The sequence below is a fragment of the Lemur catta genome, chromosome 3, assembly GCF_020740605.2.
Source record: "Lemur catta isolate mLemCat1 chromosome 3, mLemCat1.pri, whole genome shotgun sequence".
Classification (NCBI taxonomy): domain Eukaryota; kingdom Metazoa; phylum Chordata; class Mammalia; order Primates; family Lemuridae; genus Lemur; species Lemur catta.
The window spans coordinates 15667239-15811417 of NC_059130.1; the positions used below are offsets into that span (position 1 = coordinate 15667239).

The 144179-nt window shown below is 41.2% G+C and overlaps 4 protein-coding genes and 1 long non-coding RNA gene across 8 annotated transcripts; 3 read left to right on the plus strand and 2 right to left on the minus strand.

Moving 5' to 3' along the window:
- Positions 1-15917: 15917 nt before the first annotated feature.
- On the minus strand, positions 15918-24120 carry WDR77 (WD repeat domain 77). The gene is made up of 10 exons (XM_045546789.1): positions 23816-24120; positions 23388-23573; positions 22188-22329; positions 21848-21897; positions 19651-19721; positions 19462-19516; positions 18929-19000; positions 18293-18401; positions 17674-17742; positions 15918-17048 (listed from the first exon to the last, which is right to left on the minus strand). The coding sequence occupies exons 1-10, from the start codon at positions 23928-23930 to the stop codon at positions 16889-16891; spliced, it is 1029 nt and encodes a 342-aa protein (XP_045402745.1). The 5' UTR covers positions 23931-24120; the 3' UTR covers positions 15918-16888.
- Positions 24121-24144: 24 nt separating this feature from the next.
- ATP5PB (ATP synthase peripheral stalk-membrane subunit b) lies at positions 24145-35295 on the plus strand. Of its 2 annotated transcripts, none has more exons than XM_045546791.1 (7): positions 24145-24328; positions 24597-24633; positions 28505-28650; positions 30349-30512; positions 30904-31029; positions 33778-33957; positions 34894-35295. In XM_045546791.1, the coding sequence occupies exons 1-7, from the start codon at positions 24289-24291 to the stop codon at positions 34969-34971; spliced, it is 771 nt and encodes a 256-aa protein (XP_045402747.1). In that variant the 5' UTR covers positions 24145-24288; the 3' UTR covers positions 34972-35295. The 2 variants fall into 2 exon arrangements, with proteins under 2 accessions (XP_045402747.1, XP_045402746.1); XM_045546790.1 differs by having other exon boundaries at positions 24191-24328; positions 28475-28650.
- A 10823-nt stretch (positions 35296-46118) lies between these two features.
- C3H1orf162 (chromosome 3 C1orf162 homolog) lies at positions 46119-50964 on the plus strand. 2 transcript variants are annotated; one of them, XM_045546792.1, is made up of 7 exons: positions 46120-46341; positions 47770-47904; positions 48404-48451; positions 49219-49288; positions 49769-49863; positions 50153-50202; positions 50424-50964. In XM_045546792.1, the coding sequence occupies exons 3-7, from the start codon at positions 48415-48417 to the stop codon at positions 50568-50570; spliced, it is 399 nt and encodes a 132-aa protein (XP_045402748.1). In that variant the 5' UTR covers positions 46120-46341; positions 47770-47904; positions 48404-48414; the 3' UTR covers positions 50571-50964. The 2 variants fall into 2 exon arrangements, with proteins under 2 accessions (XP_045402749.1, XP_045402748.1); XM_045546793.1 differs by lacking the exon at positions 47770-47904 and having other exon boundaries at positions 46119-46341.
- Positions 50965-53856: 2892 nt separating this feature from the next.
- On the plus strand, positions 53857-67468 carry LOC123635036. The gene is made up of 3 exons (XR_006734033.1): positions 53857-53947; positions 65242-65357; positions 67378-67468. It is a non-coding gene; the product is annotated as an uncharacterized LOC123635036 (long non-coding RNA).
- On the minus strand, positions 56619-77639 carry ADORA3 (adenosine A3 receptor). 2 transcript variants are annotated; one of them, XM_045546795.1, is made up of 7 exons: positions 76953-77639; positions 69705-69796; positions 67788-68135; positions 59077-59143; positions 58196-58296; positions 57560-57621; positions 56619-57055 (listed from the first exon to the last, which is right to left on the minus strand). In XM_045546795.1, exons 1-7 carry the CDS (start codon positions 77300-77302, stop codon positions 56930-56932), a joined length of 1146 nt encoding a protein of 381 aa, XP_045402751.1. In that variant the 5' UTR covers positions 77303-77639; the 3' UTR covers positions 56619-56929. The 2 variants fall into 2 exon arrangements, with proteins under 2 accessions (XP_045402751.1, XP_045402750.1); XM_045546794.1 differs by lacking the exons at positions 56619-57055; positions 57560-57621; positions 58196-58296; ... (1 more) ...; positions 67788-68135; positions 69705-69796 and adding an exon at positions 74007-75142.
- Positions 77640-144179: the final 66540 nt, after the last annotated feature.

Consider the following 144179-nt stretch of genomic DNA (forward strand, 5'->3'; position numbering starts at 1 on the left):
TAGTTGGGGGACATTCCAGTGATCTGGGAGTACAGCAAAGCAGACTCCCACCTTAAAGCCTGAGGGGCCTCATGCCTAAAAAGCCATGGAGCAGCTTGACATGAAAGCCACCCATGGCTGTAGAGGAAGATTGCAAAATGTCAGCCCGGGAGAAGGGACGTCAGGCTCCAATTCTTAAAAAACATCAGGCTGAGTTCCTCCCCTCCCCTTTTTCAGTAGAACGCCTCAGTTAATGGGGAGCTAACCTCCCAGTAAGAAGTACTAATCTCTTTGTACCTCAATCGAATGAGCCACAGCTGCTGAGTTCAGAGATACTATATATACATACCTTAAGGCGTAGTTGTGCTTAGTAATGAGAGGGAGCTATGTGTTCCTGCTTCTATAGATAAAAGAGTAATTAGCTAAGGCATCTTGTGACAGTTAGGGGAGCCTTGAAACTTCTACACATTGTAACCCATGATCTTTTCACATGAAATCATTGTGATCTATAGCATGAAAAAGAGAATAAAAACGGGTGCTAGACTTTGGTCAGTACCACCTGGCTCACAGGAATGCTGGTGGTCCCCTGACTTCCCCACACCCTTTCACCTTACTTTTTGTATCCGTGTCTTTGTCTCTTCTATCTCTTGCAGCTTACACTGACCCAGTTATATCAGTGGTGTCGTGAACCCCCATTAACTCTCTACTTCTCCTTCTCCTCTCTCTTCCTTTTATCAGTCTCATCTATAGCCTTGCATATATGATTCTCATAGCCCACAACACTTTTTGCTCTTTCATTTTTTTTTAGTGCACAAATTAGTCAACTTTTATTGAATGTCTACTCTATGTCCACTTCTTACTAAGCTCTGGGAGTGCAAAGATAACTAAAATTTGCACCCTTGTGATGCAAATGTCTGCATTCCTGCTAGAATGACAGACACATAATCCAACTATGAGGCAATGTGATCACTCTAGGCATTCAAATATTTGTTGAATGAATGAGATGGATAATAATAGTATTCATAAAGCAAAAAGAGAGAGGGGATGATAGCCCCTGGTGAGATTCAAAAGGCTTCATGGAGGACGTAACATTTAAGTGAGGATCTTGCAGGAGGAGGCTAGATGAGGAATTACGGAAGGTTAAAAAAAAAAAAGCTATTGGAAGCAGAAGAAAAGCTTGAGCAGTAGCATGAAGGAATACAGTTGTGTGATGAGTTCAGAGAACACTGAGGCCAACATAGCCAGAAGAGCAATTCTCAGCATGACTCTTCCCCAGCCCAAGGTGCATCACAGGACCTGCCTGGGTGTGCTCAATTCCCATCATGCTAATTTTCACTCTGGAAATTATTTTCACTCAAGAAGCCATTTGAAATGAAAAAGACTATAATGCTATAATAGGAATACCCTCGAGTCTACAATACTATATTGAAGCAGTACGTATTTAGTTTCTTCAGAATTTTAATTATTATTCTATCAAATTATTTATGACATGCCTGATGACTGACTACAACACACCAGAGCATCATGGATAGAACTACTGGACTACTATACTAGTAGTACTATAACTACCAACCAGACTACTATACTAGTGGTACTATAACTACTGAACTACTATACTAGTAGCACTACAACTACCAGACTACTATACTAGTAGTACTATAACTATCGGACTACTATACTAATAGTACATGGCTAGTACTATAGATAGTACTAGCTGTCTGCATGGGCATGGCTTACATTATTAGAACCTAGTAAGGTGAACCCTGTATGTCATGCTAAGCAACATTGACTCAATTCTGTAAGCAGTAAGAAGCCATTAATGTTTTTTTCAATCTAGAAAATGACACACTTAATGACTTTCTATATACCATTTATACATAGTTTTTTATATCGTAGCATTTTAGAAGTATTGAGTGAAAGAGGCCACGTATCAAAATGATTCTCTAAGTAAAGTAGCTGGCATGGAACCTTGTCATGACTCTACCCTAAAGCTATGCACAAACCCAAAGAAGGTTCAACTTCATGTGTATGATTTAATTTTTCCTTATAGAAATAAGCTTTTAAAGGAAATTTAAGAGCTTCCAAGGAAATGCTTATAATGACCATAACTCCCACATATGGAACACCAACTTTGTATCAGGCACGTATTTCATTTAATCACTGCAACATCCTGCTGAGGCTAATTCAACTTCCCCAACATCACAAGTTAATAAAAGGTGGAACTGGGGGTCTCAGATCTGGTCTGTCTGAACTCAGAACCTCTATCTCACCACAGCATCCTCCTCTAGTCCTGGTGTGCTCAAGCTCTCTTTGCTTCAATATGCATGAAGCTTTTAGTTTTAATGATAATGGGAAAATATGGATATTTGATTTTTTATAGAAAGCTATTCTGTTTTCTCATATACTTTTTCCTTCCCGCCTACACATAAAAATGTAACCTTGTGTGCTGCTGCCACCTGGGGGCAATATTACTACTAACCTACAAAAATTGGTTTTTGAAAGGTCAAAGTAACCTTTCATGTGACTTTTCAAAATCCAGGTCAGAAAGTGACAACACTTGATCAGATCCCATTTATTTATTTTTCTTGCTGCTGTGATTGCTTTGGGGGTCTTCTTCATAAATTCTTTGCCTTTGTCGATATCTATAAGAGTTTTCCCAATATTTTCTTCTAGAATTCTTAAGGTTTCATACCTTAGGTTTAAGTCTGTTATCCATTGTGAGTTGATTTTTGTGAAAGGTGAGAGGTGAGGATCCAGTTTCAATCTTCTGCATGTGGATATCCAGTTTTCCCAGTACCATTTATTGAATAGAGATTCTTTTCCCCAGTGCATATTTTTGTCTGCTTTGTCAAAGAATAGATGATGTATATGAGGATGGTTTTATATCTGGGTTCTCAGTCCAAACCTCTGCACAGCCAAGGAAGCTATCATTAGAGTAAACAGAAAGCCTACAGAATAGGAGAAAATATTTGCATGCTACACATCTGACAAAGGGCTGATAACTAGAATCTATATAGAACTTAAGAAAGTTAACAAGAAAAAATCAAAACAGCCCCATTAAAAAGTGAGCAAAAGACATGAACCAAAACTTTGCAAAAGAAGACAAACTGATGGCCAGCAAACATATAAAAAAAAGTGCTCAACATCTCTAATCATCAGGGAAATGCAAATCAAAACCACAATGAGATATCACCTAAGTCCACTGAGAATGGCTTTTATGAAAAAGTCCCAAAACAATAAATTTTGGCATGGCTGTGGAGAGATAGGAACATTCCTACACTGCTGGTGGGACTGCAAACTAGTACAACCTCTGTGGAGAGTAATATGGAGATACCTCAAAGAGCTAAAAGTAGAACTACCATTTGATGCAACAATTCCATTACTGGGCATCTACCCAAAGGGAAAAAAAGACATTCTATAAAAAGGACATCTGCACTAGAATGTTTATAGCCGCACAATTCACAATTGCAAAAACATGGAAACAACCCAAGTGCCCATCAATACGTGAGTGGATTAATGAAATGTGGTATATGTATACCATGGAGCTCTACTCAGCCACAAAAAACAATGGTGATCTAGCACCTCTTGTATTATCTTGGATAGAGCTGGAGCTGATTCTACTAAGTAAAGTATCACAAGAATGGAAAAACAAGGACCACACATACTCACCATCAAATTGGTACCAACTGATCAACACTTATGTGCACATATAGTAGTAACAGTCACTGGGTGTCGGGTAGATGGGAAGGGCAGGGGGGATGGGTATATTCACAGCTAATGGGTGCGGTGAGCACCGTCTGGGGGATGGACACACTTGAAGCTCTGATTCAGGTGGGGCAAAGGCAATATGTGTAACCTAAACATTTGTATGCCCATAATATACTGAAATAAAAAAAAACTTTAATAATAGCTTCTACTTCATTTCCAACCTAACAGACCCTTCAGCACTTCTCCTATGACCAAGACAATAACTGTTAGGGTACTCAGGTTATAAACAATAGAAACCAACTCTAGCTAACTTAATCAACACAAAAATTCAATGGAAAAACTGTAAGACAACTCAGAATCAATAGAAACGCTATAAAATCAGTCTTAAAACACAGACAGGATCCAAGAAAGACTAGTTGTAAAAGACACTGCCAACATCCTGCCATGGGAAGTCTAGTTTGGAAATTCCACTACTGCCAGTGGTGCTGCTGCCACTGGGCTCCTATCACCCATTACCAGCTACCCACTCTTTGAATCTTTGCAGCATTTCCTCTAGATTTAAGTCCCAGATGAATATGACTAAATGGCCAAGCCTAGTTCAAGCCTAGGGGCCTAGGGATGAAGAAAGAAAACTAGGCCCCTTTAAGCTTCCATGGCCTCCTCTCCAAACCACAGCTACATAATCTATTTTAAAAACACATACAACATTTTACTTCCCCATCTGAGATCCTTACCAGAGATCACAGCATCCATGATCCAGCTATTGCGAGCCTCATCTCGTTTTACTCTGCCCCTCCCTCATCTAACACTAGATGCAGTGATCTCCTTTTTTAGAATGCTGTAAGCTCATTCTACAGCAGGACTTCCATACTATTGCTTCTTTCTGAAATTATTCCCTAGCCCCAACTATCAGCTAGCCCATATTCAACCTTTAGGACTCAATCTAAATGTCATTTGTCAGCAAGATGGCAGAATATGAGGTCCTCTGCTTATATTTCCCCACAGCAACAATAATGTGGGAGCCTAAGACCTAGAAGAGCTGTTTTGAGAGGGTAGACACATGCCCAGGTAGCTGAATCATCAACCACAGTCCCAGCATCAAATCTGAAAATGGCCCCATCTTCCTGTGGACTCAGCAAAAGACCTGTTTGGCCTGGGTCCTGCTAACAAAACCAGCCACCAAGGGGCCTGGGAGGAGTCACACACACTAATGCCTTAGGTGACAGGCCCCTTGACCTCAGTCCCAGCTGTGGACCCTGAAATGCCCTGGAACTCAGCTGTAGTCCCTCTAAGCTGTGGTCGGAGATCAATCTTGCCTGCCTACAGACCCAGAGGGAGACATACCCGTTGATGGCCCCTCAGGTAAGCCAGCCAACCTTGGTCCCAGAGAAGATCCTAAAACAGCACTGTAACTTGGCTCTAGCCCCTCTCAGCTCTGATCTGACATCAGTCCTGTCTGTCCAGGGACCCAGAGGGAGATATACCCTTCCATGCCACTTAGGCAGGCCAACCAACCTTGGCCCCACAGCAGATCCTAAAAGAGCCTGATACCTTGGCTCCATCTCTTCTCAGCCACAGTTTGAGCACAATCCTGCCCGCACTGGGACCCAGAGGGAGACACACCCATTAGTGCACCTACAGATAGGCCCACTAACCTTGTTCCCACTATGGATTTTGAAATGGCCCTGTAAATTCAGTCTAGCCCCTCTCAGCTGCAGTCTGAAGGCAGTCCTGCCTTCCCCCCCAGAAGACACACCTGTCCTTGACCCCAGAGGCAGACCTGCAGCCCTCAGTCTCACCTGTAGACCCTGAAGCAGCCCTGTGACTCAGTTACAGCCCCTCTCAGCCATAGTCCAGGACCAGTACTATTTGTCCAGGTCCTCACAAAGTGACCCAGTGAGAGCCCTTCCAGGAACCTGGAGGAAACCACACTCATCTACACACCTGATAACATGCCCTTCATCTGTGGACACTAAAGCAGACCCTCATCCCAGCACCAGCCCTACTGACCAAGGTCCTGAAGACAGTCCAATCTATCCAGAGACCAGACAGGATCTACACCTGCCAGAGACCCTATTAACAGGCTCCAAAACTGTGGACCCTACTGTGGATTCAGCAGCAGCTGTGTGACCTAGCTCCAACCCTACTCAACTGTGATCCCAGTGGAAATTCTCTAAGGTCAGGGAACCAACAACAAAAGGACTTTACCTGCCAAAACCGGTCTTTAAAGACTGGAAGAAGTGTTTGCTCCTCTAAATGCACAAACACCAACATAAGGCTACACAGATAATGAAGAATCAAGCAAACATGGCACCATCAAAGAAAACTAATAAAGCTCTAGTAACTGACTCAAAAGAAATGGAGATGAACAAATTGTCTGAATAATAATTCAAAATAATCTTTAAGAAGCTCAGTGAGATGTAATAAAACACAGACAATAAATACAATTAGAAAAAGAATGCAGAAATGAGAGGTTTAATAAAGCACTAGATATTTTTTATTTCATTTTTTTAAAGCACTTCTGTAGCTGATGAATACAATGACAGAACTAAAAATTCAACAGAGAGCCTTAACAGCAGATTCAATCATGTAGAATAAAGAATTAGTGAACTCAAGGACAGGTCATTTGAAATGAACCAATTAGATGAAGAAAAAGAAAAAAGAGTGAAAAAAGAGTGAAGAAAGCTTAAGGGACCTATGGGATACCATCAAGTATATGATTATACAAATTATGTGAGTTCTAGGAAAAAAAGAGAGAGAAAGAAGCAGAAAGCTTATTTAAAGAAACACTGGCTGAAAACTTCCCAGATCTTGGGAGGGATATGACAATCCAAATACATGAAGTTTAAAGAACCTCAAGAAAGATCAACCCAAAGAATACTCCAAGACATACTATAACCAAATTTGTCAAAAGTCAGAGAGAAACTTTAAAGCAGCAAGTGAAAAGAGACTCATCACATAAAAAGGAACCCCCATAAGACTATCAGTGGACTTCCAAACAGAAACCTTGCAAGACAGGAAGAAGACGCAGGATGATATATTCAAAGTGCCAAAAAACAAAACAAAACAAAACAAAAGTGCTGCCAACCAAGAATACTATATCTGGCATAGCTGTCCTCCAGAAATGAAGGAAAGACAAAGACACTCCCAGACAAACAAAAGCTGAAGGAGTTCATCACCATGAGACTTGCTTTTCAAGAAATGTCAAAGGAAGTTACTCAAGTAGAAATTAAAGAACACTAAGCAACCAAATAAAAAGACATGAAAGTATAAAACTCACTGGTAAAGGTAAATGTACAAATTCAGAAACCTCTAATACTGTAATGGTGGTATAAAAATCGCTTTTAACTCTAGTATAAAAGTTAAAAGTAAAACTATTAAAAGTAACTATAGGTACAATAAATTGTTAATGAGCATGTAATATGAAAAGATGTAAAGTGTTACATTAATAACATAAAATGTAGGAGGGGAGTAAAAGTACAGAGTTTTATATGCAATTGAAGTTAAGTTGTTATAAGCTTAAATTAAAATGCTATTACTATCAGATGTTTTATATAAGCCCTGTAGTAACCACAACAAATCTCTAGTAGATATATGTTTTAAAAGGGAGAAAGGAATCATAGCATACTACTACAAAAATTTAACATATCACAAAAGAAGATAGCAATATTGAAAGAAAGGAACAAAGGAACTACAAAACAGTCAGTAAACAAATAACAAAATGGCAATGGTAAGTTTTTATCTCTCAATAATTACTTTAAACAAAAATGGATTAAATTCTCCAACCAAAAGACATAGAGTGGCTCTGAATAGGTGAAAAAAAGAAAAAAAAACAACAACAATATGATGCCTATCCAGAGACTCACGTGAACTTTAAGGACACACACAGACTGAAAGTGAAGGGATAGAAAAAGATATTCCATACAAATAGTAACCAAAAGAGAGCAGGGGTGGCTATATTTATATCACACAAAATAGCCCCTCAGTCAAAATCTGTCACAACAGAGAAAGAAGGTCACTATATGATGAATCAATTCATCAAGAGGATTTAACAATTGTAAATATATGTACCCAACATTGGAGTACCTAAATATATAAAGCAAATATTAATAGAACTGAAGGGAAAAATATACATCAATACAATAATTTTAGGGGACTTCAATACCCCACTTTCAACAATGGACAGATCATCCAGACAGAAAATCAATAAGGAAACAATGGACTTGAATAACAGTATAGACCAAATGGACCTAACAGATATACAGAATATTTCATCCAACAGCAGCAAACACTCTTCTCAAGAGCACATGGAACATTCTCCAAGATAGATCACATACTAGGGCACAAAGCAAGTCTTAGCAAATTTAAGAAGACTGAAATCATATCAAGTATATTTTCCAAGCACAATAATATAAAACCAGAAATTAATACCAGAAGAAATTTTAGAAAATTGACAAATATATGGAAATTAAACAATACACTCCTGAACGACCAATAGGTCAAACAAGAAATCAAAAGGGAAATCATCAATTATCTTGAGACAAACAAAAATGAAAATACAATAAATTAAAACTTATGGGATACAATAAAATCAGTGCTAAGAGGAAAGTTTGTAGCAATAAACACCTGCATTAAGCAAAAAGAAAGAGCCGGATAATCCCAGAAACTTTGGAGGCTGAGACAGGAGGATTGCTTGAGGTCAGGAGTTTGAGACCAGGCTGGGAAACACAGCAAGACCCAGTCTCTAAAAAAATGAAAACAGTTAATTAGTTCACATTCTCACAAGGGAGATTTGCCACTCTCTGAGGATGGCTAGCTGGGCACGGAAGATCCCGTGAGCCCAGGAGTTGGAGGCTACAGTGAGCTATGATTGCGCCACTGCATTCCACCCTGGGAAACAGAGCAAGACCCCATCTCTAAACAACATAACTTCACACCGTAAGGAACTAGAAAAACAAGAACAAACTAAGGCCAAAGTCAACAGAGGGAAGGAAATAATAAAGATTAGAGCAGAAATAAATGAAATAGACACTAGAAAGACAATAGAAAAGATCAACAAAAAGCTACAATTTGGTTTTTGGATAAGATAAATAAAATTGACAAACCTTTAGCTAGACTGACCAAGAAAAAAAGAGAGAAGACTCAAATAAAATTATAAATAAAGGAAGCATTACAACTGATACCAAAGAAATACAAAGGATTATAAAAGACGACTATGAATAAATTATACACCAAGAAATTGTATAACTTAGAAGAAATGGATAAACTCCTGGAAACATACAACCTACCAAGATTAGATCCTAAAGAAATAGAAAATATGAATGAACCAATAATTAGTAAGGAGATTGAATCACTAATCAAAAACCTCCCAACAAAGAAAAACCCAGGACCAGATGGCTTCACAGAATTATACCAAACATTTAAAGGAGGAAATTAATGTTAATTATTCTCAATCTCTTTCAAAAAAAAATTGAAGAGGAGGGAGCACTTTCAAACTCATTTTAGGAAGCCAGCACTGCCCTCATACCAAAACCAAATAAAGACACTACAAAAAAATAAAATTGCAGGCCAATATCCCTGATGAAGATGCAAAAATCCTCAACAAAATACCAGCAAACTGAATTTAACAGCTCATTAACAGTCATATACCATAATCAAGTGGAAGTTATCCCTGGGATGCAAGGATGGTTCAATTTATGCAAATCAATAAATGTGATATTCCACATAAATAGAATGAAAATGATGCAATAGATGCAGAAAAAGCACTTGACAAAATTCAACATCCTTTCATGATAAATTCTCTCAACAAATTAGCTATAGAAAGAATGTACCTCAACATAATAAAGACTATATATGACAAGCCCACAGCTAGCATCACACTCAGTGGTGAGAAGCTGAAAGTTTTTCCTCTGCAATCAGGAATAAGACAAGGGTTTCCACTTCTATTCAACATCATACTGGAAGTCCTAGCCAGAGGAATTAGGGAAGAAAAATAAATAAATAAAAGGCATCCAAATCGGAAATGAAGAATTTAATTGTCTCTACAGATGACATAATCTTAAATATAGAAAGCTCTAAAGACTCCATCAAAAAACTGTTACAACTAATAAACAAATTCAGTAAAACTGCAGGATACAAAATCAACATACAAAAATCAGTTGTGTTTCTATACAATAACAATTAACTGTCCAAAAAAAAAAGATGTTAAGAAGATGAACCCATTAACAATAGCATCAGAAAAATAAAATACTTAGAAATACATTTAACCAATGAGGTAAAAGATCTGTACACTGAAAACTATAAGACATCATAAAAAAATTAAAGACAACACAAATAAATGGAAATATATCCCATGTCCATGAATTGGGAGAATTAATATTGTTAAAATATCCATACTGCCCAAAGTGACCCACAGATTCAACTCAATCCCTATAAAAACTCCAATGGCATTTTTCACAGAAATAGAAAAAAAAATCCTAAAATTCAGATGAAACCACAAAAGACCCTGAATAGCCAAAGTAATCTTGAGAAAGAACAAAGCTGGAGGCATCACACTCCCTGATTTCAAACTATATTGCAATGCTATAGTATTAATAATTAAAACAGTGCGGTACTAGTATGAAAATAGACACATAGACCAATGAAACTGAATAGAGAACACAGAAATAAACCTACACATATATGGTCAACTAATCTTTGATAAGGGCACCAAGAACACAATGAGAAAAGGAAAGTCTCTTCAATAAATGGTGCTAGGAAAACTGGATATCCACCACACAAAAGAATGAAATTGGACCCTTATCTTACACTGTATACAAAAATTAACTCAAAATGGATTAAACTCTTATGTAAGATCTGAACCCATAAAATTCCTAGAAGACACAAGGGGGAAAGTTCCTTGACACTGGTCTTGGCAAAGATTTTTTGGATATGACACCAAAAGCACAGGCAACAAAAGCAAAAATAAACAAATGGAGCTACATCGAACTAAAAAGCTTCTGCATCGTAAAGAAAAAAATCAACAAAATGAAAAAGCAATCTATGGAATAGGAAAAAATATTTGCAAATCATATATATGATAAGGGATTAATATCCAAACTATATAAGGAACTCACACAACTCAATAGCAAAAACATATACACGCACACAAAATAATTTTTTTAATGGGCAAAGAAACTGAACAAGAATTTTTCCAAAGAAGACATAAATCACCAACAGATACATGAAAGGTGCCCAACATCACTAATCACCAGAGAAATACAAATTAAAAACACAATGATATATCATCTCCCACTAGTTAGGATGGCATTACAAAAAGACAAGAGATAACAAATGTTGCTTAGGACAGAGAAAAGGGAACCGTTGTATACTGTTAATGGGAATGTAAATTGGTACTACCATTATGGAAAACAGCATGGAGATTCCTCAAAAAATTAAAAATAGAACTACCATATGATCCAGCAATTCCACTTCTGGGTATATATCAAAAGGAAAAGAAATCAGTATGTTAAAGAGAGATCTACACCCTCATGTTCACTACAGCTTTATTCACAACAGATAAAGAAAATGTGATACACACACAAACACACACACACACACACACACACACACATGAGATTATTCAATAAAAAAGAAGGAAATCCTGCCATTTGAAATAACACAGATGAACCTGGAGGACAGACATCATGCTAAGTGAAATGAGCCAGAAACAGAAAGACAAATATTGTATGACAAACACAGTATCTCATTTATATGTGGAATCTAGAAAAGCTAAACTCAGAAACAGAGTAGAATGGTTGTTGCCAGGGGCTGGGAGATGGGGGAAATATGACAATATTAATCAGAGGGTACAAACTTTCGATTATAAGATGAACAAATTCTGGGAGTCTAATGTACAGCATGGGTGGTAATGGATGTGTTAATTTTATTGTGATAATCATTACATATGTGTATCAAATCATGTTATACAATTTGAATACATACAATATTTGTGAACTAAATATTTCTAAGGTAAAAATAAACTAAAAAAATGTAAATGTCATTTCACCAGGGAAAATTTATCACTCCTTCATGCCTTGGACATGACCATTTTCTAGGAATCTTTACCTATTTTGGCTAGCACTTAAACACTAATTCTGTCCTGTCTCTCTCTCCCTAGACTAAGCTGCTGCAGGCAGGATAAGCATGTCTATCTTGCTCACTGCCAAAACTCACAATGTCTAACAGTTTGTGATACATCATAGCTGCTCACCATGGAATGACTGAGGATTTCTCTACCTCAATTCTGAGCCATCTGGAGTCCTCAATAGGTAATCTACATCAGTGCTTCTCAAAGTTTTTTTGTTTGTTTGTTTTCGTTTTTTTTTTTTTTTTTGAGACAGAGTCTCACTTTGTTGCCTGGGCTAGAGTGCCGTGGCATCAGCCTATCTCACAGCAACCTCAAACTCCTGGGCTTAAGTGATCCTACTGCCTCAGCCTCCAGAGTAGCTCAGACTACAGGCGTGTGCCACCATGCCCAGCTAATTTATATATATATATATATATATATATATATATTTTAGTTGGCCAGATAATTTCTTTCTATTTTTAGTAGAGATGGGGTCTCGCTCTTGCTCAAGCTGGTCTCGAACTCCTGACCTCAAGCGATCCACCCACCTTGGCCTCCCAGAGTGCTAGGATTACAGGCGTGAGCCACCGCACCCGGCCTTCTCAAAGTTTTAACATGCATGATTCACCTGGGAAGTTTCTGAAAATGTAAATTCTGATTTAGTAGGTCTGGACATTGTGTATTTTCAAGTTCCAGATTATGCCAATGCTGCTGACCTATGGACCCGACTTTTGAGGAACAAGTCAACACCTTATAAAATCCAGTAAGCCAGACACAAAAGACCAAATATTGTATGATCCCACTTACATGAGGAACTTAGAATAGTCAAATTCATAGAAACAGAAAGTAGATGGTGATTGCCAGGGCCTGGGTGAAGAGGGGTTATTGTTTAATGAGTTTCAGTTTGGGATGATGAAAAAGTTTTGGAAACAGATGGTGAGAGTTGAACAATATAAATGGACTTAATACCACATTGTACACTTAAAAATGGTTAAAATACTACATTTTACATTATGTATATTTTGCTATAATTTTTTTAAAAACCAACTAAAAAATGTCAAATGAGGCCCAAGTTGGTCCTGTGACAAGGACTCCACCACCACAGGTCCAGAGATGGTGGTGGACACACAGTTCTCTCCTGTCTCTGGGTGCCTAGATTAAAGGTAGCATTAATGTTCACTCTGCCAAGCAAACTGTAGTTGGATAATGGTTTTAAAGAGTCCCATACATCAGCCAGATTCTAATTCTACTCAGTTTCTGTGAGACAAGTTGCAGAGATTGTAGAACCTGATTTAATTTATACATATGAAGTGCATTTCCTGATGCAAACAATTTACTTAGCTGAGACCCCAGATAAGAGTTACTACCACAGTGGAAATTTTCAGTTTGGAACCAAAATCCCTAATGCTTATAACATGGTGCCTGCCAAAGTGAAATGTTTAACTAGAATCTGGCACCCCTCCACCACAGGGACAGGTGAAATGCATGCATCTATATTCACTGAAGGAACTTTCAACCAATTACACTGGCCCGACTTCCACCACACCACCACCTTAACATTAATGTTGTTCAGGGATTAAACAATTTGTTTAGTAATCTTTTGAATTTTGATGATCCATTCATTATGTAGTGAAGCTGCAGAACATCATTTGTGAGACAAGGTTTCCACCGTAAGTGGCGTATTACATTAAATGCTATGCCAGATGATAAAAGATTGCAGGATCACTGATTGTGTCTACAACTTGAAACAAGAGTTAACCTTTCCTCTCCCTCTAGATTGTACTAGTCCCTCTGGATTGTGCTAGTCCCGTGATCATGTAATGAAGACAAAAACTCCATAATTGCCCATTTTTGATGGAGAATTTAACAAGAAAATGTGTTTGGGGTCCAAGAGTGGTCTGCTTACCTTGTATACTTTTCGAAAACTGTATTATGTAGCCTGTTGGTGAAGTTCTTGAGAGAAATTTTAATTCAAAATTGAGACTACAGCTTGCTGACACTCTTTCCAAACATCATCAATTTCCTGCACAAGTGATTTTAATGTGTTCAGTGTGATCTAGATTGCCAATAAGCAGCTTGCTACAGTGACTGGATACGAATTATCTCAGCTTCTTTTGCATATGTTAATTTTCCTTAGATGCCCTAAAAGCTTCCCAGAATGCAAAAAAACAGTGTATGTCCTACTGAAATGCTTATGTAACTATATCTTGGAACACACCTTTTTTCTATTCTCATTTAGTTTGTAGACATAAAATCAAACAACTACTGAAATACAAAGATACACTATTCATGCTCTCAAAATGCAAGAATAAAAATCAGAGCCCTTTACTTTCAGGTCTAGAAGTGGCAAGAAAGTTTTAGAGCCCTCTGAAGTTGGATCTAATTTTAAACATAAAATATAGGGAACCTCCTATCTCTTGCCCTTTCTAACATGTTGTCCAGAAGGAACAAGGCTGGAGGCCCAGAGCAGTTAGAGCTTGTTTTTGCTGCTGTCATGTGATTGTGAACCAGTAGGTAATACCTGTATAACTATTAAAGAATCAGAGTCCAACTGTCCTGTGGGGCAGGAGAGATACCTTGAGAATCAGCCCAATGTCTGATGCCTTCAATGTTCCTTGTGGTTCCAAGCACTACTCAAGGGATGAGCCTCCTAGACTCTAGTGGACCAGAGATCAGCAGAGGAACACAGTGGGTTGGATTAACTGACTTCAGAGTAAGAACAATGACACGGAAATGGATTTACTCCAGTGTTTAGAACCAGTGAAATTAAATGCAAAATATCTGTATGTTTTTAAACAAACAAAATAAGTTGACCCCATTTCCACCTATCATCAGAAAGTCCATGCTCACTCTACTGGAACTATGCTCAAGGACCTAGTGAATCACTCTCTGATATGTGATGTTACATTTCTAATTATTTTGAGGTCACCTTCTATTTTGAACTATCTTCTTTGCTCACTGTAACATACACATTCATCCAAAATTGTGCTCATTCCTACTGCGACTTTGACTAGTTTTACAAATATATTGGTGGCAATCATTAATAGATGTGAATTATTCTCATCAGCACAGATCTATCTGAATTCAAACTTTTTATAATAAGATAATGTGGTTCTTCAAAAACTATGCTTTCTTTGATGTCATTTTAACCACCTTGACACACACATATATATATATTTCCTTGGAATCTTACCTCTTTCACTAAGTCTTCTCTCCACCATTCTTAAGTCGATGAGGAAAAGGGCTATGTAAATGTAATTCCTACTCTGTTCATACCCCTCATCCCCTTTCTCTAAGTGACCACAAAATTTAAATTTTATCTCTGTAAAGTGAACTTAAGTGATTCTACATACCCTTCCTATTCCCTCCCCAAGTTATAAGACCAATAGAAGACTTTATTCCCACCCCACCCCAACCCCATGAGATCATATAACTACAAATTCCCATGTTTTACTCAAGGGTAATCATGGCAAGGATGAAGCACATAAGTTCTCCTTAGAAATATTTTGCCCATATTCCTTCAAATTGCCCCAGTTTCATAAATTAAACTTGCAAAGCTCAGAAGTACATAATTGTTTATATTTTCTTTCTTTCTTTTTTTTTTAAGAGACGGGTCTCATTCTTGTACAGGCTGGAGTGCAATGGCATGATCATAGCTCCCTGTGACCTCAACTCCTGGGCTCAAGCAATCCACCTGCCTCAGCCTCCTGAGTAGCTGGGACTACAAGTATGCACCACCACACTGGTTAATTTCCTTCTTTCTTTTTTTTTTTTGTAGAGATGGTCTCACTATGTTGCCCAGGCTGGTCTTGAACTCCTGGCCTCAAGAGATCTTCCCACCTTGTCCTCCCAAAGTACTAGGATTACAGGTGAGAACCACCGTGCCTGGCCCCAGTTATATTTAGTTTCAATACAATCTGTAATCGATCTATGACTTCTAACTGACAATAGCCACTCCAGCAACCCAAAGAGTAAATAAATGTTTACACCCTAAGTTCCAACAAGCTCTTTTGGGAAGCTGGAGATGCACAGAAAAAATAATGGGCTATTGACACCGTGATGAGTCACATAAGAGAAATACGTCTAACTGCACATAGCACACATACTTCAAAAAAGACAGGCCAACGATGCCTAAACTCTTTATTTTACCAACCGGTATTTCTGATTCTCTTCCTGATGCTGGGTTTAAAAACCTTAGGAGTCTACAAATACAGCACTCAGACTTTCTATATCCAGGGAACAGGGCCCAGAGGCAGAAGAGGTCAAGCCCCAGGCCATTTTCAGATAGGAAAAGTAGTGAAGATTTCTCTGTAACAGTTAATGCCAGATTTTTAACTTAACTGAGATGCCCTATTTAAGCTCTCCATCATCCCCAAACTTTTCCCTATGGCATCTATCACAGAAAAACACTCCTCTCTCATATACACAATGCCACTGAGGAGCAGAGGGAAGGGAGTGGGCATTACACAGCTACCAGCCGAACTTCATATTCAGCCAGAAAATGGGTTTCTGATTCAGTTTAGTGGCAAAGAGCTATATAAATCTGTGGCATGCCCTGCCTTTCTCAAAGTGAGGTGGGCTGATTTTTTGTGATTGGAAGCATTTCCCATGGTAATGGTGACTTAACTGCTATAAAAAAAATAAAATCGATCCCTATGCGTAGTATAAGAGCTGGTTCCAAGAATCCAGGGACACCCACATCCCACACCCTACCCAGACATGGCCAGTTCCTCATAAACAGTTACATGGGAAGGAAAAAAACACTTTTATCAATTTTTTTTGGCGAGAGGGCGGGGCAGTGCTCAGGGAGTATGTGGGGTGGATATTTTTATTTCCCTCCCACCAATAACCACAGATCTATACACACACTCAGACACATATACATATCCATTTTCAAGAAAGTTTTTCCTCCCTGTGACTACAGGATCCCAGAATCCAGCCTTTCTCGGGCTGGGAGACAATGCTCATGGCAACTGCACAGATCTAGCGTACCAACATACTATAGAAGGCTCCTGTGTTGTCTCATAAGCTGAGGAGGCAGGGGCAAAGAAGTGGATACTCATGGGGGGACTTGCTTTTTGTCTTAAATCCAATCTACTCAGCAACACTCTCAGGTCCAGGGGCTGGGAGAGGTTCTGTGGGCATAATATGGTGGATGACCTGATGGTCCCAGCCCACTGTGGTAAGAAGAGAGTGATTGAGCGGCGACCAAGTAGCATCTCTCACAAAGTCTCTGTGGGCTCGGCTTCTAAACCTAGAAAAAAGAAAAAAAAAAGTCAAGGCATAGTAAAGATAAGAAGAAAAAGCAGACCTGGAAAAGAAAGAGAACCCAGCACATCCAGGGCACATATTTTGTGTGTGTCACACACATTTCACCATCTGTGTAGCAATGTAGCTGTCCACAGGGGATGGCAGCAATTATCTGATCTGGTCTTCTATTTTCACGGAGGAAGAAATGGCGGACGGAGCGAGGTAGTGATACGGGCCAGCATCAGGCAGCAATCCATGGCAAGGGGGGAGTACAATTCAGGTTCTTCCTTCTGGTGCCTGTTACCCCATAGCAGGTTGCATTTCACATACACGGCTATTTATGTGGAAAGGGGAGACTGTCCCCTTGTGGGAGAGGGCTGGAATGCTAGACTTAGAAATTCCACCCATATTCCTCCTCTACCAGGGACACAGCTGGTTGTGAATCAGCCCCAGGAACAGAGTGCTGGTCTCAGTCAACTATCTGCCTGCTTCCATCACCCAGGCCCTTCAGATACAGATGGAGAATTCTCTCCAAAGAGACAACACATTTTTCTGAAAAGAAAAAAGATTTGCGTACCTGCTGCTCCCCCTACCTGATTCCCAGTCACAGGATTTTACTTCATACTTACACCTCGGAAAAGTTTGAATCCAACACAGCAAGTGAGCAGTCTTCACTGAGAGAGGCCAGGAAGGGAATACTAGGAGAAGGAGACAGCACTGTGAAAGGTAAAGCCCATGGATCCCAAGACATCATCGTGACTGGCCCAGCCCCACCCCCGCTGTACACTGACCCAGAGAAGGCGGCCTGACCCCCACTTTTGGCTAAGCCTGGCTACCACTCAAGTCTACGTTACAAGTTCCAAGGTAAGACGAAGGAAATGAAGCAAAGCCAGGCGGACGATCATCCTGGCAATGAACTATTCCCTCTGGTCCCTCTACAGCTTCAGTAGTAAGCCAGAAACACAGGCTCTTCCAACCTCAGAGTCCTAGAAGCCCACAATATTACTCATTTTGGGTATTGAGCAGGAATGGGAACAGATTTCAGCCATTTTCAGAGACTGTACAACCTGAAAAAGGATTAGGGTCTTAAGAGGTCTTTGACATTCTGAAACCTCAGCTAGAGCACCATCTGCTTTAAGAAAATACCTAATCAGCTTTACTTTATTTTACTTTACTTTACCAACATGCACATTCCCCCTTGCTGTTGCCATTCATATCCACCAGGCCCCTGATGACAAAAAGTAGTACCTGTGTGGGGAGAACACCAGCCCAGTAACACACTGGGAGTGCACAGCTGAGCTGAGGGCACAGCTTACAGTCTTGGCGTCCACAAGGGAGATAGTTCCATTCTCATCACCTACAGAAAAAAGAAGGAGCATGTCACAGTGGTAAAAAGCATGGGCTCTGGTACTAGCTCGACCTGGATTTGAATCCTGCTTCCTCAAGAGTGGACAAATTAACCACTCTGAGCATCAGTTTCCTCTTCTGCAAAGTAAGCACAGTAAGTCACTGGATGGTTATATAAATCAAATTAATGGATGAAGTAGTTATTATTTTAACCAAAAACTATGTCACCACATGCATGGCCTCATCACCATGGTAGCTCCACACCTACCCACAGTAGAACAGAATTCCCTATACAGCAATCCACTTGCTTTGTGGCTCAGTGACTTCTAGCCACACCCAGAATACAGGAGCTATAATAATGAAACAGGAATCAAATCCACCGGGGAAAAAACATCATGTTCTTTAATGCTAAATTAAAACTACTTTGGGATCATCCCACCTCTCCAGCCCTCCATTAACATAATTCATGAAGGTAGCTCTTTCTGTCTTATCATCCCCCTTCCTGGAGTCAATATGAAGTCTGACACGCTGTCTTACCAAAGACAAAGATTTCACTTTGCTGAGGATGCCAAGCCAGTGAAGTAGGAAGGTAGCCAGAGTCACTGCGGCCTGCAAAGGGAAAAGAGAGGTCCGGAACAAAACTCAGAGCCCAGAAGCAGCACCTTCTCAAACAAGGTCACTCTAAATCCCAGAAGCACCTTTACTTGGTTTCCAAAACCCTGCTAAGGCAGTAATGTCCTCATCCTTGAGCCTCATAGCCTACATTTATGCACTGGCCTCCTGCCCTTTCGGGACATGAGTCAGAAGCAAATCTCAAGAACAAAGCATGAAGGTAACAATTCTGGCCCCTTTGTCCACCCATCTAACAAAGTGAATCTCCCACCTGGGAACTGGCCCTTTTATTGCACAGAATGGAGTTAGCAGAGCTTCAGTGGGAAAGAAGGAGATTATGTCACTTATGTCACAGTGACTAGACTGGGCATCTGGCAACTTTGATTTGACTCTGGCCAAAGAAAGCCTCTTCCAGGTGGGTTCCTAGTACCACTCTCACTACTGGCTTTCATACTCACCCAACTGTGATGCTGGCTTAGGACAGCGGGTATCCCAGAGTAAAATTCTATTGTCCTAGAAGGAAGAAGAACACAAAACGGCTTCACAATCCAAAGATGCAACTAATAGCCAGGAGATCTCTACACTGGAAACCTTGGCTTACAGAGCGTTGCAGTGTGGTTAGGGAAGGAGAAGAGGTTGTATCTCACCTCACTGCATGAAAGAAACACAGAGTCCTTGTGAGGAGAGGCAGCAACACAGGTGACCTGGCCAGCATGAGCTGTAAAGGAGAGAGGAGATATATGACAGAGAAAAAGCTGAGGCATTATAAGAAGGCAAGCCCAGGTACAATCAAGGGGCAGGGGTGTGTGAGAAACACGCCTGGTCTCACGATACAATTTAACAAATTTTGTTAGAGATTATGGATTAGACAAAACCTAAGAGGAATAGTTTAAAATCTAAAAAGGCTTGTGAGAAAATGAACTAGTAAAGACAATGAAGGAGCAATACTGGAGGAATTTACAGTTAAAACATCCTGGATGTAGGGGCTAAATATTAATAATTCTAGAATAGCAGTTTTCATACTGGAATACACATGCCTCCAAGCAATATACATAAACTTTTGAGGGAGTTCTGGGCACTGACAGTTTTAAAGGAATCAATTTTTCCAATGTTTTCTTTCCAAAAATTGAATTGACTCTACTTTCACAATCACTGTGTCCCACTTTATAGAAGGAACACGTACCTCGTACCCATCCCAAATCTTTCCATGGTACAATGCTCAGAGGTATAAAAATACATGTAAGGGTTCCAAACTAAGGGACAAAAGCGGCTTTTCCCTAAGAGCCAAAGAGCAAAAGAAAGACATCCCCTTCAGTCACACCATAAACACAAGTGTGGTTCTGTGACTTACCTTTGTTTCTGTCTAATAAGAACTAAAAAATATGACAGACAGTTGTCATAAGTATATATCTAACAAGTTATCTGAATTTAAAAATGAAGTCAGACTTTTTCTGACAGAAAGTTTAGTATAACTTGGTCAACTGGCTTAACAAAGCAGATAGGTTTTTGCCAGTTAGGCTATTTGGTAGACATTTTGCATAAATTAAATAGGCTTAATCTACAAATTCAAAATTTTGACAAACATATGCTTGAAGTAAGTTAAGTGTATAATAAATGACATGCCAGAAATAATCTTCTTTGTAACTACTTAAATTTTGAAAATCACTGCTGTGTATGAATTAGAGGCTCTGGAAACTACCTTCTCTAAAGTCATTTAACCAGACTTTCCAAGGTAGTCTGAATATGGGCCTACCCTGAGGCGGAAGGATAGGATTAAACCACCTTCCCTAGTTCTTTCTTAGCCCTAGAATCCAAAGACAGCCAACAGAATAACAAGTCAGAAGAGGAATTAATTACTCACTTGAAAAAAGCAAATCTCGGGGACAAGCACCATGTTGGTATACAAAAGATGAAGAACACATGGTTCCTCTACCCTCAAAGGATTTGGAATTCAGTAAAGGGAGTCAAACACAAACACAAAGAACTAATGGGAAAGGCTGAATGGGGGAAGTGCTGAAAAAGAGTAGCATTAACCAGGAAAGCACATCATATGTCTAAGAAATAAAAGGCAAGAGAAGTATAATATAGCTAAATCTCATAGCCACACGCACATTAAGGCTCTAGAGGTTATCTTCACAAAGAATGGCTCCCAAATTAAAGTCAGCTGCTAGTGCTGTTAGTGAAAGTAAGCACAAAGAGGAACATTAAAGAGATGGTTCTTGCCAGAAAAATAGATATTTTATGGAGGTAAATATTCAAAAGTTCAAGATTTGCAAGTCTCATAGTTTATCCCTTGAGAATGTGAAGGATCCACTGTGTCTAGGTTAAGTTAGTGTGATATGCTTGAAAAGGGAATAACATTAACAGGGCTTAAATGCTGTGACAAGAAAATGGGATTTTAATGCACAGGCCACAAGAAACCAATGAAAGATCAAAAGAGCCAAAGATTATAGGTGGAGAGATGAGTGCCACTGTGTGCGTGAGGTAAAGCCTTAAAGTGAATGAGCGGCAAGAAATGGACAGGAAGGTGATTTACCAAGTAAGTGGAAAAAGACTCAAAAGAACTTGGTGAACAATTGCCAGCGGGGAAATAGGAGGAATGAAAAAAAGGACTGAGAGTTTGAGCCCTTTGTAACTAAAAAGGTGGTGAGACCATCAACAGAAATAGGGAAACTGAGAAAAGGATAAGGGATAGATATTGGAGCCTGCCTATAGTTTTAGAAGAAAACTATCAGGAGAACATGGAACTGCTGTTCCTAAGGTCCAAACAAAGTCCGAAGAGCCCAAAGGGGAAAATAAAAATAAAACAACTAAGGCCAGGATTGAAAAGAAAGGAATACTCACCTCGGTATGAATTTAGTACCATCTGCTGAACAAGGTCCCAAACCTTGATGCTAAGAAGCAAAAGGAAAAAGACACTTAATCTTGACCTACGCTATCAATATAAACACGTGTTCAAACAAGAACTTTCTTTAACCAACATGTCCCATGTCTTTGCCTCCTGGACTCCTACTATGGTCTATTTACAACGGATTGCAAAATCTCTAAGGAAACCTTATAGACATGCTGTAAGTAGTCACTGGCTTCTTCTAAGAAGTTCTAAACATTACTTAATGAGGTTAACGGGATAGTAAGAACACCTAAAGGAGGCCCAGAGATGGAAGCAATGAGAACAGGGACCCACCAAAAGTCTTTGCTACCGCTGACAGCTTGTGTGCCAGAGCTCAGGACACTGACTGTAGACACAATGTCATCATGCTCATACTTGCAGAACTTGCTGACAATAAGTGTTTCATTTTCATCCAGCTCCCACAATTCAACAGCACCTGTTGGGGGTGGAATAGGGTAGGAAGGTGAGAGAAACATAAACTTGGATTATACCAAGACAGTAATTCACTTCTAGGATTCAAGTAGTCACTGTCACTAAACTAAAAAATTAAGTTATTCCTATAAAAGCAAAGTCCCCATCATTACAGGTTTTAGCTAACTTCCAAGCCTTTTGGCCTTATGTTGTATTACTGTTTTCCTAATGACAGCACAGACAACTAGGTGGGGAAAGCTTCTAGAAAAAGACAGGCAAAGATGGAACACTCTGTAAAAGCCATTATTCTGCTTCTAATGAGAGAACACTGGAAAATCAGTTCCCAGGAAATAAGAATGGAGTCTCCACAATTGTCTAAGCAGCACACAGTACAGTGATGTTAACCCTGCCCAATTCTTTGGACGCTAATAAATATTTCCTGAACTACTTGAATAAATGCCTTGCAAAATCCTTAAAAAAAAAATGTTGAGTAATTGACTGTCTTGCACAGTGACTAGATAAGTATAGAAAACCCCCCAAAAGTTATCTTGAATATGTAGTATTCAAGCTCAACTGGCAGAGAAGCTCAATCTTTTAAAAAAGTGGGACTTTTAAACTTCCATGCAATGCCTGCCAACTTCTAATTTCTGATTTTTTTTTTTAATGCTAAAGCCTTCATTGCTGAGCCTGACATTCACAACAAAGAAAGCAGAATGAAGACAATTACGAAGAATATGGGAAGAAATGGGAAGAGACAGGTAGGACAGATTGGCTTCAGCATCATCTTTAAAACCAAGTTTACCTTTGGTCTGGGCTGCAGGGTTGGAAGTAGGTTATACAGAAGAAAAATGGTTCCAATCCATTTCTTAATTGTGTTATAGATTTTTCTAGGAAATCCCACCAGCCAATTTATAATTTTGGAAAAGATATTTCCCATCTACACAAGAATTTGCATTTGAGGCCAACACTCTCAGTTTCCTCCAAGCACTGAGTATGGGACTTTAAAGATTGAGCCCAGCCCCATCCGTCTGTACCCCAAGGCTCCATTCATTCCACCAGGGCGATGAGGGGAAAGTGACTCACCTGAATCGGAAGCCACTAGGATACCTCTGTCCCCTACCCAAGTGAGGTCTGCCACTCCGGCCTCCGTTTGGACTCCAGCAGAGCAGAAGCCTTCGTTGGGGGCGGCACAAGGGTCCTTAAAAAGCCAGAGGGAGCCGGCCCAGCAGCGGCCACTGAGGCTGGAGGCCCCAAGCAGAAGCGCCCCATCTACGAGGATGCAAGCTGTCAGCGCGTGAGGGAGTGGAAGGACTCGTCTCCATGGTGACCGCACAGAACACCACGCGGGCAGGGTCTGGACATAAGCTCAGGAAAGCGGCGGGCAGAATCGGGGACGGCTCAGCGACGCGAGCCAGGGGTCAGGGTGGCATGCAGGGCGAGGGCAGGCTAGCAGGGTCAGTCCCGAGGAGGGGCGACTCGGGCCAGGGGGAGGGCCCGGGATCTCAGCTCACCGGACCGGTACCGCGAAGCTTCCAACTGCCGTTCCATGCAGGCGGGAGCATTAGGCGGGAGGTTCCACTCGCGGACTGTCCGGGGTACTAGGGGGTGCGGGGTTTCCTTCCGCATCTCCACGGTTCCAACTTTCACCTAGATCCCAACTGGACGCCGGCCGGAGATTCAGCTCCGACTATCCCCACGTGGTGTACCTCTAGACCGCCGCCCCTTTCTGGAGGCCACGGCAACTATACATCTCGCGAGAATCGCTTCTACGATTCCATACCGCTTTCCCGCGGCCGCCCTCCAGCAACAGGCTCTGTGCCTGTTCTCGCGAGAAAAAAAACCTCCCGACGAAAGTTAAAGGAAAAAGGGGTACGAAGTTCTCTTCTCGCGAGACTTGCGAGCGGCCATCTTGCTCCTGTCCCTGACAGCTTCTCCGGTCGGGGTCACCGGGACGCTAAGACCGCTGCCTGGACGTTCGCTGACCATGCTGTCCCGAGTGGTGCTTTCTGCTGCCGCCACAGCGGGTGAGGCGTGTAGAGCCTGGTCTGGCTGTCAGAGTGATTGGAAAGAAGCGAGTCTAGAGGGTCGTGGAGAGGGGGCATAGCGGAGAAGAAAGGCGCAGGGACACTTGGGCCTGAGTGGGGAGTGATCAGCGCCTTCGAAAGGAAGCGCGGGCTCTTGGGGGACGGGAAAGAGGGGTACATAGCCTAGAGATCGGGCCCCGTGGGGACAAGGAAGGGGCAAAACTAGATTTACCTTGACTTTGCTGACCTGCGCCTTGTGTGTCTGCAGCCCCCTGCCTGAAGAACCCAGCCGTCCTAGGTCCAGGGTAAGTGTGAGGAGTGTAATGCTCCCCTTCGTCCTTGTTTTTATCATCTCATTTCGTTTCTCGGTTTCCTCCTCTTAGCTTTAGGCCAGAAATTTACTTTCTTCAGTAATTTTGGGACGCTTAAAGCCTCATTCAAACACTTTTTCCTGTAACTACCAGGAATGTCGTCGTATCACCCAATGGCAAAGACATTAAAAGGATAAGTAATGTGTTCTACATAAACCAGAAACTGGTTTTGCTGTCTTCTAAGGCTGCCCTTCGACTAGAAGTAGTAGCCACATCCTGAATCAGAGTTAGTAGATTACATAACCAAGAACAAATTTTGTTAAATAAAACAGTGAGGCATGTTGTTTTTAGTCTGTCTCCCAGATTCCTACTTTTTACTGCCGGATCATAAGAGTTAGAAAAATCATTCATTGATTCAGCAAATATTTATCTTGCCACCCACATAACCAAGGGTTAAAAAAAAAAAAGTAAGGCTAAGTACCTGCAGTCGTGGAGCTCACAATCTGGGAGGGGAGGCAGCTGTAAAGTACAGCTGGCTCTTCCACTTACTAGTTGTATGATGTCAATTTCCTCTTCCACAAAATGGAGAAAATAGTACATTGTGGGTTTTGAGAAATAAGAGATTTAATTCCCATGAAACTCTAAAAACAGTGCTGGGTACATAGTGGGCTTAGTAAATGTTAGCAGCTGTTACTGTTAAAATTATGTCATAAGACATGTCAGTTTTCTTTGAGATTTCTCTTTTCGGTTCCAAGCTTAGTCCTAAAGCTTGCAAAATTTGATAACTGTCTTATGGATTGAAAAGTGGTTTTAATTTATCTGTAATTAAGTCTTGTGTGTGCAATAAAGTTAGTCTATAATTGACTGCTTCCAACTTATCAGAGAAAAAGGACTCCACACAAACATGTAAACAAATTGTAATACAGGTAGTAAGTTAAATAACTATATATACAAGATACAAGGAACATCCTTGATTTTTCTTTCACACTCCTTATCCAGTACTTCAGCAAGGCTCTTTCTCTAGATTATATGTAGACACTGACTACTTCTTCCACTACCACTCCTACTGAAGTACAAACCACCACCAACTTTCACCTAGGCTATTTCAGTAGTCCCTTAATTAGTCTTGCATCTCTATTCTTGTCTCATTACTGCCCATTCTTGCTATTGTGAGAATGGGCAGTCCTTCACCTAAAGCCTTCCAGAGCTCCCCATTCCACTTGAAATAAAATCCAAATTTAGCATAAATCAAAAGGTCCGACATGAATTAATCCCATCTTACCTCTTAATTCCATCTCCTATTCTCTTTTTAGTTCCTTCTCCAACTATACTGGCCTTGCTGTTCCTTTGAAACTGCCAAGTTCATTCTTGCCTCAGGATCTTTCTACTTGTCTTTTCTCTTTTCCCCAGGTTGTTGGCTAAAATATCATCTGACCTTCTTAAAAACTCCTTCCCCATTCTGTGCCTTAACTTGCTCCATTTTTCTTCATAGCACTTATTGCTGCCTAAAATTATGTATGGACATACACACTTTCCATACCCCCACTAGAATGTTGAAGGCCGGGGCTTTGTTCACTGCTATGTTCCCAGTTCCAGACAGAAGTCAAAAGTCAGTAAATGTTTGGTTGATTAAATGAATGAATGAATGTTAGCCCAAGATTGGGGAGGCCTTTATAAAGGATATGATTGAGATGTTTTTAAGGCTGGTTGGGTTTGGCAGTCATTGGTGTGAAGTCATGGTATGAAGGGCATGCCATACAAAAGGGACAGCATAAGGCAAATTTTTGTTTGTTTTTGAAGCTGTTAAGTGTTAATAGTTCCATGTGGCTGGAGGATAGGAAAATGAGGTTAAAAAATTTGATAGGTACTGGATCATGTATATTATATTAAGTATAATAGTTTGTTTTCTGTAGGGTGGAGAGAGCCTGTTGAAGTTTTCAAGTCAAATTTGCACTTTAGAAACATTGGCAGTAATGGGGGGGGCAGTTTAAGGGGTACTTGACAAGAAGCAGAAAGACCAGGTTTTAGATTGTTAAACTACTTTAAGCAAGAGGTGATGAGGGCTTGAACTAGGCTAGTTGCAGAGAGGATTTGTGTCAGACTAAAGCTCTGCTGTGACTTTAAATCAGTGGCTCCCACCTGGGGCATTTTCACCCTCCAAGGGGTATTTACCACTGTCTGGAGACATTTTTGATTGTCACCACTGTGGGGGCTGTGCTACTAGTTTCTAGTGTATAAAGCCACAAGGACACTGGTAAACACAGAACAGCCTTACACAACATCCAGTCCAAAATGTCATTAGTACTGAGGTTCAGAAACTTTGATTTAAATGGAGGAATCTCAAGCATGATTCTCAGATTTCAGAGCTTGGTGGGGTAGCTAATATATTTGGAGGCACAAATAATATCCAAAATGGCCCCCGCACGGTGGCTCACACCTGTAATCCTAGCACTCTGGGAGGCTGAGGCGGGAAGATCGCTTGAGCTCAGGAGTTTGGGATCAGCCTAAGCAAGAGTGAGACCCCATCTCTACTAAAAATAGAAAAATTAGCCGCGCATTGTGCTGTGCGCCTTTAGTTCCAGCTACTTGGGAGACTGAAGCAGGAGGATCGCTTGAGCCCAGGAGTTTGAGGTTGCTGTGAGCTAGGCTGACGCCACAGCACTCTAGCCTGGGCAACAGAGCGAGACTGTCAAAAGATAAGTAGTGAACCAAAATCAATGAAATAATATAAACTCTTACATTGCAAGGGGATAGAGGTGGAGAGAGTGGGGAGGTGTAGGGTAGGAAGTGGGACAAAAACAGACTAAGAACTTGAGGAAGACTAAGCTTAACAGCAGATTTAGATTTATTTCATCAGAAGCTTGATGAGACATCAATATGCTCATTGCATGCTAAAATGCAATCTTAGGCTGCTTTAACATAAGAATAGTTTACAAATGCATTGTTGAAAATAGCACAATGGTTCAAACCCAGTACTGGCAATAGCAGGTTCTCAATAAATATTTGTAGAATGAATAAATTGATCAGACTATATTTATAGTATTATGTTCAGTTCTGTATACCTCATTTTTTAAAAAATAAAACCAGAGAGTTCCTTGTGGTGGACAGTCAGGATGGTAAGGGGAATGAGATGTTTAACCCAGATACGTGAGTGTTATCACACATAGGAAAGCAAAATTAGAACCAAGGATGTATGTAGCAGCTCAATTCAAAGATGAACGTAATTAGAGCTACCCAATACTGAAAAGGCCTGTTACACATAGTGATTAGCACCCCATCAAAGGAAGTATTCATAAAGGTCAAAGTCTTGGCTTCAAGGAGTTTACAACACAGCAGGCATGCAATAGCTACCCACTTACATAGAGCTTTACCAGGCATCATGCTAAGCACTTTACATATATATTAACTTAATCCTCACAACAGCCCAGAAGGTATTATCTTATATTCCCATTTTGCTGAGAGAAATCTGAGTTAACAAAAACTTAAGTTCCTTACTCAAAGTCAAGTAGCAAGTCTAGGATTTGAACCCAAGGAGTCCAGCTGCCGAATCCTTGTTCTTACATACTTCAGTGCTAATAATAGATATGCAGGGTGCTAGACAGATGATCTATGAGACTTATAGAAAAGATTCCAGTATTAGGTAGAAGGTTACATATGACTTTAAGTGTCTGTGATGAAGTCATTGTCCTTGTCGCCGCTAATTATTGGACCCTAACCTTCCTATTCCAAGTCCAGTTTCTTTCCATTATGTCAGTTAATAGGAAGCTGCCTCAATCCTCAACCCCATCCATTGTTTTTGCTAATTGTTTACACATTTGTTCTCTTTAAAGAATAGGTTTTACATTTCTGCAATTGCTACCCATAGGGTATTGCAGGCAACGAGGATCTTTCACACAGGACAGCCAAGTCTTGCCCCTCTACCACCTCTTCCTGAATATGGAGGAAAAGTTCGTTTTGGGCTGATCCCTGAGGAATTCTTCCAGTTCCTTTATCCTAAAACCGGTGTAACAGGTGAGCCTAGTCTTTGATAGTGTGTTTGGATGGTACACTAAAATCAAGTCACCTATTTTTAAAAAGAAATTGTTGAGGTGATTCCATATAACAATTGATTTAGTTGCTCCAACCTGTCTTTGGTATAAATTTATTTGGGATTTTAACTTAATCTTGCAGCATTGTCTCTGTTTGTTTGTACACTAGAGTTTTAACTATAGTGTACAACTATGCCAGGCATAGTTCTAGGCATACAGTGTTGAACTATGTTAAGTACTTACCGTCATGGTTCTGTTGTAGGATAGACAATAAAGAAATGAGTAATTGTATAGTATACTGTCAGATAATGAAAAGACCTATGGATGAAAATAAAGCCAGGTAAAGCAATAGAGACTATTAAATTGAGTATATATGGACATGAACACAAATTGGACCATTTTTATCAGTTTTTCTCCTTTTAAAACAGCATAAACTTTCAAAACCATGCTTTTTTATAATTCAATATGATTTTACTTACATTATTTAATCTTTACAACAGTCCTATGAAGATATTTTTATTACCCAAAAGAACTAGAAAACAAATAATTTGCTGAGATTATATTAGTGACTGAGCTAAACTAGAACCTAGATCCCCTGATTAAGTTTAGAATTCTTTCTGCTACATATACTGCCTTTCTTGCTGTACCCAAGTATACCGCTATAACTTGGAAACATTGGAAACCAAAGATTTTTTTTTTTAACCCTGGAGTAGCATTTTCCTAACTGAAATTGCAAGAAACATTAGTGTCCTCAGGTTTCCATAAGTGATAAAAATATTACATGTGGTATGCCTTTCTTGCAAATTCACATTTAAAATTTATATGTTAAAGGCAATTTAAAAAGAAAACTGCTGAACCTTTGTACGGGAAACTCTAGGTAAATATATTTGAGACTGAAACCCTGTTATTTTCATAATACATCCTACCATCTTTTGATACTAGTGATTTTCAAAAACACTGTAAAATGTTGCCCTAAAGGCCTACTTAACCCCTAACGTCTTGTGAGGCACAGAGGAAAATCCTAAGGAAATGTAAAAATCATGGTTTTTGTCCTTTCAGAACTCATGGCCTAGTTAAAGAAAAAAAGATAAATTTGAAGTGTTATAATTCGGTGCTACAGGAGCTGAGATTCCTATTATTAAATTCTTCCTTTTACATGTACATATATACATATATAGTTGGTTTTTGCTTGTTTCTTGTGTCAGGTTGCTAATCAATAAAAATAAGCAAGAGTGGATAAATTTTACACTGTTTAGTGTTCCCATTCAATAAATAGTATATTTTGCCAAATTGCTTCAGAAAGTAACCTGACCCATCTTTGTAGAATAGTTCCCATTTGTTGAGTTATTGTGCTAGGTATTTTACATATATTATTTCTCAATTTTATCAGACTAAAGAAGGTACTATTCCCATTTTACAGATGAGGAAACTAAGTTCAGAGATTATTTAGATTGCTCAGTTTCTTATAAGTTGTAGAGTCAGGATACAGGTTTCCTTGAGTTCAGATCTTTGTTCTTTTAGCTTTGCCATACTGCTTCCCGATCCAGTAGCTTGTCTTTGAATCTGATTATTGAAAATGATTACATAACTTGCTTTCAGCTAATCAAATGCAGAAGTATCTTTCTATCTTTCCCCTTTTAGGCATAGGATAACATAAAATAACTCTCTCTTCTTCTTTTAGGACCCTATGTGCTTGGAACTGGGCTTATCTTATATTGTCTATCCAAAGAAATATATGTGATTTCCCCAGAGACCTTCACTGCCATATCGACAATTGGGTTACTTGTCTATGGAATTAAAAAATATGGTGCCTCTGTTGGAGAATTTGCTGATAAACTCAATGAGGTAAGAACCATAAATCCTATTTCCCCATTTTAGACTAGCAGAAACATCAAGGCCATCTAGTGATAATTTCTATATGAGTGTTAGAGGAAGAACATAGAAGTGAATCTAATTATAATGAGTACACTCATAAGTGTCAATATTAGTTACTAATTTTAGATAAATTTTTTTAAATCTACCAAACCTTTCAGCTTTTCTATAGTTTTATTCATTCAACAAGATATTGCATAGCTATTAGGGGTGATTCTTTTCAAGGATTTGTACATTTTTCCTTATATATGTTTCATAGTGTTTTCACAAATAGGAAATACAACTTTGAGGAAGTATAAAATGAATATGTTTTTATTACCCTTGGTGTTTTCACTGATCTTTCTTGTTGAAATCATAATTGCAGCAAAAAATTGCCCAACTGGAAGAGGTGAAGCAAGCTTCCATCAAACAAATCCAGGATGCGATTGATATGGAGAAGTCACAGCAGGCACTGGTTCAGAAGCGCCATTACCTTTTTGATGTCCAGAGGGTAGGTTTCTAAGGAGAATGAAGTTACTCATTTGTGTGCATTTAAAAAAAAAGAAATTTAGAATCTCTTATGAGGAATGGTTAAATAGATTGAACATATTTTACTTAGAAAAGAGAAGATTTGGGCAATTACAGCTAGACATTTAAGAACTGCCAAGTGAAAAAATAATTGGAATTATTCTAAAATTAGGAAGAGTAAAAGTTGTAAAAAAATACACATTTTGGATCCACACAAAAGGAAAATAGTCATTAAGTTATAGCTGATTTAAAAAATGGCATGTACTAAGAAAGGCCATAGGTAAAATATGTACTGTGTATTTCATACACACTTGCTATAAGAAAATCTTACACTGTACATTCCAAATTGACAAAGCAAATTCAGATAGCAGTAGAGCTTATTACTATGGTCAGAGCATAATTAGAGTCTAAAATATTTAGTTTCCAAAACAATCTTTAGGAACATGTTCAAGTATTTTGTTATTGTATTTACTTTGAGTGTAGTGCTTTATGACTAATATTTTAAAGCGAGATGCTCTTACATTGAAATTTTATATTAAAACACCAGTGAAATGAAAAATCAGATGCTAAGATAGAGTAAATAGCTGAAATATTAAGGATCTGTGCCAGTATTTCTCAGTGTGGTCTCAGTACCACATGCATCATAACTATCTTTGGTGTAGCTTTTTGTTCCCTTTCCAAAACCTGTGGAATCAGAACCTCTATTGGGGTTGTCCAAGAGTCTATATTCTTTTAAACAGGATCGCTAAAGACTCTTTTTTTTTTTTTTTTTTTTTTGAGACAGAGTCTCACTCTTGCCCAGGGTAGAGTGCCGTGGCATCAGCTCATAGTAACCTCCAACTCCTGGGCTGAAGGAATCCTGCCTGAGCCACCCGAGTAGCTGGAACTGCAGGCATATGCCACCATGCCCGACTAATTTTTTCTATATATTTTTAGTTGTCCAGCTAATTTCTTTCTATTTTTTTTTTTTTTAGTAGAGACGGGGTCTCACTCTTGCTCAGGCTGGTCTCTAACTCCTGAGCTCAAACAATCCTCCTACCTCTGCCTCCCATAGTGCTCGGATTACAGGCGTGAGCCACCGTGCCCAGCCTAAGACTCCTAAACACATGGATGTTTGAAAGTCTCAGAAAATGTTAAATCCTCTTTCCTTGCATATTGACATTACAGCTGGAAAGGAGAACACGTCCTGCTTTGTGCATACTGTATATATACACACATGTGAGCGCACACACATAAATTTTGTCTTTTTTTTTTTTTAAACCAAATTGGAGATGTTGCTTTTTCATAAGAGTCAATTGATTGTCATTTGGGTTTTTATTTGTACAATATTTACTTAATAGATACTTATTGAGTCCTTCCTGTATGAATACTCTAGCCAAGGCAGCGTACTGAAAATATGACAGAGCAAAAGAAAGCTGCTTCTTTTATGGAGTCTATTTTCTAGCCACGTGTTGGGAGGACAGAAAATAAATAATTGAACAGAAGTGAATGACAACAGGTAATAAATGCTAAGTAGAACAATAAACTAGTATTAAAGAAAAAGATCGCAGGAGGAGAGATTTATTATTTTTATAGGGCAGTCAGGAAATACTTCTGTGATATTTGAGCAAACACCTAGAAGAACTGATGGTGCAAGATATGTGGGTTTCTGGGGAAATAAGTTCCAGGCAGAGGGAGGAACGATTGCAAGTGCCCTAAACCTGGAGGTTTGTTTGGTATGGTCAAGGAAAACTAAGAAGGCCAACATGGCTGAAGTACAATGGATGAGGGGTGAATAGAAAGACAGGAGGTGGAGGTGGCCAGGGGCTAGAATATGTAAAGTTTGTAGGTTTCTGTAAGGATTTTGACTTGTACTCTGAGAGAGAGAGAAAGCCCTTGTAAGCTTTTAAGCAGAGGGGTAATAATCTCACTTACGTTTTGAAGAATATCATTGACTGCCTTGTTGCAAATCCCTTCAGTTTTGTATGAATTAGCTTGAGATGCCTGTGGGTAGCCAAGTAGAAATATTTGAGAGCATGGACTTTGTAGCCTTATTGCCTATATGTAGATCTTGGCTTCACAATTTATCAGCTCTGTAACCTTGGGCAAGTTTCTTAACTTCTGCCTCAGTTTCCTCACTGCTAAATGGATATAATAATACTAATAACTATTCCATAGTGTGGTTATAAGATTTAACTGAATCTAAACACAAGAGTGTTTTGAATATAGTAGGTACTCAACAGTGTTAGCTATTATTTGATCCACCAAGTATTCACCCATAAGTGCAAAGACAAACATACAATGTATGCAGCATTATTGGTAGTAGGAAAAATTGGAAGCAACCTAGTCTATTAATAGAGCTTGATTAATGAATTATGAAAGATCGATATAGTGGAATCCAATGTAACTTTTAAAATTGAGGTGGGTTTGCATGTCATAATTAAAAGTTATGTGTGTGTGTGCATATACCTATATTTATTAAATATTTCTGGGAGGGAATACAATAAATATAGGAAGATGGTGGGGGTGGACACAGGCTGAGCAAGACTTATTTTTAAATATATTTTTACTATTAATATATGCTGTTATAATTTTTTACTATGTGTACATTACCTATTTATGTTAAATAAAAGAATTTCACATAAAATACAAGAGAGTGGTGGGGCATTCTAACTCTAAGTGGGGCACTCAGAGCAAGAAGTATTCCTTCAAGTATGCAAACAATATCCACCATTTCTTAATTTTGCTCCAGAATAACATTGCTATGGCCTTGGAGGTTACTTACCGGGAACGGCTATATAGAGTATATAAGGAGGTAAAGAATCGCCTGGACTATCATATCTCTGTGCAAAATATGATGCATCGAAAGGAACAAGAGCACATGATAAACTGGGTGGAGAAGCATGTGGTGCAGAGCATCTCTGCACAGCAGGTACACAATGTTTTATAGCTTCTGAAGTTGTACTGGTATCTCTGACAAGCATCTGCTGATGTTTTGTTAAGGTAGGAATAATTGGCAAGGAATCTTTATCCTACAAACAGCAGTGTGACCCTGGTTTGTTTTTCTGGATGATGATAATCTAGAAGATGTTACACAATTGCCATGACAGCTTTCCTCAAAGTTTAGTTACCAAAGGGGCTTTCACCCCATAAAGTCAAAAACACTTGTGTTCAAGTTCCATCATTTGGGTAATGTTAACCAACATTTAACTTTTCTATAGAATAGAGATTGGACGAGACTATTTCTAAACCCCTTCCATTTCCTAATTCCATGATTTCCATTCCATATCTTCTTCTTGAGACATTATTTTTTCTTTCCCAGATATATAGTAGATTTAGGCATTTCTGGTCATTTTCTGGCTAACCTATATAGGATTAGAAAAATGAGATCTATCAAAATTTGGTGGATTGTTCTTGTTTTTTTTAATTGTCTTCTACATTAAAGTAATATACACGCTTATTTAAGAAACTCAGAAAACAGAAAATATAGAAAAGAAATTAAAAATTACTTTAATTCTTTCTTAACATTTCTATATTACTAATATTTGTCGGGTTGGTCTTTTTCAAATAGCTGTTAGCTGTACAAGCCAACATCAGTGGCAGATATTATAGGAGTATCTGTTCACAAATTCTGTACAGGTTTCATTTATAAAAGCTGTGTGCCAGGCTTGGATTTGCTTAAAATAAATTGTATCTGTTCTGCGTTAAATAATAATTTTACTGCTAAACATTTCTAGTAGTCTTATAATATTAAGCCAATAATCACCTTGAGGTTCTGGTCTGGTAGGATGTGTTCTTTAGAATTATGGTGTTTATACCCTTCCATTTTTTCAGAAGATCTAACCAGATTTCTCTTTCCTTATCACAGGAAAAGGAGACAATTGCCAAGTGCATCGCAGATCTAAAGCTGCTTGCAAAGAAGGCTAAAGCACAGCCAGTTCTGTAAATGTATCTTTCCCAATTGAGACAGTGAGAAACAGTTGACTAAATGGAGAGTAGTCTGTGTGACAAAATCTTTCCATATTGCTGTCTACTGAAGTTAAAGTTACCTTTCCTAAAAATGAAAAGTTTGAGTTTCATATAGTGAAAGAACTAAATCTGTTGGCCAGTCAGATGTTTCTCATCCTTATTCTGCATTTGGGGTTGTTACATGATCACTTTTGAATAAGAGGTTTGCTTTTGTTAAAATTTGCTGCCTGACTAAAGATCATCAAGTTATAGTTTAAATCTGTAAATAATTCTACCATCTTGCAATAAAGTGACAGTTGAAACAAGGTTTTTTGAGTTGCATAATTTTCTGAAATATTTCAGCATTTTTCATATGGGTATAAATTAAAGATGTCATTTAACTAATGTCATGTTTATGAGACCATTCAGTGGGAAGCTATTTCTAGCTAACTGATATGATAGGTTATGGGAAATTTAAGCTTTTTAATACTCTTAAAATAACTAAAGGAAATATTGTATATCAAATCATGTCATTGACTTTATTATTTTAGCTGTATGCCTGTAGAAAATATGGACTCAATATGTCATAAAATCACTCTTAAGAATCTAACAGACAACTCTCAAAAACACAGAAAATAACCAGTATTAGCAAGCATGTAGAGAAGTTGAACTCTTGTGCACTGTTGGTAAAAATAAGAAATGGTACAGCTACCATAGAAAACAGTGTGGCAGTTCCTCAAAGAATTTAAAATAGAAATACCAGGATCCAGCAATTCCACTTCTGGCTATATACTCAAAAGAATTGAAAGCAGGTCTTGAGTTATTTGTATACCATGTTCATAGCAACAGTATTCATGATAGCTAAAATATGGAAGGAGCCCAAGTATCCATCAGTGGATGAATGGATGAGTAAAATGTGGTATATCCATACAATGCAATATTATTGCACCTTTAAAAGGAAGGAGATTTTGACACTTGCTACAATATAGATGAACCTTGAGGACATTATGCCAAATGAAATAAGCCAGTCACAAAAAAGAAATATTATGTGATTCTCCTTGAGTGAGGTACTTATAGTCAAAATCATAGAGAAACTAGAATGGCAGTTGCCAGGGGAGAGGGAAATGGGAACTATTGTTTAATGGGAGTAGTTTTAGTTTTACAAAATAAATTATGGAGGTGGATAGTGGTGATGGTTGCACATTTTGAAGGTATTTAATACCACTGAAATGTACACTTAAAAATAGTTAAAATGATAAATTTTGTTATGTGTATTTTACCACAATAAATTGAAGAAAAATAATCCAGCAGATAAATCAGAAAATTCATCATAGGTTTGTATTTAATTCTATATTTGTACAAGGATTTACTTGTATTCAAATGGACAGCTTACATAATAGGAAATATTTGAAAGTATGTATCATATGGGTAATCGCTATTTTCATTGAATTCCTAAGATACATAATCATTTGATTCAATATTTACTGATAGCTAACGTACTAATCTAAAATAGAAATCAGATTAACATCTTTGTTGTTACTTCAAGAGACTCTGATTGGGTCAGCAGAGGCAATTCGAATTATTCATTTAACGAAGAATTACAGAACACTGTGTACTAGGCAACATACCGCACTGGTCACAGATAAAAGTCCCTACCTCAAAAAGTTATCTACTAGGAAGATAATATGTTATATGATACAGACTTTAGCACAGGGTGCTTTGACAGTATGGCAAGCACCATTTTATGTAGTCCCACCAGCTTCATCATTTCCCTATATACCGGTCAGATCAGGGTTCAATCAGAAACAGAACTGCTAGAATATGTTTATGTATAAGGAATTGGACTTTACTGTGGGAGCTAATTAGGCACTCTGTAAGACTTATCTTTCTTTGATGCTGGAACTTGAAGTCCACAGGGTAGGTATTTAAGAAAAGAAGATGGATGTAAAGGGGAAAACAGTAGGAACAATTGGAAATCACAAGCACAGAGTGAAAGCCATGGTGGTTTTTATTATATGTGACCTTTACAGTGTGGTTGTCCTGTGTACCCCATGTCCTTCATCACAAACACCTGATCCAAAGGTTAGAGAAACAGAATGACCAGGGAAAGGAGGGGAAGTTGCCCAGCTACAACTGTGAGTCAACACAACAGCACATATGAGCTACAAAACAGCTGCTGCTTCACATTCACCCTCCAGATCTTGTTAAAGAATCTCTTGTGGCTCACCCTAACCAGAATATTCAGGGAAGAGAATTCTGGAAAATGTAGTTCAGCCTAATCAAGTTGATGCAAACCGCTACAATAACTATCCTATCAATAAATGTTAACCTAAATGAATAATACTTAAAAATTCCACTTCCAGGAAGTCGAAACATCCAATAAAACATAAGAGCAGAAAGGTGACAGGTCAGAAAAGAAATGGTGTCTGAGCTGGCATTTGGAAGAGGAAGTTAGCCAAGACTATCATTGGGAGATTAGAGTCAAAAATGGGGCAGCATTGTTATGATTGTAGGGAAGATGCAGGAGAGCGTGACATTTTAAAAACTTTAAAGAACTTTAAGAGTGAAATGTATGTAGAAGTTATACTAGAGTTCTTAAGTACTGTGCTTAGAAGTTCAATTTTGTTCTGAGGACAGAAAGCAGCCCTCAAAGGGTTTTAAGCAGAGGAATGATGACTAGATTTTTGTTTCAGAAAAATCACTGAAAAAACAATACAGAGGATGGTTTGGAGAGGCAATGCTGGTTAGGCTGTTGGATCATTCTAGCTAAACGACACTGAAGCCTTTGTCAGTACAGATGGAAAGGAAGGAGCTGAGGAGAAATGGGCAACATAAGTAGGACTTGACTAGGGAGAACGTGGAAGAAGTAAGAATCAAGTTGTCAGGTTTCTTGCTTGAGAGAGTAGAAAAGGGAGGTATAATACTATTGTTATGATTTGTAATACAGGAGGAACTGTTTCCGGAAATAATAGGGCTAAGTATAGAGCCATAAAAGAATATCGATGTTTGAGGAATAGCAGAGAAAAGGGGAAGATGGCAAAGGAGAGAATGGCCAGTCATTGGAGGGAAACCAGGAGATAGCGTCCTAAAACTGAGAGTGAAGAGTTTTGTGTAGAAAGAGGCAACAGTAACCAATTTTCCAGGGAAATTAAGAGAAGGACTGAAAGTGCCAACTAGAGTTAATAGCTTGGAGGTCTTTGATGCCCTCAGAGTAGTCATTTTGGTTAAATGATAGGGACAGAAGAGAGATGAATAGACTTAATGTAGAGTAATTTTCAGAACATTACTTACCTCAGTAGCTAGAGGGAGCCAAAGGTCAGCTCACAGGAATGTTTTAAGATGAGAGGCTTGAAAGAAGAAAAAGTCATGCCAAGGTTATGGAGTGGTAGTAGAAAGCAAAAAAAAAAGTCAATAGAAGAAAGAAGAGGATGAAAAAGATAACAGCAAAGGGTGACAGACATAATAAAATCCCTAAGAGGGGGAATGATATTCAGATGATGGAGGAATTAGCGCTCAACAGAAGAGAAACTTCTTCCATTGAAACTGAACGTATTGCACCACATATGGTACAATACTTGCATTTCCCTAACTTATATTTTAAGTGTGCTTGAAAAGAATGTGCACTCTCCAGATGATGTATGCAGTGTTTTATATGTGTTCATTAGATTAATCTTACTAACTGTATTACACAATGCTATATGCTTATAACATTTTATCTGTTTAATCTCCCAATTATTGAGAATGGTGTGCTAGATCTCCTAATTTGGTAGTGGATCTGGTAAAGCTTTTCGTTTTGGTTTTTCTGTTTTTGTTTTTGCTTTTGCTTTTTTTTTGTAGTTCTGTCAATTTTGCTTTATAAATTTGTAGTTTAGGTAACTAGATGCAATCAATATGTAATTTTTTTTTTTTTTTTTTTGAGACATGGTCTTACTCCATCGCCCTGGCTAGAGTGCACTGACATCATCATAGCTCACCGTAACCTCAAGCTCCTGGGCTCAAGCAATCCTCCTGCCTCAACCTTCCAAGTATCTGGGACTATAGACACATGCCTTGCCTGGCTAATTTTTCTATTTTTTGTAGAGATGGGGTCTCGCTCTTGCTCAGGCTGGTCTTGAACTCCTGATCTTTTTTTTTCCCCAATAGTTGTTACATTAAGATATATTTTGCCTGATATGAATATAACAACTATTTTGTGGTTAACATTTTCCTGGTATAACTTTTTTCACCTTTCTTCTTTCAACTTTTATGTCTCTTTAAGTTCTAGCTGTATCTTTTTAAACAGCATATAGCAAATTTTTTTAAATTCAATCTGGCAATCTTTAGCTAGAGAGTATAGTTCATTTTCATTTATTGTAATTATTGATTACTAATTTCCCCAACCAACATTTCATACTTTCTGTTTTGCTGACTATTCTGGGTTTTTTTTTTTCCTTCCATTCTTTTAGATTGACTATTTTAATTCTAATTCCAATGATTTTTTTCTCTACTAGTTTGAGTTACATACTCTATTTCTATTCTTATAATGATTACTCTAGAAATTTTAATATGCCTCTTAACCTCTCTTTCACATTTTTATCTTGTTTTCTCTCTGTGTGTTATATTTCTAGTCCACTGTTTTCCTCTAAAAGTATTTCTAACTTGCTGTTTATCCCTATTATTGAATTTCTGTCTTAGTCCATCTGTGCTTCTATAAGAGAACACCTGAGACTAGGTAATTTATAAAGAACAGAAATTTATTTCTCATGGTTCTGGGGGATGGAAAGTACAAGATCAAGTTGCCGACCAGATTGGTGTCTGGTGAGGACTGCTCTCTGCTTCTGAGATGGTACCTTGTTGCTGCATCCTCTGGAGAGAAGGAATATTGTCTCTTCACATGCAGAAGGGACAGAGGGTGAGAAAAGACTCTCTTCAACCTCAAACCCTTTTGTAATGGTCCCATTCCAATTCAGGGGACAAAGCCCTCATGACTTAATCACCTCCCCAAAAGCCCCTCAATACCACCACAGTGGGGATTAAGTTTCAACATGAATTTTGGAGGGAACACATTCAAACCATAGCAATTTCTAATTTCAATCATTATAGTTTTAATATCTTTACATTCTATTTGTTCTTTTTCATATTTGCCTGGTTATTTTAGTACTTTTTCAGTCCTTCATTACACTTTCAATATCTACTTTACTTACTTAAAAATATTAAGCATACTTATTTTACATTTTGGATCTGATCATTTCTATACCTACAATCTTTGCAGGTCTTTGTCTCTAACCTTTGCAGTTTGTTATTCTGCTGTCTCTCTCATGATGGTTTGCTTTTGTGTTTTTGTGATTTTTTTTTTTATTGTTGTTACCTCATTTTATTGGAACTTTGTGGAAGTCTTTGACACCTGGTAGAAGAGGCATTCTTCCACGAATAATTTGCATTTTCTTCTCTCAGGGTCCTGACACATAGAACCAACTTAAACTTGAGATTTTTGAGGTTACCACAGAGAGAGTACAAAGTCTGGCCTAAAACTTCCTAAAGTTGGGTTTGGGTTTGTGGTTAAGAGTTCTCAAGGAAAAGGTATTTTGTTTTGCTTCCTTTTTCTCTTTGTTCCTCTCTACCCAGAGCCAAGATTGAGATAAGCAAGTGTGACAGGTAGCATTTTTCAATGCCCCGTGGTCTCTGCTCCCTTGTGTTACCCCCAGTATAATCCCTTCCCCTAAATGTAGGTGGAATCTCTGACTTGCAGCTAATCAACAGAATATAGCAAAGGTGATGGGCTGTCACTCCCATCATTACATTTTGTTATCTAAGACTCGTCTTAGCAGGCTAGAGACAGCAACTCTCCTGTGACATTGAAGAAGCAAACTGCCATGTTGTGAACTGCCTATGGAGAGCACTATGTGGCAGGGAACTGTAGACAGCCTCTAGAACCTAAGGACAGACTGCAGCAGAAAAGCAGTAAGAAACCAGGGCTCTCAGTCATACAAGCCCAAGGAAATAAGTTTATCCAGCAACCAGAGGAATTTGGAAATACATTCCCCTCTCAAGCCTCTAATGAGAACACAGCCCCAGCCAATACCTGGATTGCATCCTGGTGAGACCTTGAAGCAGAGAACCATGATAAGACATGTCCAAGCCTCTAACCCACAGAAACCATAAGATACTAAATGTATATTGTTTTAAGCTTCTAAATGTGTGATAATTTGTTATGCAGCAATAGAAAACTAATACAGCAAGAATCCCTACCATCTCCATCTGTGGCAAGGATTTTTTCCTAGTTCACCTACCAGGGATCCCTTTTCAAAAGGTATGATCCAAATTTTCACCTTTGTGCAAGCTTTAGACTTTGTTTCCTGGACTTGCACATGTGGCCTTTAAACCCAACCTCCAGGTCACCAAAAATTGGTGGCTATACCCAGAGCAAACACTAACTTCAGGTTTAAGTTCAGTAAACTTTATTTCTGATCTTTGAGGATTTCCCACATCTACTTCAGCCATGCATTTTTTTTTTTTTGAGACAGAGTCTGTTGCCCTGGCTAGAGTGAGTGCCGTGGCATCAGCCTCGCTCACAGCAACCTCAAACTCCTGGGCTCAAGCGATCCTCCTGCCTCAGCCTCCCGAGTAGCTGGGACTGCATGGATGTGACACCATGCCCGGCTAATTTTTCTATATATATATATTTTTAGCTGTCCATATAATTTCTTTCTATTTTTAGTAGAGACGAGGTCTTGCTCTTGCTCAGGCTGGTCTCAAACTCCTGAGCTCAAACAATCTGCCTGCTTCGGCCTCCCAGAGTGCTAGGATTAGAGGCGTGAGCTGCCGAGCCTGGCCCAGCCAGGCATTTTTAAATTACGGTGTTTAAAATATTTTATCCGGCATTTGTTGACGTTTTTAAGGAGAGAATTTCTTTAAATACCTAGTCTGCTGTATGCCTGGGAATTTCCATTCGCTCTTCAGCCCACTGAAGTTTAATTTCCTCCCACTACCACACCACAAGCTGCTTTAGCAAAATAGATTATTATCTCTTAACTTCCAAATCCCGTCAACTCTTTCCAGTCCTCATCCTACTTGGCCTCTCTCTCAGCAGCATTTGGCACTGCTGTCCACAGCTTTTCCTTCCTTCCTTTCCTCCCCTGGCTTCTAACAGCGTATGCTTATGCTATTTCTGCTGTGACTGTTTCTTCTCAATTTCTCTAGCTGACTCCACTTTTTATGCCTCCCTCTAAAATACTGGTGTTCCTCAGAGTTCTCCGCTAGGAATTGTATTCTCTTTCTGCATACTGTATCTGGATGATCTTGCGCATTCTCATGGCTTCTGTTATCATTTGTATGCCGATGACTTCCTAATCTATATATCAAACAGTATTTGGAAGGATAGTTAAGTGAGATAAGAAACTATCCCAAAATCTCAGTAGCTTAACATGGAAAAGTTTGGTTTTTGCTCATATAGAGTCCACTGCAGGGCCAGGTGACTCTCCAGAAAACCTGTCCTCCATATGATGACTCAGCAATCCAGCTACAGAGCTTTCGACCTCACCTTCTCATCACTAAATCTCCGTAATTTCCCTGAGCAGAGAGGATGCTGGAGGAGGTCTTGCATTAGCAATTAAATGCTTTGACTGAAAGGGACACACATCACTTTATTCACAGTCCATAGGCCAGAACTTATCACATGGCATTACCCAACCACAAGGGGGCTGGACACCAGGAGAGGAGGCCTGGTTATTTGTGAATAGAATCTATTATAGATCTTTTATAGAATCTATTATAGTACTGTCTATTATAGAATCTATTATAGATCTCTTCCATGAGCCCCAGATCTGTGCACCCAACTTCCCTCTCAACATCTAGAGCCTGAATGTTCCAGAGGCACCCCAAACCCAATGTGTATAAACGTAAACTCATTATTTATCTCCTATTCTATACCCCCTTCTTTAATATACTTGATATTAGTTAATGGAGACAATGCAAAAAACTGGTAGTTACCCAACCTCTTCTCTTTCCCTTTCCTTCCTCTCACACCTAATGAATAACTAGAGCCATCACCTATTTGCTCTACCTCTTCTTTCCCAGAGCCATTGCCTCTGTCCAGATCATCCTAGTTTCTCACCTGGCACTCTGCAATACCAAAGGACTCTTTATCCACTATCTGGCACCTCACCAGACCCCCCCCTCACACACACTCTATTGCCTAAACCCAAACGTGATCATGTTGCTCCTCTTCAGCAGTCTTTCCATTGCCTGTAAGATAAAGTTTGTTTAGGGCTCACCATTATCTGGTCTCACCCTTCCTCTCTAGCTTTTCATCTTCCATTCCCCACCCTTACCCCTTCCTCATTCCCCATAGCACCACATATGGTACAATACTTGCATTTCCCTAAACGTGACCAGCATGACGAAGCATGCCTTTGCTCACGCTGTCACTCCGCCTGTAATACGTTTCCTCCCTCTGTCTGCGCAGAAAATGTGATTCATCTTTCAAGACACAACTCAAACATCATCTCAAACATCATAAGGCTTTTCTTGACACGTACCCTCCTTCCTCCTTATTGTGTAGCTCAACCTCTTTCTCTTTTGGGCCCCCCACCCACCCTGTAGGATATCTCACATAGCATCTACAACATTTCATTATGCTTATTTATGTGCCTGGCTGGCCTGGAACATAGTTTTGTAGATGAATGAAGATATCCGTCTCTCTACAAAACTGCAAAATCCCTCAAGTGAAGAACTATGTCTCACCCATCATTGTCTCTCCAGGGCTTAGCAGTACGCTTGGGCCATATTAAGTGCTTAATAAATGTCTGATTAATTAATCAGTCTTCCCTCTAAGTCTTGAACTACCGCTGTTTCCTTCCCTGGCTCCTCTTTCTCCTTCTTGCCCTTGGTGAAATCTTTGATCATGGTCTGACTTTTTATCCTCCCTTGTTTTTGCTCCTAAATATCTCTCAAATCCATTGATTGACATGTTTTCATCTCTCTGCTGCTACCATCCTAGTTCAAGTTACAATTACTCCTCAACTGGGTCACTGGATCCCTGCAGTAATCTTTTTTTCTTTTTTTTTTTTTAAATTATTAAAATGGTAATCTTCTCTGTATTGTTCCAATTTAGTATGTGTGCTTCGAAACGAGCACATGGATCACTGCAGTAATCTCTCAACTGGTCTATTCATATCTATTCTGGCTGTCTTCCAATCTGTTCTCTCTGCCCCAGTTTTAGTGATTGTTCCAGATGAAGATCTGATCATGTTGCCCTTGTTTAAATACCTTTAGTATAGATACACCCACTTCTCTTACAATAAAGACAAAAGTTCTGAGAGATGGGTCCCTTCCTGCCTCTTCAACCTCATCCTCAAAATGTTCCACCCTCTACCCCCACCCCAGTGTCACCTCACATGGAGGTGAGATGAGGTGACCTCTACCACTTCCTTGCTGTTGTCACACTAGCCTATTTTCCTTTCTGGTGCAGGACTTTTGGACATTCTATTCCTCTGAACTTTGGTCTAATGGAACTCCAGCTCACACTTCAGATTTCAGCTTCAGTGTCTTCCTCCAGGAAGGCTTCCCTGGTCCCTGTCCCCTGTTTCATAGGTGTACACGGCATTGGGTTGCACTCCTTCATAGCACAGGTAGTAGCCACAATTTACCACTTCTTTGCATGGTAGGGCCTCCTTTACTAGTCTGAAGTTTCCACGAAGACAGGAAAAGGAAATTTTTGCACATCGTAATATCCTCAAAGCTTAGAATGGTACATGACACATAGTAAATGTTCAATAAGTGTTTTTGCAGTGAGTGAACAAAAAAATAAATTCTTTCAGCCACCAAGGATCAAAAACTTGAAGACAATCATTGACTCTCCCTGCTGTTTTATTCCCCATGTCCAGGTCCTAAGTTGTATATTCTCCAATCTTATCACACCTGTGGCTTCCTTCCCATTCCTGCTGCCCACACACTTACTAAATGGTACTCCAAATATCATGATACCCCTAGCTAATTTCCTTGTCTTTTTCTTTACCCATAATTTATCTTATATGGTATTGTATAGTCTTTCTTAAAGGCCATGTTTATCATGTTACATTCCAATCAAAAATATTTAGTGGGACACCACTGCACTCTACCCAGGGCGACAGAGCAAGACTCTGTCTCAAAAAAAAAAAAAAAATTAGTGGTTTCTTATTTTTCTAATACTTTAAATATATATTTTGCTTGGATTTAAAGCCCCCAACCATCTGGCTACGATCCATCTATATAACTATTTTCCACCTCCCACCCTCTCCAAATGCCCCACTCTTGAACGATGCTGATATCCAGAAATGCATCTTTTGAATCCCAGCAACCAATCCTGGGCCTGGGACACCCTTTCTCACAGTCCCTTTCTTCTCCTTCCATCCAAAGCCTATCCATGCTACAGCTCGAGGTTCGCCTGCAAGCGGCCTGGCCTGATTTCTCCAGCTCCACCAGCTCTCCCCTCTTCCATGTCTGTGAGTTGCTCTTCCCTTGGCCCGAAACACTCTTCCCCAGGCTGTGTGCCTGGTTAGTGCCTTCTCGTCCTAAGGTTTTCAGGGTAAATGTCCTCTCCTTGGAGAAGCCTTCTCCAGTCATCCGCCTGATCTAAAGACATTCTCCCATTATTTACTCTCTACCTAGTACTCTGTTTCCTTCCTTCATGGCCCTTAATACAATGTGTTATTAATCTATGGTTTAACTGTTTTTCATTTCTCTTCTCAATTACATGATAGGTTCCATAAAGCAAGGAACTTTTCTGCCTTGCTCTCTGAAAAAACGCACAGTATCTAGCCCACGGTATGGCCCATGGCATTTATTTAATGAGTATATTTATTAATATTATTTTATAAATAGATATGTACAAAGAACAGATTCACCTTCCCTTTGAAGGGATCCCAACACTCTTAACACACTTGAAGTCTGCACAGCTAGTACTTGACTCTTAACATTGTTTGCTCTTCAATTTTTTTTATCATTCTCATCTCTCTGGTTAGAATAGATGAGATTATAAGATTCCTGATGACAGTGATAATGTCACATTGCTGTGACTTCCACAATATCTGGCAGGGTGGTTAAAGTAAATACTTAGTAAATATTTAATTAGAAATAAATTTGTCTTATCCCCTTATGTTCGGGTGCTCATGTGTCAAAGGATACAAAAGGAGTTCTTTCTGCTTATAGGATTAAAAAAAATCATCATGCTGACCTCAAAGAGGAAGTCTTGGGCTTGGACAAGAACTTTGCAACACACAGCTTGGTGGCGGCAGTGGCAGAGGCAGAAACTTTTATTTCATCATTTCTGAAAAATAAGAGTAATAACGGAAACAAGTGAAATGTTCGGGCTTGGACAATTGCACCTCATTACCAGAATTTTTCTTAAAAGGTAAATGAATTTACCATATGCTTTTAATCTAGATGAAATAATCATTCAGCAAAAGAAAATATCATCTACGTGTTAGTGGTTTCTCTCATTTTTTGTCTTGTTATTTGGTGGGGAAAGTGTTGTGTTTAAATGGTTCTATTTAGTTGATGGATTTTATGGCAATCAGCAGGATTCTCCAGTGCCAGATGAAACATGAAAAAGTATATATAGCACTGTTTCTATTTTAATTTATGCTTCTGTCAAACGTTTGGATTGTTGTTCTCAAAGGGAAATGTGTTTCCTGCTTTTCTTGGCCTGGACTTTTGAGTAGCTATTTTCCTGTGGCATTGTGTGAAGATTTCGTCTTTTTGGGTGGAGTGGCCTAACTTTTTAAAGGTGGCTGTGGTAACATTTTTGTAAATTCGGAACTACTGACATGAAGGTCGGGATTTTACAGAAACCTACGATCATATCCTCTTCCACCTCCCCAGTGGTAAGGTCTAGTGTAAGTTCATATTCTGTGTAGTGCCAACATATATTTCAATATTTTAAAAATATTATTAATATAACAATATTTTATGGTATTCTTCAAGGAGCACCACTGATTTACAGATTAGAACAGGGGGCCACCATAGTGTCTGGAGAGGCCCACCTCAGTGTCAGGAGAGACCTACAAATATAAAGAAAAGAAAAGAGAAAAGGAGCAAAATGTGCTAGAAAAATTATTACCACTGCTGATTCTGCTGTGGACTGTGGGGTTCCCATTCTCATGGCTCAGACTTCTGACTGAATTTTCCTGTTAGCACCTTTCTTATTATCCTGCATTGCATCATCTAAAAATGTGTGGTCACTTGTAAGGTACTTCATAGTGTTGCTGTTGCTGCCGTTGTAACGGGTACATGGCAATGAGGTATTTTTCTCATATATAAAGAACTGTCTTATATAAACAACTATCTCAACTAGCTGTTTTTAAAAAATGCATGGAAATATGACTAAAAGGAAAGACACTAAAATATTAACAATGGATAGTAAGAGTTTGGGTGATTTTACTTTTCTGCCTTTAGCTGCTTTATACTTTTTGGTTTAAAAAATTAATCAAAGAGGCAAAATATAGAAGGCTTAACATAACAAATAGAACCATAGCCTAGACAAGGATATTGGCATACTTGAAAAGACAATATGTGTACAGAATAGAAGTGTCTGATGCAGCCTAGAAGATGAAGCTGCAAAAGCAAGTTTGTCAAAGTTTACACAGCACTGCCAGGGAAGAGTAAGTTTGTTGCAGCAGACCTGGATGGCGGTCAATATTAAAATCATCCATTCATTTTCTCTCATACTTCATTCAGTTCAGTGCCTAACAAGCAAAATTATGGTTTTAAATGGCATTCTTATATGTTCTGGAAGGTGGAATGCACTGGTTACACCAACATGTTCCTTACGTTATTCCAGTTCATACATCGGTCTCCTGTGAGTTGGTTGGTAGGAATCCATTCTGAATCAGTCAATTCTTGGTGCCCTGTTAAGATCAAATTTCTGTACCAGCAAACCTGAGGGCTGGCTGCTGAGCTGCAGTAACTACACCAGGTAAAGTCTGTGACCATTGATGGCACTAGAACACCCACGACTTGCCTCTCTCTCATTTATTACTGTTCTTATATGACAATCACAGTCTCAGAGTTGGCCCCTCAGCTGCCTCTCCTTTCCAAGCTTTCTATTTTATTTATTTATTTATTTATTTTTTGAGACAGAGTTTCACTCTGTTGCCCGGACTAGAGTGAGTGCTGTGGTGTCAGCCTAGCTCACAGCAACCTCAAACTCCTGGGCTCAAGCAATCCTTCTGCCTCAGCCTCCCAAGTAGCTGCACCACCATGCCCGGCTAATTTTTTTTCTATATATATTTTTAGCTGTCCATATAATTTCTTTCTATTTTTAGTAAAGACGGGGTCTCGCTCTTGCTCAGGCTGGTCTCAACTTCTGACCTCAAACAATCCACCTGCCTCGGCCTCCCAGAGTGCTAGGATTACAGGCGTGAGCCACCGCGCCCGGCCCCAAGCTTTCTAAATGGTACCTTTTCTATTCTCAGGGGAAGACAGCATGGGAATGAGTAATTCTACACCTAAACCCAACATTGGTGAGTTCAGGACAGGGACAATTACCTGTCTTACTGATGAGTTAAAAGAACTAGAAATAGTCCTGAAGGGCTATAATGGGACAGCACTGGCTAGTGCATTTCTGAAGTTGGAAGAGTCAGATTTTACCATGATGCAGAATTTAATGCCAGGAGAAGTGAAAGGGGGAAGCAGAGAGAACTGCCTGGCCCTCCGTATCTGAGGAAAAGGTCTCTGTGCTCGGTATTAGACTAGCTGGGTCGTTTACCAGCATCTAGTTCACTTTTCTCACTGCTCTTCTATTTGTGGTGTAGGCACTGGGAAAACCACCGTGGTTAGGCAGTGTTAATAGCCGCCCTTGCAAATAAACGAGCAAACCAAAAAAAAAAAAAAAAAAAAAACCAGCAGTTTCAAGGTCAAATTCCCAGGGACTTTGGGAAATACTTGTTCTGTTTCTCCCTAGCCTGGGGATCTCCGCTTGGATCACAGGAAGCGTAATCTCTCCAGGGGTTCCTACTAAAATCTTTGAGGAGGGAGACACATGAGATGTGTTCGTTTATCAAAGGGCCTGTAGGCTCGTACTTCTTTTATTTGTGTAGCTGATTGTTTTTAAAGTTCCAGTTCTAATTTTCATTTTTAAGGACTCAGGATCTAAGAAAAAATGTTCTCCCCTTTTGTAGAGTTGCAGCCCTATCATTAGTCTCCACTGGTTGCTTGGGTAGGGTGGGCCACCTGGGGACACTTGAACGGGAAGGATTTCATGCACTAACTCCCTTCATGTTCCTCCTAGGCAGGCGACTCACCTTCACCACAGCAGCCCCAACGACTACCTCTGCACCCTGTCTCTCTAACAGCCTCAAGTAAATGAGCATTCTCCCATCCTTTTCATTTTGTACCACATGGTATTTGATTTTGGGTTGACAACTTCGGCTTGGGGACTTGGGCAAGGGAGTCTGGGGAGAAGGGGTCAGAAACAATAGAAGAACTAAATCAGTTTTTGATCCTAGGAGTATGATTCTTAACTAGGTGTTGCCCAAGCTCTAGGGGATCTATGTATCCCCTAAGCTTATAGATAAAATTTGCTGGATAGGGGCCCATGAACGTTGTGTGTGCAGTAGGGGGCATAGGGAGAGAGTCCACAGCTTTCATTGATTCCTCAAATGGATCTGAAACTTAAAAGCAAAAGGTTGAAAATCAGTGGGTGAGAGTGAAAGTCCACTATCCAGTGTGAAAGCCATTTCAGGTGTTCATCCACAGGTGGGGAAGGTTATACTCTGGCCTTTAGGAAAGGCCTTCAAAAAGCCCAGCAGTTCGTCTGCTCCCTTTCTTTGCCGAAACAGCAAGGAACATTTGATCTTGGCCTTTTGTGCTGGGGTTCTACTGACACTGCTGCTGCTGGCACTTATCTTCCTTGTCATAAAGAGCTACAAAAAATGTAAGTGGTCTCCAAGGCATGGGACAGTCTTTTCTTCTCTGCCACTGGGAGGAGAGTAAGCTGTGAGTGAATAATGTTGGGGGTGGGAGGTGGGGGGGCGTCCTGCTTAGCTCACCCTCCTGCAGACTGGGGACTGGAATCCCTTCATTTCCCTTCCTCCCTGCCCTCCCCACCCTCCAGCACTTTCTCCCTGCCCCACCCTTTCACCCAAGATTGAAGGGAGAGGTTCCCCTTTCCTCCAGGCGTCCTGGTGAGACTTGTCCCTCTTTCTTCCTGGCACTTGTGGCAGGTTGCTCCAGTCCCCAGGTCCTGGAACCTCACTCAGATCTTCCGGCCAAGGTAAGATGACCATGCTGTGTCCAGGACACTAGAGGGCTACTGCCATTGGGCTACTGCCTCTAGACAGTGGTATTGCTTTCTGGACACTGAGCAAATGACTGTTTGAAGAGTTCTTCTGATCTCTTTGGGTCTTCCCTGACCAAAGCTTTCAGTTTGCTTCTAAGGACACACCTTTAGTGCCAAATTGAACTTACTCATTCCTCCTTTTTCTCTCTCTGCAGCTTTCATCCATCCCAGAGGAGTCACTTACCTATGCCAGAATGACTTTCAAAACCTCAGAAGAAAAGGGCAATCACTTGACTAAGAATTGTTCTGCAGACTCGGACCTCACAGTCTATACTCAGATTAAAGCAGCACACTCACCCTGAGTTTCCAGTGAGGCTTGAATCCAGTTCTTCGCACCTCAGCACCATCTTCATACATCTTTTTCTTTCTTTTTCTTTTTTCTTTAACAAATTTTGGACCACAACCTGTGTGAAACTGTGGTCAGAGTTGTTTAGGTGTGATCTGGCAAAGCTATCCAGCAGTTTTGAAGACTATTGGTCAGTCTTTTGCCTGGCCAGAGAAAAGACTGCTAGCCCTTCTGCTTGAACTCACAGACTGCCCCATGAGGGCTGAGACTGCCTCCCTCATCCCCTTCCGAAATGTGTGGCACAGAGCTCAGTGCACAGAGGATTCACCCAGTGTCAGGGATCAACTTGGGAGGAGTCAACCAAATGAACAATCTATCAAGAATTTCAAATAAAGGCAAACCCTTCACAATGTTGGCTCCTTCTTCATCATTTGTGTGTCTATTCCCACCACCTTCTCCAGAGGTCAGGACCAAAAGTCCAGACCTCATCCACAGGTTAAAAAAAACTAACAGAGGTGATGTTGCTCTGAAACAAGCTCTGGTTCCACTGGGGTGCAGGTCTCGCAGCCCCCCATTAGCCAGCTGCTTTCATTTGGGCAAGTGTGTTAACATTTTTAAGCCTCAAGTCCTTCATCTTGGAAACAGACAATAACACCACTAATACTTAGTGTGAGGATTAAATGATATATCGTACACATAGCACTTTATATAGCCCAGAGTTCTAAACAAATACAAGGTCCACATTGTATAAAGCACTATTCCAATGTGGACTTCTACCTCCTTGCTATAGCGTAAGAGATATCCATAACAATATTATATAAGAACAAAGGTAAAAATCTAAACATTAATTACCCCCAAATCCCAATGAGTAATCACATAAACAATCCCATCAAAAAATAGCAAGAAGATTAGTTTTCACTAGGCACACTTACTTTACATTTCCTTTGTAAACAATAAACAAGAAAGCTAACCCAGGAAAATTTATAAAAATAAATAAATAATAAATAAAAGTAATATGAGAAGGCTAGCGCTAACAGCTAACTAAAAGTACCTGTTTTATTAAGCATGTCAAATTAAAGCAATATTTTAATGGTGCATGAATAAACAAATCAATGAAATAGAAAAATAAGAACATAAGTAGACCAAAATACATAGGGAAATTCAGAGTGTGATGAATATATCATGTCAACTTATTTGGGGGAAATTGGTTTATTCAATAAATGGTGTTAAGACAGATAGGTAACTATGTAGGTGAAAATAAAATAGGATCCATATCTCATTTTTTATATTGAAATAAGTTCCAGATATGTCAAAAATTTAACTATAAAAAACATAAAAATACCAGAAGAAAATATGGCAGAATTTTGAAAATTATTTCAGAGTGGAACATGCCTTTGAATGTATGACACAAAGCCCAGAAACCAGAAAGGATTAACTTAACTTATAAAATACCATTAAAAAGTCAAAAGACAAATGAAAAGCTTGGAAAACATTTGCAAAGCATCTCATACACAAAGAGCTAATTTTCTTTTTTTTAATTATTTTTATTTAATTTTTATTTTTTAAGAGACAGTGTCTTGCTCTGTTGCCCAGGCTGGAGTGCAGTGGCACAAAAATAGCTCACTGCAACCTCAAACTTCTGGGCTCAAGGGATCCTCCTGTCTCAGCCTCCAAAGTAGCTGGCACTATAGGTGTGCACCCCTACACCTGGCTAATTTTTTAATTTTTTTGTAGCAACAGGGTCTCGATATGTAGCCCAGTCTAGTCTTGAATTCCTGGCCTCAAGCAATGCTCCCAAAGTGCTGGGACTACAGGCATGCACCACCATGCCTGGCCTAATTTTCTTTATATATAAAGATCTCTTATAAATTAATATGGAAAAAAATCAACAACTCAATAGAAAAAAGGGCAAAGGATATGGTTGGACGAGTCATAGAAAAGGATATAAAAATGGCTCTTAAACATATGAAAAGATACTCAACCTCACTCATAATAAGAAAAATAGTAATTAGAACTACAATTAGATAGTATTTTCCATCAATAAGATTTTCAAAATTCAAAAGGCTTGCTAACAAACTGTGTGGGCAAGATTGTGGGGAACCAAAACACACATTTACAGCTGGTGGGCAAGTAAGTTGGTACAACTACTATGGAAGAAGCTAACAACATTTTAAACTCTATTTCTTAGCTTGCAAGTAGGGTAAAATAACAATAAACTAAAATAAAATAAATTCTAAGAATTCATCCTGCTTAAATATGTGGAAAATTGCCTATATAACTTTAATTGCAACAGTAATCAAATTGTCTAAGACTTGCTGAGGCTTATTACACTCTCAGCACTATTCTCAGAGCTTGCATTTATCTAGGGATCCTCACGGAACTCTGTGGGGTTACGGTCATTATTCTCATTTTAGATACAGAAATGCAGGCACAGAGAGGGTAAGTAGATTGCCAGAGTTCACACTGCTAGTAAGTAGTGGCACTGGGAGTCAACCCCAGGTAGGCTGGCTCCAGAGTTTGCACATTTATTCATTATGTTCAACTCTTTCAAACAGTGAAAAATTGAGAAAACTCTCAAAGTCCATTGAGCAGGGCCTGGTCCATGGAGCACAATGTAGCTGTTCAAAACAATGAGGCACCTTTACATGTTCTAATAAAAAAAAAAAAAAGATCTCCGAGATACTTTGCTAAATGAAAATACAAGCTGCTGAACAGAATTCTAAATATGCTCTACTCATGCACAGTAGAGTATACATGCATATGTCTGATTGTATGTGTGCCTATGTGTGTATTTGTATATATTTAGTATACCTCTGAAAGAAAACACAATTAACTGGTCTCAGTGGTTGCCCCTGGGGAGGGGAGCTTGGTATCTGAGGGACTAAGAGTCAGGGGCGAGAAGGAGGTATGCTTTTCCTGAAAAGCCTTTCTGTAACTTTGGAAGTTCTTCATTTACCAGGCTGAAGATCTTCAGGATGCCCAACACCTAATGCTCCCATCTCCCACCTGAATCCTGAACCAACTGAGCGACAAGAAAGAGGACTCAGCAGATAGAGACCAAAATAGCATCTTTATTACGAATATAGTTAACAGTGGAGAATATAGCATGTACTGTAGCTGCAAAGAAGTAGGCTTCAGAGGACTGGACTCCATAACTGGTACAGCTAGACCAGAACAAGTCTCCTCCCCTCCCCACAACAAATTCAGTGTCTCAGCCTGCTCCTAAGGAGTTGCGGAAGAGCTCACATACACTTTGAAAGCCGCACCCAGAAGATTAAAAAAGGAAGAGGAAGGGGCAAAGTTCCTCCTCCCAGTTTCCCGTGTCAGACAAGTCCCTCTGCCTCCCACGGGGAGTCACTGGGGACTGTTGTCCCGATGGAGCTCGGTCTACAGGTAAGGAAGAGGAGTGGGAGAGAGGCATTCACCACAAATCTTTTAAAATATATTAAATGATATCTTTAAAAATCAAAGTAAGAAAACTGAAGTTCAAGGAGATGAAATAATTTACCCAGTGTCACCCAGCTAGTTAGTGGCAGAACTGAAATTTAAATGGAGTCCTCGGACTTCAAATGCCTTGATCTTTCCTCTGCACCAAGCTGCCCCACAGCGCTTATAGCGTCAGGGAGACTAGAAGGGCAAAGCCAGGTGGCATCATCCAATGAGCATGTTGTTTCTAAGCGGGAGCAGCTGCTCCTGGCAGCCGGGTTTTGAGGGAGAATCTGTGGAAGAGGGTTAGATAAAGGAGTAGGCTCTGTGGCAGTGAACAGGTAGAGGAGAAACACCAGTTCAGGGAAATAGCCCGGCGAAGAGGCTTCGGCACAAAGAGAGCAGCCGGCCCCACGAGGGCAGCAGAGACCCAGGAATGGCCCTCTCCCTTTGGTGGCCTCCAGGAGGCACACACAGGGAAGCCTCTGGAGCTTTCAGCTGTTGCCACACTCTGGACTGACGTTAAACGATTCTGCTAACCCTGAAGCCAGAGGCCACATCAGCTTTCCAATTCAGAGCCAGTGCCTTACAGACACCGCTGCAAGAGTGGAAGTAAGCTTTGTCCCATAGCCACCCACTTGCTCGTGAAATATCAAATTAATTGCTCTTCCCTCTGCTCTCTTCAAGCTTCCCATTTTTTTTTAATTTTTTTTAATTTAATTTTTTTTGAGACAGAGTCTCGCTCTGTTGTCCAGGCTAGAGTGAGTGCCATGGCATCAGCCTAGCTCACAGCAACCTCAGACTCCTGGGCTTAAGCGATCCTACTGCCTCAGCCTCCCGAGTAGCTGGGACTACAGGCATGCACCACCATGCCCGGCTAATTTTTTCTATATATGTTTTAGTGGCCAGATAATTTCTTTCTATTTTTAGTAGAGACGGGTCTCGCTCTTGCTCAGGCTGGTCTCGAACTCCTGACCTTGAGCGATCCACCCACCTCAGCCTCCCAGAGTGCTAGGATTACAGGCGTGAGCCACCGTGCCTGGCCTGAAGCTTCACATTTTTAACAGTACCACTCAAAACAAAGTCTTGCTTTTTGTCTCTTCTGTCATGAGAACTGGAGAGCAACCAGCCTTGCTTGAGGATAAAATGAGTAATTAAACAATTGAACACAGATTCAAAGATCTTTGCTTGGTAAGGGAACAAAAAACCTCTTGGGTCATGGCATCAGAAAAAAACCTGTAGGATTCTCAGAGGAAACAGTTCTCCAGATAGTGTGAATGTAAATCTTCCAAGACATCTATAAATGTCTTTAACTACTGTGGAAGATCTATATCTGCCATCTTGACTTGTATAATAGGATGTCCTAACTGAGGACATGTAAACTGGATTGCTATTTGCAGAACCAGTGGGATAGTGATCCCTTTGTGTAAATTCAATATATGGCCACAGGAGAGAAATTGGGGTTGTTTTGTGGCTGAAGGAAAAGAGAGCACTTTTGATGTTGTTTGATCTGAGACTGCCAGGGTGGGGGCTGCATGGAATCACGGAGATGTGATGTCCACACCCTCATCCCTTCCCTTCAGGCTGTTGAGTAGCTCTGAGTTCCACGCCTATGGAGAGAGGAGTTAGGGTGGACGCTGAAGGAACTGTGTTCATGAAAGACTTGGTGAGAGTCTGGATTGAAATACACAGGGCACGTGCAGACAGGCAATCTCCCTGTCCCAGCCCTGCTCGGACCAGAGAACCACCTGAGTATCCTGAGGACAGAGGCTGGCCAGCACCCCCTTAGAAGAAACCAGCGCACCTTGAAGAGCTGGGTTCTGATGAGGGCAGCAGAGGCAGGGGAGGGGAAGCCCTACAAACTCCCGGAAACATCAGGAGAGACACTATCGGGGGAGAGAGGGCACAGATATGCAGGTGGGGGCTAAGAGTGGTGGTAATTCTGGCGTTAATGACAATGGAACCTCACTTGTACTCATGAGGCTGGTGATGCCTTGGTCTTGATTTGTGTTTCCCGATTTCACAGAATATCTTACTTAAGTTATCACACCTTGGTTTCTCATTGACCAAAAGCAGCATCCAGTGTGCTGACAGTTTCCCAGAAAGTATGCAATTAATGGCCTGCAGTGTTTTCACCAATAGAATCTGAGAACCACTGATTTAGTCTATCTCTCTTTCCCTAGGCAGGACAGCATTTAATACCAACTCAGAAATGAGTTGGAATATTATACTTTTTAAGAAACTTTTCCAGAAATACTTTCCCAGTAATATCCTGGGAGAAGTTAGTCATACCTTGGAGTTCATTCAACACTGGTCAGGAATTTATTAGCTACAAAATGCAAGTAATTTCCTGGCCCCAGACCCATATTCTGTACCTCTTCTTATTTCTGGCTAATTGAATGCATGAGAACTAAGATCTTGAGATGTTATTTGATTGCAGCCTTGCTCAAGTGTGGTCTAGCATACATAGCTTCTCTGACTACCACTGTTGTTACCTAGCTGCAAATGATTGCTGGCAAGCTTAGTGGGTCCTTCAGAATGCCTGAGAGATCAGAATCAGTCACCGAGATGTGGGCCAGTTGTCATGGTGATTCTATTGTAGCATCACTTTATTTATGAACCAAATAAAAGAAATCTTCAGTCACATCTGTTCAGTCTGAGCCATTTCCTTTACAGTCAGGACACATGAGACAGGCTTCAAAGAGTTACCTACTTTGTCATGGAAGAGAAAGAGAAAACTGAATTGAGATCTATTGCCTACCTTTACTGAATGCAGTCACTTTTGCTCATCTTTGTACCCCCAGCAACTAGCTAGCATGGTCTTTGTTTGTTGAATGAATGAATAAATGAATGAATGAATAAAAATCCTGGGGAGTATGAGAATGAAGTCCCCAATTTATAGAGGATAAAACAGGCCCAGAAAAGTGTGAAGTTCCCTGAGGTCATGCCTTAAAGAAGTGACAATGGTTTTAGCAAAAAACTAGACCACAATAATGTCCCAAAGGGAGTGGTCTTGGGCAAACCTGGGAAAGTCATTGCTTTGTCCACACGCCCACTTCCACATTCCCACAGATCCTAGAGGACAAAAGGTCAGGACCTCACAGCTTTAGCTTTAGATTTCAGATTCTCCTGGCTATAGACCCTTGTGTGTCACCAGTAGGTGTTCCTAGGATTTGTTTTCTCTCTCCTTCTCTGAAATGTTGTTTTTCTATATTTCCCACACCCAGGGAAGGTTAGAGTCTGTTTTGTGATTATGCCTACAGTCTCTTCATTCCCTAAGGTGTTCCTGTGGTTCCTGAGAATAAAAAGAAAAAAACAAAAAAACTATTGGCGAATGGTGGCACTTGTGTCTGATGTTCTTTCTACCATATGCATACTTGAGAGGTTCACCAAATCACCACGTGGTGGCATACAGGGTTTGCTGAGCAGTAAGGTCAGCCTCTGTGTCTCTGATGCCACCCCGAAGGGAAAGGCGGGCAAGTCCACATAGTCTCTTCTCTATTTAGGAATGGGGAGACCTAAAGATCAGGTCACCGTGGGACACAGACTCAAGACAGAAAAATGAAGGAGGGGACTTACCAAGGTTGTGAGGGTCACAGGAGAAGCTTGGTTGGTTTTTTGGCTTCTAGCCAGGCCTATACCTGTAACCACCCAGAGGCAAAAGGAGACACAAAGCTTAAGGGTCACTTCCTTGGCTCAAGACAGGGCTGAGACCCTTAGACCCGTTCTCTTTTATCTTGACTTTTCTCCGGGAGACCTATCTATACCTGCTTACCTAGTCCCAGAAGCTCCTTCCTTTGACAGGAGCCTTGGATCCTAATTCCTCCAAGTGAGCAAAAAGTTTTAGTCAAAGTGTAAAGCTGCCTCCCAAGGTTTGTGTGCTGGGCAGGCAGGTGGCCCTCCAGAAAGGGAACCTGCGGCGTTCCTGTGTTATCTGGTTCCTGGTTGTCTCAGGACCTCCCCCCTTCCTGATCTACACATTTATCTACTTAGGAAAGCCACAGTGCTTCCTCTGTCCTTTTCATGATGGCTTTGTCACCATGACACGCAGGTGTCTTCCCCAGCCCATGAGCTGGCTGCACTGGTCTCCAGGAGACCAGGCAATCTGAAGAGGGTCACATTCACTCATTTGACAGCTGCTCCTTGACCTCTTTCATCTTCTCTGATTCCTGCCTGTCCACCCATCTCACCCCCTCCCTCCAAATGGCCACTTACCCCTTTTATTCCTTTGACTTCTCCTCCTTTTGGACAAATGGCTGACTATAGAGACAATCCCCAAACCCGTGATCAGTACGCAAATGATGAGAATGGATTTCCTAGAAGGAATCACAGCAGATGTCACGTCCTTTTGGTTCTCTGCTCTGGATCCCCTTTTCTGGGGTCTGCACCCCCCCACCCCACCCCGTTACAGTAGCTCCTGGCAACTGTATTGCTTTAGACTGACCCTGTCCCTTAGACCATGCTTGATTGGACCTGGTGGGCATCTGACCAAGCTGGACCAATGAACCCCTTCCTCAAAAATTAACAGAGAATTGGGAGTAGGAGAATCCAGTCTCAGACTGACCAGTCTCCTGAATGGGGGAGAAGTAAACACAGGAACTATAAATGAATGCCTTCTCCTGTGGGGGAGAAAAAAAAATATATATATATGTGTGTATATATATACATATATATGTACATAAAAGGGGCAGCACAGAGAAAGAAGGAAGCAAACACACATAAGAGTAGCAGATCAGACACAGAGATGAAATTCTGATGACAATTTCCCCTGACTATTGCTCTTGCTCTTGACAATTTCTGAGGGTGGCTACATCCCTGCTCCTGCATTTGAAACACTGCTCTTTCCTTATGAAAAATGTTCGCTTTTAATTAAAATAGTTCGAGGGCATTTTTGCTGCTTACAACCAAGAGTCCTAAACTATTGTATATTCTTTTGAAAGAAACCAAATAATCACATCAAGGAACATAGTTCAGGTGGAGAAACTGGCGTGCAGCTGAAAAGTGGTAGGTGCAAAAGTCAATCTTCATGTTGTATTGCTGTTGCCCACCACCTCCCCCGGCCCCAAGCCATTTTATCTCCTAAGATTATGACTCACCTGGAGCGATCGGCCTTGTGGACAACTTTGGAAGTCATGCAGCTTCTGCTCTGGTTGCCTGGTAGGTCTGAATCAGAAAGGATTTGTTGAGAGTCATATAAGGCCCATACCTAGGAACTTCCTCTGCCTACCAGCTGCTTCTCTGCCTGTCACTCTCTCAATCCCCAGAGAAGGAGTGCCCTGGCTGACTTCAGGGTAAAGCAGAGGTGTCAAGTTGTATAAATGTGCCCTGCATAGGGAACAGTCTTGAGACAGAGCGGGGACCCCTCTTAAAGGCCTGCCTCCTCCCCGAGCATGGAAATAAGAGAAAAATCTTGAGTCCTTTCAAGGGAAATTCCAGGCACCTAACTGACTTAAAAAGTAAATGAGCAGCCTGCTAAGCAAGAAGATAGTATGAATAATAACAATAGTCCTCCAAGCAAGCCAGAATCACAAGGTATTTTTATTCCCTATGGAAACTCATACATGACATCTTACCTTATATTTCTGAGTTGTTTTCGGAAACTCCCACTGGATGGAAAATGCAAACCCACTGTCACATAGTCCTCAGACAAGGGAGCACTAAGGACCGAACTCTGACCACCATTCTTTATTCTAAATTTCTTCCTGAGGAGCGTGAAGAAAATCACACCCATGACCCAAACCAATGCACAACCTCCAGGTATTGGCTTGCAATTCTGCCTGCAACTTCTACTTCTCTAAAATGTACCCCTGCCTTAAAAACCCTTGCCTGCAAGCCCTTGGGGAGTTTGTGGCTTCAGTCTTAGTTTCCATTCTCTTTGCTTGGTGCCATGCAACATGTGCCCTTTTCTCCTGCTGCAAATCTTGGCGTCAGTGTCTGGTTTTACCGCGCTGCACAAGCAGACCCCAGTTCATTTCGGTAACAATTTATTGGCCACCCAGATGGCATAACAGCCCCTGGCCACAGCCATCCTGGGACCCCATCCCGCAGCCGCCTGAGCAGTTTTACTCAGGGACTGATTTGTGCGTTTGGCTGCTGACAGACATCGCTGGCCCATGGCACTTTCATTTTGCAGTGTCAGAAACAGACACTTGGCTTTGTTAGGGCTCATAAAACAGCACCCCAAAACGAAGGCCTCGGAAGCAACAGTTTTTCTCCAAACTCTTCTGTCCTCCTGCCTCTCAGTCCCCATTCTTCCCTGAGGCTAGCCATAAAATAGAATCCCTCTTCCCGAAGGCAGGTCAGAAAAACCAGAACCTCTTTTCCCCAAAACCAGCCACAAAACCTAAAAATATTACTCTAGCTTTGTCTCCACCTTTCTGTGTAAAAACTTGCTGTAAAGAAATTATCTGACCTACGTAATTTGACTATAAGTCATAAGGCCCCCTCATTCCCAAGAGGGCCCTGCCCCATACCCAGAAGGCAGGGATGCGCCGTCGGAGAGGCCAAGAAGGATCTAGACAGACAGGCCTGGCTGGGTTTCCTCACTGAGTTTATTAGCATTAGATCATACCCTTTTTGTCCAATTTGTATTTCTACATGGCTCTCCATACTTTGTTGAACCTAAGCATGCTTTCCCCGTATATTTGGGTCTTGATTCTGAAGACTCCGTGAATACATGTTAAATAAATTTGTATGCCTTTTCTCCTATTAATCAATCTGCCTCACATCAGTGATTTTTCAGTGAACCTTTAGGGAGCCAAGGGCCTTGGTCCCTGCAGTTTGGAAGGTGTCTTAGGTAATGGCGAGTTTGCGAGTTTGCATGTGGTGGCACAAAGGTATTCTCCCTTTGGCCTCTTGGCTCTTCTTCATCAGAGCATCTGGTTTGGTAGGGGATTACCCCTGAAGAGCTGAAGGGACTGTGACCTTGAGAAACTGCATTTGATTTGCTTGAAACCGTTTTTGGTTTTGAAATTCAGATTTGAGAGGTCGCCATCTTGTCATGTCTCTTTGGGGAAGCCCAAAGGTGGTGGCAGCTTGGTGGCCTGACTTGAGTGGAGGAGCTGTTTTCTGTTTCGTCTGTTTTGCCAAGTTAAGACTTCAATACTGAGCAGAGTCACTGGCATTTGTGTCCATGTTATGCGTGTAGTATAATTTTGTCTTGGTCAGTATGGGAAATGCTCATTTAATTCCTCCTTGTAGCCTATTGAGGTGTATTCTGGAAAATCGTATCTTTCGCCTACAAACCCATGAAAGAAAAAAAAAAATGGCTTTCTTTTATAATCAGCAAGCAGGGTAATCAAAGCTCCACTCTTGTGGAAGCAGCAGTTGAGAGAATCCAGGGCCCAACGAGCCAGTAAAAGGGTAAAAATGCCTTACAGTTGGGCTCCCAGCTTGTCTCTTTTTGTGGAATCCAGTTGAGCAGATGGCAAAAAAAAAAAAAAAATCACTGTTTGTCTTGTCTGAGAGGTTTTCAGTAAAAGGAAAAAAAAAGGTTGGTGTGACTAGTTTTGGGATGTAGCAACTCTGATACACTTTTTGGTACTTTGTAATATAAATATTCATACTCTTTCATCCCTTTCTTCCCAGTAATAGCCTTTTCCTTTGTCTTGGTCTTTCTGTTATCTGTCATGAAGAGGGGTACCAGTTGAGGTTCTCTTTTTTTTTATGTATTTGAGGACTTGACCTGTGGCCAAATGAGAGTGCTCTCTCTCAGTCTCCACCATCTGGAGGTGGCGGGAGTGGTTTTCAGGTCATGTCAGGTGGCCAGTCTGAAAATGGCTGAGAACCTGAGACTTTTCGTTGCAAACGTGTCAAGCTCTCGGGAGTATTTGTCTATCTTAGCCTATTTCTGAGAGTGTGGGGGAAGTCTTTGGGATTGCTTATTCTCCAGAGACACTATTAGATTGGGTCACTATTAAAATAAATATGCCAATGGAAATTCAAGTTGTTAATGGCCAGCAAATGGATCCTTTAAATTAGACTTCTAAATTAAAAAAAAAAAAAGCAAATTTTAGAGATCTCTTATTCTAAACAATTGCCTTGTATAAGTATCGATGAAAATTGAATTAAAAAAGAGATACATAACAGGCCAGGCGCGGTGGCTCACGCCTGTAATGCTAGCACCCTGGGAGGCCGAGGCGGGAGGATCACTCGAGGTCAGGAGTTTGAGACCAGCCTGAGCAAGAGCAAGACCCTGTCTCTACTAAAAATAGAAAGAAATTAGCCAGACAACTAAAAATATATAGGAAAAATTAGCTGGGCATGGTAGCGAATGCCTGTAGTCCCAGCTACTTGGGAGGCTGAAGCAGAAGGATTGCCTAAACCCAGGAGTTTGATTGCTGTGAGCTAGGCTGATGCCACGGCACTGGAGCATGGGCAACAGAGCGAGACTGACTCAAAAAAAAAAAAAAAAGACATACATAACAGTGTCATGGCTAGCCTTAAAAATTCACATGACAAAATTAAAGAGCAAAAATCTGACCTGAAACAAAGTTGAAATTTTTTGTATGCTCAAACTGCTTGCTTTAGATTTCATGCGAAGTTCACCATGAAGGCTGCTTAAAATTTTATGCTTTCACCCCACAGTTTGGGTTCAATTCGTGATCAGAAAACTAGTCTTCTTGGTTTGATATTTGTTTGAGTTTTGATTTTTTTGGGTACTCATTTATTGATCCTTTTCCCTTCCATGGACAGCTTCTGATTTCCCGTATTCTCCCATCTGTAGGGGAAATACGGGGATTTGGGGTCTTTGTGTATAGATGGTTAGCTGAGAAGTTGAGAGCCTAGAAAATTTGGCCAGACGGAAATGTCAATTGTACTCCAGTTGCAGCTAGTGAAACTTTCCTTTGTTTGAGCTGTCTCTGGGGGTGTTCCAGATCTCATGAGGACTGCCTTACACCTCTTTAGAGATGCCTGTGTCCTTGATTAAGTCATAACTGTGGTTAAGGCTTATTGGTTTCACTTGGGAGGTGCCTTTGATTAAAGCTTGGCTTTAGTGAGTCAGTTGAGAGGGAAGATTCAATAGAAAAAGATTCAAAAGCCAAAAATACCAGCTGTTTGTCCCAGCCAGAATCTGAATGAGAAGAAATTTAAAAGGACTTTTTTAAGGGTTCTTTGGTCAGAAGTCAGTTTAATTAAAGGCTGGTATCCAAGCTGTACTATAAAAAAAATAATAACAAAACCCAAAACTTTTGTGTGTGTGACGGCTGACAAGTCCCTGGCTGAGAGGAGTTGTTTGCAGTAAACAATTATTACTACAAATGTTTTAGAGAAATGTAAGAAAGTGCATTGTGAAAGCATTAACCATCCTGTCACTTGTCCTGGTCCCATGGCATTTTCTGTCTTTGGGAACCGAGATTCCGTGTGGGTTCTGCCCTGAGCTCAGTGGTCCAGTTGAAAAGCAGAATGAATTAAGAAGCCACCTACCTAGCTAGATTGGTCTCCAAAATACAACATTCTGACATTTAGCTTGTTATTTTTAAAAGATTTTCAAATTTCCTCTAGGCTCGTATGTATCTCTCTTTATCAAATTGACTTGATACATGCTTAATTTGTCTTTGAACTTATAAGGACATAAAAATATGGTTTTTGTTAAAGGAAAAGTAATTTAGTCTAGTTTAGAGGTTTTTAAAGATTGCTTTAAATTTAAAAACTATGGCTGGGCATGGAGGTGGCTCACACCTGTAATCCTAACACTTTGGGAGGCCAAGTTGGGAGGGTCACTTGAAGCCAAGAGTTTGAGACCAGCCTGAATGACATAGCCAGACCCCATCTCTACAAAAAATAGAAAAATTAGCCAGGTGTGGTGGCACACACCTGTCTTCCCAGCTATTCAGGAGTTTGAGGCAGAAGGATGACTTGAGCCTGGGAATTTGAGGTTGCTCTCTAGCCTGGGCCAGAGTGAGACCCTGTCTCAAAAAAAGTTTTTTTTAAAATGTTAAATAAAACTAAATAAACATAAAAAATGTTTAGAAGAGAGAATAAAAAATTATAAAAAGTTATGAAAGATTTATAAAAATCCTATTTTGTGCAGTCAAAGCTGATTAAGATTGGCTAGATCTATTTAAGATTCTATTAAAATTAACTTTAATATTGGTAATACACTAATGTAAAAGTAAAATTTGCTTTACTCTGTCTTGAATGAGACTTTTGTGTAACAAGAGATAATAAAGATTTTTGTTCACCTTTGGAATAAACCATGAAAAGGAAGGGAGAAAGAGACAAATTTTGTTTGCCTCATGCTGTCTTTGTTAGGTCTTTTGGTTGACTGGGAAACGGAATCTCCTCTCTATCAAAGTGTAAAGGTTTTTACTTTTTGAAATCTATAAATTTCCACTTTGGCTAAATAAGCCCAGCCACAAGTACTCTTTTTTTTTTTTTTTTTGAGACAGAGTGTCACTTTGTTGCCCTGGCTAGAGTGAGTGCCCTGGCGTCAGCCTAGCTCACAGCAACCTCAAACTCCTGGGCTTAAGCAATCCTACTGCCTCAGCCTCCCGAGTAGCTGGGACTACAGGCATGTGCCACCATGCCCTGCTAATTTTTTCTATATATATTTTAGTTGGCCAGCTAATTTGTTTCTATTTTTAGTAGAGACGGGGGTCTCGCTCTTGCTCAGGCTGGTCTCGAACTCCTGACCTTGAGCGATCCACCCGCCTCGGCCTCCCAGAGTGCTAGGATTACAGGCGTGAGCCACCACGCCCGGCCACACAAGTACTCTTGAATACAGGTTTTTGATAACTTTAGAAGGCAACTATGTTCACCACTATCCCACCAACGCCACCAGGTTTTTGATAACTTTGGAGATAACACCATTGGACTAGAAAGAACCTTCCAAGACTCTAGTTTAAAAAGCTGATGTGTTCATGAGGACTGCTAACCCAACATCAAACAGAACAAGAGTTACTTACATAGGACTGAACTGACAGAGGACTGAAATAATTTTTTATGACTTTTGTGTTTGAAATATTGTTCATTCATTTTATGTTTTGTTTTTTCCAGAAGTCAAGAAAACTTTTTTCCTTTAGGCTACTTACAGCTTTCAGAAAATTTGGCAAAATATACTTTGTGAGCAAAATTTGAAGCATTTTTTTCTCTCTACCTGATTTCTCCAGAATTTGGAAACTATTTGTGAATATTCTTAATTTATAGCAATAGAGTTATTTGCATTACTTCAATAAGAATTTGTTTTCTTTTGTTAATAAGACAGGATTGGAATTGCTGGTTATTTTACCAAGGCTTTAACTAGAATAATGTATTTTCAGGTATGACCAGACTACTTTGAAAAACAGGCTGATTTTATAGAGCCGATAAAAAGCCCCTTTGAAAGATGGCCTGGTTCTTTGTCTATGCAGTTCCTTTACAAGTTTCCTGACCTGTGGTGAGTAAAGAATGTCACTTTCAGATAGGCCCAGGAATCTCAGGTTATTTTGGGACCTCGAGAAGAGAGTAACTCACCCAGTTCACCAGACTGTATTGCAGACAGTCTGATGGCAAATCCTTGACTTGGTTAGCCTCAAGCCTTTTAAAAAGTCCAATCTAAAATTCCTCATAAAAAATCTAGTAAAGTCAATTTTAAAATAACCTATGTGGCCAATCACTATTCTTGCTGCACTTTATACAAATAATCAGGACAAGTATAATAAGACTAAACCTTACTTTGCAAATAAATTGGTCCCATTATGATTTGTCTTTAGTAAAAATAGAAAACTAGAGAGAGAAAATTATATTTTAAAATGTATAGTATACCTATTATTAAATTCTAGCCTTGTCCATTGTTTTTGAGTTTTTATTATCTGCTTACAATTTGGATGGAATCTTGAATGCTTTCTTTTTTTTTTTTTTTTTGAGACAGAGTCTCACTCTGTTGCTGGGGCTAGAGTGCCGTGGAGTCAGCCTAGCTCACGGCAACCTCAGACTCCTGGGCTCAAGCGATCCTACTGCCTCAGCCTCCCGAATAGCTGGGACTACAGGCATGCGCCACCATGCCCAGCTAATTTTTTCTATATATTTTTAGCTGTCTAGCTAATTTCTTTCTATTTTTAGTAGAGACGGGGTCTCGCTCTTGCTCAGGCTGGTCTCGAACTCCTGAGCTCAAACGATCCACCCGCCTCGGCCTCCCAGAGTGCTAGGATTACAGGCGTGAGCCACCGCGCCTGGCCTTGAATGCTTTCTTGGCTGTAAGTCTCCAAACTAACATTTCCAAATTTTTCTTTGGAAAACAAACCTACTAGCTACAGATCCTTGGTTTAATCCAATTCACAAAGCCATGCCATGAGACCCTAACCTTAATCTATATGATTGGTCTGGGGTCCTCTGTGCACCTCCAGGATACCTATTTGTGTGGAAAGGTACCAAGGAACCCCCTTGGCTTGTAAATGTATCGACAGCTGGCACATACATGGAACTTACCTGTTAGGTTACTCAGTTATTTCTTTTTCTATACATAAATCTGCTGAAACCAAGCACTGGACTAGCTCCATAAATTACTTTCTTGAACCCAATGATCCACAAACTCGCTTTGGGGATTCATCAATCTATAGTTGCCTGGTACAAAGAAGACAAAGCTGGGTACTTCTTTGCGTGGACTTTGTTAGCTTGGTAAGGAGTGGCATCCCACCAGCACATGATTAAAAATCTCTCCCTCACTTTAGAAATTCTTGCTGATAAATCTGCATTAGCAATAGCCATCCAGCCTCCTGGTGTAAACTGCACATTCCTTAAAACTCAAAGAGGGTGCCAACCAGTTTGAACACAATATTTTTTTATCCCTATAAAGTAAGTTATTTGACAGTTCTATCACCCTTAAATAATGAGATTCAGAAAATATGATTAAGTATAGAGTTTATTCAAGCCCAAATCTGGGAACAGCCGTCTAGGAAACACTGACTCCAGAGAAATGGGGTCAGTGCTCTGAGGTTAAAAGTTAAGGTCTTGCTTACATAGGCAGAAGACAAAGAAATTTAGTGCGATTATAACATTTTTTATACAAGGCTGGTTTATGACTTCAAACAACTTAAGTAGTTATAGTTTTTTTTCTTTTGTATACAGTTTGTTTTTATTCTCTTTCCAATTTCCAAGAGTATATTTTACGTTCCGTCTTAGACAACACGATAGTCATGAAGTCTTTGCGTGGGAAAGGTGAGAGGAAGCTAATCTATAATGACGATGAACAGTAAAGAGGGAAGGGGCCTTCCCTGGCACCCTATGGTCGTCTGCAACATTTTATAAAACAATGTAGGTAAGAGAGAAGCCTAGTGCATAGGCAGAGAAACAAAGACTACAGCTTCCTAGGTTACAGCTGCCTGTTTATGTGACTCAGGTCCCAAAATCACACCCCTGAAGGCTCAAAATATTTTAAAGTTCCAACAGCTTAGATTTTTAATTACTTATTTTCATAGTTCCCGGGGGCTTGGTCACTTGCTACAGCCTCAGCCAGCTCTCAAGAAATTCATCTTCAAGATTCTAGACCCACAAGGCTGACCATGGTGTACAGAGATTTAATAACAACTTCAAAGCCTTTCCTGACCATCAGCACAATGACCTCACACCTGTCAGACCCCTTCAGCCTGGTCCAAGGTCCACGGACCAGATTTCTGTGAGGGAAGAGAGGTGTCAAGAGCACTCCAGGGCCCAGACCCCTGCCCCTTCCCCAAACTCCCAGTTAATCCCCAACACTATCAACGGCCACCCTAGGTTTGAGGGAGGGAGAGTCCAGATCACCCCTAAGAACCTAGGGGGAGTCTGAGTCGGTGCTCACTGGCTTCAGTGTAAGTTACTACTCCCAGCCAGACCCTGACAGGCTTCTTACCTTTCCCAGACCAAAAGCCACTGGCAAGGGCTCCTTTGTTGTCGGTCACAATCAGCTCTGTAAAATCCATGTCATCCCTGGCAAAGTCCCGCTGGATGCCACACCAGTACCATCCTGTGTCCCCCTTGGTCAGGCAGGACACAGTGACAATGAGTTGGTTTCCCGTGTCCCTCAGGGCCACACGGCCGGTGCTGTTGGGGGTGAAGGCAATGACGTTGCAGTAGTCCCTGAAATAGCCTCTGCACCAGTATTTGGGGTGATCCTTATAGTGGGCATCGTAGCTGCAGATGGCAGAGGCTGTGTCCAGCACAAAGCTTTCCTTGACCTTTTCGTCCATGACCATGGCATCTGTGAAAACACACACACACACACACACACACACACACACGCACACACACCATTGTTCTTTTTAACACATTGCAGCTCCTGCCCGACTAAAGGATAATTAGAGAATTAGAGGCTGAGTTTGGCTTTTTGAGGGTTGGTAACTGTTATGGGCTTACCTGCCAACCCAAAATTCATATGTTAAAGTCCTAACTCTAGCACCTCAGAATGTGACTGCAATTGAACATGAAATCTCTAAAGAGCTAATTCAGTTAAAATAAGGTTATTGATTGGAGTGGTACTTAATCTAACTTAGTTGATGTCCTTATAAAAAAGAGAGAGAGAGATTAAGACACTGACAACACAGACAGAGGAATGACCCTCAAGGGCCAGACGTGGGTATCATCCAGGTTGTGCAGTAAACGTCTTCTCACAGCAAGGAGGCAGCCACACGCAAGCCAAGGTCAGGCCTCGGGATGAAGCCAAACCTGCCAGCACTTACTTAACTTGAACCTCTAGCACCCTGAACTATGAGTAAATAAATTTCCATTGTGTAAGCCTCCCAGACTGTGGTATTTTGTTATGGCATTCCTAGAAAACTCTTACAGCAACCCTGGAGAAGTCTTTTTCCTCAGCCTGAGAGTGGGTAAAATATGGAGAACGCTCACCATTGCTTGGCCGGGAGCCTGTAAGAGGCTGAGGCTTACTGTTAGTAGATCCTCTGTCCCTAGTTCCCACCCCACCTTGGCACCTTCAAAAAGAAAGTGAGAAGGTTTGAAGACTTCTGTTGGCTGCATAGAGCTGAAAACAGAGGGAGTCAGGTTCTGTCCTTAGGGGCTAAGAACTTCATGTTTCCTCCCTACGACACCAGCACAGGCACATTATCAATCTCAGGATATTGCATAACGAGGAAGTCGTACACACCATGTCCAGCTTGACCAGGGCTGGAACAACATCTGACCAAGGAGAAGAGATGGGGCAGCAGAGCCCATCCCTCTCTCAGCCTTCCAGATGTGTGCTGGGGACCCGCCCATGCTCCTCAAACGTGGCTCCCAGTGGGTGGGGCCATCCTACAAAGCAGGCTCCCATCCGTGATGTCATTCTGTTGTCATAACAACCACACAAGGAAGATCGTGTGATCCGCAATTTACAGGCATGGATGATGACCCAGAGAGAGGTGCAGGGACTCTGAAGTTTGTACAACTGAAGGGTGACAGAGCCGGGACAAGGCCAGTCTTCCAAGCCTGGGATCAGGCTTGGGCAGAAAGAGGAAAGTCTTGTCCTCATTTAGCTGCACAAACCTTTTTGAGGGGAGGAGGGGGAAGTAAAGCGGAATTTGGGTAAACCAAAAGGGAACATACAGAGCCCTTATTTTAGCCAAAGGTTTCAAACTCCCCACAAACCCTCTTATCAGAGATAAGAACAAGAGCTAATATGGACAAAACCTATTTTCACCTCTTTTATTTTCCCATCCACTATTTGGGTGGTTCGTGCTAACAAGCAGGGACTCCCAGTAGGCGAGAACTCTACTCCAATGCAAGGTCTCTGGGAAGACCAGCTTGGAAGCTGGAGATGTTCCTGCCCCCATCTTACCTGAAAAGAGGGCCAAGAAGAGCAGAATGAAGGGCCACATGGCTGGAAGGAAGCAAACCTTTAACCGGAATGGTAGGATATACCCAGGGAATCTCAGGAATCCTGGACCTATTTAAGGGAAGCAGATATGTTTGAGCTTAAGATGGTTTTATCCTGTTTGAACAGACCAGTGAAAAGGGAGAAGAACCAGTTAATCCAAGCAGTGCTGCCATATATAGGTATCCAGGTTGTACACTGCACAAGCGTACTTCATCAGAGGGTCATCAGAGGGTTGCCATTCATGGACATAAACTTACTTCTGGGGCAACTAAGAAAATTCTGGGCTTCCCCGCAGAACTCCAGACAGCAGTGGAGATCTCTCTCCTAGATAAATTTTCTCTGACACACAAGGCCTTGTACATACTTAGAAAAGCAGATGCACACACACACACACACACACACACACGCACGCACGCACGCACGCACATCTCCCCCATCACTGGCCCACATTTGTAGATGCTCAATTGTGCCCTGTCCTGTTGGCAATGGTCCTGGCATCATCAGAGGACAGACTCCTCCTGTCTGTCCACCACTCTCGGAGGCCCAATTCCTATGTAACTGACAGGAGTCCCAGTAAAGAGATCCCTAGCTAACCCCACACTCACACGGACACTGCAGCCTCACTGGGGGGTGTGGCTGGTGGGTGGAGTGTGCAGCTGCCAGTGGCCTGTGTGCCTGGAATCTGAAGCATGTCAGCAGGCAGAAGTGTGGGTGTTTGGATGTCAGCAGCCAGGGCTGCGGACTCCAGACTTCTTGAAAACTTTCCTGGGAAGAGCTGGGACAAAACAAGATTTGTCATGCACCAGCCGCAGCTTCTCCTGAGTCCTAGCAGGACTCACATGTTCTGACCACTCATTAGAAAAGCCTGCATTATCGAACCACCCCTCCAGTGAAATTAGCTAGTGCTGCTTATCACACCCCAGAGCTCGCACTTCCCATCAAGGGCCAGACGTGGATGTTGTGCCGGTTGTGCAATAATGTCTTCTCTTGAGGACAGGGAGCCTTCCTCCAATTCTCGCAAAGTCAGCACAGGGGCTGCGGCAAACCTGCATCACGGTAGGTGTTTTACCTACATTGACCCATTAACTCCTCATCGAAAACTTCTGAGTTCAACAAATAAATTGCATGGCAAAAAAAAAAAAAAGAGACATAGACATACTGACTAATTGTAATAGAGTAAACTTATTTGGATTTTTATTGAAGCAAACAATTCAGAAAATTGATGCCATTAAGAAATAATTGTTAAATTTTGTTAAATACCACGTGATAATGGTGTTGTCATAGGCAGCCCTCAAGATAGCTCCTGGTGTTCACGCCCTTATGTAGTCCCCTCCCAAACTGAATCAGGGTTGGACTGTGTAATCCACAAAATATGGCGTAAGCGATGGTGTGTGACTTCAGAGCTAGGTCAGAAAGGGTGTACAACTTCTGCCCTAGTCTCTTTTTTTGTTTGTTTGTTTGTTTTCTTCCCAGCCTGTGGCGTGTTATGCCCTAGTGTCTTGCACAGCTCCCTCTGGGGGAGTCAGCCACCATGTCATGGGCACTCTCAAGCAGGCCGTGGAGGGGCCCGTGTGGAAAAGAACCCACTTGCCCACATCAACTTCCCAGACATGTGCGGGTCACCTTGGGAGTGGATCCTCTGGGCAAGTCAAGCCTTCCAGTGACTGGAGACCCAACAACCTTGTGAGAGACCCTGAACACAAACTACTCACTCCACCAAGATGCCCCCTGAATTCTCCACCCATGGAAACCACATGAGATAATAAAGGATTATTGTTTTGAGCCTCTAAGTTTTGGGGTAATTTGTTACACAACAATAGATAATTATTGAATAATACAGATATTGTGTTTATATTGTTTAAAAGTAGTCCTTATCTCTGACAATGCTGAAATTGCCAGGACTTGATTAACAACTGACAACTTCCCTAATTTTTGTCCCCACTTCCAACTTAGGACTGACGAGAGAGCGCCGTTAGGGTAACATGGCTCCAGCATCTTGGGATCCCACATAAGCAAACTGAAGCCCAGCTCACGGTAAACAGTAAAACAAAACTTAAGTTTAACCGATCGGAAATGACCAAGTAACCTCTAACTAGGGAACTTTCCACTTTAACCAATCAAATATATTTTGTTTTCCTTCCACAAACACCTTATAAACGTTTCCCCTTTCACCCCCTCAGTGAAGTGTGCTGAACAGCCTGCCGTCTGGAACTGCCTGATTCATGAATTGCTGGATGCTCAAATAAAATCATTCCAATTTTAATGTGCCTAAGTTTACATTTTTATGCCGCCATAAAGCTTTCCCACTCTTCTGCCTGCCTTTGAGTCTCCGCCAAAATGCAAGTGACTGTGGCCGACTCCCTTGCTATAGCAAGCTCAGAATAAACAGCCTTTGTTTGTTTTCATTAGGTTGGTCTCACAGTTGATGTAATAAAAAAAAATAAGACAAAAAAACCACAGTTACACAACATCTACCTTTGTTCTAGCTTATTCATATGGAAGAGGAGAAAGAAGCAAACCTCGGTTTTGCTGGCTGGTCTTTTTCCCTTATGTCTTTAGAATAAAAGCCCACAGTTATCCTTGACTGCTTAGCTGAAAGAGAACTAGCCAGGAGAGGGGCTCTCTAAACCTGAAACCAGGGCAGATCTCATCACTTCTAGCCAAGCTCCTCACCAATGACTCTTGGTTCATCTTTTCTGAGTTTACTCTAAAAGACATTTTTACTGTAAGGACTTCTTCTGGGCTGATGAAACACCTTATCTCAGGAGATTCCTCTTTAACAAAAACAAAACAAAAAGCACAACTCCCTGCAAGCCATCAGTGGACTTGCTAAGCAGTGGTAATCAAAAAGAAAAAGAAAAAAGGAAAAGAAAGGGAAAGAGGAGGAGGAAGAGGAGAAGGAGGAGGCAAGAAAAGAAAAAAGTAAAAGCAGTTCTGAAACTGAGGAGCTACAGCTGCCTAGTGACACCAGAAGATTCAGGAAAGACTGCTGTTTTGTCTTGAGGGAAGTGGTCACTTTAAACGAAGTTTCAAAAAAAGGGCAAGGCTTAAGTTTTGCTATGGCAACTAGGTTAGAAATTTATTTGTAAATTAAGAAGCTTGGTGTGAAGATTACTGGGAGACTGAGAGCTGATCAGCCCTTCCTCTTAATTCTCCAACTGGGCAAAGGTTGTTCCGGGGCAGAGCAGTGTGCCAGGATCAGGAGAAGCCATAGAATAAACCCAGGGGCTCATCCTAGAGGCGCATTTTAACTAAAACAAATTAATTGAGAGGAAAAAGCCTAGAATTCTTGATTCTTCCTAGGCTGACAGTAAGAGAAACAAGGATGCTTTGCTGAAACGAAATGTTAACAAGATAAATTTTGTTATCAGGCCCTGGCCCAAGATTAGGGCTAGGATAAATTTTCAGGACTGGCTCAGAATTAACTTCATTTGCAGATACACTTACCGTATTTGATGTAGTTTAATTGAAATCTCCATTCTGCTGCTCTTGTTAATATATGGTCTTGGGAGTGAGAATCCACAACTGCAAATTTGGACAGACCAAACCAAAGATGCCACCTTAAATTTCTAGAGCCATACTCCAGAAATGCTCAAACGTGACTGACACTCTACCCTGTCCAGTATCCTCATTAACCAGAGATCAGCAATAGTAGCTAAGGCAAAAAAAACCCCAGCAGTCCTCAAGTCCTCATCTATCTGTTAAGTGTACATCAGGTGAGCTTGGTGAAGTTACAAGCTCCTCTTCATGTCTGAGAACAGGTGGCAAGAAGCTCAGCTTCTCCCATAAGGCAGGGCTGAGTGTAAATCCTGGCTCTACTACTTGTTAACCAAGAAATTATAGACAAGTTCCTTAACTTCTCAGTGCCTCAGGTTTTTCTTCTGCAAAATGGTGATGATACTAATGGTGGTACCCACCTCACAGATTGTCAGGATCAAAAGAGATAATGCATGCAAAGTGCTTAGTGCATAGAAAATGCTCGACAAGTAATAGCTGCCCACTGTGTCTTTTTGCCCTTCACCCTCTACTCCCATTAGAATGAAACACCAGGGAAATGATTAGCATTCCTTCTCTAACAGTAAATGAGTGGTTCATAAATTTGGCAAATGCTCTGATCACCCCAGGAATAAGAAGCAAGGTGTTCTGAAGCAAGGGGTAAGAAGGTGAGCATGCCACATGGCTCCAGGTAGCAAGCCAGTTGAGTGCCAGGCACAGCCAGCTGGGCCTTCAGGGCCCAGACCCCAGCAAAGAGCCACCCAACAGTTAGCTATCAGCTTTTATTTACTCAAACACATCCACAGGTAAATTCAGCAGCAGTTTAAATCCCCCTTAAACTCAGTTCACTCCTTCTGTTCCCACCATCTCCTAGGCATCTTCTAAGAACGAGTTCTTTGCTAAGTTCCACAATGGCATGTAACTGAGTCACTATCACATATGTGTCCAGACCAATTAGAATCTTGTTGGTAAGTCAATGCAGCACCCTTCAGGCTCCATGACTTCTTCTTCTGTTTGGGAAGGAGGAACACAGGCAATAGTACAATAATACATTGTCCTCAAGTCAGGCCTCCAGAAAATTGAATTCAGGAAGAAAGACAAGAAAAACAATTGAAGTGGAAGAAGAATATCATAGGGGAGGTACAAGAGGAGGTATCCAGCCAAATGCTCCCCACCTCAGCAGATAGAATCAACAATACAAAACGCCCTTGACCCAGGCACATAGGCCAGGCCCTCAAGTGTCCATTGATGGTCAATCTGAAGGTCAATGAGACAGAGAGTCACCTTTCATGGATAACTACTCAGAAGTCTGCTCAATGCTTGGGTCCAAAGAATCAGAGGGATGGCAGATCACACAGGCTTTGAGGATCAAAAGGTAGGTTTCCTTGAACTTCTTAATTTTATAAGCATAGACAATAGGGTTCATCATGGAGTTAGCATGGGACAGCAGGATGCCCAAGTACAACACAACTTGTGGTACCTCACCACTAAAGTAGATAACACAGTTCATGATGGATAACGGCAGCCAGGACACAGCAAACAAGAAGAGAACCAGAGACAGGGACTTAGCCGTCTTGAACTCCCGTCCATAAAATGCACTTGTCTCTTTAGAGCTAGAAAAGTTCTGACTGAGTTTGTTCCGGATGATGTAGAAGATGTCAAGGTAGATGACGCACATGACAACTAGGGGAATTAAAATCCCGGTGAAGAAGCTGAAGTAGACCATGTAATCCATTCTTATGACTGAACGGAACTGGCAGCGGAAGAAAGTGGCATTTCTGTGGTACCCTGGGGCCATTTTCATGTTCCAGCCAAACATGGGTGTCAATCCCAACAGGAATGACACCAGCCAGCAAAAGCCCAGGGCCAGCCATATTCTTCTCTGAGTGGTGACCCTTTTGTATCTGTTTGGATGAGAAAAACCAGTGAGTTCACAGCAGCAATTGCTAAAGGGTAGAGGGAGATGGCACTGGCAAAGGAGAGAGAGAGAGGGTGACATGAGCACACACCCTCTCAATTCCCCCATCTGCTGCTAAGAGAGGAGAGCACTGATACTCTATGGTGATTTCAGCTAAACTCTACTGGCTATGAAGACAGGATGAGCAGACAATGCTTAGAGAAAAATCCAGCAAACTTCTCTGGGGAATCTTCTAAAGAAGAACAACCTAGAATGGATGGGGAATATGTTGCCAAGAGTCATTTCCATTTCCAGCTCAAGAATTCTTCAATTCCTGGGAGGTAAGATTTATCTAAGTCTCCTGGGATCACCTGCCTGGTGAGAAATGATCTTCTCAAAGCATGCTTGCCTGCCACGTTCTGCACTGTTCCGTTTGGCTGTTGTGCAGATGCTCATAAATTATACTGTGTCTCTCCCACACTCCCTCTACCTGTGCCTGCCCCACGTCTCTATTTGTGCGGGCATCCATACTTGGTGTTTGAGTTCGGTGAGTCAGTGGAGTTGTGAAGGTTGTGTTGAAGTGCTCCAGAGACCTTAAAAGACTCACCCAGTAAGAGTCACTGTTTCTCCTTAAACCATCCTTCCTGACAGCAGCCTACACAGACTGCAAGAAGGAAACTAAGACTGTTAAATACTGACTATACACTCAGTAGATTTTATCTCAGTTAAATCTCACAACAAACTGAGGATATTTTTATGATAATCTCCATTTTATTGATGGCAATTGTGAAAATAATAGGAATTATAGCTACCATTTATAGAGCATAAACTGTATACCGGGCATTTTTCTAAGAGCTTTAAATATGTTAACTCATTTAATCTTATGAGGAAAGTACAATTATTTATCCCCATTTTGTAGGTAAAAAATTGAAACACAGATAACCTTATACAAGCTACCAGCAGTGGGGCTAAAATTGCAACAAGGTAAGTCTGAGTTGAGAGCATCTTAACCACTATGATACAGATGAGGAAACTGAAGGAAGAAAACATAAATAGATTTGCCCTCAAGATCTGGCATTTGAACCCAGATTTGTTTATATCTAGAACTTGTTTGTAGCCCCCTCACTATGCCCTTTTCTCAAGAGAAGAGAGGAGAAACATGAGACCAGTAAAATTTAGGACACCTGGGGAATTAAACGTCTCTTTGGGCAGTCTGTCCTCTTCACATGGTCACATATAAGCTTGGTACTACTGTGGGCAATGAAGAACGTTTTTGGGTAAAAAAGGTCTCACACTGGAGGAGGAGGAGCAGGAGGAAGAGGAGAAGAAATATATATATTTTAAGAGTTCTCTTCTCAACCTTGAGGTGGGCACAGAATAGAAAGCAAAAAGATGAAATAATAACCTACATTTGCAAAGCAAAAGAACCATCAGTTGATCTTCCAGATAAGAATCTGTCTGCTTCTCCTAAAATAAGAAATCTTATCTGGTAGGGTTCTAACATTACTAAAACTCAAGAGCATTTTTACTAATTGGAGATGCGTCAAAGAGTTCATCATCTTTAGCTACCTGGGGGATTGAGCATCCGCCCCTACTCAGTGGAGAAGGGACTGGAGCATTCCCCATCCTAGTTCCTGAGTCTCAGCTCCCCATCGCTCAACCCCTCACAGACCGCATCGTAAAAAGACATTTGTTGCCCTATTTCAACCTCAAGGACCAACAGGGGCTTGTTTTCACTCAAAAGGTCTGGGATCTGAACTTTGTAGCCCCACTTCGCAGGCGCCTCTACAACTGCCTCACCCCACCCCGCAGGCTACCTGACGGTAAGCTTGACCCGCAGGTACCGGTCCACAGCAATGGCCAGCAAGGACATGATGGAGGCGTGGGTAAAGATCAGCAGCAGGCAGGTCATGAAAAGGCAGCTGTAGAAGTGAACTGTGATGCCCAGGCTGATAACAACGGCCAGAGGCATGACCAGCACCCCAACAGCAATGTCAGCCAGCGCGAGGGAGACAATGAAATAGAAGGTGGTGGTCTGCAGGCTGGGGTTCAGCTTGACCACCCAGATGACCAGCACATTGCCCACGATGGCACAGAGCCCGATGAAAATCTCCACGGTGATGTAGGTATAGTCGGCCAGTGACGGGACAGTGCTGTTGATGGGCATCTTGCCTTCCCAGAGGTGCCTCGAGGGTGACAGGTGAGCCAGCAGGATCCGTACGGGCCAGTGGGCCTAGCTCTTGCCAGACATCTTCCCAGAGGTCCATGTGCAACAACAGTCTAAAATTCACAACTCGCTCATTCCTTCTTCTCTCTGGTGGGGTGATCTCTTGGAGACCCCTCTCCTTAGAAAGGGCCCATCACAGGGCGATCACTTTCAGCCCCTCTGCCGGCCACACATTCCTGGGCTCCTAGAGGCCTGGAGGATAGTCCTATGTCGGCTGAATCTGAAAGTACTGTTGCTCTTAGTTCCCCAGAGAGACACTCTCCAGGCCTCAGCCCTCCCCTGCCCCCAGAGGGCTTTTTGTGTTCCCTCGAGATAAGCAACCTTCTTTAGTGTTGTTTCAGGAAGTGAGATGGGCCAAGAGGAAGTACAGAGCCCAGAACTCTCAGCAAAAAGTTGGAAAGAGCAGAAGAGGTGGTATGTGTGGCAAGGATAAGGGTAGAAATGAAATTAGGTATCAAAATTCATTCATTCAGGACCAATGAGGGTATAGGACTGGGTGGGAGAGAAGCTGGGAGTGCCAACTCTGCAATATTCCTGCTTTCTGCTGGGCTAGCGGAAAGGTCCTGTGATAAGGAGGTGGATGGGAGAAGCAGAAGAACAAGAAAGAGACTTTGGAGGCAGTTTCCTAACCTTAGCCAGAGCTTATTCCTTCTAAATGCACAACAGCAAGCACTGAGAATTTAGCTGCATGAGTCAACTCTTAGCTGAGCACAGCTGGTACCCAGCCTTTGCAGCAAAGATCCTTTGTCAAAGGGACAAGCAAAGATTCTCTGCTCAAAAGAGCAAAAACTCAGCACCTCCTGTATGCATCACATATGCTGAGCCTCAGTCTCTCTTCTCAGCCCACACCCCCAGCAAAGTCTCTCATGCTCTCACACTAGCACCAGCTTGTGTCAAAGCTATTTGAGGAACAACAGGACAGCAGGATAACCAGACACGCAGAAAGGAGGGAAAAGGCAACGTGTGCACATAATCACACAGCATATCCTGCCAGCCCACTCCCCGAGCCTCAGCCCCACCCTGCAGGAACGGGCGTCTGTCTGGGAATTAAACCCCTTTCCCTGAAGGTGCTCCCCTGGTCACCAACTTCTGGGAACCAGACACCTGAATGCAATTGTTATTTAGGGAGGCCACCTGGTTCAGGTGCTTCTCAGCACTGCCCAAAGGGATTATATTAACCAGGCATGTTAGAGAGACAGCAAGAAGGAACATTTGGACATAAGGCCACGTAGCAAATTGAAAGCACCTATATATGCACAGGCAAAACCAAAATTCAGCAATAACAGTGTTGTTGTTGTGTTAACTAACAAACACTTGTCAGTGGAGCATTAGAGAGATGCCCGGGCACAGGGCCTGTCCCTCTCCCCAGTTGTTCCGCCTCTACACCCTTCGATTCGCTGCTATATCCCAAGTTGGTCCAAGTCTGAACTAGGGACCACGCTCATCCCTGCCAGACATGTGATCTCTCCCTGAGCAAACTCCCCAGCCCAGACATTAAGGGGAAGTCCTTTCCAACTGCATTTCCATCGTTCTAGCATTTTCCACTGTTAGCTCTGCACACAATCCTGCAATGCCGGCGTCCTCCAATGTGGCCTCTCATAAATGTTTCTACTGCAACTGCTTTTGTTATCTCTGCTTGGGAGGGGAAGTTACCAGGAGCAACTTCTAGAAGGCTGCATGCTACCAGAAGAAGCCTTTCTCATAATAAAGCAATCTTTGATTCTTGGTAAATTGCTGTAAAAAATTCCCCCTCCCCACTCTCCAGTACATAGGTGAGTTCTGTAGGAATCAGCCCATCTCAGCTGGGGTAGATAAACCAAGGAAAGGGGTTTGTGTCCAAACACAGCATGCTGTAGACAAGAGAACACATGAGAGAACAACCCACTGGAGAGAAGAGAAGCAGGGGATGCAGGTGGGGCCAACCAAGCCACCTCTGCCCACCTGAGAATTCTAATTCCAGAGTTCTCTGCTCATATCGTGGGGGCTTCTTTTCAGTGCACCAGAGAAGCACTTCCTTCCTTCAGTTTTTCCGAATGGACGGTCTATCACTGCTCAGGGAGGGCGATTTAAAAGGGGAGGGAAAAGACTTTCATAGTCACTTAATATTTTGGCCTAGGACTGGGCCCTGAGTGTCATTTTCACTCTAGATTGAAAACCAAAAGGCAAACTGGGAAAGAGGACAGAGGGGCTGGGCAGAAGGTCACCTCATCTGCCTGTTCCCCCACCTGCGCCCACAGTCCACAGCCACTCTTGGATAACTTGCTTCATCCCATCATCTCTCGAGTAGGAGATTCTGCAGCCTCCTAACCCCTGCCCTGAGGCAACCAGAGTGATCAAGCTGAAACTCAACCCCTGGGAGGACCCCTTCCCCTTCCTAAAAACCATGTACTCTCATGTGGCCTCAGGATCAAGTCCAGACTCCTCGGAGTGGCTGATACCCTCTGTGATGGTTCCCCCGGCCTCTGCAGTCTCCCGCCACCTGGGTGCTCTGCAGAAACCATAAGCTCTGTCGTGCCAAGCAACGCATGGCTCAGCCACTCTCTTTCACTTCCTCTCCCCTGTGCACTCACTCTCTGCCTGGCAAACAGGGCCCTTCTCCCTCAAGTCAATTTAGAAAACACTTCTCCTTCAAACTGTGCTCAAACAGGACCTTGAAGAAAACTTCCCACACTCCACCTCCACTCTGGGACTCCACCTCCCCTCTGGGACCCCAGCGTGCTGCATTTCCATGACCCCTGCCCTGTTACCATGTAAGTTCCTGGAGGGCAGGGACCACCATTGCTGCGTTTCCAGCCCCTATCACCATGTCTGGCAGGCCACAGGTGCTCAGTATATTTCTGATAAATGAATGACCAGGAAAGCACCTCTGTGAACCAGGTGGCATAAACTGGGACTCGGTACATAATAACAATAAGTCAGCTAAGACTGCTTAGCACTCAGCGTGTTATATTCACAGTCTCATTCAATGCTCACTGATGCGCTCTGACAAAATAGATACTATCATTAATGCTGAGCAATGTGAAGCTCAGAATAACTTGCCCAAGGTCACGCAGCAAGGAAGTGGCGGGGCTGGGGCTGCAGAGCCCAGGCTGAACGACAGCCTGCAGTGGGCGAATGAGCAAAGGAACAACCATACAAAGCTCTCACAAGTACAAGGAGTCCCTGGGTTTGATGTTGCCATATTATCAATGTCAGTAGCAGAGTAATATTCTCAGGTCTGGAAAAGAAAGAGGCCACCAAGACTATGGGGACAAAGCACAAGTATAACATAGATTTGGCGACTGCTCTGGGTCAGGAGGAGATGGCAGAACCCACGGCACGAATGCACGAGCAGGCCACTGGTCGGGCTGGGGCGCTAAGGGGAGCTCTGGGCCAGAAAGAGAACTATTTATTGGACCGGAGTGCCAAAAAAATTTTTGTAAATACTGAAATAAATTGTAAGTGAACTGTGGTTCCGATTTTCCCACCTAAAAGAAGGGCCATGGGTGTTTTCAGTCCTACTAAACGAACCTGAACTTCATCAGGGAGGCAAGGATAGGGGAGCAACCATTGGCCTGAATCACAGGAAAAGTGACTGGAGTCCTGGGGAAAGGCCTCTCCTGTCCTGCCCCCTGGCCTAGTGCCTACTTGGGCCTGTTGCAACCGGGCACGGTTCAACCGCAAGGCTGCAATGTCCTGAGAGCCTGGCAGGAGAGAGGGTTCGTCTGATCCTTTGCCGTTTCTCAGAAAATGCTAGAAAACTCTAGCTGCAGCCCACAGTCACAGCAAGGTGCAGTGTTAGCAGGAGCCCGAGGAAAGGGCTCTGGAGCTCTAGAGCTGGTCCAGGCCGCGGCGGAGACAGGATGTCGGGCAGGCAGAAGGTGGCGGCTTCTGCCCAGGGCTCTCGCTGCCTCCACTGCTGCCTGCAGAGTTGCACAAAAATCGGTTTGCTCACTTCCTCTTGGCCCCATCACCACTTCCCCAAAGCCTTATATTTTCCCAGAGCTTTCTGTTTGCTAGTTAACAGCAGAGGCTTAGAAAAAACAAGTGCTCAGAGTCACCCATGAAGGTGGCTCTCTCTTACGTCCCCTCACTACCACCCTGCCATCGTCCTTATCTGCTTCTCAATCAAGCCAGAGGGAAGAGGTGAGGCTTCCCCTGGGGGCCTCATCTGGAGCCCTGTCTCCAGGGCCTTCTCACTAGGGCCCAGCCCCTGAAGCCACCCCAGCGCTGGTGCCCAGGCACACGGGGAGTGACGACTCTATCCTCGAGCCTGAGTATGTGGAGATTCACTTCGTGCCAGTGTGATGGGGGAGGGAGAGGTGGGGACTGAAGATGAGGCCAAGGTTCCTGCATTCTGAGTAACAGGAAATCCTGCCCAGCGAAGAGGAACTGTGCTGGGTGCCCAGACTCCCGCCCACACCAGTGTGTCAGAAGGTCTCCCGGCCCTAGTGAAGAATCTAGAAGGGTTCAGCTCACTCTCAAGTTTCAGGTTCAAGACATTCAAAAAAGTGAAGAAGTCTTTCAGCTGCCTGAGTCTTGGCGGGGGTAGCATCAGCTTCAGGTGTCAACAAGGCATATTCCTGCCTCCCTGCCGAGGCACTGTGCTCAGCAATGGCCACCTGATGGCAGCACGTTTCTGCTGCTGCCTGTCGGGTCCCAGGCTGCTGCCCAGAGAGCAACTGGTGAGTCAGGAGGACTCAGGACACCCCCCTGAAACCCTGCCTAACCAGCAACCTCAGTGCAGAAAATGAAAGTGAGAATTAAGGGAGGGCCAGAGGGACAAGAATAGATAGCCAACTCCTAAATTCAGCCCAGTACCACGGAGGATATTCCTGGACAGTACCAAATTCAATCCTCTTGACTCAGCCAGGCTGAGAAGCAGCTTTGCCTTTCAAACCTGTGAGTGTTCCAATAAAAACAATATGTGTGTTTTGCTTTCCAATGTGCGAAGCTCCACACACACTCCACTTTATTAACACAACAGCCCCACGAGGCAGGTATCATTAAGGTCATCTCACAGAGGAGGAAACTGAGGCTAAGAGATTTTTAGCTACCTGCCATCCAAATGTCATGGGTCCTTCCCTTGGCACCTTCCAATCTCCGACCTGCCCCTTTGCTGGAAAGCTTCCTGTCATTCAGAGTCCAGGATTTCTCCAAATGCCCTCGTGTCCCTTCACAGCCTGGCCTCTCTTCATCACAGCCCTGAGCTTCTAATCACCAGGCCAGGCGTCCCCCCCCCCCACCAGGTGTTACCCATAGTGGTCTGGCCTCACCCCCTGATCCCACCCAGGTCAACTATGGGTCCTGATGTTGATCCTCATGCCTTTATCTAAATACCAGAAGGCGTCGGAATGAACTCTGGAGACAGCAACTGCCGATCCTAAATGCTTACAGCAGGGCCACGTCCTGGCCCCCTTCTGTTTAACCTTCTGCCTAAGAAATGCGACAAAACTGCTTAATGAATTGGATGCAAACTCTCCTGCCATATTGGGAGATAAGTAACCTTACCTATTCTGATGACATGTGTCCTCCCTCCCTCTCCACAAGTCCTTTCATAATTACTACCTTAAGAGCTGTCACTGATGGAATGCCAATTAACACGTGCCAGGTGCTTTGTCAGGTGTTTTACACACATAGCTTATAATCCTATACCAACCCTGAAAGTGAGCATTATCAGATCCATTTCACAGACAAGGAAACTAAGGCTTGGTGAGAACCGAGGGTCTTTACTCTGGGCAGAAGTCAGTAAATGGCAGGGCTGGAGCCTGAACCCAAGTCTATTTGGCTTCAAAGCCCCGGCTCTTTCAAGGAATCACACAAATACAATCCCCTATCAATTATGCCAAAACCCAAATTGCCATTTTGGGCAGAAATTCTTCAGTATCCTAATGGGTAAAACTTGTTAATAGGTTGGGCCAGCTCTGGGGCACAGCGCTTTTTGTGTCACTTATCTGCTCTCCAGCTCCTGTCAGAGCCCAGCCAAGAAGATTGTTATTCTGGGATGGTGGAGAACAGCCAGCCAGCCCCTCCTCCTCCTCTCTCTACGCACTCCTCCTGCACCTAGCTGTGATCAGACGACAATGATGTGAAATCATATTACTTTAGTTCCCTGCTGAAGTGCCTTCCCGGATAACCTTATTCCCTCTGCTTTTTATTAAAGGTTAATACAGAAAACCGTTACATGAAGTATGTCTCAGCATTTCATCATGATTGAAGATACAATCTGTTGCTATGTCTCTTACATAAAGTTTCATAAGATAAATTTCTCTGAGGAGTTTATGGCGCTAGAAAACGGGTTGCTTTTCTTAATAAACTAAACTGCTTTGCTCATCTGGTTCACGGGAGAGCTTGTTATAATTCACTTTTGTCTGAGCAGCCAGGAGTCTCAGAGCTGATGTTCAGTCTTGCTTAGGTTTTCTAGGATGTCCAGTGCCCCATATCATCCCTTGGCTCCTAGTGTTTTAGCAATTCTGTCATTCCCTGTTCTTTGATTATGAGTAGCTTCGCATCGTTTTTGGACGTATGCAAGCCATCAATAATAACTACATAGAACTAACATTAGAAGGAGCATCAGGGTTTATTTCAAAGGCGTGACTGCAGGTTGAGTATTCCAGTCTGTCATGCAGGGATACATGTCAGCTCCCCCATGATTTGGGGATAAGGATTTTTTTTTTCCTCCCACAAGTGGTCCACAATCACTTTTTAGGTTATCAGTTTGGGCAAAAGAGAAAAAAAAAGATGAGACTGAAAATGCCCTCTCATTTTAAGTGAGTCTTTTGGGGAAAGCTTTCAATACAATACTTGGGCATCCATAGCAAGCAATATCTAGCAAACGCTCCCTTAAGAATGATGCATATAAAGCATAATGATATGATTCCCCCAGGTAGGATTTATTTTTATTTTTATACATCCCACCCACTTCCACAAGGGATTGAAGTAACTGCCAGGCTGAGTTACTAGCTTCCTCCTCTGTACTCCCACATCAGCTTACATATTCCTCTACTCAAACACTTATGACACCATTTTGTAGTTATTTATTTACAGGACTGGTTCTCCCACTAGCTAGTAAACTCTTAAGTGAAGAAATTTTGCCTAATTCATCTTGGTATCTTCCTCCCACTCCCCTTCTCCCAAAAGCACCAAGAGCCTAAAATATACCTGACACATCGGAGACTTGCAATAAATTCCAGTTGAATGTATGATGTATTATTCTCAGGTCTGCCTTGTTCTTACCTGTCAGAATGCTGACCGTGCCTCTCTACGCCCACTGAGGAATCAGCAGGGGTATCAGAACACCTCTTCCTCCACAAAAATAGGCTTTTTAAAGAGACTCTCAGAGAGAATATCTAATGTTTACATTTACAGTTTGTGACCTCAGCATTTTTACCTACAGCAGCTCATTTCATTCTCTCATGTCTGTGATCCATCTCAAATGGTGCCCCTTACACGTGCATGTGCACACACGCGCGCGCGCACACACACACACACACACACGCACACACGCACATGGTCTCCCCATCATCTCGCTCTGTTAATTTCCTATGTCACATCTTTCACAATGAGAACTTGTTTGTTCCTTTGCTTGTCTTTGGTCTCTCCCCTTGCTTGTCCTGTTCACGCTCCGTCTGCAGGAACTGGGACCACCTCCAGCCCCCATTACAAGTCAGTCTGACACATTGCTCCTGACCACTGGCCACTGATCTTGCCCCACATCACTGTGTTCAAGATGAGGTATTAAAGACACGTGGATTTGAAATGGGATGGAACCCCTGAGGAAACGGATGCCAGAGTGGCTAGTTCAAGGTCAAAACTGGAACGAGCAGTCAGGTTTCTTCACTAGAAAACCCCTTCACTGGCTCCCTTGTCAGTCTGGTTCCAATTTTCTTTTCTTCTCTTTTCTTTTTTCGCTTTTATCACAAACATCTAAAATCTGAGATCAATTTTCTGAAGCCCCAGCCAAACAGCCTAGGGCCCTCCAACCAAGCACACAGTTGACCCTTCCTTCTTCATCACTGCACTTGCCCTTGGCCAGTCTGCCTGTCAATCCAGGCTGATAGGTGTAGTAGTGGGTGCTAGTCAGCTACAGTACCCCACATCAGCAGTGCCTTTCCAAACCCCCAGCACCCAAGCTCTGTCTAATGGATGTTCAGAGGCAGTGAGACCCTTGCAGCCACCTGTGCGCCCTGCACAGCACGTACCCTGGTGCCTTTTCATCTGGGCATCGGGCCTGCCCCACCCTGACCTGCTCCAGAGGCGAAGTCAGTGTCTGGCTCCAGCCATGTATTTCAGAACATGCTGTGTTTTGCTTGTTCTGAACTCTGTTTCTGAATGGATGACCTTGGCCAAATTGCTTAATCTCTCTCTGTCTTCATTTCCCCTTTGATAAATGAAAAAGATACTTCTCTGAGGCATGAGTGAAGTAACACAGGCACAGAAGCTGGCACAGAATCTGGTCCCCTGCACCCGCACCTTAGACAGCTACCAGGAATGGGAGCGCCACTAGGATGGCCCAGGTTTCGGCATCAGGGCCACTCCAGTGCCTAGCCAGTACTCCACTTACCAGGGGCTTGGTGGATGTTGAGTTAAAGCAAAATCATTCCACACCTACCACTGTTCCCCGAACTGTGAGATATAGGCTCATTGGGAACCCATAGGATGTATTCCCTAGATCCTGTGTTTCTTCAAGGCTGATTGTCTCAGCCTCTCACTGGGGGGCTCTACCTCTGTTCCAAATCCCCCAGCAGTACTCCTGGCTTCAGAAATGGGAAGTGTCTGAAGGAGATTGCACGGAAAGGAAATTGTCTTCCTCTCCCTTCTCCATACTTACAGGAAGCAAGTAGTCTGTAAGCACAAGCAGGTCTGCTGGGTGGGCTCCCCAAAACCACATCCCTGACTCCTTCATGAGCCTGGGGACAAGAAAGTCCCAAGTCTGACAGTGCACAGCTTCCAGGCATGAAGCTGTCAGGTCACCAGCCCCCAAGAGCCACTTGGGCCCCATCAGTTGCTGCAGTTGAGCCCTCGAGGGCCAGGTCTCAAGAGCCAGATTATCCAGAGCAATAATCATAGTTTCTGCTTCTTGAATGTCATTCATTCTAGAGGACCTGGCAGATCACTCAGTGCTATTCACTACTATAAAGGGGCCACCTCCCGAGCAGGGCGTGAGGGCTGCTGAATAACAGCGACAAAGGGGATATTACAGCCAACTGCAGCCAAAACAGCAGCAAGTCAAACATGGGGGCACATGAGTCCAGTAATTTAATTTGCATTACATTTATTTGTATTTGCTCTGAACCCTAAATACCAAACATCCTCTAATCTTTCATTAACCCTGGAATCTTTCCTGCCTTCAAAGGGCTAAAGAAACAGAATCCATTCTAGGTCCAGAGAGTGGGGCTAGGCTCTCCAATCACTCCCAGGCCTCCAAAATAATATTTCATTCTGTCCTTGCCACTGCAAGATGAGTCAACTGACCTGCTCTGGTCATTCCCAGAGGAAAGCTAGACACTGCTTCAGTGACCATGACTTTAGCGCGGGCAACAGAACTCTGGGTCACTGCAGATGGTCCAGCCTGTGCTCCCTCCCTGCCCCCACCCCCACCCCCGCCCAGTGCCCATGACTAGGGCTTTTTGTGTTATCCTGGAGTTGGCATCCTCTCCATTTCCTGCCAATAATGCTCGCCGTTGTTTCTGAGCAAATGGAACAAATGACCAACGTGAACTCCATGCAATCTGCAAACTGGAAACATCTGCAGGGAGTGGGGGCAGCCCCTGGCTGGGGTGGAGTTGCAGGGGAGCCAGTGGGAGGGGCTGTGGGAGGAAGGTCCTTGAAAGTTAGGGAGAAGGGCAAAGGTGAAGCCTCAGCAGAAAACCTCAGACAGGCAGACAGGCTCTGGTATAAGATCCGAAGACTACAGGCCTCCCAACCTCTCCCTTCCTTTTACTTGCTAAAGAGGAACTCTTAGCTGTGTCTTGACCAAATGAAGGGAGGACACGTATACCCTTTTATAAATACCATTTTAGATGTTAAACTTCTGTGTGGTTGAGCTAAAATGGAAAACAATAGGTCCAACCCTATTCACAGATGATGACAAAGGCCCAAAGAAGGAATAGATGTCGTAAGCTAGAAGTAAAGTCTGAACTAGTACCCAGCATCGCCACCTCCCCACCGTAAGTGTGAGCGTGCATGCAGCTTGGGTGCACACGGACATCATACCACACTGCCTCCCTTACAGTCATGCTAAAAGTTGTGCCTCCCTGAAAGTCAGGAGCCATGCCTGGGCCTTCCCCATGCAGTAATAAATACAAGTATAGGAACACTCTGGAGCTCTCTCTGGGCCTGGCCCACGCTGGCCCATCCTCAAATCTTTCATACACCCTGGATGCTGTTACAGGCTCGCTGATCCTTAGCATAGCCCTATGATAGAGCCTGTCATTTTCATCACATCTTTTTGCAGGTAAGGAAATTGACATTTAGCAAGAGTAAGCAACTTGCCCAAGGTTGCACTGCTAGCAAAGGGTAGAGCCAGCCTTGACCTCAGGCAGTCACACGGCCAACCACTGTGTTACACTGCCTGCAGCAGCCCACTGAATCCAATTGCAACCTTGAGGGGTGGGTTGTGCTCATTTCTATAGATGAGTAACGGAGGCTGAGAGTTCTTAGAATCCTGAAATCGACAGAAAGACAGCCCTAAGGTCAGCTCTTCCCCTGCAGAGGGAATCTCTAGAGTGAGACCTCGTTTTTGACCCAGACTCTAACCTGGAAGGGATTTTCTGAGCATCACACTGGCGGGGTCAGGGGGAGATGGACTGGCCCTTCCTGCCTGATTTCTCAGGGGCCGCTGCACCAGGTCTCCCACCTGCTAAGAACTGACCCTGGGTACCCCTGTGCCTTGGGGGAAGTGCCAGTTTCCTAAACTGTCGCCTGCCAGTCTTCAGCCCTGCTTGTTTGATGAGGGAATCACTCCCTGAGAGGCGATTTCATACCCTGGCTGCAGAGGCTGGGAGAGGGCAAGGGCTTCGTGTTCCCTAACGGGAGCTGGGGACCCGGCCAGTCTCCTCCCAGCAGATGACAAGGAAGTAGGTCCCTGCGAGCAGCTAACTGTCCCTTGCGCCAGAGACATGGGCACCGAGCCTCCCAGGCAGCGACCGGGCTCCCGCGCGCCTGAGACATGCAGGGAACCAGAGGCGGCAGAGGAGGAGCTCCGGGGAGCCTTTGCGCACGGGAGGGGCCCCGCCATCCCCGCCCCTCCGTACCCCGAGAAATCGCATTGGCGCGGGCTCATCTCCCCGACTCTACCGCGGCGGGCGGAAGCGGTGGGACTGTCGCTGTGATTCATCCACGACACAATTTGAGGATGCTGGTGGTGCACCGACCGGACACGCTCCTCCGGAACTCCCCGCGCCGGGGGACGCGGGAGGGAGGGGTGTTCCCGCAGACCGCAGAGGTCAGCACAGCCCCTGCCCAGAAACGGGGAGCTCCAGGTCAGGGTCGGGTCAGCGACGCCACGGAGGCGTTCCCACCGTTTATACGGCCCCAGAGCGTCCTGGAGCTGCAGGCTGGGCCGCATGATTCCTGCTGGATGACTGATCTGAGGCCTGGACCTGTCCTCAGCACAGTCCCGTCATGACATCAACCGGGTTTGCCCTCTGCCTGCCACCGTCCACGCGCAGACAGCCCTCACCTCCCAGGGCCTTGCGGGCAGCACTCTGCTGGAGGTGGCCTGAGCAGGAAGCTGCGTGCTCTCAGGGCACTGGAGAGAGGAGAGTGGGGATGCAAGCCAAAAGGAAGTCCCAAAGATCAGCATAAAAGCAACCCCCCTCCGGGTCAGTCATGGGGGGGAGCTTGCAGAAAAGTCAAGTTCTGATGGTGACAGCTCAGGGCAATGTCAGAAAGGCCCAAAATCAAATCGGCAGAGGCTGGGCTTGGAGCACATCCCATGCTCTTATCAGCCTCAGCAAGCCACTGCCAAAACCCCTTCTTCTCCTTAGAGACTTCCGCCCCAGCCAGCATCTGTTTCCTCTCCTATATTTAAACAACCAGGTTACTGAACTTGGGGGAGCACTACTGCCCAGGGAAGAACAGAGCCTGCCCCAGAACACGCAGGGCACACAGTGACACGGAGGCCTGTTCTTTGCTCCTCTCAGGGTTCCTGAGAATGCCTCAGAACCCACTATGGGCAGTAAGCAGCAACGCCGAAGTCTGCAGAAAACCCCAGCTTCAGAGAGTGTGGGCAGGCAGCTGGGGAGGTCTGGCCAGATGGTTATCCCTGTATAAGCAGTGTGCGATGTTCTCTAACGCTGGATAAGATGAAGGGGACCCTCAGGAAAACCAGAGATCCAAGAAACAACACCTATTCACAGCCCCAGCGCCGAGCACTGATGTGTGCGACCCCTGAACGCAGCTAGTCTCGGGATGTACTCAGGCCTCTTAGCTTTTCTCAGGCACCATTCCCACCCTTATCGAAACAGAGCTGTTTGTTTAGAGGAAGACAATAGCAAGTACCTAGAACATCTTCCTTGTTCTGCTGGCTCCTCAGTCCCAGGCTATTGTGCTACTGTGGTCCACTACTCTCTCTCTCCTTCTCTCTCTTTCTCTCTTTCTTTCTCTTTCCCCGTCCCTCTCAAGCGCAGGAGTGTAAACTCACGTGGGCACACATACGACAGTAGCCTCATGAAACATTTACTGGGAGGAAGGATGTCTCAGGAACCCTCTAGAAAATCTCTTCTCATGGTGGAAAGTACCAACCCTGAGTAACCTAACAGCCCACATCCCTTCTCTTAGGCTACCAGGCCTCAGACATTACCAAGAAGTGTTCTTCCTGAGTGACGTTGTGCTGCTGTAGCAATGCAGGGTGACTTCTCTGGATTTAGCAGTTGTTACTGGAAAAAAGCCAGGACTGCTTCTGTCAATTTCATCCTGCTGTCTCGATTGCCCTTCTCCACATACCCCAGGCCATTTGGTCCACCCAAGGTACTAGAGACAGAGGCTTGGCTTTAAAATTTTCTTTATTTCCCTAAACATAGAAAACTCAAACTACTTAAATGTTTTGCGTTCTGGGAATTTTCCCTAAATAGAGCATTTTTGAATTTCAACCCACAAAAATACATGCTGGAGTCACACCAGTGTTCAAAACCCCAGCTCTGCCACTTAATGGCTGTATGAATTTGGGCAAGTTACTTTAATTTTCTGAGTCTATTTCTGCATGTGTTAAGTAAGACTGAAATAGGTTAATAAAAGCTACCTCAAAGAGTTGTGAGGGGTTCAATGAGATGATATTTATAAACACCTGCCACTTTGCCCAAGAACTCACAGTGGGTCCTCAGTGGGTTGAAGTACTTTCTATTGCTGCATGGATACCTATTTCTATTTGGTTTGTGTTCCCTTCATACGTCATATCAAAAACTTCAGAGCTTCTTATTAAAACCAGCGTCCCTCTCAGCATTAGCTCCATAACTACTTCCCCTGTAACAGCAGCAAATATTGGTTGAGTACTTGCTAATGCAGACCGGTCCTGTGTGTGTCTTAACACATTCCTGTGAGGCAGGTATCCTTATTGTACCAAGTTTATAGAAAAGTAGGCTGGGGTTCAGTGACTTACCCAAGAATACATATGTAGTAAGTGGTAGAGCCAGGATTTGGATCCAAGGAGGCTGAGTCCAGACGCCCCATTTTTAACCTTTTTGCCATGTCTGTGTTAACTGTTTGATGGACTGTAGGTGCCACTGTTAGGGACTTTTTCTGAACCTAAGACAGACATGGATGGTCCTTGCTTCCTCAGAATCTGGTTTTCAATCAGCTGCACTGAATTGATCATCTAGTAATGATGACAGCGTACATTGATTCAGCATCTACCTATTTCATGCCACTTTCCATACATTATCTCTAAACCAGGATTTCTCAACTTCCGCTCTATTGACGTTTTGGACTGGATAGTTCTTTGCTGGGGGTGCTGTCTGTGCACTATATGATGTTTAGCAGCATCCATGGCTTCTACCCACTGAATGCCAGTAGAAATTTTCTTAGCCAAGTCATGACAATCAAAAATGTCTCTGAACATTACTAAATGTTCCCTGGGGGACAAAATCACTCCCAGTTGAGAACCACTGCTCTAAATGAGAAGTCTAAAGTTCAGAGAGGTTAAGCAATTTTCCCAAGGTCACAAGGCTGGCAGGCAGAGGAGACAGAATCTGAACCAAGGCTTGCCTAACACCAAAGCCCAAGTATTTATCACTATGCCATGATTTCTCCTAGTTCCTAAATAAGGAAAATGTGAACTTGATACCAAAATCTATTTGCCCAGAAGCAATAGCATTAAGACATTGATTCCCCTCCCCACAAACTGTTCAAATTCCGAACTTACAACTTATGGCTATTTATCAGAGCACAAACTAATAATAGATATAAGATTTTGGGAGCTATTAATAAATCAACTGTGACCTAGGCCACCCTGCCAAGCCTAGGAATTTAATTTCTCATTTACAATCCTATGTCCCCTGAGTATGCCATGAGGCTTGGTTTGAGCATCTATTCCACTGGTTCTTCTGGAACCACTGGGAAGACCATGGTCTTGGGAAGTAATGGCAGCTCTTCCAGCTGCTTGTCTTTAGCCTCTGTTTAAAAAGAGCTGAGGCTGGAATCACAGCTCAGACTTCTGCCTGAGTTTCATCTCCTCTTGGTTCCAGATTGATTTATTAAATTCTTTATCGACAGAAAATGAACTGAATTTGCAAATGACAACACATTCCATGACACGGAGAGATGTGTAATTGAAAAGAGACCACCAGGCACATAAATATCAAGTTGCATGTAGGAAGACTCATTCATAGCAGAATTGAAACTACCCCAAGCCCAGGTCGCTTTCGTTATTTTTTTGTTCTCTGCTTCCCTCCCCTAGCTTCATGCCTTTTTCTCTTCTTGGCTGGGCCCTGCTGTACACAGATACAGTTACCCCTGTTAATGTACTGTGCATTAGCGAACAGGAATCTCTTTTCATGTGGTCTTCAGGCAATAACTAAAAGTGAATTCTTTGGGAAACTAATAAGTTACTAGAAAGAGTGGGTTCACTGCCAGAGCCAGCTTGCTTTCCTTTATGGAGGAAATGATAGCCAATAGCAGCTGCTACCCGTGTTAGTAAAGTCTAAAGGCCCTGACAACCTCAGTAACTGTGCAGTCGCCTCAATTGTGCCATCTCAGTGTTCCCAAAAAGCCCCCCATAGTGTTCCTCCTGACTAGAGTCACCACAGAAAGATTTTCATTACAAGATCATAAAATCAACAATCTCCCAAATAAGTCAGTAAGAAAATAGTGGCAAAAGAGTGAGAGTGTATCTCAGTCTCCAATGCAAGAATTTGAAAGATTAGGACTTTTACTTTATAACTATATAATTTCTCAACCATATGAGCAGTAGGGGAGATGAAATTTCATGGTAAACACATAGAAATTGTCTCAGAGAGACTTGTCAGTGTAACTAAGAAACTGTTTTGGGTGTAAACTATTCATTTTTCAAATATATCTTAAAACAGTGTTTTTCAAACTACAGGTATCAAGCCACCAGTGAATGGTGAAATCAATTTAGTGGATTGTGACTACATTATATTTTCAATTAAACAGAATGAAATGAAATGGATATGTCAGTTGTACATAGCAAGGGTATTTTTGTTTCAGTTATATGTTTGAGCATGGGTGGGTAGTAATCTGAAATGCATGCCTTTTGTTTTATACCTTTATTGAAGTACAATTAACATGCAGTAAACTGGACATATTTAAAGTGCACAATCTGATAAATTTTGGCATATGTATAAAACTGTGAAACCCTTACCACAATCAAGACAATAAACATGGCCATCACTCTCCAAAGTTTCCTCATGACCCTTTGGAATCCTGCCTCTCTTCCCTCCCCCTCCCATCTCTTCCCCATGACATCCCCTAACTATATATCTGCTCTCTGTCACTATAGGTTAGTTTGCACATTCTAAAAACTTATATAAATGGGGTCACACAGTAAGCATGTATTCTTTTTCCCCTGGTTTCTTTCACTCAGCACAATTTTGGAATTCATTCATGTTGTTGCAAGCATCAGTCGTTCTTTCATTGTTACTGCTGGGTAGGATTCTATTGTATGAATATCACAATTTTCTTATGCATTCACCTGTTGATGCACATCTGCATTGTTTTCAGCTTGAAGCTAACAAATACAGTTGCCATAAACATTTACGAACAAGACTTTATGAGGACATATGTTTTCTTGGGTAAATACCTGGTTATGGAATGACTGGATCATATGGTGGATGTATGTTTAACTTCTCAAGAAACTGCCAGATTTTATTGTAAAATGATTATACCATTTTACATTCCCACCAGTAAAGAATGAGAGTTCCAGTACCTCTGTATGGATCCTCACCAATGCCTGGAATGGTCAGTTGCTTGCATCTTAGCATTCAAGTGGTTGTGTAATGGTACCTCATTTTAATTTACGTATACCTAATGACCAGTGAGGTTGAATGTCTTTTCATGTGCTTATTTGATATTTGTATATCATCCTTCATGAAGTGACTATTAAATATTTCACCCATTTTTTCAATTGGATTATTCATCTTTGTAATGAAGTTGTTAGAGTTAGTTCTTTATATATTTTAGAAACAAGTCCTTTGTCAGATATATGATTTGCAAATATTTTCTCCCAGTCAGTGGCTAACCTTTTTATTTTCTTAATGGTGCCTTTTGAAGGATAAAAGATTTCATTTTGATTATTTATTTTTGCTTGTATAGTTTGTGCTTTTTGTGCCATATTTAAGAAATCTTTGCCGAACCCAAGGCCACTAAGACTTTATCCTGTGTTTTCTCCTAGAAATTTTATAGTTTTAGCCTTATATTCAACTCTATAGTTCATTTCAAGGTTAAGAATTGAGGTTCATTTTATTGCAGGTGGCTACTCAATTGTTTCAGCACCACTTGTTATAAAGATTGTCCTTTACTCGTTTAGTTGTGTTGGCACCTTCATTGAAAATAAATTAACAGTGTATGTATGGGTTTATTTCTATTTTTTTTTTTTTGGAGACACAGTCTCACTCTTTTGCCCTGGCTAGAGTGCCGTGGCATCAGCCTAGCCCACAGCAACCTCAAACTCCTGGGCTCAAGCAATCCTTCTGCCTCTGCCTCCCAAGTAGCTGGGACTACAGCCATGCACCACCATGACCAGCTAATTTTTTCTATATATATTTTTAGTTGTCCAGATAATTTCTTTCTATTTTTTTAGTAGAGACAGGGTCTTGCTCTTGCTCAGGCTGGTCTCAAACTCCTGACCTTGAGTGATCCTCCTGCCTCAGCCTCCCAGAGTGCTAGGATTACAGGCGTGAGCCACTGCGCCTGGCCTATTTCTATTTTTGCTCTGTATTCTGTTACATCAATCTATTTGTCTATGTTTACACCAATACCACATCATCTTGATTGCTGTAGCTTTATAATAAGTCTTGAAATCAGGTAATGTTAGCATTCCAATTTGGTGGTTCTTTTTCAAAGTTGTTTTGGCTATTCTAGAGCTTTTGATTTTTCACATACATTTTAAAATCAGCTTTGCAATTGCTTCAAAAAAAGCCTTCTGGGAATTTGATTAGATTGTGTTAAATTGATAGATAAGTTTGGGAGAGAATTTCCAATTCAACAACACATGATCCTATAATCTATGAACACGTTGCATCTCTCCATTTTATTAGGCCTTCATTAATTTCTCTCAGAAATGCTTTGTAGGTTTCAGTGCTCAGATTTTATATTCCTTTTATTAAATTTATCTGTAAGTATTGTTTGTTGCTATTGCAAATGGTATTGTTTTTAAATTTCAATTTCTGATCATTTCTAGAATAGAGAAATATAATTAATTTTTATATATTGAAATTATATAAGATTTTTTACATAAGCAATCATGTTATCTGCAAAAAAAAATGGTTTACTTCTGCTTTTACAATCAGAATGTCTTTTATTTCTTTTTCTTGCCTTATTCCACTGGCTAGAACCTTTAGCACAATGTTGAATAGAAATGGTCAGAATGGCCATGCTTTCCTTGTTCCTGATCTTAGGGGGAAAGCATTCAGTTGCTCATTATTAAGTGTGATGTTTGTTGTAGGTTTTTCTTTTTTTTTTTTTTTTTTTGAGACAGAGTCTCACTTTGTTGCCCGGGCTAGAGTGAGTGCCGTGGCGTCAGCCTAGCTCACAGCAACCTCAAACTCCTGGGCTTAAGCAATCCTACTGCCTCAGCCTCCCAAGTAGCTGGGACTACAGGCATGCACCACCATGCCCAGCTAATTTTTTCTATATATATTTTTAGTTGGCCAGATAATTTCTTTCTATTTTTAGTAGAGACGGGGTCTCACTCAGGCTGGTCTCAAACTCCTGACCTCGAGCGATCCACCTGCCTCAGCCTCCCAGAGGGCTAGGATTACAGGCGTGAGCCACTGCGCCCGGCTGTATTGTAGGTTTTTCATAGATGCTTTATATCTGATTGAAAAAGATTCCTTCTATTCTGAATTTACTAAGAGTTTATATCAGAGATATTGGATTCTGTCAAAAGTTTTTTTCTGGCATCTATTGACATAATGACATGGTTTTTATTATTTTAGACTGTTAACATATGAATTATGCATTGGCTTTTGAATGATAAATCAATGTCCCATTTCTGGGATAAACCCCACTTGGACACTTGTGTTATCTGTTCAATATATTGTTAGACTTGATCTGCTAACATTTTAAGGGTTTTTTCCATTTATTTAATGAAAGATATTGGTCTATAATTTTTTTTCCTGTAATGTATGTCTGATTTCAGTATCAAAGCAATGCTGGGTTCATAGAATGAATTGAAAATATTTTCTTCAATTTACTGGAAGAGTTTGTGTGGAACTGACAATATTTCGTCCTTAAATGTTTGATAAAATTCACCAGTAAAGTCGTCTGGGCCTGGAATTTTCTGCATGGGAAAATTTGTCATTACAAATTCAACTTATTTAGCTTTGACAGTTTGTGTCTTTAAATTTTTTTTCTATTTTATCTAAATTGTTGAATTTATTGAAATAAAGGTATAAATAATATTCACTTATTATCCTTTTAGCATGGGTAGGACATGTAGTGATGTCCCCTCTTTAATTCTTGATATTGTTAATTTAGTCTTTTTTTTCCTTGATCAATCAGACTTGAGGTTTGTCAATTTTATTGATATTTTCAAAGAATCAGCTTTTGTTTCATTGATTTTCTCTATTATTTTTCTGTTTCCTGTTTCATTGATTTCTACTGTTATCTTTATTTTTCTTCCATTTGCATTGGGTTTCATTTACTCTTCTTTTTCTAGTTTCTTACAGTGAAAATTGAGGCAAGTGATTTTAGACCTTGCTTTTCTAATATAGGTACTATTAATTTCCCTCTAAGCACTGTTTTAGCTGTGTTCTACAAATTTTGATTTTTATATTTTTACTCTTATTTATTTCAAAATGCTTTCTGATTTCCCTTTTGAGTTTTTCTTTGACTAATGGATTACTTAGAAATGTGTTAGTTTCTAAATATTTGTGGATTTTCCTGATATCTTACTATTATTGATTTCTAATTTAATTCCATGTGATGAGAACAATTTGTATGATTTAAATCTTTTTACATTTATTGAGACTTGATTCATATTAAATTGGTAAATGTTCTATGTGCACTTGAAAAGAATATGTATTCTATTGTTGTTGTGTGGATAGTTCTATAAATGTCAGTTAGGCCCAGTTAATTGATGGTGTCATTCAATTTATTCAAGGGTTTTCTGTACCCTTGCTGATTTTCCATCTACTTGTTCTAATAACTATTGAAAGAGAGGAATTAAACTATAATTTCAACCATAATTGTAGATTTATCTGTTGCTTCTTGCAGTTCTAACAGGGTTTTTTCATGTATTTTGAAGCTCTATTATTAGGTACATAAATATTTAGAATTACTATGTCCTTTGATGAACTGACCCTTTTGTCACTAAGAAATAACCCTCTTTATCCCTGGTAATGTTATTTGCTCTGAAATCTACTTTAATAGAGCCTCTCCAGCTTTCTTTGGATAAATGTTATCATGGTGCGTTATTTTTCATCTTGTTATTTTTATCCTATTTGTGTCTTTATATTTAAAATGGATTTCTTTGGAGGCAACATATAATTGATTTTTACTTTTTATCTAATCTGATGATCTCTACCCTTTATTTAACATTTACTGTAGATGTTATGATTAGGTTTAAATCTACCATTTTGCCGTTTGTTTTCTATTTGTTCCATCTGTTCTTGGTTCCCTTTTTCCTCTTTTTATGTCTTCTTTTGAATTGAGTATTTTTAATAATTTTTTAAATGTACTTTACTTTTTAGAGCAGTCTCATATTCATAGCGAAATTGAGTGCAAAGTACAGAGAGTACCCATACACCCCCTACCCCCACACATGTACAACGTCTCTCACTATTAACATCCCCCACCAGAGTGGTACCTTTGTTTCTATGAAAAAACCTACATTGACCCATCATTATCACCCAAAGTCCACACTGTACACTAAGATTCACTCTTGGTGTTGTTTATTCATTGGATTTTGCATAATGACATGTATCCACCATTATGGTATCATACAGAATAGTTTCACTGCCTTAAAAATCCTCTATGCTCCATCTATTCACCCAATACTCACCATTGTATTGCCTTTGCTCCTTGCAAAAATCAGTTCGCCATATTTATATGTGTCTATTTCTGGGCTCTCTATTCTGTTCCATTGATCTATCTGTCTATTCTTTTGTCAATAGCATACTGTCTTGATTACTTTAGCTTTATTGTAAGTCTTGAAGTCAGGTAATTTCAGTTCTCTGACTTTGTTCATCTTTCTTAATATTGTGTTGGCTATTTGGGGTCTTTTTTTCTCTCCATATAAACTTTGGAATCAGTTTGTTAATTTCCAGAAAATAACTTGCTGGGATTTTCATTTGGGATTATGTCAATCTATAGATATAGTTGGGAAGAATCCCATCTATGAATGTGGAATATCTCTTCATTTATTTAGTTCTTTTTTCATTTCTTTCTTCTGAGTTTTATAGTTTTCCTCAATACTTCTTGTGATTATGTTGTTAGATTTACACCTAAGTATTTTGTTTTTAGGGGTCCTAATGTAAATAGTACTGTTTTTAATTTCAAAATCCTTTTTCTTATTGCTAGTATAGGAAGCAATTGACTTTCATTATACTGATCTTGTAATCTACAACTTTGCTACAATTGGTTATTAATTCCAGGACTTTTTTTTTTTTGTCATTGTTATTGTTGATTTTTTGGAATTTTCTACATAGACAACCATGCCATTTGTGAAAACAGTTTTCTTTCTTTCTTGCCAATATGTATACCTTTAGTTTCCTTTTCTTGTCTTATTGCATTAGCTAGGACTTCCAGTATAATGCTGAAAAGCAGTGGTGAGAGGGGACATCCTTGCCTTGTTGCTATAATTAAGTATTTTTAATGATTCCATTGTATTTTCTTTGTTAGCTCATTAGCTATAACTCTTTGTTTTATTATTTTATAACAAAAGGTTCATAGTATACAGGTTACCCTCAAATAATATTATGCCATTTCACACATGAACCTTAAAACAGCATACATCCATTTTCCTTTTCCTGGTCTTTGTTGCTATTGCCATACGTTTTACTTGTTTATGTTATAAATATTTCAATACATTGCTATTATTTTTGCTTTCCATAGTCAATTTTTAAGCTGCCTTCCTGGCATTGATACAGTCAATTATTTTAAAAGAGTTTTCTAAAATAATAAAAAGTATCTTTTATTTACCTAGTTTTATAATAAGTATATAGATCCAGATAACCATCTAGTATTGATCTCCCTCTGCCTGTAGAACTTCCTTTAACATTTACTGTTGTGCAACTCTGCTGGTGATGAATTCCTTCAGTTTTTATATTCATGGAAAGGCTGCTTTGAAATGTCTGAAAAAAAGTCATTTTTGAAAGATGTTTTTGTTGGATTTGATGATTTTTTTTTCTTTCAGTACCTTAAAGATTTTGCTCCATAGTCTTTCAGCTTACATTTTTTCTGACATGATGTCTTCTGCCATTTTTATCTAAATGTAATATATTTACCTATTCTCCTCTATATGTGAAGTGGGTTTTTTCTGGAAATTTAAAAATTTTTATCTTTATTTCTGCTTTTGAGCAATTTGATTATTATGTTTCTTGGTGTAATTATTCATGAGTCTTTTTTGTTTGTTTTGCTTGATGTTCATTAAGCTTCTTGGATATTTGCCTTTCCAGTATTAACCAAATTTGGAAATGTCTCAACCATTAGTTCTTCAAGCATTTTTGCCATTCATCCCTCTTTATCCTCTCCTTCCTGGACTCTATTTACATGTATATTAGGCTGTACAAAGTTGTACCACAGTTTACTGATGCTTTTTCACTTTTAAGCATTCTTTTCTCTCTTTATGTTTCCTTTGGTATCATTTCTATTGCTATGTCTTCAAGTTTACTAATCTTTTATTCTGCAGTATCTAATGTGCTGTCATGTCACCCGGTGTATTTTTTTATCTCAGGTATTATCATTTGCATCTCCAGAACTCTATTTTTGTCTGTTTCTATGTCTCTACCTAACATGCTCTATCTTTGCCTTCTTGAACATATAATACATACTATAACTACTATTTAAACTTTGTCTACTAATTCTATCAAATATATCATTTCTAGATCTGTTCTTTTTGACTTTACTCTTCATTATCAGTCATAGTTCTGCTTTTTTTACATGCTAGCTGATTTTTTTAATTGGATGCCAGGCCTTCTGAATTTTTACCTTTTTAGTGCTAGATATTGTTGTATTCCTAAAAATATTCTTAAGCTTTGTCCTGAAGCACAGTTAAGTTACTTAAAAACAGTTTTATCCTTACCAGTCTTCCTTTTAAACTTTGAGAGGTGAAAAAAAAATTTAACAATAAAATAAAATAAAGGGAAAAAAAAGCTTAGGTGAGACCAGAACCACCTTTAGTCTAGGGCTAATTTTGTCCTACAACTGAGGCAATATCTTTGTATGTACTCTACTCAAAAACCTATTAATTATGAAGTTTTCCACTCTTGCTTGGAAGAAAAATTATGACTCCATCTTCGACTTCTTTGGAGTGGTTCTCCCCTGGCTAAAGGTAGTTTCCTCACATGCATGTGATGACCAGCACTCAGCTGAAGACTTCAGAGAGACCCTCTTCAGGTCTCCAGAGCTTTCTCTCACTGGTACAGCTCTCTCCCATTCAGTACTCTGTTCTGCAATCTCCATCCATCTTGGCTTCCCTGGACTGCCATGTCCATTTCCTCAGCCACCAGGCCCTACCTGCATTGCAATGGGAAACTCTCCCAGCAGTAAGCCAGGATAACTGTAAGAGTCCATCTGCTTTTCCTCTCTCAGGGATCACTTTCCTGTGCTGCCTGATAAAATCAGTGTCAGATATTATCGTTTCATAGATTTGTTCAGTTTATTACTTGTTTCAGGCAGGAAAGTAAATATGGCTCCTCTTACTTCATCTTAGCTAGAAGTAAAAGTCTAAAATGCATTTTTAATGTAGATTGTGTGAGGAAAAAAGTGGAAAACACTGTCTTTCAAAGACACATTTCCATGAGTATAAAAATTTCATCCATTGAGAGTATAGTCATGCAAAGATTTAACCAGCTCTAGAAAATCACCTATAATCCTATTAATAGCACTCTGGGAGGCCAAGGCAGGAGGACTGCTTGAGCTAGGGAGTTCGAGACCAGCCTGAGCAGGAGCGAGACCCCGCCTCTACTAAAAATAGGAAAACTAGCTGGGCGTCATGGAGCATACCTGTCGTCCCAGCTACTTAGGAAGCTGAGGCAGGAAGATCCCTTGAGCCCAGGAGTTTGAGGTTGCTGTGAGCTAGGCTGACGCCACTGCACTCTAGCCTGGGTGACAGAGTGAGACTGTGTCTCAACAAAAAAAAAAAAAGAAAAGAGTTTAAGTATTAAGATAGAAAGTTAAAATAAAGCTTTAAAAAAAAAATTAGCCAGGTGTGGTGATTACTCAGGAGGCTGAGACAGGAGGATTGCTTGAGCCCAGGAGTATGAGGTTACAGTGAGCTATGATTATGCCACTGCACTCTACCCGGGGTGAAAGAGCGAGACTCTGTCTCAAAAAGAAAACAGAATATCACCTCATTACACAATCGTCCTAACTTGTCTTTTTAAGAGACTCCGTAACTTATATAAAGATTGAGCTTGAATTCAAGTAGCTCAAATAATTATTAAGGTCATGCATAAGAGACGATAAGAAATTGAGCCCAGCCCTAACACATCCCAGCTGCACAGATCAACTTCATCCTGAGGAGATACCACCATCAGAAAAGTAATTCTCAGATGCCAGTTAGCCTTGACTGACAATCAATGATTCTTCCTCAGAGACCTTAATCAAAAGCACTGGGAGAGAAGTATCCTACCTCCCCCATGGGCAGAGATGAGCTCAAGAACCCATCATTGGCCTTGGAATGGGAAAGAGGGATGGATCTACTTGGCTTATTCTACAGATCTCTAAACACAATCAAAGCAAATCCTTATTAGTGCTAGAGTTATATCTTAGGCATAAATAAGGAACTTTGGAGATACAGTAACCCTCTTTTAGGACCTCGTGGTCTTTAGTAGCTGAGAATATGTAGCTTCCAAAGACATGTATGCAAGTGCCATTCATACCTGCTAAGGTAGAGGAGAATCTGAGTCATTAGATACAAGATACAGTTCTGTGTTTATGCCACAGCTCTGGCTAATTATTTATTAGGGAGCTACTTGATTAAAAAACAATTCATATTTACATTTGAAAGGGCAATCTAGCATAATGTATAAATTTTCCAGCTTTGGAGTTGAACAGACCTGCGTTCAGATCCCACCTCTGCCATAAATGAACGGCCCTGAAGAGTTCTTAACTTCTCTGATTCTCAGTTTCATCCATTTAAAAAATGGTGAGATATTCCCTCTTGCAGCCTTTTATTGTAAATAGTGTTCAATATGATTCCTGACACACGATATTTACTCAGCAAGCACAGCTATAATCACTGCTGTGGTAGCTGTTTGGGAAAGAAACAGTGATCAGAGGAAGGAGATATGAAGGTGGCAGCTCTTCCTACTTATCAGAATGAATGCATGCCATGCTCTAAAATGAAGTCCATCCAAACCTAGGAAGAGCTAAGAAAATCTCACTCATACTCCAGAAAATCAAAATGGTCAGAAGTATTCTTAGTGAGGATGGCTGTTCTTGGACCCAGCTGGCAGCCCTTTAGGGGCTACATTTTCCAGAGTCTCAGTCCCTCTTATAACAGCGGCCCCTGTGAGACGTTGGTAGGGGTGAAGGTCACTGTGGCACACTGATCAGGACTGAGCACTGCCTGCCCCACTGCCTGGACCAGGAAGGCCCTGACATGAAAGGCAATAGCATGCTCCTTCCTCCAGAGACGCTCAGCTTTAGTTCAAGGGTGAAAGTGGATGAGATGATGGCAGACCTGGCAAAAGAGTTACTGGGACCTATTGGAATGGGGCCACCTTACAGAGGCCTGTCACCAGGCCAGTAAAGTATCCTAACAGCTGGAACCTGATCCCTGCCCCTGGCATGCTAGTGTGGTTTTGCGTGACCCTGTTTATCCACAGTGGAGGATCAATCTGCCTTTGTCCTTTTCAGAGACAAGGAGCCCACTGCTGCTTTAAAAGAGCAAACATCCCTCCAAACCAGAATACTTGGTTCTCAGGATGGAGGCAAGTGTGTTAGGATTGGAATTCTCCCCAGGACCCTCTGCCTATCCCCCGAAAGGACAATTACTGGTTAACTTTTGAAATGTGCAAAATACTTCATTTCTGTACATGGAGAACATAGCTTTTTCTCCCCCTCCACTGAGACTTTATATTCAAGTATGGGTCAGTACACCTGACAGTGTTAAAAATTCAAATTCCTCACCACATGTTGATTTGCAGATTTTAACCCTTTTGTCTCCCTGGCTGCCTCTACTGGCTCCTCAGTCCTCTTTCTCCCTGTTCTCTTTAGGTCATGTCCTACTCTTCCTTTTCACTTATAAACCCCAACCCCAGTTCTCATTCTCTCCTCCTGGAAACAGAATCTGTTTGCGCTCTTCCTATGACTCAGCTACCATAGACGCAATGGTTGTCTGTATCCCTTAATGGATTTTTAAAATTGTAAACAAGTAATAAAATAGTTTAAGAATAACTCCAAGGCTGGCCTGGTGGCTCATGCCTGTAATCCTGGCACTTTGGGAGGCCGAGGTAAGAGGACCAATTGAGGCCAGGAGTTCAAAACCAGCCTGAGCAAGAGCGAGACCCTGTCTCTACAAAAAACAGAAAAATTCGCTGGACATGGTGGCACATGTCTGTAGTCCCAGCTATTCGGGAGGCTGAGGCAGGAGAATTGCTTGAGCCCAGGAGTTTGAGGTTGCAGTGAGCTAAGATCACACCACTGTACTCTAGCTGGGGTGACAGAGTGAGACCTTGTCTCAGGAAAAAAAACAAAAAAAGAATAACTCCCAAAATTATGAAAGTATGTATTACAACAATAAAGTATCCATTTCTGTCTTTCATCCCACCTGCCATTTCCACACCTTTTAACTAACCACTGTTAGGAGTTTGCTGTATATTTGCTAGAATTTTTCTATGCTTACACACCATGTATAGTATAGCATATTGGTTAATAATAGACACTTCGGAGCCAGGATGCCTGAGTTTGAATTTTTGAATTCTGACTTTCTCATTTACTAGTTGTATGAACTTGAGCTAGTTATTTAGCCTCTCCATATTTTGATTTCTTCATATAAAATTGAGATAATATTAGTATTCATTTCATAGTTATTTTGAGGATTAATAAGTTAATAAATGTAAAGCACATAGAATAGTGCCTGTATAGTTATTATAATAAGTGCTGTATAGTTATTATTATGCATTTTATTATTCTTATTATTCATGCATTTCTATCTTTGTTACATAATTGGGATCATACTTTGCATACAGTTCTACAATCTTATATCACCTAATAAACGTAGCATGGGTATCTTATAATACTAATACAATCTCATTCATTGTAATAACAACATATACAACACAACAACAGCATTCAATTGTATGGTTGTAGAAGTTGGAGTTGTTTTTAAATCCAAGGCACAAAAAACCATAGAGTACATGACAGCATATCATAAAATGCGTCCCAAGGTGACGTTCTTGGGGTCCTGGGTTGTAGGCACATCAGAACTGGTGTTTCTTTTGTCAATGGTGAGCTCCTAAAGGACAGGACTGATTTTCTTCTACGATCTGAGACTGGTGATTGCACTGTCTCACTCGTAGAGGTTTGGCCTTTACAGTTGCTATTCTTATTGATCAATTTTTATGTGTTCCTCCCCAAACATGGTTTTCTGGCAGGCCCTTGGAAAGGAAGTGATCTCCTTCCTGCCCCTTCCCATGACCTGGAGTGGGAAGGACTGATCCCTCAGGGAAGGTCTATGTATAACCCGGCAGGAAAGGAGCCTCTGGCAGCACGTGACTGATGTGAATATAAAATCATGGAACCAGATTGTGGGTGTTTGTGTGTGAGATCATGTGTGTGCATGCATGAATGCATGTGTGTGCATGGGTGCAGGTGTGTGTGAGAATGCGAGTGTGGACCTGATGCCATGACTTCTTCCCTTACTCTCCAGCCCCTATTTACTCTCCCATTACTTTCTACTCATCTTATTTATGGGAGTCAGAGTACAAAGTCGATGAATACTTAAGAACTGTATTCAGAACTAAAACACAACTAAACCAAGAGGCATGAAGGTGAGGGGAACACCCTGCTCACAGGAAATCAGTATAGCATCTGGATATAAGTACCAGATTTAGGAGCCTGGCTCAATGACCTGTAAGCTGCATAATAATCGCTGTGTGCCTCAGTTTCCCCATTTTAAGGTGATGAAGATAATAGCTATTCTATAGAGTCACATTGAGGATTAAATGAATTAAATTCATATAGTACCTCTCTAACAGTGCTTGGCACAGAGTAAGCACCGAATAAATGTCAACTATTATCATTGTATCTCAATGCATCCACCCATCCCCACCTCTAAACCCCAGCTTCCTTTTGTGCCAACTTTCTTACGTGTCATTCTGTTTAAAGAGAAATCAAAGAAAAACTATTGCACGGAGGCTTAGTGCAAAAACAAAACAAAGCAAAGCAAACAAACAAAACTATCACTCTAGAAATTGTTCCCAAAGAGAGGGTCAGAGCCATTTCAGGGACCATCTGATTAGATCCTGCAAGAAGCAGGCACAGAAATCCCTCTGGACTTTTGGAATCAGATGGGCATTTATTCAACACATTCCTGTAGGGATAGTTTACAAAATTAAACTAACACAGCAAAAGGACCCAGCCAACCAAGAATTTACCCACCTAAAATGGTCAACATAGGCAGAGCAAATGCTTAAAGTGAGGGTGAAGTGTTTCATTGCTCCTTGTCTTACTGAAAGCCATTATTCACACATTGCTCAGGCTCTCGCTGAGAACATGTGCTAATGAGGGCTGATAACTTCTGTTCAGGATGTACTGCTTGTTTCCTAGAGTTTACAGCAATGACTGACTGGTATTTATCCTCCATACCAATGTAGAAATGTATGTGTCCTATGGGGCGTGTCTCCAACAGAGGAGAATCAAAAAGACGCTGAACATTGAGCCCTAGAAATCCCGCTGCCTTTTCCCAGCTGCTGGACACACAACAGCTTCATTGTGCGAGGAGAGAAAACTGAACTGAAGCTTTCCTGCAAGCATATTTGAACTTGGACCTCCAGTGCACAGTCTAGCAGCCAGCTCCCAACCCAGGCACCCCCTCCTCTTCTCTCCTCTCCTCTCCATCTTTGTGAGAGAATTTAGTTCCATTTAAGTCCAGGAGTCATGGCAAAAACAACACTCCCGATACCACTTCCATTTATGGCAACGGCGTCCTCCAAACCAGTGAGAAATAGCCCTTCAGCTCACAAGTCCCTTAGATTCTCTCATGCATTCGTTCCCTCTGCTCACATCGGAGGGGAGGGACAGGACTAAAGAGTTGGGGTTTATTTTTTAAGTTGTTTCTTAAGGAGAAGAAATCAACAAAAAGAATAGTCATTGTTAACACTAGAGGGGTATTAGCCACAGTTCAACTGCTGCATCTTTCAAATGGGGAAACTGAGGCCAGAGAGGCTAAAAGTGTGAGGTGTCGTAGGACAGTAAGGTGTCGTAGGACAGCAGAGAGACTGAAAGCCATGCCCTCATTTCCCCTATTTGCTTGCACTATTAACTTCCTACTCACATTACTGATAAACTGCTGTAAGCTACGTCCTGTACTCAAGAGAGGGAGGAAAACTTTACCTGGCAGGAGTTTATAGCGGCTGGTTAATTTCTTTTTCTCTGAATCCTCGTCATCTCTCATACTCCCCAATCCTTGAAATAACAAGCCATTCTTTTTTGTCACTTAGGTTCAAATATTTAGAGTCATAGTCATGTTTCATGTTCATCTCTCTTCAATACATCAAGTCCTATTAACTATCCATTCAGATATTCAATCATTCTCCCAACAGGCAAGTATTCGTCTCCTTCCATTTGCTAAGTGCTGTCCCTTAAGTCCCCTTCCAGTGACAGGCGCTGCAAGGACTATCTGGCTGCCTCCAGGCCAACTCTCTGTCTCCAACACGTCGTGTCTGACGAATTTTCCTTCAACAACTGGCTGGTCAGGCCATCCTTCCACTCCTGAGCCTACAGTTGACTGCTTCCTATTGTTTACCGATCCCGGTTCAAATTCTTCCCCCTGATTTTCAAGGTTTTCTGCAACCACCTTATCTACCCAAACTTCTTTCCCCAGTATTCCCACCTAACTCTTCTTTAACTAGTGAAATTACACTTATCCTTCAAGGCTTAGCGTCACGTGTCACCTGCTTTCTGAAAAGTTCCTCTTCCCCAACATCAGAGCAACGGTTCCCCGAGCACTCACCTCTAGTTTGAGCATACAGCTCAAACTGCTGTATGCTTATTTGTCCACAAACTATCTCCTCACCTGGATTATGAGCTTTCGAACACAAGGACTATCCTTTTTATTTTGTATTCCATTGTCCAGCTGGGTGTAGGAGCTCAATGAATGGCTTGCACTTGATTAATTTATGGCTCCGAGCAGAGCACTGAGTTCTCTGCAGGGATTCCATGAAGACTTGTTGAGCACCAGAATGTAATCCGACTGACATCAGAGCATCATTCAGTGATGCAGGCAGGTGTACAAACAGCAATTATGACACACAAAAATGTGCTCATAAAGCATTATTTCTTTTAAAGGGGGAACTTCCCTTTTTGGGAAAAGGAATCCAAAGAGGCAAAAAGTCCAAGTAGTACTTTAAAAGTGGTCTTAGGACAAGCTGTCTTAGGATATCAGAAAGGACACCACAGAGTTCCTCTTTAAAGGGGAGCTTTCTCCTTTTGACACATTATTTTTAAAAATTAGAAAACAGGTAGTCTGAACTCACTTGTAATTGCAAAGGAATAAAAATATTACGTTTCCAAGGGAAACAATCTTACTTTACCAAGCCCAAGAAAACCATATCTAATCTAGAATTAATACATTTTAAGGAAAATTAAAACAATATAATTAGCAATATGAGACACATGGAGGCTATGAATAATGAGGATGAAAACAGATCTGATTTTTTCTGTTGGACCACTGTAATTATTATACTGTTCATTTATTCGAGTGATTCTTTCCCCCTGTGCCCTAACTACCAGAATAGTCCTTGCTACCAGAATAGCCCTCTTACTTTTCTCTTTAAATACTTTCCTTAAATACCTGAGAATTTAAGATTTCAGACCACTTGTTTGCTATTTGGTAGCCCACATGCATTTTCACAATTTTTCAAAGAATGGTTGGATCAGACCATTGAGCACATCAGGATAATGTTGTGGATGATACCAGTCGTGAAAAATACACTTCTTATGATATGCAGAAAACTACATCAATTTCACTGAAAAACACAATTTGTTCTTCTGGAATTGGATCTCATTTCAAACATTTATCAAGGACATACGATGGACGCAATCCTGTGCAGAACACCAAGTGCACTTGAGCAACTCCTTGTTCTCAAATTTTCCATATACAGGAGGATTTGAGTAGTGAAGTGTATCATTTACTCCTTTCTGTTTCTACAGAAATTGTGAGGGTTTTCCATTACAAGCTTATTGGTTAGACACTCCACACGTCTGTGTGTGACTCATGGCTCTGGACAGAGAGTGAGGAGGAGGTTCCTGGTGAGGATGTCTGTCTCTTGTTGTGGCTGCTGAATCAGCCCGCTCCCCACAGCTATCCCTTTATCGTGGGCACCTACCACTACTTATTTTGTACTAAATGTATTTTTTCAGCTTTGATGTCCTAAGAACTAAGCCCACTAGGGCTCCTTTGAGTTTAGAACCATATTGTCAACGAAACAATCACATCTACATTTATTGAAAGGCATTTGGAGAAACATTCTCAAGAACTAAAGTGTCATAAAGCAAGTTTTCATCTAAATGCACTGGAGAATAAAAAGGTTCACAGTGGCCAGGCTGGATGGCTCATACCTGTAATCCCAGCACTTTGTGAGGAGGATCACTTAAGGCCAGGAGTTCTAGACCAGTCTGGGCAACACAGCAAGACCCCATGTCTATGAAAAATTTAAAAATTAGCTGGGCATAGTGGCATGCACCTGTAATCCTAGCTATTTGGGAGGCTAAAGTGGGAGGATCACTTGAGCCCAGGAGTTCGAGTTTACAGTGAACGATGATCACACCACTGTATTCCAGCCTGGGTGATAGAGCGAGAGCCTATCTCTAAAAGAAAAAAAAAATTCAAAAGGCCTCTGGCATTGCTCCAGGAAAGGACTACTACACCACAGAGGAATTGGGTTTTGCCCAGTGGCCTTTGGAATGAACTGAACTTTACATACTTTTTAAAAATAGATGCCCTATGCAGTCACCTGGCAACAGGGGAATTCTCAGAGTCTACTCTATGGAATTCATGTGATACATATGTTCCTCTGCAAGGTTTCATGTAGTCTACACCCCAGTGAGCCTGATCCCCAGGACCAATGCTAGAGGATCTCTCCTACTTGAATTTCCCTTTGCTAATGGCAGTGATAAACCATATTAACCAGCGGGCCCTTGCCTTAGGAATACCAAATTCCTTTCAGTTCTGTTAAGTTTATTTTAACACATTTTATCTCTGTGCCAAAATTTTGTATTTAGACACTGGAAATTAAAGAAGAAGAAGATCTGGTACTTGACCTTGAAGAGCTTATAGGCAATTGCTATATGATATAATGTCTTAACCAAATAGCACATACTAGGAGCACTGGGACTCAAAAGAGAGGATCTTAACACAACCTTGGGCGGAGGGAGGAGAAAATGACATATAACCTCATTCGTAAAGGAAGAACTAGGAAGAGTCAATCCCCAAAAAGTGGGCAGGATGTTCTTGCCAGAGAGAACAATATGAACAATGGCACAGCAGTATAAAAAGAATGGGCTATAATAAGAAGTACAGCAGAACATTTAGGCATTAGTTAAGAAGTTAGAAAAGTGCAAGATAGAGGGTGAGGACACGGGTAAGACAAGGGAGAATAAATTTATAGAAGACAGGATGCGAAAAACCTTGAGTGAACTGCTTAAGGATTTGGACTTTATTTAGTACACAATGGGGAACTCTATAAAAAATTTTGCTTTGTTTATGTAGGGAGTTGTTTGGGCAGCTAGTATTCTATTAAATTTTCCTCTTAATTTTTTTAACAATGAAATTAATATTCATTTTATTTTTTAAAAAAACTAGGAACTACAACCCTAAATAGCCAAAACAATCTTGAATAAGAATTAAAAAGTTAAAGATTTCACAATTTTAAAACTTACTACAAAGCAATGTAATCAAAACAATGTGGCATTGGCACAAAGACAGACATATAGGCCAATGGGATAGAATAGAGAGCCCAGAAATAAACCACCACGTAAAATGATTATCAACAAGGGTGCCAAGGCCATTCAATGAAGAAAAGACAGTTTTCTTACAAATAGTATTGGGAAATTGGATAGCCATATGCAAGAAAATATAGGGGAAAGCTTCATGGCATTGGATTTGGCAATGATTTCTTGGCTATGACACCAAAAGCACAGGCAAAAGGGAAAATAGATAAAAGGGACACATCAAAATTTAAAACATTTGTACATTAAAGGGCACTATCAATAGAATAAAATGACAACCCATAGAATGAGTTTGCAAATCATATAATGGCTAAGGGGTTAATATGCAGAATTTATAAAGAGCTCCTACAACTCAACAACAATGATAAAAATCCAATTAGGAAATGAGCAAAGGACATGAATAGACATTTCTTCAAAGAATATATACAAATGGCCAATAAACACATGAAAATGTGCTGGACATCATTAATCATCAGGAAAATGCAAATCAAAGTCACAATGAGATACAACTCACAACCATTAGGATGCCTATTATCAAAAACAAAACAAACCAAAAAACCCAGGAAATAAATAATAAGTATTGGTAAGAATGTGGAGAAATTAGAATCCTGTGCACTTGTTTGTGGGAATGTAAAATGGTGCAGCTGCTATTGAAAACAGTATGGAGGTTCCTCAAAAAATTAAGAATAGAAACACACAGGCAACCAAAGCAAAATTCAACAAATGGGATCATATCAAGCTAAAAAGCTTCTGCACAGCAAAGGAAACAATCAACAAAGTAAAGAGACAACCCATAGAATGGGAGAAAATATTTGCAAACTACCCATCTGACAAGGGATTAATAAGTAGAATATATAAGGAGCTCCAACAACTCAATAGGAAAAAAATCAAATAATCTGATTAAAACACGGGCAAAGGATCTGAATAGACATTTCGCAAAAGAAGACATATGAATGACCAACAGGTATATGAAAAATGCTTAACATCATTAGTCATTAGAGAAATGCAAATCAAAACTACAATAAGGTTTCCATCTGAATCTCCTCCTTGACCCAACAATCATTCAGCAATAGATTGTTTAATTTCCATGACTTTGCATAGAGATGAGTGTTTCTGTTGGATTGATTTCTAATTTCATTCCACTGTGGTCTAAGAAGTTACATGGTTATAATTTCTATTTTTTTTTAATTTGTTGAGATCTGTTTCATGGCCTAGGATGTGATCAATTTTAGGGAAAGTTCCATGAGCTGACGAGAAGAACATATATTCAGTGTTATTTGGGTGGAATGTTCTGTAGATGTCTGTTAGGCTCATTTGTTCTAGAGTTCTGTTTAAGTCCATTGTTTCTTTGTTTATTTTCTGTTTGGAGGATCTGTCCAGTTCTGTCAATGGGGTGTTGAAGTCCCCAGCTACCATGGCATTGCTATTTATCATTTTGTTTAGGTCTAGCAGGATTTGATTTATGTATCTGGGCACTCCTATTTGGATGTGTAAATATTTAGGATTCTTAAGTCTTCTTGTTGAATTCTTCCCTCCACCACTATATAGTGACTGTCTTTGTCTTTATTTATTTTTGTTGCTTTAAAGTTTATGTTATCTGATATAAGAATAGCTATACCAGCTTTCTTTTCGTTTCCATTTGCCTGGAATATTGTTTTCTATCCCTTCACCTTGAATCTGAATGAGTCCTTATGGGTTAGATGAATTTCCTGGAGATGCATTTCCAAGCAGATACTTGGCTTGTATTTTTTTATCCGCTCGGACAGCCTATGTTTCTTCCACGGGCAATTCAAGCCATTCACATTTATTGAGAGAATTGATATTTGGGGTGGATTTCTGTTCATCCTGTTGGGTAGACTCATTGTTTTGTTTTACCTCTCAAACCCTTATGGAATCTGGGTTTTAGACTTTATTTTCTTTCGTGTTTACTTTGGCCAGACTAGTAACCGTGTGATGTGGTGATTGCCTTTTCAAAAGAAGACAGACTAATGGCCAAAAAACATATGAAAAATTGCTCAACATCTCTAATCATCAGGGAAATGCAAATCAAAACCACAATGAGATATCACTTAACTCCAGTGAGCATGGCTTCTATCAAAAGTCCCAAAACAATAAATGTTGGCGTGGATGTGGAGAGACAGGAACACTCATACACTGCTGGTGGGACTGAAAACTAGTACAACCTCTATGGAAAGTAATATGGAGATACCTCAAAGAGCTAAAAGTAGAACTACCATTTGATCCAGTAATCTCATTACTGGGCATCTATCCAAAGGAAAGGAAAAAAAGATACTCTATAATAAAGACATCTGCACTCAAATGTTTACAGCAGCATAATTCATAATTGCAAAGATGTAGAAACAACCCAAGTGCCCATCAATACATGAGTGGGTTAATAAAATACATTATATGTATACCATGGAGTGCTACTCAGCCATAAAAAACAATGGTGATCTAATATCTCTTCTATTACCTTGGATGGAGCTGGAGCCCATTACTTGAGACCAGATACAAAGAGAAACAGAAAATTAATAATTTGATTAGAAATTTAAAATATTTTAATTAAAATTTTAAATAATTTAATTAAAATTTAATAATTGGTAATGTGATTGTGGTGGTTTGTAATTTGTTAACATGGCTAAAACTGACTGTTTCCCAGAGCTCTCTTCCTTGTATGATTCTGGCTAGAGTGGACAGCAAGAAACGTTTTGCATGAGCTCCGGAGGGTGGACGTGAGGCAGCAACACAATGTTTTCATGTGCAAGAGGTTGCTGTGGGAGGACTAGGTACTGGTGCAGAACACACAGGCTGTCACTTATCTGCTGACTCGTCTCCTTGGCATGGGGCAGCAGGGGTCCTGCAGCTAGCTGCTCCACCTCCTTGTGAATCTTCCTTCAGCTTTTCTGCCTCCTGAGCCAGGGGAGTATTTAGCTACAATACAATGTGTGCCAGCTCCTCCTGTAGACACTCACATCTTCACAGTTGGAGGTGGTGAGAGACTGACACAGGTTCCACATATTTTCATGGGTTCCAGCTTGTTGCTGCTTCTCTTCCCCCCTTTACATCCATCTCCCCTTCCTGACTGCCTGCTGCAAACTTTATGCTTCAACAGGAGACACAAAGACACAGCCTCACAAAGACTGTAAACACATCTCACGATTGTGTAAGGTCAAATTTCTAGTGGTTTTGCTTCTCTGATCAAACCCTGGTAGAGAATTTGGTACCAAATAAGATTCCAGAGGTCCAGAACTTTAAGGATGAATTCTCTGAATAGGTTCTGGGTTATCTGGAATTTATTCTCTGGCGTTACAAGATTTAAAAGTATTAATGGCCCTGTTTCCAATGGTAAAGGTGCCACTAGTATTATATAGCAGGCAGTGGCAAAACAGTTACACAAATTATTACACACTGACACCTTTAATCAAATGCCTAAAAAACAAGAGTTGGCAAACACACGCACACACACACACAGAGCAGAGGTGAGAGGTCATAATTTCCAACCAGATATAGAGTCTTCAGTTTGAAGCCAACATGTTTAAAGTCAAATTTGCAATTGTCCTAAAATATCAGACTCCCTTTCTAACTTACTCATCTCTATCAATGAGATAATATTCTTCAAATTACCCAGGCATGAAACCTAAAATAGATTCACTCATCTTTGATCTAACTCCTTTTTTTTAAATTGAGATCAGATCCACATAATATGAAATTCATCATTTTACCAATTTCAAAATGTACAATTCAGTAATTTTTAGTATATTAAAATGTTGTAAAACCACCACCACTACTTACTTAAGAATATTTCCATATTTCTAAAAAGAAACCCCATATTTCTCAATTTCCTCCTCCCCTCATCCTGGCACTACTAATCTACAATCTGTCTCTATGGATTTGACTATTTTGGACATTTCTATAAATGAAATAAGAGAATATGCAGCCTTTTGTGTTGAAATTCTGTCATTTAGCATAATGGTTTCAAGGTTCATCCCTGTTGTGGCATGTATCAGTACTTCATTCCTTTTCATAGCTGAATAACATTCCATTACATGGATATACCTCATGTTTATCCACTGATCAGTTGGACATTTGGTTTGTTTCACTTTGGGGCTATTAGAACAATGTTGCTATGAACATTAGTGTACAAGTTTTTGTGTGAACATACATTTTTCAGTTGTCTTGGATATACACCAAGAAGTGGAATTGCTTCCTCATATAGGAACTCTATATTCAGTTTTTTTGAGGAACTGCCAAACTGTTTACCACAGTAGCTGCACCATTTTATGTTTTTACCAGCAATATAGGAGGATTCCCATTTCTTCATATCCTTGCCAACACTTATTTTCCCTTTTGTTTTTTTATTATACCCATCCTAGTGGATGTGAAGTGGTTTCTCATTGCAGTTTTGATTTGCATTTTTCTAATAGCTATTGCTCATCTTTTCATGTGCTTTTTGACCATTTGTATATCTTCTTTGCAAAAATAATCTATTCAAGTCCTTTGCCTGTTTTTAAATTATGTCATTTGTCTTTTTATGGTTGAGTTTTAAGGATTCTTTACATATTCTGGCTACTAGACCTTTATCTGATATATGATTTACAAGTATTTTCTCCCATTTTCTGGGTCGTAATTTCACTTTCTTGGTAGTGTCCTTTGATGTACAAAAGTTTTTAATTTTGATGAGGTCCAGCTTCTCTATTTTTTCTCTTTCTCTCTCTCTCTTTTTTTTTTTGAGACAGAGTTGCCCTGAGAAGAGTGCCATGGCATCAGCCTAGCTCACAGCAACCTCAAATTCCTGGGCTCAAGCGATCCTCCAGCCTCAGCCTCCCCCGTAGCTGGGACTACAGGTACAAGCCACCATACCCGGTTAATTATTTGTTTCTATTTTTAGTTGTCAAGCTAATTTTTTTCTATTTTTAGTAGAGACGGGGTCTTGCTCTTGCTCAAGCTGGTCTCAAACTCCTGAGCTCAAGCAATCCACCCACCTCAGCCTCCCAGAGTGCTAGGATTACAGGCGTGAGCCACTGCACCCGGCTTATTTTTTCTTTTGTTGCTTATGCTTTTTGTGTCACATTTAAGAAAGCATTAACAAATCTAAGACTACAAAGATTTACATCTCTTTTTCCTTTGGAAATTTTTATTGTGTTAGCTCTTACATTTAGGTCTTTGATCCATTTTGAATTAGTTTTTGTATATAGTGTAAGGTAAGAATTCAACTTCATTTGTTGGTATATGGATATTCAGTCGTCCCAGCAACATTTGTTGAATAATTGTCTTTTCCCCCTGGAACAGTCTTGGAAGCCTTGGTGAAAATCAGTTGTCCACAGGTGGATGGGTTTATTTCTGAACTTTCAATTCTATTCCATTGATGTCTAGCCTTATGCCAGTACCATACCCTTTAGACTACTGTAGCTTTGTAGTGAAGTTTTAAAATCCGGAACTGGGAGTCCTTCAACTTTTTGTTTTTCTTTTTCAGTACTGCTTTAGCTACTGAAGGTCCTTTGCATTTCCATATGAATTTTAGGATCAGTTTGCCTATATTCAAAAAAAGGCAGTTAGAATTTTGATAGGTTTTACATTGAAACTATAGAGCAATTTGAGAGTATTGTCATCTTTTTTTTCCTCCTCCTCTTACTTCAATTTATTCTGGGTGGGTGTTTTTTTTAACCATTTTAAACTATTTTAAGTATTTTAAGTGTACTATTCGGTGACATTAAGTACATTTACATTGTTGTGCAAGCATTACCACCATCCGTCTCCAGAACTATTTTCATCTCCCAAACTGAAACTCTGTACCCGTTAAACAATAACTCCCCATTCTTTGCTCCCTCTAGCCCCTGGCAGCCACCATTCTTCTACTTTCTGTCTGTATGAGTTTGACTACTCTAGGTACCTCATATAAGTGGAATCATACAGTATGTGTCCTTTTGTGGCTATCTTACTTCACTTAACACAATGTCTTCAAGGTTCATTCATATTTTAGATATGTGTCAGAATCCTTCTTTTTTAAGGCTGAATACTATTCCATTGCTTGTAGATACCACATTTTGTTTGTGCATTCATCCGCTGATGGACATATGGCTTGCTTGCTTCTACCTGTGGGCTATTGTGAATAAGGCTGCTATGAACATGGGTATACAAATACATGTTCAAGTCCCTATTTTTAATTATCTTGGATATATACTCAGAAGTAGAATTTCTGGGTCATATGGTAATTCCACTGTAATTTTTTTTAGGAACTGCCATATTGGTTTCCATAGTGGCTATACCATTTTACACTCTCACTAGTAGTTCCCAAAGGATCCAATTTCTCCATCCTCACCAACACTTGTTATTTTCTGTTTGTTTGTTTTGTTTTGTTTTGTTGTTTAATGATAGCCATCCTAATGAGTATAAAGTGGTACAATGCCCAAGTATTGTATTCCTTTTCACGCCACGGTAAATGAAATTGTTTTCTTAATTTTTTTGTTGGATTGTTCATTGCTATTGTATAGAAATATTAATACAATTGGTTTTTGTATATTGGTCTTGTATCTTTAACTTTGCTGAATTCATTTACTACTAGATCTAATTGTGTATGTGTGAGTGTGTATGCATGTGCGTGTGCTTTAGGTTTTTCTATATTTAAATTATACATAATCATGTCATCTATGAATAAAGGTAGTTTTACCTCTTCCTTTCCAATCTGGGTGCCTTTTCTTTCTTTTCTTGCCTAGTTGCCCTGGCTAGAACTTCCTGTAGAGTGTTGAATAGAAGTGGTAAGTATGGTCATTTTCTCTTTTTCCTGATCTTAGGGGGAAATAATTTCTCCGTTTCTGAAGGATGTTTTTGCCAAATATAGAATTTTTAGTATTAATATGTCTTGACACTGCCTTCTAGCCTCTATGGTTTCTGATGAGAAGTCAGCTATTAATTTTATTAAACAACCCTTTTATGTTATAAATTCTTCCTCATTCCTTTCAAAAGTCTCTCTTTGTATTGAGCCTTTGTCAGTTTGATTATGGTATGTCTGGATGCGGATCTCTTGGAGTTTGTCCTACTTGGAGTTTGTTGTGATCCTTGAAGTTGTGGATTAATATTAATATTTTTCATCAACTTTGGGAAAGTTTTAGACATTATTTCCTGAAATATTCTTTCTGCCCATTTCTCTTTCTGTCTCCCATTTCCTTCTGAAACTCTCGTTATACATATCTTAGTTTGCTTTATGAGAAACCACAGGTCTCTTAGGCTCTGCTCATTTTTCTTCATTCTTTTTTCTTTCTCTTCCTCAGATTGAGTAATCTCAATTGATCTGTCTTCAGCAGCTGATTCTTTCTTCTGCTTCCTCAGATCTGCTTTTGAGCGCCTGTAGTGAACGTTTCATCTAACTATTACACTTTTCAATTCTAGATTTTTTATTTGGTTTCTTTTTATAATTTCTACCTCCTTATGAATATTTTCTATATTATAAGGTATTATGCTCATGCTCCTCTTTAGTTCTTTTTATATGGTTTCCTTTAGGTCTTTGAACATATTTAAAATAGCTGATTTAAAATATTTGTCTGATCAGTCCAATGTCTGAGCTTCCTCAGGAACACTTTTGATTGATTGCTTATTTTCCTGTGAATGGGTCATACTTTCTTGTTTCTATGCATGATGCATAATTTTTAATGGAAAACTCAACATTTTGAATATTATAATTTGGCAACTCTAGAAATCAAATTCTAACCATCCACAGGCTTTGTTTTTGCTGTTTGCTATAGCAAGTTTGTTTAGTGACTTTTTTGGATTAATTTTTTAATATCTGTATTCTTTGTCATGTTTTGGCCCCTGAAGTCTTTAATCTGTTAATTTAGTGATCAGCTAATGATTGGACAAAGATTTTCTTAAACACCTGGAACAAAAACAACAAAAAAATCTCCCATCTTTGCAGAGGTATTCTGTATGTTTACCAGGGCATGTCTTCAACACTCAGCCGGGCAGTTGACAACTCTCCCTTGGCCTTCAATTCCTGTTTGCTCAGGTGAACTAGTGGTGAGAACTTGAGACCTTCTCTGGTCTTTCTTGAGCATGTGAACAGCCCTGGGCATGCACATGGCCTTCTAAATTCCCAGAAATGTCCAAGCTTTCCAAAGTCCTTATTCTGTAAAGCATCTCATTCCCCAAACTTTCCTCCCAAGAAACCAAATAAAAAATCTGGAATCGAAAAGTATAATAGTTAAATGAAATAGTTAACCAAGGTGTTTGGTTAATCTATTGTTTGCTCTAACTGTTATCCATTGTCTCAGAAGCAAAGGCTAAAACATTTGCCTATGTTTTCAACACATGATTCTAGGTGTCAGCTTTGGAGTTGGGCAAGCTCTGAAGCAAAATGAAACATGCCTTTTGATCCCATCTTTTAGGGAGTCACCACACAGACCTACCAAGGACAGATATTTCTAAATGATATTCATTCTACTCCCTCCAGTACTGGTACTAGGATGCAGCCTGTTATTTTCAAGGTTACCACTGAGCTGGGGAGCTGTAGGTAGGACTAGGGCAAGTAAACATGCCACAAACCTTGCTCTTCTACCAAGATTCAGCTGTGTTCTTGCATTTGTGTTCCTCGAGTTGTTGTAAGCATTTGGTTAGTTTCCAGAGCCCTGAAAAAGTTGATTCTAACAGTTTTTGCCAGATTTTTAGTTGTTTTCATGGTGGCATTGACTTTCAGAGTAGCTTACTCCACCATTTTCCCAGAGATTACAACTCATTCCTTTTTTTCCATCTACCATATCCAGAAAATCACCCCAATTGTTCTTCTAAAAGCCACCTTCATATGTTTTTCTTAATCACTACCACCACCAGGCACTATCATACTACTTAAAACGATAAGTTCTGGAATTATACATTGGTGTTTGAATACCAGCTCCACTACTTCCTATATATATGACCTGACGCAAGTTAATTAAAATTTTCTATGCCTCAGTTTTACCATCTATAAAACAGAATAATAGAAGTGTCTATTGTTACAAGAATTAAATGAGTTAACACTTGTCAAGTGATTAGTACTGGGCCTAGCACATAATAAACACTTGCAAATTTTTAGGCAATAAATTCATTCAGCAAATATTTATTGAAACTAAATTTATTGAGATTATATACTCATCACTAGGACTATTACAGTGAACAAATCTAACAACAGGTAAGATCTCTACTCTTGTGGAGCTTACATGAAATCCCAAATACTATATATTCAGATTGCTATTTCTCAGATAACTTCCAATGGAAAACAATTTTTCATGAGTTCCTCATGTTTCTTCCCAACTTGTAAGCAGATGCACAGATAAACTTATTTTTGGACTGTCTCCCTTTAGAGCAGAGAATAGGTTTGTTTATTGTCTATTATGATAAAAATGTCTTCTTCCAGGGCAAAGGCCAGGCAGGTATGCTTGCATTCCACCATAAAAGATTTGAGTTTCCTAGGCTTGGGGTTCCTCAGCTCTGGCAAAAATGCATGACATACACAGCATTCACTCTTCATAACCTCTGTGACACTTGAAGAGCAAGGGAAACGGATGTGAAACTGACATCCATGCTGCCTGCTGTGCCATGAGTAATAGAGTCCTTTGTCTCTGACTCAGGAGTCTCATGTCTTCTGCCAGCATCCATGCAACAGGCTAACTTTTTAGCTTACAGGTAGGGTGAGATCTCAGACCTTTCAGTTTTTGACAACTTCCATCCAATATGCTGTTACAAAGATAGGTTTCTTAATCCTAATTTCTACCCGTTACCTCTAAATTTCTTCATCTGGCTTTCAGGCTCCTCCCTACCTATCCAGCTGAATGCCTATTTCTTCTTGAAGAAGACCTTCTGCTTCATGGCCCAGTATTTTCATACGTACAATATCATGCTCATTTCTACCTCTGACATTGGGCTCATCTTCCACCCACCCGCTTTTTGGAATTCCTTTCCTTTTCTGTTTTTTCAGACTTGGACAACTCAAATCCACTTCTTAAGACCTATTTCAAGTCTAAAACTGGCAAAAATAAAACCACCCAACAACAACTATAAAAAACCTTCCCCACTGATCACTCTTTTCTGCAAACATCTGTAGTGCTTCAGAACATACACATAGAGTTTGAGTATATACTATGTTATGTTTTCTAATGGTTCCATATGGGTATGCATTGCCTCCCCATTCTGATTTTAAGCAAGAAAGAAGAATTCTGGGCACAGGGCAGAAACTGAATATGATTCATTGAAGTGTGCACTGAAGCCAGAGTTCCCGGATTCAGATACCCACCACTTATTGACTGTGTGAACTTGGGCATGTTAGTTATTTCTATGACTCAGTTTCTTCATCTTTAAAATGGAAATAGTGATAATGATAATATATATCTCACAGACTTGTGAGAATTAAATTAATACACATAAAACATAACACCAAATAAATTAATACACATAAAACATAACACCAAAAATCAAGTTAGAAACATCGCAGAATTTAAAACTGTAAGAACCTATGGAGGTGTGTAGTATTACAGAGGATTTCATATCCAAAAAACCTTTCTTATAAACCTCTCAAAACTACCAGATAAAATGAAACAAACATATTCTGTTTGGCAAGAAAATAAAGAAATATTCAAAACTCAAAGATGAAACGATGGCACAAATCTAAAGAGGAAGGTGAACACTAAAGCTGGTAGCTGTTCTAGAACATTTGCTGGGTCCACAATAATCTACAGCATTTGTTTTCTGGTTTTTGTTTTTTTGTTTTTTTTGTTTTGAGACAGAGTCTCGCTCTGTTGCCCGGGCTAGAGTGAGTGCCGTGGCGTCAGCCTAGCTCACAGCAACCTCAAACTCCTGGGCTTAAGCGATCCTACTGCCTCAGCCTCCTGAATGGCTGGGACTACAGGCATGCGCCACCATGCCCGGCTAATTTTTCTGTATATATTTCAGCTGTCCATATAATTTCTTTCTATTTTTAGTAGAGACGGGGTCTCACTCTTGCTCAGGCTGGTCTCGAACTCCTGAGCTCAAACAATCCGCCCATCTCAGCTTCCCAGAGTGCTAGGATTACAGGCGTGAGCCACCATGCCCAGCCAAGCTTCCTTGTATTAGTTAGAAAGGAAGAGAAATAAACAGCGTCAGTCTGTAGTAAGTAAATTATGCATGTTAGGATTTCAAGGGTAACCATTATAATAATAGAACATCCAATAAAGGGGGGAATCTGGAATAGGAGATAAAATTCCAATCCAAGAAAGAATGGGAATAAGGAAACAGAAAAAGCAGCAGAAATAGAAAGTTCAAATGAAGGTATTAATAGTAAAAATGAATCTAAATGTAACAGTAATTATAATAAACAGATCAAGCTCTTTGGGTTGAAAGTCAATATGGAAGGAATTTTTTTAAAGGGCTTTAAAAGGGATTTTTAAAAATTCACTTAATTTGCTGTTTACAGGATAAATACTCAGAACATAGAGACAAAGGAAGGTTGAAATTTAAAGAGGCAGTTTACTAACTGAAAGAAAGCTTACATAGCTATATTATTAATAATATCAAACAAAAATATTACTGAAATAAATGGTCACTACATAATCAATGTTTTCATTGAAAAGGAAGATATAAACTACTAAATTCTTATGTACCTAATAACACAGCTTCAAACTATTAATACATAAAGTAAAAAATGACAGAATGACAAAAAAATTGACAAATCTACCATCATTGTGACAGATTCTAGCATACCTGTTTTAGAAACTGATAGAACAGCTGACTAAAACACCAGCAGGGGATTATTTAAACACCACCATAAGCTTGATCAAACTGATTATATATAAAACATAGTACCAGCAAGTGAAGAGTACATTTTTACAAAAATTGGACATAACTAGATCACAAATTATGCCCTAGCATATTTGAAATAATCAGTTTCACACAGATGAAGCTCTCTGAATCCAATGCGATTAAATTACAGTACACTCCAACTTTTTAAAGATAATGTTTTTAAAATGTATATTTGAAATTTCAAATTTGAAAATATTTAGACCTGAGTGATAAATAATAATAATGAAAATACACATCAAAATTTGTAGGACGTAACTAAACCAGTATTTGAGGGAAATGGACAGTCTTAATTGCCCATATTATCAAGAAAATGATGCAAAAATCAGTGAGTTAACCAACTAAAGAATTTAGGAACATAGCAATTAAGACAGATTCAAAGAATTACAAGGAAAGAAATGATTTATTCATACATTAAACTAATGTTTATTGAGCAGCTATTATTAGGCATTTAAGATTCACCAGTAGGCTGGGCACGGTGGCTCATGCCTGTAATGCTAGGACTCTGGGAGGCTGAGGCAGGAGGATTGCTTGAGGTCAGGAGTTTGAGACCAGCCTGAGCAAGAGCGAGACCCTGTCTCTAGTAAAAATAGAAAAATTAGCTGAACACAGTGGCTAGCACCTGTAATCCCAGCTACTCGGGAGGCTGAGGCAGTAGGATTGCTTGAGCCCAGGAGTTTGAGGTTGCTGTGAGGCTAGGCTGATGCCACAGCACTCTAGCCCAGGTGACAGAGTGAGACTCCATCTCAAAAAAAAAAAAAAAGATTCAGCAGTGATCTAAACAACGTCTTTGTCCTCATGGAACTTAGAGCCTCCATAACCAAATGTGGAACTACTGACTATCAAGAGATTTGAGTTCACTCCAACTCTCCCAGTAACCAACTGTGTGTCTTTAGGTAAATCATTTATTCTCACCTTGCCTCCTTTTCCTTATCTTAGAGACGAGATCATAGTATCTATCCTATCTATCATGTGATAAAACCAGATGGAATCCAATGACATAAAGATTATCTTGGAAAAGTATAACATTATACAGATATAAAAAGATTATTATTAATATTTAAAACGTCCACAGTCCATTTGTTATCATGCCTTCCTGGTCTTGGAGAAATACAATGACAGCTGGATTTAAAACGTTCCCTCCTTTAGTTGGCTAAAGGCCATAAAATGGGTCTGGCTTACAAGATGGTGTCAAATCTTAATGCTGGGAGAGACTGAATGCTGGATCACCTGTTGCTGTGAAATCAAAGATACAGCATAAATCTACGCTCACGTATGCCTTTATGCCTTGTATTTCTGCAACTCTTTCTGCCCCTCTCCCCCCCTTTTTTTTGAGACGGAGTCTTGCTCTGTTGCCTTGGGTGGAGTGCTGTGGCATCATCGTAGTTCACTGCAACCTCCAACTTCTGGGCTCAAGCTATCCTCCTGCCTCAGCCTCCCGAGTAGCTAGGACTACAGGTGCAAGCCACAATGCCTCGCTAATTTTTTCTATTTTTAGTAGAGACAGGATCTCACTCTTGCTCAGGCTGGTTTCAAATTCCTGAGCTCAAACAATCCTCCCTCCTTAGCCTCCCAGAGTTCTAGGATTACAACCCTATTTCTGCAACTCTGAATAATGGAATTTAGCACTTGCCAAATCCCATACTTCAAGATCAAAGATTCTTGACACATCAAACATGGAATTAAAAATTGCCTCTTATAAATCATTTATGGTTCCTTTGAAAAGAAAAACTATTAAAATTACTTCTCAGAGCAGTCAATTGTTTTCAATCAATTTACTTTAACTGAGCATTTCTTATGTGCTAGGCATTGGAAATTCAGAGATTACAATTTAGTGGTGAGGCTGACAAAATAGTCTAGCATTCTCTCAACACGAAGACTTGAGAATCATCAAAGAGGACCCCACCCCACACCTACCCAAGGCCAGCCTCATTATACCATCCTTAGCGCTGAACTAACAAAGAGAATGAGGGCAGAGGTAAATGGTGCTGGTTTCCTTTATTGTTGCCATATTCCTGGGGCCTAGGGTAGGTTCTCAATAAATACTTCTTGAGTAAATGAATAAAGGAATTGTGTAGAACATAATGAAAGAATGCTTTGGTAGCCAGCACACATTACCTAACAAATACTTGCTGATTGCCTTGGAGACCAAGGAAGACGTATCTAGCCAACTTCCCTCCATCCTCCCAAACCCTTGCCAGGCCTCTCCCTCCCACGTCAGGACATGTGGCCCAATCAGCTCTACCTCTGTTTTCCCCCTGTAAAAACTGGCTGGCCCAGACACCAGGTGAAAGACTGCTGTCACCCTTTGAACACTGATCCCCTACTAGGCTGAGCGTAGCCTTGTGTCCAATGAATGAGGCTGACTTGAAAGAGCACCACACCCTAAAGGAGAAAATAATAGGACTTTCCATCTTCAAAGCTCCTCCCTACCCAATCCTTAATTTTAGATGGATGATCCGGTGCCCGGCAGGCTGCTATTATTAATTTCCTATCTGACAAAGAAGCAGATTGTGTGTAGTGGGGGAAGGAGGGAGGGACAGAGGTTATAGGCTCTACCTCAAGGCCACATGGTCAGGTCAAAGACAGAGCAGATGGTCACAGAATTTTATTCAATCATAGGCCATTACTATTCTCTCTTACTGCTCACTACTGTTGAGTTTTTGTGATTTCTCCTTCTCATTTATGGAAGTCCCCGTTAGTAGAATCTTTCTCTCATGTGTGTGTGCACATGGGTATACATGTAATTCGAAGAGAGCTCCCAAGTTGGGTCAAGTCTATCAGAAATGTGCCTGAAATTGATCCCCTCTGTCCCTTCCCAGGGCTACAGCCCTAGTTCAGGGCCACTCACCTGTGGCCTGGGCTTTTCAATCCAAGTTTAAAACCTGTTAATAGTGTGTAGATAAATTAAACAAATAGCCAAATAAATATAATGCTAATCATTTTTGATAATGTACAATCATACACCTACTTTTGTGTCCATCAAATTTTCTGAACAAAAATCAAAATATGTGGTCTGAAAATGGAGCAGATGAATTGAAATTAGGAAATGTCCTAGAAAATGTGTCATGCTGCCCCATGCCTGTGTCCTACAACCATTCCCTCAACATTTCAGGAATAATATTGACAATATTTCCTTCCTCTACCTCAACCCACTGCCATATTTAAAATGTGATTTATCAGTTGTCAACACAAGAAAATAAATTGCCTTTATATTGCTGTTTAAGTCTCTAACTGGGTCAGGAAGCCATAAACCTTTCAGTTCCTCTTGATAGGCTGAGAGACCAAAGCCAAGACTGGCCTTGAATTATTCTGCTTTCTTTGCTTTACTTCCAGTTTTCAATCAATCAAGTGTTTTTGGAGAGTCCAGTGCTAGTAAGTGTCTAGGCTTGTGCTGGCAACTATTTTTTTTTTAATGTTACAAATCTTATTTATTTTGCAACTATTATTAAGAAGGTAAATTTATTAGTCTCTTACTATGTACCAGGTACTGGGTTAAGAACTTTTGATGCTTTATCTCTTTTAATTCTCACAACAGCCCTTTGCAAAGGATTATTATGATGTCAGTATTGGAGATGAGAAGAGTAAGGCTTAAAGAGAATAAGTAGCCTATCCAAAGTCTTACACAGCTAGTAAATGGCAAAGCTAAACTTTAAGCCCAGTACCGAATGCCTAAGTTTGTGCTCTTTACAACAAGTAGCTTACAGTCTGTCTGGGGAGTTAAGACATTCACATAAGAAACAATTGGAAAACAGTATTCCTTGAAATGCTAAGATGTGACTCCGTAAATCATAAATTATGATGGTTACCCAAGACCAGATTGAGATTTGTTTTTCTGAACCCTGAGGGACATTTAGGAGGAATGAGACTCAGTTTTATAACAAAATAAAAGTTTACAAGAGCCCTGAGTTTTATACAATCAAAAAATTCACTGAGCGAAGGCATAGGGTGGAGAGATAAGAGAACTCATAGGAAAATGCCTCCAGAGCTAATTAACTTGTATTTGTCAAACACTCTGCAGTTCACAGAGCATTTTCTCTCTCTTTCTCTTTCTCTCTCTCTCTCTCTCTCCCTCTCTCTCTCACACACATTTATATAAAAAATACTTTTTTGAGACAAGGTCTTGCTCTGTTGCCTGGGCTACAGTGCAGTGGCATCGTCATAGCTCACTGCAACCTTGAACTTCTGGGCTCAAGTGATCCTCCTGCCTCAGCCTCCTGAGTAGCTGGTACTACAGGCTCACACCACCAAGACCAGCTAATTTTTCTATTTTTTGTAGAAATGGTGTCTCACTATGTTGCCCAGGCTGGTCTCAAACTCCTGGTCTCAAATGATCCTCCCACCTCAGCTTCCCAAAGTGCTAGGATTCCAGATGTCAGCCACCATGCCTGGCCCATTTTCTCATACACTGTGTCACATCATCCTCACAACAAACCTGTGAGATACAAATTATCTCTATTTTACAATTGAAGACAAAGCATTCATTAAGTAGCTTGCCCCACATCACTGAGTGATGTTCCAAAGTGGTCAGAATAGAGACTGAGATCCAGCTCCTCCCAGCATTTTCTGCTGTGACTTATTGCCACTCAGGACTCAGGCAGCCCACTGTCCAGTCTGGCTACTCTCCCTGGGAGCTTTCCTACCTGGTCTTCTACTCAGTGGGTCCTGCTGGAGTCCCTTCCATCAGTCCAACTGGTGGGCTTTACCAACTGTCATGGAAGCTTCCAACAGCCACATTCTACTCACCAACCCCTTCTGCCTTTAGAGAATCAGAAATCCCCCGGTTTTGGGGGCAGAGAATTGGATATACTCATGAAGCCTCAAGCTCTTAAAACTCATGATTATCCTTTTTCCCCTGCAGCAACTTTTGCACCATACACCAAGGAAAAGCTGGTCATTGGGTGATTTCCCAGGCCATTTGGACATCGTGAAACTTGAAAAGATAGAAATTTCTGGAGCTCTGCTTTTGAGTATCGTAGTCTTTTCTCTTTCCCTAAGCTCCCCTGTGATTATAGATAGTCTAACTTTCCTGCAGTCAACAAATATTTATTGAGCAACCATTAGGTGCCAGAGACTATTCTAAGCTGGGAGGATACATCACTGAGAGTCACAGAAAAAGTGCTTGCTCTCATGAAACTCGTAGCGGGAAGAGCCAAATTGACTAAATAAATAACGTGCCAAATGGTGATGGGCACTGTGATGAAAAATAAGGAGTTAGAAAACAACTAGTGGAATGAAGTCTATTTTGGGAGGCTGCGTAGGGAAAGCAACTTTAGTGAGACACCTAAATGCAACAAGGGAGCAAGCAAAGCCACTTGGCCCTCAAGGGAGGTGAGGTGAGTTCATACTCAGGTTATTCAAGGAATAGTAAGGAGGCCAGTGTGGCTGGAGCAGAGTGAACAAAGGGGAGCGTGGTAGTAGATGAAGTCAGAGTGGGCCTTGTAGGGCCTTGTAGACCCATCAAAGATTGCTGCTGTTCAGGTGTTCAACCTCATTCAAGCCAACCAAGCAATTATCTTAGGCCAGAATTGTTGGGCACAGAGATGAGTAATCCAAAGTCTTCATAGTCAAGAAGCTCAGAATCTAATGAAGAACAAAGACAGGGAATAGGCAACCATATCCCAGTGCAATAAGCACTGTGATAGAATTAAGCACAGAATGCTGTAGTAATATTAATATAACAGAGAGCACCTGATGCTGACGGGGGATGTCAGAGAAAGTGAAGTCTAACCCTGTTCTAATCAATAAGGTTGCCACTAGTCCAATGCAGTTGTTAAGGATATGAAATGTGCCCAGTATGACTGAGGAACCAAATTTTTAATATTAATTAATTTAAATACAAAACTGAAGCAGTGTGAAATATTTTTCCATTAAATACAACCTTACAGTGTTGGTAAGGACTACTTCCACTCTTGCCATTGCATCATATAATATATTATTGTTGTTTTATAGGGTTCATGTGCTTTTTTAGTTTTTAAAATGTGGCTACCAGAAGCTGGGCACTGTGGCTCATGCCTGTGGTCCCAGATACTCAGGAGGCTGAGGCAGGAGGATCGCTTGAGGCCAGAAGTTCAAGACCAGCCTGGGCAACGCAGTGAGACATCATCTCTAAAAAGATGGAAAAAGTTTCAAAGAAAATTTCAAAATGTGGCTACTAGAAAATTTACAATTAAGTAAATATATGGCTCATACACTGTTTCTACTGGCCAGCACTAATCTAAACTGAAAGTGGAAGAGATGAGCCGGGAAGTAGAAGCAACCTCTAGGCAGAGGAGCCTCCGTGTGCCAAAGTCCAGAGAGCAGAGAGAGCATGACACCTTCGAGGAATTACAAATGACGCAGTATGACGAGTCCTGAGACGCCAGTGAGGAGCAAGGGAGACGAGGAAGGAAAGGTGAGGAGCAGCCAGGTCCAAAGGCCTTGTGTATACCACAGAGGAATTTGAGCTTTACCTCGAGCATAAAAGGGAGCTACTGAGGGATTCAAACATGGAAGCCTCCTGAGCAGCGGGGAGTATTAAAAAGGTCACCCTGGCCATCGTGTGGAACGTGAATGGAAGAGGGCAAGAATAGAAGGAGCAAGACTAATTAGTGCTGGTTGCAAAAACGAGGCAAGAGTCCAAGGCAGTGAGAGTGGAGGGGCAGAGAGACTTGGCTCAGGTGTGACATTATGAGAGGTCAGGTTGGCTAGACTTGTCATTGGAAAAGTATGAGGAATGAGGGCAAGGGGGGACTTAAAGGTCAGTCCCTAACGCTGCAGGCCCTGAGGAGCCAACGACTACTGCCCTCCAAGGCTGAGTGTCCAGGCAAACGACTGAGCCCCTAAACTAAAAGGACACAGGGTGTGAGGGCTGACCTAGATGGCCATACTTCCTTCCCCTCTCCGTAAAGATCATGAGTAACAGTTGGTGAGGAAAAAACTCCTGGAATCCTACTTGGGCATCTTGTTTGTCTTTAATTAGTGTGATCTTTGGATGTCAGTGTATTCCATGCTGCCAGGCACAGCTCCAGCATTTTCATTTCCTTTGATCAAGGGATGGCTGAGAGACAAGATTCTGTCTCTCACAGATAGGCTCAGGGACAGCACAATGTATTAGAGGTGCTTCCCTGTCCTTCAGTGGCAAACAGGGAAGACATATTAACTATAGCAGACAGCCACACCCTATTGTAGCAACCCAGGGGCATGCCCAGGTTTTGTAGAGCCTAAAATTTATATTAGTTGTTGGCTGGGTTTTTTTTTTTTTTTTTTTGCAGGGGGCGCCCTTTAAGGGAAAGAATAATAAATTATGAATTCAAAATAACTAGGTAGGTCCTCGCACAAATGTGGGGCCCTGGCACTAAACTTCATTCTTCATTAGCTTCATGGTATATCTGCCTCAGTATCAGTAGTTTTAGGAGGCCAGATTTTTCATCCATCAAACATGTATCAAATATCTAATGGGTTATGGGCACTGAGCAGGGTGCTGGGATATAAACATGAATGAGACCAGACATAGGCACTGCCCTCAAGAATTCCACCTTTCAGAGGAGGAGGTAGATGAACTCCATTGTAGAACTACATCAGGAATGCAAGGATAAGATTTACCCATGGAGTATTATGCATCCAGAGAGGAGGGGCACTCAACTCACCTGCAGGGAAGGGTGGTTTGGGTTTCTTCCTGGGGGATGTGGTACCAGGGGGATGTGTAAGATGTATGAATTACTTAAACACTATGTAGAAAACAGGTTTGGCATAATATTTTGTGTCCCATGAAGCTGGGAACTTTGTTAAAAGTAGAAGGTCCTTAAATGGCAAACCCAGTTCTTGCTAAAAGTCTCATCACTGCCAAGATGAACTGCTTACTACTAGCTTGAGAGTCTCCCAGAGTAAAATGACGACCCTTTTATGGACAGAATTGTGTGTTCCCACCCCGACTGACCAAATTCATCTGTTGAAGCCCTAACCCCCAATGTGACTATATTTGGAGACAGGAGGTAATTAAGGTTAAATGAGGTCATTCTGTAAGTGACCATCTATTACTTTTGTGTCTTCCCTTGGTACTTAGTATGTTCATCGCTGAGTGATATTTTCTGACACCAAATGTGTGGGGGTTTTCCACACTGGTACTACAATTCTCCAACACCAAGTGGGTGTCCGGCTTCGTCCGTTTTGTATTGCTGTAGAAGAATACCTGAGGCTGGGTAATTTATAAAGAAAAGAGGTTTATTTAGCTCATGGTTCTGCAGACTATGAAGTTCAAGGTTATGGCCTTAGCTTCTGGCAAAGACTTTCATGCTGTGTCACAACATGGCAGAGAGGGTCAAAGGGGAAGTGCACGTATGTGAAGAGAAGGAAACCTGACAGGCATCCTGGCTTTATAACAACCCATTCTCGCAGGAACTAATCCAGTCTCGCCAGAGCAAGAATCCACTCACTACTGCAAGAATGGCACCAAGCCCTTCATGAGAGATCCACCTGCTGGACTCAAACACCTCCCACTAAGCCCCACCTCACAAAGTGGCCCAATGGGGACCAAATTTCGACAAGAGTTTTGGTGGAGACAAACAAAGCATAGCAGTGTCCAACACTTCAATTCAACTCTGACACTAACTAGTCGAGCTGGCACAGACCCCACAGGTTAACGGCTCCATCCCACAAGACTGCTCCTGCTTCGGGTGCCCAGGCTACCTGCACTTCCACCTGACTGCAAATTCAAGGGTTCCCATGACTCCCCCTCAAGTTCAATCATTTGCTAGAATGACTCACAGAATTCAGGAAAGCACTTTGCTTACATTTACAGATTTATTTTAAAAGATACAACTGCCAGACATGGTGGCTTACAACCTGTAGTTCCAGCCATTTAGGAGGCTGAGGTGGGAGGATTGCTTAAGCCCAGGAGTTTGAGTCCTGCCTGGGCAACATGGCAAGATTTCTTCCCAAGGGAAAAAAAAACAAAAAACAAAGATGCAATTCAGTAATAACCAAATGGAAGAGATGCACAAGGCAAGGTACAGGGCAGAGCATGCAGAGTTTCCATGCTTTCTCTGGTTGTACCATCCTTTCAGCACACCAGTGTGTTCACCAGCCCAGAAGCCCCCAGGGTCCCATTGTTCAAGAGTTTTTATGAATATTACCCATCTTCAGCCATCCCCCTTCCCCTGGCCAGGTCAGGGGTTGGGACTGAAAGTTTAGTCTCTCTGGTGACAGCCCCCATTCTGAAGATATCCAGGGGCTCCAACCTGAGTCACTTCATTAGCATCGATTTTGGTGTTGTTGAAGGGGTTCCTTGTGAACAACAAACTATCACCCAGGAAATTCAAAGGGTTTTAGGAACTCTTTGTCATGAACAGGGGACTAAGATCAAATATATTTTTTATTGTACCCCAATTGTACACAGTAGGTTCTTAATTAAACATGTATCAGTTAATTCCTTGACTAGCTTGAAACACAAGAAGCATGATGAGGGACTAAGAAAATGGCTAAGAAATCTCCTTTCTCTGAAATCAGAAAGATTATGGGATTTTGTGACAGGCCATTCTGCCAGAGAATGTATAGCCCCAATTCTATATATAACCTTGAATTTGATGAATAAATACATAAAATGGCATACACTTTGGATTTTTTTTTTTGGTTTTTTGTGCAAAAAGGCTAAATTTCTTATTTGGAAGTTTGCATTGATTTAGCCAATCATGAGGCTCCTCGAGTAGTCCTTATTCCCTGACCCCCTCATGGAGCCTTGTGAGCTAACAGAATGACAAAAGGCAGAGGCTGGAATACAGTGCCCCTGGCACCTCTGCAGCTGAGAAACCCACCATTTCCGTATGCAGGAACTTGCCAGAAGCTGCTTCTGAGTGGGTTGCAAAGAGACAGTGGGCCTTAGACAGATGCATCAGCACCAGGAAAGTATCAGAGCAGGTCAGCAGGGCTATGCTGCGGTAATCAATTATGCAATAGGATTTGGCTGACTTTCAGATGCTCCTTTCACCACCTTCCAAGGGCCCTTGCATTAAAAAGCACTCAGCTCTCCGCTCTCCCCAAGATGATAAATCCAGAGAGGGATGCCTGGGCTGCCCCCCAGCTTCCCACATTAGAGTTTCTCACGTATTGTTCACTGAAACTGAGATTACCTACAGAATGATGGTTGGATATTTGGAACTCAGGAATCCCTGGATCCTCAGGCTAAGGTAGCTCAAGAGATCATCTTGTTCATTTCCAGTGTGCGTGCTTATGCTGAGAATAGACAAGGCTTGAGACACTCTATTTGTTCCCTGATTTGCTTCCCATCTCTGGAGGCAACAGACTGAGCCAGATTACCTCCTCTACTTCAGCAGTAGGGAGAGGCCTGGGTGAAGCTAAAGTTGCACCACCTCATCAATCCACCCTGATTCTGAAAGCAGGCTCTATTTATGCAATGTCTGCTCCTTCCTTATCTTCTATCCTATCAAGGCCCAAGATAGGAAATAGGAGGGTGACCAACTATCATGGTTTTTCTGGGACTGAAGAGGTTCCTGGAACACAGAACTTTCGTGCTAAGACTAGGAAATTTCCAGGCAAACTGGGATGAATTGGTCACCATAGGAAATAGCTGAGACTGACCTGAAACAAATATAGCCCCAGATGGGTTTTTGTGAAGTCAGATTCAGAGCCTGGTTTTGTTTGGAAAGTGAGCGATTCTGCTATACTGTTCTCTTGAATTTGGCAATAAATAATGTGTGGCTACACAAAAATGAATCTCTATAGTAGTAGAGACGGTAAGCATACGGACTCCAAAATGAAAACCCACAAATATGTAAGTTTTAAGGGAGCAGGAATCATGAATTCTTTATCTCTGTCACTGACTACAATGCATGGCACATAGTGGGTATCCAATAAATATTTGTGAAATAAATGAGTAAACAAATGAATTCCAGCTCTGACTCTATCATTACTAGCTATATGACATTAATCAAGTTACTGAATTTCTGTAAGCTTCTGTTTCTCCATCTTAAAGTGAGGATGACAACAATAAGCCACTTTATCATTGTCATGGGCTGAATTGTGTCCCCGTCCAAATTCGTATGTTGAGGTCTAACCTCCGCTACCTCCAAAGTATCCTTATAAGAATTGGAAATTTGGGTACACAGAGACACTGGACACATGTGCACTCAGAGGAAAGACTATGTGAGGACACAGTGAGAAGGTGGCCGTCTGCAAGCCAAGGAGAGAGGCCTCAGAAGAAACCAAACCTACCAACACCTTGATCTTGGACTTCTAGCCTCCAGAATTGTGGAGAAATAAATTGCTGTTGTTTAAGCCACCCAATCTGGGGTATTTTGTAATGGTAGCCTTACCCAACAAATAAATGTTGATTAAAAGAAATAAATACACATAAATCACCTAGCATATGAATGCTCAGTTAATATTTTTTGTTCGTATTACTATTACTACTAATAAAAATATCTGAAACCAGATGCAGTGGCTCATGCCTGTAATCCCAGCATTTTGGGAGGCTGAGGCAGAAGGATTGCTTGAGCCCAAGAGTTCAACAACAGCCTGGCAAACATAGCAAGACCCCATCTCTATAAAAAAAAAAAAAATTAGTCCGGCATGGTGGTACATGCCTGTAGTCCCAGCTACTCGGGAGACTGAGGCAGAAGGATCTCTTGAGCCTGGGAGTTTGAGGCTACAGTGAGCTACAACTGGGCCACTGTACTCCAGCCTAGGTAATAGAGTGAGACCCTGTTTCTAAAAAAACAAAGAAACAAAGAAAGAAAAGAAAAGAAAGATCTGAGCAGGGCACTGAAAAAATATATATATATAATTACACAAAAGCATGCAAAAGGGAATCACTAGAATTAAGAATTATTGTTTATACCTGAGGACCTTGAGGGACAGAGAAAACGGAACAGGCCCTGAATACTATTCACCACACTGGGATCACAAAGAATTTATGTATGATTAAACAACATTCTAGCCCAAAGCATCTCAAACTTTAAAGTGTATATGAATCATCTGGGGATCTTGTGAAAATGCAAATTCTGATTCAGTGGGTCTAGGGTGGGGCCTGAGAGTCTGCATTTCCGCCAAGCTCCCAGCTGATTCTGATGCTGCAGGTCGGAAGACCACACCAGGCAACACTGAAGAAATAGGTCACTAGTTCCAAGAGGGGGTTAGACATTAATTGGACACACAAGACACAAAACCACATACATCAGGTGGCTAGAAAATACTCGATAAACTGGATCCTATATCCGTGTATGTAATGACTAGAGATTGCAGTATCATGTAAGTATATACATAATTCGGGGCTCTCCAGTTAAGGTGTTCAAGCAGGTAAAGTTATTTGGAGAATTCCTGAAGGAAGAAAGGAAGGCACTTGACTTGGTAGGGGAAAATGAAGAAAACATTGTCTGCAAGAGAACACCACTGGGTTAAAGCAACTCTAAATGGTCCAAGCAGGGTTGTATTTAGTTCCTTATTTCCCTGTGCAAATATGGAAAGAGGTGGCATTTTCCTGCTTCTTTGGAGGGGAAAAGGGAGGGAGGGAGGTGTGGGTGTGTTTATGGCACTGTTTGCTCCAGCTAGCTAATGTTTGGTTTCCTTATCTTTGGAGTGTTGGTGCCAGCTTGGAGTCCACCTGATCTCAAACAGACTCTAAAGCCATTAACAAAGCTACCAGGAGCTAGGTAGGCCTCCATGTGGGCCTGTAGCCAGACCTTCGGGGAAAGGGAGCATGGAAAAGAAAAATGGATTCGACCTTGGGTTACTGAAGATGAACATCTTTATTAGAGTCCCAAAATCTACATCACCAGGGCTATCACTAATGCTCCAAGAAGAGGTCCCTTCCAGGTACTCAACCACATACAGGTCAGATTTTCCTTGTCTACTGAGACCTAAGAAGTTTCATGGGGCAATCAGATACAGGTCTAAGAACTCCAGGTAGCTTATGTTTTCAGTGTTTTTCTCGAGTTGGAGGATGGGTCAAGAAGGAATTGCAAAAATTTCAGACCCTGAAAACTTGAATTAATCAGCTGACACCCAGGTATTCTTTTGTAGGAACCCAGGTTTCTTGCATGTTAAGTGGTCAAGATGATCCCTGCTGGTAATTTCTCCCTGAATAGATTTTTTGAGGGCTTAATTCAAACTTTAGGATCAAATACGTTATTGAGTTTAGATTAGGAGCTTAGACTTTGGAAGTTTGGTAGCTGCTTCAATTTGGGTGAGTCACTTAACCTCTCTGAAGTCTCAATTTCCCATATTTAAAAAATAATATGATTTATTTCCAAGTAAATCAGGGATTAAATGATAAGCATATAAGTGCTTGGTTTTTATTATTATAATTTTTTCTTTCTCTACCCCACTTAATTACACTCACTTTCACTATGCAATGTCAGACCCCAAAAAAGGCAGTAGGGGCTGTGGGCCTATTTCCCTCCCCTCCTCCCATCCTGAAGTCTCCTCCAGTGCTTCTCCATTAGATAAAACTTAACTGAACATTTTCTGCATGCCAAATAAAAGACACAGTCCTTGCCATTAAGGTGTCCACAGTCTCTTAGAGGGAGACAAATTAAGTCAACAAATAAATACAATCAAGTGTTCTAGGTGCCCTGACAAATGTCTAAAGGCACAAGGAGTGACAAAGCAGAGCACGTTTACTTTTAGTTTGGAGGCTTCAATAAGAAAAGGGTTAAAAGAGGATGAGTTTGAACTGCGATTTGAGAAATAAGAATTGGCCAGCTATCCCAGAGTGTGGGTCTTGTGTGTGGGCACTGGATGGAAGGGGAGGAGTGGAGGGCATGGGTCACCAAGCGGAGAGAGAGTGCTATGCAGAAACAGGCAACAGCATGGCTTGTCAGGGATTTGGAGAGGTTTGGTGTTGCCAGAGTGTGGGATGTACGGGGGAGGTGGTAGAGCAAGAGATAAGGTTGTACAGCTAGATCAAGGTCAACTCACGGAGGATCTTCTAAACCATACTTGGAGGCTTGGACTTGACCAGGAGGGCAATGAGCAGCCAACGGAGGTGAGTGGCATGGTCAGGTGTATGTATAAGAGTGTTTTAATGAAATTTTTTTCTCTAGTTGCAAAAATAGTTCATTTTCAATGGAAAACAATTTTAGAGAACACAAGAAGAAAATGACTTATAAACTGTCAGTACACCACTCTTAATGTTCTGGAGTGTCTTCCAGAGAGAATAACAGGGTATAAAAGGAAAAAAAAAGAAAAAAAACAACAAAACGTTTTTTCTACTTTCTACTCACTCAACACAGAATACTTGTGTGACCAGATGTCTACGGAGTTTCTCCCCCAACACCGAGCAATTCTCCAGCGGACACCAACTGGGTATCCTATGATTCAGTTCAATTCTGATGCTATCTACCTGGAGATAGTGTCAGATCCCACAGGTTGGGGGTTCAGTCCCACAAGACTGCCCCCACTTCAGACACCAATTGCAAGTCTGGGCCACCCATATTTCTGACCAACTAGCTACAAACTGGAGTTCCCTCGAGCCCCTCTTTGGGTGTGATTAATTTGCTAGGATGGCGCACAGAACTCAGGGAAACATGTTTGCCAGTTTATTACAAAGGATACAGGTGAACAGCCAGATGACACATGGACAGGGCAAGGCACAGGGAGCCCCAGAGCTTCCGTGCCTTCTCTGGTACCTCCATGTGTTCAGCAGCCTGAAGTTCATCAACTCTTGTTCAAGAGTGTTTATAGAGCTTGATGTCCAGCCCCTAACCCCTTTTCCTGGAGGTTGGTGGGTGGGCTGAAAGGTCCAAACCTTTAATCCTCTACTCACCTGGTCTTGCTGGTGACTGACCCCATCCTGAGGCTATCTGGGGCCTCACCCTAACTCACCTCATTAGCATAAACTCAGCCGTTATCAAAGAGGCTGATTTTGAATAACAAAAGATATTCCTATCTCCCAGAAAATTCCAGGAGTTTCAGGAGCTCTATGAAAGGAACCGGGAAGAAAGACCAAGTATATTTTATACCACATAGGGAACATATACTGAGCACCTACTAGGTGCCGGGTGCTTTATGAAGGTTATTAATACATTACTAATATAATGTAATACTAGAGTTCACTGCTCCATGTGGGCCCAGAGCCAGAGAGTTATGAAGAGGACCTATAGAAGGGCAAGAATGGACTCAGCCTTGCATTACAGATGCTCCTCAACTTACAATGGATTATATCCATCATAAGACAAAAATATTGTAAGTCAAAAATGCATTTAATAAACCTAAACTACCAAACATGATATCTTATGATATCTTGGTCTAGCCTACCTTAAACATGCTCAGAACACTTACATTAGCCTATAGTTGGGTAAAATTATCTAACACAAAGCCTATTTTATAATAAAGTGTTTAATATCTCATGTGATTTATTGAATACTATGCTGAAAGTAAAAAGCAAAATGGTTGTATCAGTACATAAAGCATGGTTTCTAATGAATGCATATTACTTTTGCACCATCGCAAAGTTGAAAAATTGTAAGTTGGGGACCATTTGTACCAGGTAGCCTAAGGCGAACATCTTTACTAAAGTCCCAAATATCTGCATCACCAGGGCCTGATGCTTTTTCGCTGTGCTCCACTGGGTAGATGAGACGCGTGTGGGAAGGCAAGAGGAGAAGCAACTTCAGGAAGAGGAGAACAGTAAGTTCTCTTTGAGATGTTTGTGAGACACACAAATGGATGTGCAGGTTTAGGACTCAGGAGAGAAATCTGAGCTGGAACTAAAAACTTTGAAATTGATGCTTACATTAGAATTAAAGCCATGAGAATAAGTGAGTGTGGCCCAGGAAGACAGAAGAGAGAAGACCAAGAATAGAGTCCTGGGCGATGCCAAATTTTAAGAGGCCAAGCAAAGGAGACACTACTAGGGTCTATAAAGGAGGGTCAAAGAAGAACCATGGAGGAAAGACATCTGGAATTCACCAAATGTCAAGTGTCACGGAGGCCAATGAAGACGAACAGTACACAGAGGACACAGGGTTTTGTCACTTGTCAGTAGCAGCTTTGCCAGAGCACTTTGTGAAGTGGGGTAGGGGGAGCCTGACTGCAGCCGGTGAGGGAGGGGATGGAAAGTGTCAGTAAATGCAGCCTGTACCTGTGGGGAGCTTGACTATGAAGAGGCTTTTGTGGTTGATTGATTTGTTTTCAAAGATGGGATAAAATAGTATATTTTTATGAGAGAAAGGAGCCAATAGAGGGAATAACCCAGGGAACAAAGTTCTAAAGCAGTTTTTCTCAGTCAGGGCACTCAATGTCTAGAGATGTTTTGGGTTGTAGCGGATGGGGGGAGTCATTATTAGCATCTAGTGGGTAGAGGCCAGGGACGCTGCTAAATGTCCTATAGTGCACAGGACAGCCCCCACAGCAAAGAATTTTCTGGCCCAACTGCCAATAGCGTTGAAGTCAACAAACCCTATTCTAAAGGAAGAAAAAACAGATCAAGAACACCAATGATAGGATTAGCTACCATCCGATGTCATTCGATAAATATTTGTTGACAAAATTGATGAGTTAAAAATCCAATAAGTAGATTCCATCCTCTTTCCATCTGGAAACCCCATAACTTAAGCATGGCATGAAGAATTTGAATACTATATAGATATTATAGACTCAGAGATAAGACACAGGCTCCAAATCTGGAATAGAATCATGCTGCCTAGAAAATTCAGGGAAGCCTGGAAGATGGGACCAGAAAAAGGAAATTGACATTCACTGAGTGTCTACTTTATATAAGCACTTTATTTAGTTGTGTGACTTAATATTCACCACATGCCAGTGAGGGAGGTTTTAGCTTCATTAACTGTGGAAGAAACAGACTCACAGAAGTCAAGTTAACTAGTCCAAGGTCATCCATCTAGTGAGAAATGGAACCAAGATTTGTAGCGGGTTATGTCTCACTCTAGAGTCTAAGTTCTTTCCACTGTACTATGCAGCCTTCAAGCAATAACCAAATCAAGTGACATCTCAGCCTTTAAGGATAAGCAGGAATTTGCCAAAGAGAGGAAGAGAGAGGAATGGGGCATTCTGGATGTTGTGGAGCACATGCAAAGGCCCTGAGGCGGAATGACTGAAATAAATGGTATGTGGCAGGGACTGGGGCAGGGGTAGACCACAAGGGTAGAGGAATACAGTGGCCACCATGCAGCTAAGTCTTTTCCAGAAGTCAGCAGCTCTTCGTTTTAGCCTTTCCTGATGCTCTTCAAATGACAGGAGCCTCCTCTATACTCTGTTTTACATGGTTTTTTGTTTTTGTTTTGTTTTTTGCCCAGTGCTACATTATTCGTATTCCAAGCCCAGAGGTGTCTAAATATTGGTTTAGGGATTAGTAAATCTTTTTCTTTTCTATGACAGCCAAAATGAGGTATGTAACGTACAACTCCCTGACTGAGACACTCATTTTACAAGGCAAAATGCGTTCTAGATTAATTTGGGAGTTTTCAAGCTCCTGTTAAGCAGCAGTGGGCACACAATTGCCCAGAACATAAAACCAGGACTGTCAGGGAGCAGCTCCAGCTTGTTAACTGTAATGCCAGCTAAATGTCACCCTCTGCTCAGGCTTTTTGATCGTTTCTTAAAAGATAAAAATAAGAAGTACTCAGTTGTACTTCCCAAGGCATTTCCTGTTTACAGGGTGTGTGTTCTAACAGCTGTGTTAGAAAGTGTGACCCAAGAGCTTTTGGATCAAATTGTCCTTTGAAGCTCCTGGGTGCCAAGCTGGGGGATTACTCCCACCAGGCCAGAGCCTGGCTCCTGGCCTGCACCTGGCCGTTCTGCGTTCCTGGCTCCCACAACCATACTGTCCTGTGATAACTACAAGAGGATGAAGGGTGCATGGAGTTCTGGAGGCCACTCCACCTTCGTGGAACATATCATTTACTTGGAAGGCAGGAAAGACTGATTTTTACAAAGTGTTTTGCAGAGATTCCTATATTTTCTGGTCACAGCAGAGGCTGCCAGGCACAGATCACCACGGAACTCCTAAACTCTCCTGCTCTGCCCCATCCCCAGGGTCTTTCCCTGTCCTGGAAACATGCAAAAAGGCAGGACATATGCCCAATTATTCTCTGGAAAAAGGAGTCTACTCCTGATGGTGATAAGTAAATGCTCATGCTTACAAAAAAAAAAAAAAAAAACCCTTTTAAAAAATACAGTCAATTTAAGCAAAATTTACAACTTTCAGGTCACTAATTTCTACTCCGGTACATTAAAAAAAAATACCCAGTCATATTTTCACAACTTCCAGGTGAATCCCATTTAACACAAAAAAAGATTAATGTGGCTGGGCCTGGTGGCTCATGCCTGTAATCCTAGCACTCTGGGAGGCTGAGGAGGGAGGATTACTCAAGGTAAGGAGTTCGAGACCACCCTGAGCAAGAGCGAGACCCTGTCTCTACTAAAAAAATAGAAAGAAATTATATGGACAACTAAAAAAATATATATAGAAAAAAAATTAGCTGGGCATGGTGGCACATGCCTGTAGTTCCAGCTACTCAGGAGGCTGAGGCAGAAGGATTGCTTAAGCCCAGGAGTTTGAGGTTGCTGTGAGCTAGGCTGATGCCATGGCACTCTAGCCCGGGCAACAGAGTGAGACTCTGTCTCAAAAAAATAAAAAAGATTAATGAGTAAAGATGTTCATTACAGCATCATTTGCAATAGCCAAAACCTAAATAAAAAATGGCAAAAAAAAATTAAATGCAATTTACAATCACAGGACAATGGGTAAAAAAATTATGGTACATTAACCGTGAGTTATGCAGTTATTAAAAGTTATACTCAAGAAGAGTATTAGTAACATAAGGAAATGATTACATAATAATGTTTAAATAAGCAAAACACAACTCTCTATATATAATTGATATTTTAACTATGAAAATCATGCATAGAAAATGATTGGAAACCAGGTGCAGTGGCTCACACCCATAATCCTAGCACTTAGGCAGGTTGAGGCAGGAGAGTCACTGAGTCCAGGAGTTCAAGACCACCCTAAGTAACACAGTGAGGCCCCTGTCTCTTCTATAAATAAATAAATAAAAATTAACTGGACATTGTGGCACATGCCTGTAGTCCCAGCTACTTGGGAGGCTAAAGCAGGAGAATCACTTGAACTAGGAATTTAAGATTGCAGTGAGCTACCATGATGCCACTACACTCTAACTCAGGCAAGAGCGAGATCCTGTCTCGGAAAAAAAGAAAAGAAAAAGAAAAATGATTGGAAAAATGTATAGTAAGATGCACCATGGATGAATTTTACTACAAGAAAAGGTCAAATCTCCCTGTCTCTCTTTGTTTGGGCTGCTATAACAAAATACCTTAGACTGGGTAATTTATAAACAGCAGAAACTTACCGCTCACAGTTCTGGAGGCTGGGCAGTCCCAGTTCCGGATGCCAGCAGACTCAGCATCTGGTAAGGGCCAGTTGCTCACAGGAGGCAATGCCTTCTGGGTGTCCTCACAAGGCAGAGGAACGAGGCGGCTCCCTCAAGCCTCTTTTATAAGGGCACTTAATGCCATTCATGAAAGTGGAGTCCTTATGACTTCATCGCTTCCCAAACGCTCCACCTCCTAATGCTATCACACTGGGTGTTAGTTTCCAACATATGAATTTTGGGGGGACACCACATTCAGACCATAGATAAAAGGAGCTGAAGAGAGGAATAGGATCTCTCATAGAGCCTTTCACATCCTTCTAATGGCTCTAGAGCAATTCGTTTATAAATAGGGAATAATTTATAACTGATAGGTATGGCTGGAGACCAAAATGCCGTTATTTAGTAAGAGCAAAAAAAGTAGCAGCCGTTATAACCAAGGGGGAAAAAAAACGCACAAATTTGAGTCTTATTCAGTTAAAATACTGAACCTAAGAGGATGAACTCCAACTGCTGGCCAGAAAAAAATCTCATTGCAAGAGTCTGAAGCTTTCCACTGCAAAACTAGAAAATTATCTTTCATCTTTATTTTCACAGCCTCTACTATATTTTCTAACTAATATTGGAAGCCATGGATGGTAAACAAAATGATTGCTTCTGTGATAGCATGGACCACAAGGAACAGGGTAGGAAGAGATAAGTCTGCCTCTAGTTACTCCGTGGTGGTTTCATTAATTGGACAGAATGGATTTCACGGCTGTTCTTGGTTTAATCCTCCCCTTTCAAGTCTGGACACCTGCGTTCCTTAACGATCCTAGCTCCAGGGGAGGACTAACAGTGAGGCAACTTAGTTTTTTAGATATTGGAAAAAAATCACATAAAGTAATAAATTACTATCTATATCTATTTTAAAATTATCTTGTGTGTCTTAAAAACGTCATAGGAAAAATAAAAGAGTACACTGAGTGTGCTCTATGAACTATTTAAACTATAAAGCCAGCAAGGCCAATGACTAAGGAGATTAAACAGACATAGACGATGGGCATAAATCAGAAGCATGTTGTCAAAGATTAGCAGTTATTAAAGCTGTTTATTGTCCTTCCAACGGGGGGGGGAGCAATTATAGGGGTTTTAATGGCAGTCTGGGCCATCAAGGCATTATGTAACTTTATCTTTTCTTACTCCTTTTGCCACAGGCAAGACAATTTCCTCTATAGTAAATAAATTTCCTCTGCTTCTAACATACTATTGGGTGTAATCCTGGGCCAGCCACCCACCTCTTGGGACTCAACTTTCCTCATTTGCTAAAGGAGAGAGTCAGTACTTGCAATTCTGGCATTCTGTGTCTCTCTAAAAGAAAATGTTTAGATAGTTCTAGGACATGAGTTATCAGATATCATTCACTCTAAGTCACATTTAATTATAAGACACACCATTATTTTATGTGCTACTAAGAAAAAAGTCCTGCCAACTAAACTATGACACAGTGCCTTAACTATGACCCGGTGACCCAGGAATCAGTCACATCAACCTCTCGTGTTATGAAATATGGGACAATTCCTCCTGTCTTCAATTGCGTTGCTTGGCTTATTTTAGGCAATTGTTTTGTATATATCTCAGTAACAAAACATAACACAATTTCATTTGTTTGTGGGTATCTTTCTTTCTCAGGTCCCGTAAAACACTTGGTTCTTGTTTTTTCATGATAATATATGGAATTGCAATCATTTCTCTGACGATGAATGTTTGTTTCAACTAATATCAGATTCAAGTCCTACTATTTCCATGCTTTCTGCAAATATAGTGACTTTGTATTTCAATGCCAAATCATAGTGTAATTTTTTGTAATTTAAACATCAACTCAGCTTAACATGTTATTACCAACAATGTACTTAACTCAATTGAAGTCATGACAACATAAACAGCTATGACTAAGTTGGAGCCTGGGCAGACTAGGACAACTATATCACAACTGCAGTCTAACTGGCATCAGTGTAAGCAATATCCCAATTGACTCCAGAAATGTTTTTAAAAAGGGAGGGGAAAGGTGGGGACATAAATGTCTGCTTTGGAACTGATAAATTTAGCTGTCTTAGTCACCTCCAGTGAGAGAAGTTTGGCATATAGCAAGCATTCACTCAACATTTGTAGGTTGTCGAAGGATTGAATGAAAGGGTAGATGAAAGGATGGATGAACAACTAATGAGTAGCTAATTGGGAATGCTGAAAAGGTACCTCACTACCTTTTTTGAGACTGTTTCTTACTTGATGGCAAACTGTCCTGCACTCTTGCATCACCAGAGCTGGCTTAGGACTTTGGCATCTGGTTCACATTCCTTTTTCTCCCCCTCTACCTCCTGTGCCTCTATCACATGATGGTACTTCACGGTCCATGCAAAAGACTCAATGTAACACAAGATCTTACATTTCCTTGACTCCTCGACACCAGTGGCCTTGCCTTCTTGTCCTCTCTGGCAGCCCACTCTCAGCCCTCTTCCTCCTCGTCCTTGTTTTGCAACCATTCTATGATGTTCCATCCTTGCATATTGACTTCTTGCCTTCCTCACTTCTGCCCCCAGGAAGCTAGAAGCCGTCACACAGATTCATTTGCTCTGACTTCAGGTGACTCTCAGGCTGCTGCTAGCCTGGTCCTTGTGCCATTTTTCTCAACAGCTCTC

Excerpts from the sequence above, each read along its gene's own strand:
- C3H1orf162 (XM_045546793.1), top strand. The coding sequence starts at position 48,415 with ATGGGAATGAGTAATTCTACACCTAAACCCAACATTG. Across the intron at positions 49,289-49,768 it reads TGTCTCTCTAACAGCCTCAA|CAAGGAACATTTGATCTTGG; the intron begins GTAAATGAGCAT and ends TTGCCGAAACAG. Across the intron at positions 49,864-50,152 it reads CATAAAGAGCTACAAAAAAT|GTTGCTCCAGTCCCCAGGTC; the intron begins GTAAGTGGTCTC and ends CACTTGTGGCAG.
- ATP5PB (XM_045546790.1), top strand. The coding sequence starts at position 24,289 with ATGCTGTCCCGAGTGGTGCTTTCTGCTGCCGCCACAGCGG. Across the intron at positions 28,651-30,348 it reads TCCTAAAACCGGTGTAACAG|GACCCTATGTGCTTGGAACT; the intron begins GTGAGCCTAGTC and ends TTCTTCTTTTAG. Across the intron at positions 30,513-30,903 it reads TTGCTGATAAACTCAATGAG|CAAAAAATTGCCCAACTGGA; the intron begins GTAAGAACCATA and ends TCATAATTGCAG.
- ADORA3 (XM_045546795.1), bottom strand. The coding sequence starts at position 77,302 with ATGCCCATCAACAGCACTGTCCCGTCACTGGCCGACTATACCTACATC. Across the intron at positions 68,136-69,704 it reads CTTCTTGGCCCTCTTTTCAG|ATGCCATGGTCATGGACGAA; the intron begins GTAAGATGGGGG and ends GTGTTTTCACAG. Across the intron at positions 57,622-58,195 it reads AAGTCAAAGGAATAAAAGGG|GTATAGGCCTGGCTAGAAGC; the intron begins GTAAGTGGCCAT and ends GGGTGGTTACAG.
- WDR77 (XM_045546789.1), bottom strand. The coding sequence starts at position 23,930 with ATGCGGAAGGAAACCCCGCACCCCCTAGTACCCCGGACAGTCCGCGAG. Across the intron at positions 22,330-23,387 it reads CCTAGTGGCTTCCGATTCAG|GTGCTGTTGAATTGTGGGAG; the intron begins GTGAGTCACTTT and ends CACCCCCAACAG. Across the intron at positions 19,517-19,650 it reads TGTTTCTTTCATGCAGTGAG|GACAATAGAATTTTACTCTG; the intron begins GTGAGATACAAC and ends TCTTCCTTCTAG.